Raw genomic sequence first — 119,854 nt, forward strand, 5'->3', positions numbered from 1 at the left:
TCAATTTTGTGCCTTGTAAAATGGTGCATTGGAATGCTTATCTTTGGCTACCCCATCTGGCTCTGCATGAGACACACATATACAGGTGAACGCAAGCTTGGGGGACACAGCACAGGCTCAGGGGCCCAACAGACATGTGACTATTCTGGGGAGGCTGCGGCTCGAACCTGCAACCTTCCAATCACTGCCTAGGATGTTCCCTGCATCTCCTTCCTGGATTATGCTTTCTGTAAAGATTTTGCACCAGTCAGTCTGTTTTACTGCAATTACAAAAGTTGAATTGCAGTTACATTTCTTTAAGCTTTTTATTCATAATGCAGTTATTTGACATTGTCCAACACCAAATATTTCCCCCACATATTAATTTCATCATTATATGATTCTCAAGGTTTATGATAAATTCCTCATGGATGGCCTTCAGTTTTGGTTGCAATGTTTTGTTAAATAAATAAATGCTTATGATTATGGAATATTCAACACACAAGGTCATCATTTAAGACAACGGTTTCCAAACTACTCCATTAGAACCTCTAAGGCTGAGATTAGATGAATAAGGTGTGGTGTAGTTGAGATATAAAAAATAAGATGTCTCACTTGGGGAAACCATTTATCTAGACCATATTTTCATAATACTGTGCATTCTACTTAAGGATCCAAAGTAGCATCACTTACTAAAAGCTTTTTTTTTAAAAACTAACTTTTCCTAACATATATTTTTCTACATAGCCGTCAGTGTCATATCTTTCATTAAGCAGCAACGCATGCATTCTCGCCTTGTAAAATTTTCTACAACGCCATTGGTTGGAACATCATCGACGTCACATCCGCCGGTCCGTTCACAATGTTCCTTCCCATGCACATGGATAGTTTTTGCCGCGCAAGAAGTTCATGATTTCATACTCGTATTTGCGGTGCACCTATCCCGTTGTCAGTCGTATATTTGCAAGTTTTAATTGTAGTACTTGTGTTAGCTTTCCTGTGATACATTTGCGGCCGGTAACTTTTGCAAGACTATTACTTACGCTGAACAAAAATTGCATGGAATCGCCAGAAGCAAAGCGCAAACATAGAGAGAATATGCCGTTAGCTAAAATTGGGACACACAATGGTACCTTTCATTGTGACGAGGTTTTGGCATGCTTCTTTCTTCGGCAGCTCCCTGAATACAAGGTTGTAAGAAAATGGCAAATCCTGTCTGTGCATGTGCTTTCTTATTTCGTAAGATAATGAACTGTTGGTTCCCAACGTATAACCGAAACAAAGACGGAAAACATATCTTTCGGGGAAACAGAACGGTATTAGGCACTGTCAGATAGAAAATGGACGAAACTTACATAATTTGCTCTTGTATATGGCTAGTTATCGTTAGTTAGATTGTCATTCGTGTACAGGAAGTCTTTTCGTCACACTAAAAAAGTTTGGTTGGCGACTGATTCTTATTAGGTTTTAGAATTAGAAACTGAAAATCATCACTAATAAAGATTTGTTTTAGTTTACTTTTAGCTGTGTGGATTCTGGCCGTAGCTATTGGCGATATTGACTGATTGACTTGTCGATTTGAAATTAACAGGATGCAGAAATCCTTCGCACCCGAAACCCCGATCTGCTGACGCAGTGTGATGTTGTTGTGGATGTTGGAGGTGAATATGATTCAAAGAAACACCGCTATGACCATCACCAGAGGTGCGTTGCTGCCGTAAAATGGTAGTCTCAAACTGTCGTAATACACCATCAAGCCGTGCGACCTTTTCAATTACTTTCTGGCTCTATCAACCATGACAGCTGAACGAGCTGTTTAGTTATTATTGAATCTGTGTATTATTTACCGACGTTTGTGTGTGTGTAAAGATATACTGAAACTTTCACCCTGCCTAGATCTGAACGTGATGAAAGGATCAAGACGTTTTTTTTGTTTTGTGATCATAGAAGTCAGATTTTCTTCGTGTGAAACAATAACACTCTAAATAATCTTGGAGGACGCTACTGTGCGTTTCACAGTGGGGCGTGGATAATTATGGTAGCCCATAGACCCCCTTCCCGGCGTGCTCAGGTGGTGTGCCGCTGTTAATGTCCATCATTTAATGAGACCTTCACTTGCGGACGAGTGCATGAATTGTGTATTGCAAGAGAGGGCACGTTTTGTATATTTTTCTGTTTCACCGCTCTGATCGACACCGACTTACTGCCATGACCTTATAGTATGCCGTATTACCTCTCATTTTTTCATATTTTTTCTGGCTTAATTAATGATGCAGGGATGATTTAGTTCTGTCAATTAGTCCGCTAATGACTGCGCCGTCCTCCAGCACTCAGCATGGCAACCATTAATCATATTCCTTCGCTGTCAGAAGCAATATGCATCAGTAACGTAGGTTAAGCAGACTGAAAATGATCAGGCACAGTCTCCCCATCGCTCACTGATCATCTGCGCATGCGCTCGGCTACGCGATCTGTGTAATTCGTGAGCTCTGGCTGTTTTCTCACATGAGATTTAACATGACACAGATTTGACTGATTTATATAATATATATATTATAATATATTTTATGGCTGATGCAGTTATATGTAACTTTAAAATCTACCAGTCCAAGTTGAATAAATTAGGCAAGGCAATTACCCTTTAAAAAATAAAAACATTAGTAAAATATGATGATAACTTGAGTAAAATACCAAATTGTCGTCAGATGAGTCAGTTACTTCTACTTAAGAATAAAAAGCTTTTTGTGTGTTTTACTTGTCCCAAGTAAACCACCAAGTTCTATTTTTAGTTGGGTAATTAAATCTGTCAGTGTTTTGGTCAACATATTGACTTTGAATCAGTAAATTATAAATGAATATATTTTATGCTTCCTCTGGCTTTTTGAATGTGGAAACTGTCCAAAATTTTGCTTCAAAAATTGCGGTGGAAACTAAATGTAGCTCACTAAATTAATTTTTGATGTGATTAAAAAATGTGAACCAAAACCCCACATGCTGCTAAATCTTTTGGGGTTAACCCTTTTTAAAATAACCCTACAGATGTTCGGGGTCTGTTATTGAGTAGATAAAAATTTTCAATTTTGAGCCCTCTGTACATCAACTGGATTACTTTTCAGAACTGATGTGGGCTTTATAGGATTTTCAGTAGGTGACGTGGGGGTGTTTTAATAAATAAATTAATAGATAGATAGAGGTGTATGGTAGCTTGTAATACCTTTGGGTATCTTATAATAAATGGCTGCAGAGGACTGTAAGGTTCCTAATGAAAATTGTAATCTGTTCTTAGAGTGCTAAACATTTTTTTGTAGGACATTCAAGGAGACCTTCAGTAGCCTGTGCCCAGAGAAGCCCTGGGTCACTAAGCTAAGCTCAGCTGGTCTGGTGTATCTACACTTTGGTCGCCGTCTGCTGAGCCAGCTCACTCAACTAAAGAGCGACGACAGTCAACTGGAGGTGCTGTATGATAAGGTGAGAGCTTCTGGCAGTGGGACACCTGCTGGCCGGAGGTATGTAAAGCTGAATGTTCCTGAATGACGCTTGGTCACATGCATTTTACCCGCGACAGCTTTACGAGAACTTTGTGGAGGAAGTGGATGCGGTTGACAATGGCATCTCTCAGCATGACGGCGAACCTCGCTACGCCATTTCCACAGCCCTGAGTTCCCGTGTCAGCCATCTCAATCCTCGCTGGAATAGCGCGAACCAGGACACGGAGGTGAGTGGACGGGCAGCTCTCATATTGCCAGTTTTGGACTTTCACGTTGCATCAGTAGTGTACCGTACTGTTTTGGATTAAATGTCTTTAGTAGGCCATATGGTTCATATACTTTGAACTCCAAATCCCAGCATGCTACTCCTCCTCTGCCAAGAGATGATTACTCATCCACGGATCTGAAACACACACAGCATGCTTAGCTATTTTTATATGTGTGTGTGTATATAATTTAGCAGTGCATTTTCCTGTATGTGTGTTTTTGGATCTTGAGGAAAAATGCGAGTGAGCATCCTGAATTTTGTGTTTGTGGAACTGGGGGGGAGGGGTGGTTATGGTGGTTAAAGTGCTTGTTAAAGTGGCTTTTTAACATCTAGAAATAATTAGTGTTCAGATCTGCCTGAGTGAATCAGCTCATTTCCTGAGATTAGGTCTTAAATGTTAGTGGCGGTAGGTTATGCAAAGCAATTTAAAAAATAAAAGCAGACTGTTGCTGTTTTTCTGTTTAATCCTCATCCATATTTTAATGAAATGCATTGTTAAACTGTGTGCCGCAATCCCCAGTAGCTTTGTTTTCCTTTATCCTCTGTCATAAATGGAATCTGCCCTGTTTAATTCAGTGTCAGCCAGTCGACAAGTAGGTCATAGTGGTAACATTCTCCAAGATTTAGGTCCTATCAAATCTCAGATGGATGCACCTATATGCTGTGATGTAAATCCTGTTACTGTTTGCTGATATATTCAGATTTTACAGGATGTTTTAAACTGAACTGAAAGCTTAATGTGGCTTAAAGTCCCAAAAAAACAACCTAGGAAAACCAAGTTTCATTCACACACTGCTGACCATATTCTTTTGGGAAATGCACTGAATCTATAAAACATAGAATTGGGAAATGGTTATAGATGACTTGTAACACACACACACACACACACACACACACACACACACACACACACACACACACACACACACACACACACACACACACACACACAAACAAAAGGAGAGGACAGGGTGTACATAACTTACATTTCCATCTTTTAACAAAAACGCTTCTTCCATGGAGAAAAATTAAGAAACAGCAAATATTCAGAATGTGCATTTTATGTTGGGCTAGTTTTTTCTCCATTTGAATGAAATTTGAGAGATTCCTCTCTGAATTTTAAATTTTGTTTTCTAGGTCACTATTTCACTACTTCAAGCTGTTTCCTTATTATCAGTTTCTATGGATAGGAGGAGGGTTAAGCTGAATTTTACATATTTGTCTTTGAATTACAATTTCATGAATTAAGCAATGGAATTTACTTTTGATCAGTGAAGTAGGGGTAAATATAGTTTTCCAAAGATGTAGTTTCGGTACATTAATCTATGTTAAGCTCCTTTTACGCATTTTAGAACATCCCATTTTACACACTCAGAAAGCCTGCTGAAGCTTTTTATTTAAATTATGTTTTTGCCGCCGTAAAGTATTTCCATATTAACTGCAGTTTGAAACATATCTTTAGCAAAAGAAGCTTTTACTCAACTGATTTTTTTTCCAGTTGTTTTTGAGTTTGTTTCTGTTACTCCGAGAGGCTGATATGTTAATGATGTAATTGATTCTAGAGGTTTGAAAATGCAGGCTTTGACCTTTTTAATGCCCAAAGAGATGGTGGGTTTTTCTTCACTTCTGGGGAATATGTCATCCCTAGCTAACAAAAAGAGTGTGCATGTTTTAGGAGGAAGAATGTTTATAGAAGTGGAGGCCAGTTTTAGCAAGTTTACACAATACCCTCTTAAGTGATGCATTTTCAGTAAGTCAACACAGCATGACGATATTCAAAGTTCAGAATTTGGCAGCTTTGTGGATATTGTGCAAAGAAATGCATGGAGACGAGAGAGCAAAGTTTAACTTGGCCCATCAATTCATTTATGTAAAAACTGTCAGTCTGGATTTTTTTTTGTCGTCACTGTAGTTATTGGGTGTCACTTGCATGGAGCATTTTAGCAGCATTTTTCTGTTCATCTGTTTCATCCACGTTTCTGCCAACAGGCTGCCCTGTGAATCTGATTGGGGAAACACAGGCAGCCACGCAATCTGCCAGAAACTGCTCCTTATTGATGGGTTTATGGTCACGTTATCAAATGTCTCATGTCTGCCTTTGTGTGAATAATTGCATGATTCCACATGCGGGTTTGGCTTCGCAGTAGCTGTGATGACTTCCCTTCTGGAAGCTTAATGTCCATCAGGGGGCTGATTTTGAGCTTGTGTTTTGTGCTGTTGATCATCATCCCTGTCACCATCAGCTCTGTTGCTCTATCTTCTCTGAACTCTTATGCTTAAAAGACCCATAGTTCATTTGGTTCTTAAAATGGGATTTGGTAATTTTTTTTATGCCTTTTCTATGGCATTGAATCAGACTCACCACATCCTGAATTAGGTTTTATTTACCCACATTTGAATATGTTAACCTGAATTTCATTACCTGAATACCAGAACCTGAATTTGAATATGTTTACCTGAATGTGAATTAAAGAACCCGAAATTTAATACCTTTATCTTAACTTGATTGAAAGAAATCAAATTTGAATTTATTTCTTGAACTTGAATTTATGTTGCTTATGTGGTAATAAAAATTCAAGTTCGGGTTGTAAAATTCAGCTCTGGAAAGTTTGGTTTGTAAGATTCAGGAATGTAGGATTCACAAAAATTTGGGTTGAGAAATTCAGGTTCAGAAAAACGGAAAACATCCGGGATACTCAGAAAGAGCCAATGAGCAGAGATCTAACTGAGCACAATTCTGACCAATTACAGAGTAATCTCGCCAGTCATTTGGAATGGGGTTTTGTACATCCAGTACCATATTACGGTGGTTAATACCCAGGTAGGGTTTTTGGTTAGTATCACTCAGCCCTACGGACCATCCAGAGGAGAGGAGGGACATGTAACCACAAAATAAGTGAGATCTGTTTCTTTAACTGACTATGGTTACGTTTACATGCGGTAAACTGATTAAGATGTTCTCCTGTGTTTTTAATGAGCAAGTCATGTAAATCCAGTAATCGGGTTATTGAAAACACATTTAAATACCTTAATGTGGTTATCACATGTCTGCTAAAACAAAAAAAAAAAAAACACTCAACTTCAGACTTGGGAACCTGCATGTCCCTCATCTCCGCTGTATGATCTGTGCGATATGGACCAAAAACATTATCTGGGTATTTTTAGGCAGATTAGGGATACATATTTTCATTGTGCTAAATGTTCAGATTTAAATCAAAACCACACAAAAAACAGTTTTATTAAAACGATGTGTAGCCAAAACAAAATGCAAATATATGGTTTCCTTCCTTGTTTGCAAATATACAATTATTCAGTATAGACATTTTCTTTATTCCAAACGGAAGCCTCAGACAAAAATAAATGATGCCTGTATTTGTTGTCTGCTTCAAATAAAGCAGCAAACACATAAAAGCGTTTCAGTCCACTATGTCCACAGGCAGGCCTTTTCTCCGTTTATGATACCGCTCTCAAAACACGTGGAAGTTTGTTTTCTGTTCATAACGAATCTAAATGTAAAACGTATTTTGCAAGGTCGGTAAGACATGATGTCGGTTTTTCACAGGAGGGATTTCATAAGGCCCTGGAGATGGTGGGGACGGAGTTTTTGGATCGCTTGGACTTTTACCAGAACTCCTGGCTGCCGGCCCGTGCAGTGGTGAAGAAAGCCATGGAGAAGCGGACCCAGGTACCCCCCTGTTCAGGTTGCAGTCGGTAGCTACAAATTTTACTTGGGACTGCTAACAGAAATATGATAGCAGAGTACGAGACAGCATGTAGCGTAGCCCCTTAATTTCACCATTGCATGCTCTACTCTCAAGAATGGGTCTTGCTGTTGTACCCTTGGGTATGGTGTTCATCCAGAAATGTTTTAAATGGGTCATAGTGTTTAATGGGATAATCTTGTGCTGAAGCTCACGGTCAGGTTAGCCCTCTTCCCATTGGTTACTTGAATGGCTTTTAAACCAACGGAAGACAGTGATTGGCAGCTCATGGTAACCCCTCCCACTATTGGTTTCAGAGCCGCCTTCCTGCCATTACAAATGACTAGAGGCCCAGATGAGTGTTCGGTGTTCATGTTCCAGGTGGACCCGAGCGGGGAGGTGGTTCTGCTAGAGCAGGGGGGCTGCCCATGGAAGGAGCATCTCTTCTCGCTGGAAACAGAGCTTAATGTGGAGACGTCCATCAAGTTTGTCCTGTACCAGGACCAGAATGGCCAATGGAGGGTTCAGTGCGTACCTGCGGCCCTGCACACCTTCCAAAACAGGTAATAGCCTTGCTCAAATGCCGCCATTATGTGCCTTTGTCAGTCTTTTTCAAGCACTTATACAGCACGGAAGGGGTCTGACATATTAAATCTTAAGAGCCATTACAGTACTCTGACTTTGTCTTTTTATTTCTAAAGTGTCATGTCTTACTCGGCATTTCTGCCAGCCACTTGTCCAATTTCCAAAAGTATACTAAAATTGCTACTTCACATTTCCCGTTCCTCGAAATTGGCAGGTAAATTTCTTAAAATGTGCGGCAAGTGTGTTGATGTGAGATATTGTCGCGCCTCATCAGCATTAACCACGGACACTTAAGGCGAGGTGACATATGTTCTGCTGAGTGTTGAGGAGGACAGCTTTCCAGTATAAAATTGGCCTGGAGACTTGACAGATGACGCCTGTTTTTGGTAACACTTCATTTAAGCCTGCAAATAACAGTTAAAGTGCTGTGAAAATGTGTTTTTCCCCTTGGCTTCCTGTGTATTTGATGCTGAATGTTCACGCTTCTTTAGCCAAAGCTGGATATTAGGGAAAAGGGAAACTGGGTGAAATAAGATGCTTGCATGATGCATCCAGCAACATCCAATACCCACATATGAGGGTTTCACCCCGTATTAAGTTTACCGTAACCAAAGTCACAGGCTTCCAGTCAGTATTTTTTTCATCAATCACAGTGCTGTGGAATTATCCAGAAGTAATTATGATGTGGATTGTATTTGGGTTGTTTTGAACCATTGTCTTGGTGAGTTATCTATCATCAGCTGATGGACGGATGGTGGATGGCTTGATTCTCTCATAAAATGTACAGAGATTTCATGGACATGCTGTCAGGTTATTTAAGGCGTAATACAGGAAAAAATCCCTGAACTGTAGCAATTTTAACAACAATATTGTACGATTACTTACTTAAACATGTGGCAATATACTGTCGACACGTGGTAGTTACAACAAGCTTTTCATTTGCAACTGCGTTGCACTTTTGTGGTCCTTCTCATTAGCATTAGCATCCACAAACGCTGCTCCTCTCTGTCTCTGCTTGTTCTCATTAGCATTAGCATCCCAAAATACTGCTCCTCCCCTGACTCTTCTCCTTCTTATTACCATTAGCATCCTCAAATGCTGCTCATCCTTGCTGTCTCTGCTTGTTCTCATTAGCATTAGCATCCACAAACGCTGCTCCTCTCCTCTCTGTCTCTGCTTGTTCCCATTAGCATTAGCATCCACAAATGCTGCTCCTCTCCTCTGTCTCTGCTTGTTCTCATTAGCATTAGCATCCACAAACGCTGCTCCTCTCCTCTCTGTCTCTGCTTGTTCTCATTAGCATTAGCATCCACAAACGCTGCTCCTCTCCTCTCTGTCTCTGCTTGTTCTCATTAGCATTAGCATCCACAAACGCTGCTCCTCTCCTCTCTGTCTCTGCTTGTTCTCATTAGCATTAGTATCCACAAACGCTGCTCCTCTCCTCTCTCTCTCTGCTTGTTCGCATTAGCATTAGCATCCACAAACGCTGCTCCTCTCCTCTCTCTCTGCTTGTTCTCATTAGCATTAGCATCCACAAACGCTGCTCCTCTCCTCGCCATCTCCATGCTGCTTCTCTCCCTACTGCCTGCTTGTCCTTCCCTCAGGTTTTCTGGTTCATTTCTGCATCTCTGCTTGGCTTCTGATAGCTTTGTTTCTTTGGCAAAATAAACTGAACATTTTACTCTTTTAGTCTTTTTGACATTTTCTTTTATTTTGTTTTAACAACCTGGCGCATTATCTCATCTATTTTAGTGGTCAAAAAGTAATTTCTTTCTGTGTACGCAACATGTGTTTTTTCCCTTAAAAATTGAATGTCAGATAAGCGAAACAAGCTAATTTAGGATGTATGTAAAAAAAAAAAAAATCAAATGATTTTGTAGATATACATTTGTTTATTTCAGTTTGCATTTATTCCAAAGTTTAGCTGTATTGAGTGTAGCATTTGAGGAGGTGGAGCACATCAGAGAGGTGCGAGAGCGTGGACTGCTCAGAGCCAGAGATCCCCAAGCCGAACTCCAGCACAAATTAAGCACTGGCAGCACCTCTAAGGAAATGACCTCTATTTAATCTCATTAAGCTGCATAGACAGCTCTGGAAAAAATTAAGAGACCACTCTATTTAAAAAAAAATCTGCATTTATAAGTCCTGGTTTTGAAGGCTAAACTGTGAGGCAGTCTGTTTCCAGACTTGAAGTCTCTAAGACAGCAGTACACAAGAGCAAGGTGAAGCAGGAGACTCTGGCAATAACCAGAAACCAGCCAGGCAGAGGGCAGAAGCGACTTTCTAATGGCAGAGATGACCATCAGCCAGTGGAGGTTCTAGACCATTTCAACTAGGGAGGTCAGACTGGGGCCAGTTGTACTGTTGGGGGGGCAGATATATTTGAGCATAAGTTCCTCCAAGTATTACTTACACTAGATTGTCAGCATTAAGAAGCAAAAGAGAATTTTGAAAACCATTATATTATTTAGGCGATGCTTTGCAGTTACATTTGACAGTTTTTACAAACATGTAACTTAAACCGATTTCCTGTTTACACTGTCTTGCTTCCAGAAGCCTTTTATCTTTTTCTGTCGTTAACTTTGCTTTTCACCAAGTGAAGCGGCTCGACCACGCGGCGCCCCCCCATGTTACGAGTCTGGCAGGAAAATGTTCTTACGTTTGTGTTTTGCCTGATCCCAGGGCATAACATTTTACATCACACATATAAATGTAAACCATAATAATAAGAGTAATACATTTATTTCAGACCCTTGCAGTATATGTATTTAGGGGGCCACATTGGGGGGGGGGGGAGGCTATGCATGTTGTCTTGGGGGCACTGCCCCGCCACCCCCCCCAAGAATTGCCCCTGCCGTCAAATTTTGCGGCAGTGCTTCATAAATTGAAGGATGACCTCCAGTGACCTTCAAGAAGAATGGGACTCATTGAATGGTGTGAAGTGCACTGCTAGCACAAGTTCGTATCAGGCTCCTAGAAGCAGGACTGAAGACCCATAAAGTGAGGAAGAAGCCCTTCATCAGTGAGAAGCAGGGAAGAGCCAGGTTGCAAAAAATGTCTATTTTATACAAGTGCATACCCAAAAATTGAGAAATGACTGAAACAAAATTTTGCTGTGTTCTCTTAATTTTTTCCGGATTTTACCAGAGGTGTATGTGTGTTCATATGTGCATTGTAGTATATTTGTGTGCCTGTGCTGTGATCTTGCCTCTCCGAGTGCCTTAAGGAGAGGCTATTCATTGGGAGTGTTACTGTCTGTTTTGATTGTCCTCATTTACCTGCCACCATTCTTGCAGAGTGGCTCTTCTCAGTGCTGTCATGTGACTTAATCCTTCAGTGTAGATGCACATTGGACTGTGGAAAGGTTGTATGATCTCATCAGGCAGGTGGTGACAGCAGTTTTTATATTTGCCTAGAGATTTAAGGAAATGGGTGGGGAGGGGGGCACTGGGTGTTTATCCTGCACCCAGGCCGGCAGAGTGACGACATGTGGTAGGGTCAATTAAGAATCATGTTGTTACTATGGCAACAGTAGGTCTCTCTCTCTCTCTCTCTCTCTCTCTCTTTCTCTCCTTCCCCAAACCCAGAGGGAGCTCAGCCAGTCCCTGGTGAGGCGTGGCGCTTGAACCAATCTGAATATGGGTGTTTCTTAATTGATTATCACTCTTGAACAGGCTGGTTTGGAGTTAAGGGCCTTTTTTCTAGTGACAAGACTGTAAATTCAGTCCCATTGTCCAAAAACAGGATGGTGCGATGGTAGCTGCTTCTTTTTGGATATCCTTTGAAAGCCAGGAATACGGTGCCTCAGCAGACTGAATGGAGACTCCCTAACCCTTCTCTTTGCGTAACGGTGTGATATAAATCTCTCTGTAGTAGTTTGTGTAACTCGTCTCACATCTCGCGAGTTTGTCGCGGCCTGAGCACAGTGCCTCTTCTGTGTAATGGTCTCTTTACATAACGGCATTGAAAGAATGTTTTATCTCTGTTTAATGTGAGGAGATGGGCTGCTTGAGATGGATTTTGGGATCTGCTGACCCTCCCCCCTCCTCGTGTTGGGCAGCGGCTGTGAAGTGTGTTGCTTTTGACTGCCTAGTCGCTGTCGGTGCTTCGGCAGGCTGAGATTAGGAAGGCCAGCCAGCCACGGGGTCCTTCCTCTCCCCAAGCCTGCATTTCTTGCCCTTTCTACTTCGGCAGCAGAACTCATTAAGGTGGACTTGCTGCTGGTGTGTTTCCTGAAAGGAGGATGTTCCGTTAAAGGTTACAGCTGCTTTGATTGCTCAGTTTCACTTGTACTTTTGCTTGAACCGGCATGTTGGAGAAATTGTATCAGTGGGTAGAGACTCAAATGGCCGCAATTCCTCGAGATAATGTCCGGGCCCCCTACTGGTTTGGCCGGGGGCCTTGTTTCTTGTGCCATTTTCCCGGTCGGCCTGGAACCCCTGCCTGCCCAGTGCCTTCAATGAGCCGATGGCATGATTTGCACTTGAGCTGATGTTTTCATCCAAACCTCACCTTTCTGGCTTAGTATCTTGGGACCCTCATGGGATTCAAAGTGGCGACCTTGTTACGAGTCTTTGTTTTTAACCAGTTTGCTACTGGCCCTGATACCTCTCCCTCAACACTACAAGGCTTAAAAATGCTGAATCTGAAAACATTCATGTATTTTTTTTTATTATAAAATATGAAACGAACCCTGTTTTTACATCTTACGTATTTAGCAAAGGCTTTTTTTGCCAAAGTGACATACAAGTGAGGCAAATACCACATTACAAACAAGGCATATGTGCAGCTAGGCTGAGCTTCCAATGAATGCGCAGGTACAGTATGAGTGTGAGCAGCAGAGGAGGAAGATCTACACAACAACGTCTAACAGCAAGAAGCTAGTAAGACTATTCAAGGAGCAGAAGTGCAAGACAAGAACATTCAGGGAATGTAAAAAGGCATCGGGTTAGTAGAGGAATTCATGGGATACATGAGTTTTGAGGTGTTTCTTCTGGCTCAGCAGTTCATTCCACCACCGGGAAACTACATAAGAGAATCTTCTGGAGTGACACTTATCATGTGCTGGATGTCTGCACCAATAGGGAGCCAGTGATGAGAGACAAGGAGGGGTGTGACATGAAAACGTTCAGGCTGAGTGAATATCAGACATGCCGCTGTCTTCTGAATCATCTGCAGTGGCTTGATAGCACGAGCTGCAATAGTCTAGTCTTGCAAGACCTCTAACTATGTGTTGCCTGTATGTTATTTGATTTGCGGCCGTGTGTGTCTGACCGCTCGTGCACGGGGAACCGTCTGCAGTGTTCGGCCTCCCGGATCTCCACCACTGCAATCAGCAATTATCTGCCTGATTTAGAAATGTCAGCCATCTGATTCGGCAAGTTTCTCCCTCTGGCCCTGTGAATTTAAAAAGAGCCACAATAAACAAGTGGAGAGTGTCGAACCCGGAAAACAAGGCCAATCCTTTATCCTGCCCCGCCCAGCCCCTCCACACGCCCCCCCCGCCCAACTTCCATCCTGTCCTTGCGGCCGAAAGCGCACGTGCCCCCCCCCCTCCCCTCCCAAAGTCACCGACTGTGTGCCCATCTGCCCTCCAGATTGTCCTTGCCGGACGAGTGGCGCGGGGTGCGGGACGAGGCCCTGTCCGCCCTCAGTGGGATCCCGGGCTGCATCTTCGTCCACGCTGGCGGTTTCATCGGGGGGAACAGCACCCAGGAGGGGGCACTGGAGATGGCGCGGCGCACTCTGCAGGCAGCTGCCAGGTCCGGGGACGAGCTTCAGGCCAACGGCAGCTGAGAGAATGCCGCCGTCTGCCCAGCGTGCTGTATCTCCACTCCCAGGCTGGACAGCCTGTACTGTGCCATTCTGCTTTTCTTCCTTCCTAATAAAATACAGCCACAAATACTGTTTTACCTCATTTATTCCCCTGATTTTTGCCAAAAATCCGGACCATGTGGTTTTGACACCCTTATATTCTTCTTTAAAGAATGTTCCTGTTTGTGCAAAATAAGAATTAAAGTTATAGCTAATGTTCAATCTTGAAGCTCCTGCAGAATGTTTGTATGATTATTATTATTATTATTATTATTTTTTACCAGACATCCGCAATCCTTGCCTTCGAATGTGGCTTTCATACACGCAAACAGCCATTAACCTCTGCTCTTGCCCTACATTAATATGCCTGTAATCTTCCTGGGTGATTAAGTTTGTAAAATGGGGCTTTACTATACGAGGATCTGGTTTATCGATAGGCACCGGCAGGATGAGCCACACAGGCTGCTGTACAAATCATTAGTATTGTGGGGAGGGATTTTTCCTCTTTACCCTCGTTTGTCCTTTTACCCTGCTTTCTTTATGTTGTTTGTTTCTTTTTCTCTTTCATCTTTCCTTCCCAGTTGCCCCCCCCCCCCCCCCCCGAGCTATCAGTCCACTCTAAATGTCAACACTGTATTTAGTGTGTGTGTTTTCCTGTGGACTTTCATGATGCAAGTCTAGGTTTCTTCTTGGTTTTGCTTTCCTTTTTTTCTTACCATGTATTTTCCAAGATTCCGGAATGTCAGTCTCTAGAATTCTCTGCCGCTCTCGAGTCTACATTGAAATGGCCGACCGGTCAGGTTTGATCCCCGAGGATGTGGGGTGGTTGTGGGAAAGGGGGGCATTCGGAGCAGGAAGCTGTGCAATACCAAGTGCTTCCTGCAGCAGCTAATAATTTCCAGTTTAATAAGTTACTGGCTTTTTCCTCTTTCGTTAATGTTTTGAAGATTTTCGATTTTACAATTCTAATGGAGCTGTAATCGATAGATTCAGCGTTTCATTTGTACCTTTGGGATGAAACATCTGCGGGCTGCATGTAAAATTGATTTCCGCAGCTGTGACGACGAATCCTCTGCACAACAAAAACCTGGGAATTTCAATTAGATTTACTATTCATGACAAAGGTTTCGGTACAGCTGAGCCAGGGCAAGCATTCAGTACCAATCAGGCATTGTCTGGTGCTGGTCAGACTGGTCATGTGGGTCATATTTATAGACTGGATTTTCACAGATTAATCTGTTTTGTGTCGGTAAAGGTGGAGTCAGTAAGGGAGAGATTCCACATATGATGATGTTCAATTGTCAAAATGATTGAACAATTGAACAAAAGTTCAACTGGATACCCAGAATGCATCTGGGCTACTTTAAAACTTAAAACACGACGGGCAGCAACAGGCTGAACATCTTTGTTCCTGAGCTGTTGCGGGCGGGTGAGGGTGGGGGAGGGTTATAAGGGGGGAGACGGGGACGTAATCTGCTTTTTTTAGGCTCTCTGAATTGACCGGAGTCTGTAGGGAGCGATGACATCAGCGACTGCACCGATCTGCAGCCCCGCATAGCGTATAAATCGCCTGCTCTCAAGTCAGTCTGTTTCAATAATGCACCATTTGCTGGCACTTTGGGACCACCTGTCACAGGTACATGGTGCGTCCCAGGTCTCCGCTTCCTGACTTAAGGTTTCCCTCCCCCGGAGTGACTGTGGGGCCCGTAGCTCTTGAGGTGGGTAGATGAATGAGAGCTACCTTGTGCCTGGAAGAGCCGGTCTGTCTGTTGAAGACGCTAAAGGCTTAAAAGACAGACTTTCGTCTAAACTGTCGCTCCCATGTGTGAGCTGCTGTAATGCCGTCGGCTCATCAGACGGATCCTTTGGTAAGTGATCCAGAGCTCGGAGGTAGCACAGGAGAATCTGAAAGGCGTAGGCAGGTGTAGGAGGTGGAAGGACAAGCCTTCTGGGGGCCCAAAAACCGCTGGCTTCAGGCAAACTAAGGATGAAGGGAAGGAACAGCACTGTGCAAAAGTCTTAGACCGTTAAGGAACATGTGTAAAGGCGTAGCAAGTGTATGTTTGCCCCCAAAAAAATCACTGGAATAAAAACAAACAGTAACACAATGAAAAAGGACTGTTCTCCAAAAAGTTACTGATATCTCGTAGGATGGCTAGATGAACACCGCTTCAGTTTCCAAACCTCTCCTCAGGGTCACCCCAGCCATTCCACGTGTTGTTTAAAATTTTCCACCAGCTCACAAAATTAATTTTATTAACTAAATAAATTGAGGAGGTATTGATTGGCCAAACGTGATACGATAGTGGTCAAGTCAACAAATACAATTATTGGATGGTTGCTGCAAATACTGGGGTGACTTTTTGAGGAGGTTTCAAAATAGCTAAACCAAGACATTTTGACGGACAATATCATGGTTTTACACAAAGATCATTTAAACAGTGTTCTTTGACTGCCTAAGACTTGCACAGTATGTGACGCTCACATTTAAATGACACTGATGTCAAATAACCAACAGTTTCTCCAGGTATTGAAGCAATTTTAGGTTAACTACCTTCTCCGGGAAGCAAAACAAGAAGCCTCCAGGGACTTCAGTCAGTGACCTTCAGGTCACAGCTGGTCTGTGGTCACTATGCTACCTGCAGCTCTGTTGCCTGAATAAAAATATTGTCCCCATTATGTCTTCGGTATTTTGAGATGTAGTTAAACAACTGTAAAGTTGTACAGGTTTTTATTTAATGAACCTGCAGAAGGAGAATGTGATGGAGAAGAGAGTAAATCAGAGAGTAAATTATTTAAAATTATTCTTGTAAATAATCCCATCATTATTCCTATGACCCAACTCTCGATCAATCTGACATAGTTTGATTTGGGGGCTGCAGTCTCACTATAGCTCCTTACTCTACGACAGCTGGAAATTCTCAGTTCATTTATCTCCAACTGCATCAGATTGGGAGCTTTTCCAATTCATTAAAAACCAATCCGGCTTTTCCAGGAGCGCGGTAAAAGCCCACGGGAACCCGGGGTAGGCTGCGCTGAGGCTTCTCCCGCTTCGATGGGTGAAGAACGCCTGACTCTTCATCCGTGTTAATAAAAGAAGAGGGTGCCCAGGGTCACTCTCCTTGCGTTCTCAGTCTTTTTGAGTTTTGGAGATGCAAAGACCTACAAGTTGACGTCATTTGAAACTGACCAGATATAAATCTGATTCAGTAGAAGCTCTAGTAACCGGCACAATTCTAAAATGTCAGGAAAAAAAGTATAATAGGTAATAACATTGTTACATTTGCACTAAACGAACTAAAGACAACAAAAAATAACTGAAGCATTGCCAAATAAATGTCAGTTCCTGTCTCTGCCTACAGGGCAGCACTCCTTGCTAGTCTTTCCGCTTGTTCCACCATTGTTTACCTTGTGATGGAATATTGAATATTCCACTTCATCCGACACCACTCCATTGTTCTCTCATCATTAGTGTGTGTGTGTAGAAAAGGATTAAAAGTAAGCATGAGAAATGTATGACAGTTCAGTGTCTTTGAAGAGTAACATTCAACGATCTGGCAGTGCCATGGTCCGGATGTGGCAAGATATGAATGAATCAGGCCATGTAACAGTCTTGTATTGAGGGTTCCCCCCCTCCTGGGACGTGAACCAGCAACCTTCAGGTTAGAAGTCCATGTCTACCAGCTTAACTACCCTATGTTCTTGCCAGAGCATTTCTTGACCATGCACTAGCGTGAAATTGCATATAATAGAGTGCTGCTCTCCTCCTGTTCTGCCACCCCCCCGGGCAACACCTGTTGTTCCTCTGCAGAGTGCCTCCCATTTGCTGGGCTGATCTGCTTTCACGCTTCCGTCCTGCGCCATGTTCCCGTCCGCCCTGCCAGACCCAGTCTCTCCCCTGTGCCTCTTTGTGCTCCCTGCTCTTGCTGAGCTGGCTACTTGTCTCGGACTGTCAGGCTGCACCTCCAGGAAACTGCCATTTTGGATGTCCATCTTGCATCACTTAATTAGCCTAACAGTGATTAGGGTGTACCTTTAAAAATGTAATGGATACATTATGCTTGCACACTTGCTCTTGTGTTACCAAGTACTTGTCTGCTCGGTCTAGTTCCCCAGATATAGACATAATTATTATAGTTGTTGAATGAGGTCAGCTGTTCAAAGGGATACAGTAATCTTCCTGCAGGACTCACCCAAACAACACTGATGTAGTAGGAAACTAATACAACTTTACTTTGAAAGGAAAAAAAGGGTTTTCCATTCTGTGATTTTCCTAGTTTTTTAAAAATGAACAAAATCAACAACTGTCATTGGTCTCCCCTATAAATATATACCAATGAGCCAAAAAAATACTCTGACTACCCTCACGTGATGCGAATAATGTTGACTACCTAGTAAAAACTGCATATCAAGGTCTGGGATACATTAAACAGTAAGCTAACATTCAGTACTCATAGTCGACACCTTGAATGCAAAAGAATATATATATATATTGTTGCCACATAATTGCTCTTTCTTTATATATATTAAATATGTATATATAAGAGAGAAAGAGAGAGGGAGGCAGTAAAATGCCCTGAGATGGATGGATGTTCTGCTCGGGATGAACCTGTGCTTCACTGCATAGGCTCCAGAATGTCCTGGTTAAGTGGGCAGTGAAAATGAACCCAGAAGTATCCTACATACACTATATCTTTGTGTTTACTGTCATCCCTTGTGGATTTTTGGCAGCCCCACTTATTAGTTTCCTGGAATAGCTAAGCCATTCATCCATCTACCAACTGCCTGTGCAGTACAGGGTTGTGGGGAGCCTGGATCTGATCCCAGACAGCACAAGGCAAGGGTACACCCTGGACAGGATGCTGGTTCACGGCAGGGCACACGCTCACACACAAACGCTCACACACAAGCGCACACTATGGGCAGTTTTGGGTTAGTGTGCTTTCTGAATACAAAATTTTGATCATGATGGTCAGACAAACAGAGGAGCTGATATTTAACACTTTTTGGGAAAGTCCGTATGGTGTGAAATTCTGTGCTGAATGCCCCCTGTGTTACTCTATACACTCGTTACTGTGTTATGACTGGCTGCTGTCAGCCATATTTTACGTTGATTGACTGAAATAGTTTTGCTGGTGGAAATTAGCGGGAGAGCATTTTAAAATGAATTTGAAGAAGCACTTCTTTCCACAGCGTGTAGTTAGGGTATGGAATAGTCTTCCTGCTAGTGTAGCGCAAGCTAAAACCCTGGGTTCCTTTAAATCAGAGCTAGATAAGATTTTAGCAACTCTGAGCTATTAGTTAAGTTCTCCCCAAACGAGCTTGATGGGCCGAATGGCCTCCTCTCGTTTGTAAATTTCTTATGTTGTTATGGTGCTTCAGATTTTGGAATGCAAATTTTCTTCTGTCAAATGGTGTGGAGGGAAATAATTTATTTGGGAAAAAACCAAATGGGATTGCAAAATACAATTATACAAGTATTTACATAAGTGAAAATTCAAGTAGAGCCATTTTTCTTTAAAGACCGATTCACCTAAACATGTATGGGAGGAAACATTCTCCAAACGGGAAGATCATGCAAACCGTGACTGCAAAGTTGCGGGTTTGAATTCTGTCTACAGCAGTATTGTCACGTCGGCATTGTGCCCTTAAGCAAGGCCCTTAACCCCCCAAAAACGCTCCAGAGATGCGAGATTAATGGCTGACCCTGTGGCCATTCCCCGAGCTTCTTCTCACCTGTACATGTCTAGAAAGAAGACCAAAAAATTCCTATGTACCTGTACTTGCCAAATTTCGATATACTGTACTCACATTCACCCCTTGCCAGGATTTAAGCCCCAAATTTAGCCCTCCTCAGTTTGACCTGTCTCCTCCTCTGCACTTTCTGTGGACATCCTCTTGCCTCCAGGCTGAAGTGACCTTTGTTGCACGTTGATATTTGAAGCTTTGGAAATGCCATTCAAAGTTATTAAAGTCCCCTTTTGTAACAATAATAGCTCTGTATAATAGGGCTTTTAGGGATGGTGTTTTATCTAGTGGTCATGCCCTACACTTCACATGTAATTAAGGCACATTAATGCCTGCATGAACACACCTTGTACAGTATAGTTACTGGTGAAGTCAGCTTTTTAACCTTTTCGTTCACCACCACATTTATGATGTATAGTCACATGTGTATAAACGTCTGTGAGTTTTTTCTGATGAGAATCTTTGGGCTCCAAATTTGTGTTTGTCTTCTGAATTTCGTGTCATTTATCTACATTCTGTGTGTAACTTATTAGCCTGATTTATAGTAACTAATGTCTACCAGTCATGCTCTGTTTTAACAGGCATAATGCCTGTGTATAGAATGGAAGCTTTCTATCGAACATCATACACTGGGTTTGTCATGAAAAAGCTTCTGCAGTGGGGGCTGCAGCCATTGCACATCAACACACCTCTGGGGGAAGACACAGTGCGGCTTACAACACACATTCTATGTGGTTTCAAAGCCTTCCATGCGTGGTATTGTCGTGTACCTCTGGTCACATGGCTCACGGCCAGCTCCATTTGGCCACTGCTCCCATTGATAAAACCGTTCAGTGATTACAGATGCTGTAAGAACACAGCCAAAGAACACAGACCCATCATTCGAGAACAATCCCCTCGTTGAGTGACCATGCTATATTTTTAATAGACAGTTTTATAACAAAAATTTAATTGGTAGCTCAGTCATTATTGGTTCAGTAATGTTAGTCCAGTGCCATGATATCCAATCATTTCAATCAGCCAGCACATAGAATCATAATTGCTTTATTATTTATTAACTGATCTCTATTCAAAGTCTCCCTGGGTGTCAGATTTGGAATGTGACGTGTAGATTACTGTGCAGGAAAGTCAAATTACAATTATAGTGCTATATATAAAACCTGGATATAATATGGTTCAATAAAACACCAATAACTATTATGCAATATTAATCAGTAATACGGTAAGATAATTAAAATCTACAATTAGGTCTGTGAAAATTGTCTGACTTAAAGGTCTTTAGGTTTAAGGCTTTATTATTTTGTCATTTGTCTTTTTTTATATAGTAGTTATACCATGGGGAAATTGTTATTTTATTTATTAGGCCTATAGGAGTTGGTGCTTAAGGTCTTTGCATATAGCAAAAAACATGCCGGCATGATTAATTTCTTACTGGTCTCTTACTGGCAATTATTTCGTAGTCGATCGGAATGCAGCCAAGGCAGAATAAATTATACTGATGTTCAGGAATAATGAGATTCCTCCTAATTTTAACAGCAGCATTTGGTGTTGATGCATGTTTGCATTTCTGTCAGTAAACATCACTCACTGGCCTACAGTTTCTGTTGCCTTTGATTTACAGATAATTAACAGGCGAGAGAACAGAAACAATGAATATAGCTCTATAGACCTTGCACTTATACTCATCTACACCTTCATAATGCATTCATAGAACATTCAGTGTACATTTATAAGGCATTCATAGACCATTCATGAGCAGCATTTAAGTATGCCTTAACATCCTAACACACAGTACTGTGCAAAAGTCTTAGGCAGTCAAAAGAAATGTTTAAAGCTATTTATCTGGGTAGTAAGTGCACATTTGCTCAGAACAAAAAAATACTAACATTAGAACATATGTTAATTAAGAGTAACACAATAAAAACTAGCAAATTTTTCTTCTGTTCTCAAAAAAGTTATTGGTATCTCGTTGGATGGGTAGATGAACACCGGTTCAGTTCCCAAACCTCTCCTCATGGGCACCTCAGCCATTCCATGTATTTATTAAATTTCATCACCAGCTCATTTCATTAATTAAATTAGTTTAAAAAAAATTAAATGAGATAGTGATTAGCTGTATGAGGTGTGTTAGTGGTCGAGTCAAAAATACATGGGTGTTCTGTACGTTTGCTGGAAATAATGGGGTGATTTTAGGTTTTGGAATGGCTAAGCTACTGTAACACACTTTGACAGGCATAACAGCATAGTTTTACACCAACATAAATATCATTCAAACATTACTTTCTTTGGCTGCCTAAGACTTTTGCACAGTTATGTACCTTAACAGCTTTAATATACATTGAAAACAAACACTATTCCATTATAATGTTTGTTATTATCATAGAATGTCTGCTATTATGGAAGTTAGTTCCGACCAAAATATCTGATTTGACAAGAGGCGTTCTATGAATGATGTTATCAGAGTATAACGGCACTCAGACATTTCACTCCGCCTTACAAGGTGTATCTATAAATACCAGAATAAGGTTACATCGTTTTTTAATGTTAACATCGTTCTGCTGGCCAGATTTAATAATAATGTATAAATACGTCGCAATAATATATTATAAATAAAATATTATGGCGTTTTAAAAAACAAGTGGATACTGGCAATAAATACAGGGCACAAGAGTCACACTCCAGAAACTTTTTTCAGTTTGGAAAAATAAATTGAAAAAAAGAAATACAGGTTAACCTTTACTCTCACTTCCGTCTACGTAACATTTCTGCTCCGTTCTTTTTTGAAACAGGTGGAAACACAGGCTTGTTCTCAAAAGACACCAAGCGATAACCAGCCCTGCACCAGCACCGGCACCAGCTCCGCCTTGGTGGAAACGAGGTATTTGAGAACCTGCCCGCGTTTCCACCTGTTTCAAAAATTAACGTAGGCGGAAGTGAGAGTAAATTAAAGGTCCATATGTATTTTGTTTTGTTGGGTTTATTTTGATCTGTTTAGGATTTTAAGTTTTTATAAACTGCTGAAACGAAAATAAAGTTTTCAGGTATGACTCATTTCGCTATGTCTCTATTGTCTGTATCCACTTCTGTCTCCTTAAAGGCTCCCCGTCTGTGTGTGAAAGTGAGTTTATTCTTTACTCTAGCTCGTTGTTTTACAGCTGTCCTTTTGAGGATCGTGCAATAAAAGTGTCTGTTAATAAATGAACTTTGTAGTGCGCCTCATGATCTCTTCGTCACTCCAGCGGCATAATATATTATTTATTAGACCTGCGGCATGGTTTTAATTTGCAATGCAAAGTTATTCCGCTAATAAGCTGGCTAGTTGTTTCACTGTTGGCACCTGCGATATTAGACTAAACTAAATTGGTTATAAATTCCGGGTATGCGGATGGTTTGGAAGAGGTAGCCTGTCCCACTTTCGCTGACGTTAAGGGAACTACTTTTTGGGGGGAGCCCGCAAATGTTTAAACAAATAAACAAAACATGCTGTATCTTATTATTGTCACTTAAATGCTACTCGATGATCTGTTGTATGAAAGCAATAACATACTTGAAGTCGTGCGGTTGTACTCCAATATATCATGTCTGTGCGGTTGTACTCCAATATATCATGGCTGTGATTCGGTCGTAGGCACTAGGCAGTAGGAGTACAACCGCACTCCTCGAATGTTATTGCTTGATTAAATATACATTAAAGCTGTTAACATATGTTAAGATGTTAAGGTATACTTACATGCTGCTTATGAACATTCTTTGAATGAATTATGAATGCATTATGAAGGTACAGTACACTGAATGTTCTATGATTACATTTTAAAGGTATTGTGAAAGTAGTTATTGTAAAGGACCTATATTTCTTCATAGTATTTTTATTACTTTAATTTATACACACTGTTGATTTGATTGAATGTTTTAATCAGTACAGAAGGTGCACGGTCGTCCTTCATTATAATGAAAAGCTAGAATTTAAAAAACTTTGATTTTACCTTGTTCTTAATATTTTATTCTACTTTCCCTTCAAATATACATTAAGACTTATGTTGTCATAGAGAAGAACATGCAAATTTTGCAGTTTTGGATGAGTCTGATAAACATTCTGTTTTTCAGTTATGTCAAACACTATGGTGTGTGCATTGGTGAGCTTGTTGCTTCTGGGTCCTCCATCAGAGATGTTCTGGTGCTCCCTGTCTTGCTGCATGGTTACGGGTCATGGACACTATTTAGTGACATGAGATGAAGATTGGAGTCCTTCAGTACTGTGTCTCTTTAGAGAATCCTTGGGTACCTCTGGTTTGACTTTGTATCAAACAAGCGGTTGCTCAGGGAGTCCTGGCTGAGGCACATTAGCCGCATTGTGAGGGAGCGTCAGTGGCGGATGGCAGGACGAAAAAATAAAAAGGGCACCTATTGCATGATGTGTACACCCCCACCCTCCCATAGGGCACCTATTGCATGATGTGTACACCCCCACCCTCCCATAGGGCACCTATTGCATGATGTGTACACCCCCACCCTCCCATAGGGCACCTATTGCATGATGTGTACACCCCCACCCTCCCATAGGGCACCTATTGCATGATGTGTACACCCCCACCCTCCCATAGGGCACCTATTGCATGATGTGTACACCCCCACCCTCCCATAGGGCACCTATTGCATGATGTGTACACCCCCACCCTCCCATAGGGCACCTATTGCATGATGTGTACACCCCCACCCTCCCATAGGGCACCTATTGCTTGATGTGTACACCCCCACCCTCCCATAGGGCACCTATTGCATGATGTGTACACCCCCACCCTCCCATAGGGCACCTATTGCTTGATGTGTACACCCCCACCCTCCCATAGGGCACCTATTGCATGATGTGTACACCCCCACCCTCCCATAGGGCACCTATTGCTTGATGTGTACACCCCCACCCTCCCATAGGGCACCTATTGCATGATGTGTACACCCCCACCCTCCCATAGGGCACCTATTGCATGATGTGTACACCCCCACCCTCCCATAGGGCACCTATTGCATGATGTGTACACCCCCACCCTCCCATAGGGCACCTATTGCATGATGTGTACACCCCCACCCTCCCATAGGGCACCTATTGCTTGATGTGTACACCCCCACCCTCCCATAGGGCACCTATTGCATGATGTGTACACCCCCACCCTCCCATAGGGCACCTATTGCTTGATGTGTACACCCCCACCCTCCCATAGGGCACCTATTGCATGATGTGTACACCCCCACCCTCCCATAGGGCACCTATTGCATGATGTGTACACCCCCACCCTCCCATAGGGCACCTATTGCATGATGTGTACACCCCCACCCTCCCATAGGGCACCTATTGCATGATGTGTACACCCCCACCCTCCCATAGGGCACCTTGTATGGTACTACATCCATTTGTGCTACTGGAAGAGCATCCATTAGGACAGCAACTCGCATTCCCACACACGAACGGACATCCTATATAGCGCTGCATCACATTTTATCCACTGGAAGGGCACCCTATGGGACACTTAAACCAGTAGGGGTGGCATAAAGGGCAATTAATATTGCTACCCACAGGGGCTGTTTAGCCTGTCATAAGGGTATGGTATAGAGCACCGCCTCACATGCTCTCCTCAAGAAGGACACTCATGAAGACATTCATAACATTCTCTTGTTCTATAGGACACATCATCTTACATGAAGAGGGCACCATAGACGGCACTAAACGTGAAGGGCAGCCAATAGCAGTGTTGCTGCCACTCTGAAGGACACTTGAGAAATGTCTTTTTCAGCAGTGGGGGAATCGCTTATCTTATTCAGGGTCAGCTAGAGCCGGTCCCAGCCAACAAAGAAGACAGGGTGCCCCCTTGCTTCCCCCCTGAGTCCACCAGTGCTCTCTCTCTCTCCCTGCTGCCCCCCCCCCCCCGCTCGACATTGCTAGAAGGGCACACATTATGACACATTATCAAATTCTCTTGCCCTCGACGGCACAACTTAATAAATTATTGTGCAAAGGGGCAAGCTTAACTATTTATTTTTTACCATTTGTGGGGCAGTCAGTAGGGTACTCTGGGGCACCAGGGGGGCAATTGCCCCCCACCCCCCCCAAGTCTTCCAGTGAGGAAGGATCAGTTACGGCACTATGGCTTTGTGGTACGATACCCTGAGAGTGATCTGGCTCATAGGATCCGAGGCCCCAAGTGGTTGGACCAGGCCGTGGTGACGCCCATGTGACACCTGGCAGCGTCAGATAGATGGGCCATTTCCAGAGGGTGGGAATGCCTGGGGGGGTTGCCAACCAGTGTCCCCAGGGTCTTTTGTCGTGTAGTGGGTGCAGCAATGTGGTGTTCAAGTGCATGCCCCCCCCCAACCTGTAGTGACTGTGACCAAGAGAGGGACCCCAAATCTTGGGGGGCCAATTCAAATGTGTTGTTCATGTCGTAGTAAACACCAGTGCTGGGTGCGTGATGGGGGAATACAGTAAGAAAATATACTGGCTGCTTTGCTATGGCAGCTGTTTTTTGTGCAGGCCATCCATTGTTTGACTTCTTATTCTGGTTACGGTTTGGGGGGGGAACTGGAGCCTACATGCTGGACATAATGCCAGTCTGGCACAGGACACATACATGCGTTTATGCAATTATGCACTATAGGAAATTTAGAGACACCAATTAGCCTAACTGCGTGTCTTTGGACTGCATGCGGGGAATATGCAAACTCCACAATTGAAACCCCCAGCCTTGAAAGTGTGAGGTAACAGCGCTCTCCACTGAGCCACCATGCCGTTATGCCAATTCCTCTTGAAATGTGCACAATGTATTGCCTCATTCGGGGCTATTTCAGCTTGGGGGGGGGGGGAGACAATTTTTTAAATGAATAACTTTCCCTATGTCACGAATGGAGCGGTGATTTCATTTTCATTTAAATGATCTGATAATCATTTAAATGAAAAACTTAGCTAATTATGAGAGAGTTCAATGACAAGCATTTCCGTGCCTAGATATACAGAAACACAATTGGGCATAGACACATATTAATGAGGGAGGGCGAGAGGTTGAAAAAATGAATTTACTGATAATTAACTTCATTTGTCTGTCTAATAGAAAAATAGACAAACACACTAGGATGGCAGAGAGCTAGCAAGTTTTGAACATGACCTTATAATATTAAGTCTGTTGTCCTACAATTATACCCTTGCAAATGATACACATTCAAACTGCTGTAAGTGTAGTAATAGTAATTACTGATTAAGGAATCCAAGTTTAATTGTTTTGTATGTTTGGGCAAAAAAAACCTGCAACGTGACTGGTCGGTGGCAGTCATTTATGTCATTTTAATTATGTTTGTAGTTGCTGTAGAAATATTCGTTTTTTTATTATTATTATTATTATAGGCGACTGTAGTAGCGCCACCTTGAGGCCAATTTGTAGTGGCAATACCGTCAGTCACTGTGTCTATCCACCCGTTAATTTTCAATAACTGGAATTTTGGTCGTGGCGGTCATCCTCTACTGGGCCAAAAAATAACTTGAAGTGTTCAAAAAATAAAACCATTTGCCAAGACTTATTAATGGCACGATCCGACAGATACATCATTAACGCCAACAAAGCAAATGTACATTTGGATTTAATGTTTGGTAATATATATAAGTAAAATCATCCTAGGAATTCAGTGTTGGGTGGATTCCTCGTGTATTCTGTTCAGATTCCTGGAGGTCTGAGTGTAACAGGAATAATCGGGCTCGGTTCACTAATAAAACTTAATGAAGCATTGATTCCAGGGTCTTTTCTGGCAACATTTTGCAACAGGTTATGTGTACTTGGAGAAGGCTTCATCAAACGCTATACCTTTTTATGACAATGCATTTATTAATTATTTACTCATAATTAACTCATTAACATAGTTGTGTCAATTAACAAGACATAAGACATTTCGATGACCAGTACTCTTTACAGGATAAAAGGGATACTTCAAATATTGATATATTGGCAACTTTTAATCAATTAAAAAAACGTCACGCCCTGAAATCATCCGGGGAAAATCGCAGAAACATGATAATTTCATGTGTGAATTTATGTGCGTGTTAGAGAGTGAGCGAGAGAGCGAGAGAGCGAGACCAAAAAAGCAAGACTATAGCGACGGATGGTGTACGTATTCCATTGAAGAACAATATCTTATCAACGACCGCTTGGTTAATGTAAACATTTCAACTGAGTCGTTTATATACTAAAATTAAATTGTAAAATGATATAAAATTTCAATTGCACTAGGTTGACTCCGTAAAGTGTTGTAGATTTTCATTACAGAAACCCCCTTTTTGAAAATGGACTCGTCTTTGACGTGTTGTTCAAAAAATAAGACACCTGACCACCTTTAATTCGACTTACTCGTACAGTTTTTACGCTTTTCGGTGTTTGAACTTGAGCTTTGGTTCCTCCAGCAGGTTGCAAGTCAAAATCCAAAATGGACCAGTTTCTTTCGACGTCGCGTGGTTTGGGGATCTATTTTAAATAACAGGTATGTTTTACTTGTTTGGTGTCGAGTTAATTGTTGCAAAATGATACATTGATTACTATAAGAATTCTGTGAAGACAAGTAACAGAACAAATATTAAGCTATTGAAGTATGCCACGTTTTGTATTGGCGTGAGATGTTTTTTTTCATGCATAATATAAAAATCTTTTTGGGTGATCGGGACATTATATTTGTATTTCAATATTACGAAGAATTAAAAAATGTCAGTACTGAATAAAAAAGTATGAGTAAACATCAGTTTTCTGAACTTGGGTGGGTTTAAGTTATATTCTGACTATGCATGGTGATTTGAATTTAATAATAAGATACAGAACTAGAATAAACGAAGGCTGTTTTTGAAGATGCATTGTTTTTCCCCTGTTGATCCTTTAGACGTGGTTAGGCTGCTTTATTTTTTTTTCTACTATAACTGGACGGTTAGCGGTTTGGCTTTACGTGTGAACATGCATTACACTGCTGCCTATCACCTATGCGCTCCTCCCTCACGCTTTGTTTGCTTTTTCCTACACGCGTTAAAAATGCAAAGTACATTTATTCTGACAAACTGAGCATTTCGGGGCGTAGTGCCGAGCGCTGGCCGGAGGCATCGGCAGAGCATTTAACCGGATCAGCATTTAACCGGATCGCCTCCGTTTCGGCGCAGACGTGACGCTGCGTACCTGACGGATGTCTCGCGCCTCAGGTTGAAACTCCGTCTTCTTTTTAGGGGCAAAGTGAGCGAATTAGCGGGGATCGGACTTCGGGCGCCTGCTGTGCTGCTCCGAAACCGCCCGTGATCATTGATTTCTTTTTTTTTTAAACCTCCTTCGTATGTATTGCGATTATTGGATAATTGTGCTTGGTGTCGTGTCTGTATCTATAATAGTCATGTATGTACATTTATGTTATATTAGTCACATGTTAGTTTATAAAAGCGGTGTATTTTCTGAGTGTTTCGCATTGCTTGGTCTTTTAGGACAAGGAGGGGCCGCACGAAACCTTCCACTTCCAGCTGTGTCCTTATTGACGTTTAAAGGATTGATGTTCTTGTCCGTGATGGTCTAGTGATGTTTTAGTTATTGATCTCCATGTCTTTTACGACCCACTGTAGTCGATGCACAGATTTCTCACAGCAGGAATGGGAATTCTTTTTGATGAAAAATAAAAATAAAAAGGTGGGATTTTTTTCTTTTTAAATCAGTGCCTGTCCAGGGTCTGACTGAAGCTCATTTTCAAAGGAGTATTACGGTGTTCACTTCTTGGCTCGCCCGGGGTGTGTTGTAGACATATTAACTTGTCTGAATTTTTGTTCACATGCTGACTGTGAGTGAGAAGTAAATTAAATTTTTATCTAACCTTGTTCTCTTTGCCTTTTTGACCAGCCACGGGTTTGATTCCAGTGATTTGAGAGCCTGCTGAAGCTCAGATCAGCTGTAGCCCAGTGTCCTAACGCCGCCCATCATCTACACTCCAGCCTTTCTTCCATCCACCTGCCTTCCCCCCCCCCTGAATTGCTTGGCTCCGCTGCCTCTCCCTGCTGGATCCTGTGTGTGCTGTTGGCTATGGTCAAGCGATGGGCGTTGGCCGGAGGTGTGGCTGTTGTGGGCGTGGCAAAGCGGTGGGGGCGTGGCTCTGTGCGGTACTGCTGCTGTTGCTGTGCAGGCAGGTCGCCCCCCAGTGCCCAGAGAGCTGCCACTGTGCCTGGGAAAGTGGCACAGTTCTATGCACTGACGCAGGGCTGCGTGAGGTCCCTGAGGGGCTCCCCACGGACACTGTCTCCCTCCACCTGGAGAGGAACTTCATCCGTACCATTCCCGAGAGCGCCTTCAGCGACCTGCCCCACCTGCAGGACCTCTACCTCTCCCACAACCGCATCGAGTCGCTCTCGCCGGGTGCCCTGCGCCATCTAAGCACGGACCTCAAGCTGCTGGACCTCTCGCACAACCTGCTGCGGAGGGTCAGCCGGGAGGATTTCGGATCGACCCGGGCCAAGACGCGGCTGTATCACAACCCCTGGCACTGCGACTGCAACCTGCAGGAGCTGGTGGAGACGCTGAACCTGGAGCCGGAGACCGTGAATGGCATCGTGTGCGAGAGCTCGGCCCGGGTGGGCGGAGAGGGTGGCCGGTGGGAGGAGCTCGGGGGGGCCGGCGAGCATGTGGGACAGCCGCTGGTGAAGCTGCTGGACGCGGGGGTCAATTTCTGTAGCCTTCAGCGCAAGACCACCGACGTGGCTATGCTAGTGACCATGTTCGCCTGGTTCTTCATGGTCATCGTCTATGTGGTCTACTACGTACGGCAGAACCAGGCGGAGGCCCGTCGTCACCTCGAGTACCTGAAGAGTTTGCCCAGCCCACGCAAGATGCCTGTAGAAACAGACACCCTTAGCACGGGTATCTGAGTTAGCCGCTTATTTTATTTACCACACGCATTCGTCTCAGAATATTTCCCATGGACGTTTTTTCCTGTGTGTCTGACAGCCGGTAGATTCTCAGCCCCTGTGTGTCTCTGCAAGGACGCGGGTTTGAGAGAGCTTATACTGTGAACCGCCACTCAGTTAAATCTGAAAGGTCGGATGCCATCCCCTTCCTCATGAGGATGCCAGATCTGGAGCAGAACGGGATTCCCGGGCTGTGAGAAAGACGGACAGCTTCACTGAAACGTGCCACTCTGTGACTGCAAGGCTGCGTTCGGTGACGTTTCTGCACCCAGTCGGGTTTGGGAAGTGGGAATGGAGTCACTGCAGTGCTGGACTTACAGAACACAGAAATGCTGTTAGCGTGATTTTTTTTTTAGTGTTAGGGTATACCTGGAACTGGAAATGACATGTAAATCATTGTAGATAATAATTAGTATGTGTGTTCCATACATGTGCACATTTTTATATATGTAGTAATGTGTTTGAAAAGCTTCACATTTTGTATTTTAATATACTTTTTCCCATTATCCTGAACCTAGTAAGTCACCACGAAACATATTGTATGAATGATTTTTAAAAGAAGAGCCTGAATTAAGGTATAAATGTTTTAATCAGGTATAATTAGTTATTATTAATACATGAAATCGTACCTAAAGAAGGGAGGATGTTGAGGTCTTTTGGGAGCAGAAATACTTTGAGGTAAAATTAGATCTTTTCAGGATGTTTTCTTTCTCACACTGACACTTGTTTACTGTGTCATAACTGATTCTGAAATGTTACCCGATTTAGGTTTGTGTCTGTCACAGGTCAGACATGGCAATGTGAACACACCCCTTCCTTTGTCTGTGTCTTTGTTAGTCATGTGACTTCATCTGAAGGAAATGGTACGGTATGTGTGATCGCCACATGGAAAGCGTTTTTAAGAGCAGAATAACGCCAGGCTAATTGTGTATTATAAAGTTACAATGTGGGTTCAGATGATTTTAAACAGTTTTGCCTGTGTGGCTTGTGTAAGATTTTACGCTTATACTGCACAGGAGAGAGAATTTTGAGTGCCAGCTGGAATGGTGATGTTTTTCACAAAGTTAAGAGTACACTCCATGATTATGTCGCTGACTAGATCGCATTTTTGGTCTAGTCAGTTTAGTCTTTTTCAGTATGTTGGAAAAAAGGCTTTTTTTTTATTGTCAGCCGTGGCATGCACGGAAATGTTTTGTGAAATTCATAACATTTCGGTATTAGACTTTGTTGTTGATCTAGCTACTGTAGCCCAGTATCCTCTCTCTACCACCACCAACAGATGGGGGGAAAAAATCAGAACTGAAAAACGCACTTTGTGTCTTTTTTTAAATTAAAAGTTTTATTAGTGTTGTTTTGTGTCTTTCCTCCATTACTCTCCTTGCAGATTACATCAGTTTTGGAAAGGTGCTACAGAAATAATGAAAACAGATTTAGGTAACAGCAGAAATCAGAAGAAACATCACAAAAAGATGTGGTTTTCTTTATAGATGGTTGTCTAGTTTTCTTACTTATGGAGAATGTTCGTGAAAGGAAAAAGAAGGGCTGGTAATGGCACAATTTCTTCTATGTTTAAAATAACTAATCTGTAACAAACACCTAATGTGCATATATAATATTACAGGGATTCATTTCCACTTCCATGTGTAACTTTTTGTCGATTTCCTCTTGAAAATTCCAAAAGCCTGACCGCCCCTCCATGATCCAGTACATGCTATGTGATTGCACACGCAAAGTCATGCACATGTAAAAAAAAAATATTAAGAGTTTTGTAGTTTTTGGAGGGAAATTTTTAGAAATTAAAGTCAAAACATTTTAGGGATGGGGGGGAACAAACACCCCCCCCCCCCCCAAACACTGCACACGTGCTGTTTCATTGCGACTGGAAATCAGATGGAAATAAAATACGACTTCACTATTTCTTGTTTTTCCTTTTATTTCCAATTTACATTAATTAAAAATGTAACAAAACATGATGATCATCATAATAATATTATTATTATTATGATCAATAATAATATTATTAATAATAAAATATACAGACCCTCACACAGTAAGATGCCATCTGCCCTGGTCAAAAGGTGAGGGGTATGCTGTAAAAATCGATTGTCATGTGACACAGTTCTGGGACGTGAACTTGTGATGGGGTTTCTCTGCTTTCAGATGCTCCATTGTGTCCCAGATCCATCCAGCTGTGCCTGCCAGGGCAGAGACTGTGCTGTGGAGGGGCGGGGGGTTGAGACTCATTCATAGCGCACATAGCACCCCTTGACTGTGGGTATACCTAAATGAGGAAGCCCCGGGTTTAGCTAAGCTACTTTTTTGGAAGCTTGGATTCAAGAATTTGATGTTTTTCAGCGTGAGGTAGCTTTTAAAAAAAAAAAAAGTCTATTATGCAAACAGAATGAGTTAGGGCTACTGAAGATTCACGGTGTATCTGTTACAGGAGAAACACTGAAGCAAAAATTGAGTTTGTTGGGGGGGAACGTTTAGCACACCGATTCTTTAAAAAAACAATCCAGAAGAAAATGTACTTTCCAGAAAGTGTATATATATGTATACACAAATATACATATACATACATATTTACATGTAAATATATATCAGTATCTGGTTGTTAAAAAATACAGACTGTTTTACAACAATAGCACCTTTGGTTTTATTATAATACACAGTAACTGTTTTGATACACACTCTGGTGGCAGAATGAGGAACGCTTGCACTTTTACACGGCCGATTTTTGGTAAAGTTACGGCTACTGTAGATGTACTTCTGTGTGGATTTAGAGGAGGGGGCAGGATAGGGGGTCCGAGTGGGGACCGGGCCTGACGGGTCGTACTTTTAGAGTGTGAAGGGCTCATCGCTGGGTTACACATCTGGTCCCACCCACAACCTATGGCCCCACCCAAAAGGACGGAGATAATAAATAAATAAAAACACCAAGACTTATTTTTCCCCACATTTCATAATTTTTCTTTTTCCCCTCTTTTTTAAAATCATTTCTTCTTGGTTATAAGGTATTTGCCCATGGTAGGTGGAGTCCAGGGGTCACTGTTGTTTTTGACCTCAGGAAGTGGATAGTCTGGAGACAAGGGTGCCGCTCAGCGAATCGCAAGCGGATGCTGCCTGTGCCGCTCAGTGCAGATATCCTCAGCGTAAGATTTGGAAAGTATTTTTAATGATTAAAAAAGTCCCATTAAAAAAAAAAAAAAACGTTGCATTCTTCTTTTCTTTTGGATCGTGTGTTTTATTTATCGTTTCATGTTTTTCTTCGTTCTTGATATTCTCCCTTACAAGAAGCAGACTGGGCCGATGTCAACGCCAAACTCCTGGTCCGCTCCGCCAATATCCAGTGGTGCGATATCCACGATGGGCAGGCGGGATGTCTTTTGCGATCTGTATTCAATTACTGTCTTGCCCCATTTCCCTGTGTGTTTCTGTGAGAGAGAAAAAGACAAACATGGATTTAGAGACTTCCTAGGACTCCTGGTGTGCCAGTTGGCACTAGTTAGCTTTTAGCTGCTTGATGTAGAGGCGTGGCTGTGATCTAGGGTCTGTGTCGGCATCTGCATCCTCTCCCTGTCTCTCACCGTGCATCCGTCCTCCAGCACCGTGTAGGTGAAGCGGCTGTTGCCCTCGGCACGGATGTCCACCTCGTTAGAGCCACGTAGTAACAGTGCCTTCTTCATGTTGCCACTGGCCTCGTCCAGATAGGCCACGCTGTTGTGGCAGTGGTAGGTGAGGTTCTGTGAGGCCTCTGTGGACAGCAGCCGCAGGAAGGTCATCTGGATGCTAGCGGTGTTGGGGGTCAGGCTGTCATCTCCATAGTTGAACTGTTGGTGGGGACAAGCGGTTGAGATAGTAGGTTATCGGTGATCCACACGTCAAGGCATGTTTAATGATCTTTCAAGGTTTTAGGGTTTTTAGACTAAGAGGTTCTGGCTACAGCTATTCAAGAATAGATGGGCAAACAGTGATGGCATATTCTTTGTTTTGAAGCTGGCAGACAGGAAGCACATGGGGCCAATGGAGCTCAATTTTTAATCCCCTATCATCAGTTGGGCAACAGGTGAAGAGAGGATAGAGGTGGGACACTGAACATATGGGTTCATTACCTTCCTTTCCAAACTCAGCTAATAAATGATTCATGTACATTTTTGTTGAATGGTATGCTAACAACAGCCAACTCACATGGAATCCTCCATTCATCATCTCGCCAAACCAGATGTGCTTTCGCTCCTTGCTCTTGCTGGACCACCAGTTCTTGCGTGGGATACGGGCAGGTCTGGGGTAGACGCAGGTCTCGCCGATCTCCATGTTGCAGAAGACCTTGATGGCGTCGATTGTGGAGCCCTGGTTAGGGTCGATCCAATAGTCACCTGAAAGAAGATTTTGGTCAAGTTGGCATTTTTAACCTGTTGGGTGCAGTAGACAAATCTTGCTTCCTCTTTTGGAAATAGTAGATATACTGAAATGGCATCGTTCCCTTACCACTCTTCCAGTCGGGGTGGCACAGTTTGAGGTCCCTGCAGGTACGGGCTGGGTTCTTCTTGGTACCATCTGGGCTGCGGATGTTCTCAATCTGCGCGTTAAGGGACTTGAGAGTGGAGTCCACCTCAGCATCGTGCTGGCGGAGGTTGCCGGAGGCCTGGTCGGCCCTCATGAACCGCAGGGGGTCAGGGCCCTTCTCGGGCTGGGACAGGCCCGCGAATGCAGACATGTCGATGCCAGGGCCAGCAGGACCAGGGGGCCCGGGGGGTCCAGGGTTACCAGGAGGACCCTGAAGGATCAGAAGAGAAGGTTGTCTTAAAAACACATGCTCTGTGTATGTACTATCCAAAGATAATTACAGGTATCCCTCAGGAGTATGACAGATACCCTTTACTGAGAGATCCTCTTTATGCTCAAATATGAGGCTAATTTTCCACGCTTATGATTAAGAAGAGCAGAGCGTGGGGGAAATTTTGTGGGGGGAGTTCACACTGGCAGCCACACTTAGCTTGCTAGCTGTGCTACTGCCATCTCCGTCCCCACACCATCGTTTCAAGCTCTGCACACTGATTCCCCTGTGTGATCTTGCGAGCTCATCCCAAAATATCTAGTGCTTACAAAAATTTCCCATTGAAATTAATGGCAATTATGTGTCAGACTAATGAGATTTCACCTTATGAGCCAATTTCCAGGAACCTAATTAGATCAATAGTAGGGGGAGACCAGTATTTCGTTTCCATTTTTGTTATTTCTGTTGGTATGAACTTACGGCAGGACCAGTCTCTCCAGAACGACCACGGGGACCCGGAGGACCGATGGGTCCAGGCAAACCGTTGGATCCATCCTTTCCTGAAGGTCCAACAGGGCCAGGAGGTCCCTACAGGAAAGAGAATAGTTAAGCCCTGGACTTAAGTTCACCAGCGTAGCAGAGCTGATGGATGCACATGCCCACGTAAAATACACAATAATAACCCAACATGGCCTTTACGGAGTAGCTCGTGCTTCCATTACATACCCTCGATCCACTGGGACCAGCTGGTCCAGAGGCACCTTGGTCACCAGCTTGACCCTGTCAGAGGTGGGACAGCAACACGTGTACAGGGAGCTACATTAACACTGTGCATTGCTGTTACACTGTCACCATGCCTAAATAAATAATAAATACTCTGTATTACCAAGATCCCCATTTTTAGAGCTCTGCTTTCCTAATATATTCACTTGCAAATACACATTCTTCATATGATTCTGATTCTTTGTTTGCATCACCATAACCGTTACGTTTATGTACACCTGTATGTCTGTTTCTATGTGTTACTCCACTATTGTGACATTCCCGTCAAAGTCCTTAATGAGTAAAATGGATTCTGATCTGTTTCAGGGGGTTTAGGCACTTGGTATCTGTGGCCTACAAAGGACTATCATATTTTCCATGGTGTCCCTCTGCCTCGTGCACTGTGATGCTGGGATAGACTCCAGGTCAGCCTGCAACCCCCTCCAGAATAAGGAGTCGGAAGGTCGTTTTACTGCTGGTTTTCATTAATCCTGATTTTGCGGTTTTATGACTGCTTTTGTCAGCACTGATGCTGGGTGAAATCTAGGACTCAACTCCCAAATGAAATACAGCAATAGTTAAATCAGCTATACAGAATTCTTTCATGTTTCATAGTTCTATCTGTCAAAGATGGAAAGAAATGGCTCGGCTGCTTACGGGAGGTCCGGGCAGACCCTGTAGACCTGTGAATCCTCGGTGACCCTTCTGTCCCCTCTCTCCCCCTTCCCCAGCCTCGCCCTTGTCTCCACGTGGCCCTTGAGGTCCCTGAGGAAGAAGGCAGACCATCCATCATGTCATCACTAGGAGATAACAACTGTATGCCCTTCATGTAGAGCTTTGTAAAGCGCATGTGATAAAGAGCAGCAATATAGTGCATGAAATTGTAGTTCCTTTAATATTTGCTCATTCATTTTCAAGCCAAGGCAATGCAGGGATTTGTATGTTTTTTTTGCAATGTCACCACACCTTATATAAAAAGTATTTGAGTGAAGTGTTTAAGGCAGATCAAAAAGAAAATATATACAGGCTGTGTAAATCTATGACAGTATGAATCCCAGGGATCCAGAGAAAAGAGAGAACGTGGACTAGAAGTCAATGATTCGGAAATCTTGGAGGTGATGGGATTTGACTGGATTAATAATCCGGTCCATAGCGCCGTTGAAAGTAGGACAACAGTGGGTTGTGCATTGGGTTGTGAAACCAGTGTGTGTGAGGTACCGGTGTGTGTGAGGTACCAGTGTGTGTGAGGTACCGGTGTGTGTGCGGTACCGGTGTGTGTGAGGTACCGGTGCTGTCATGCTGTGCATGTGTGAGGCATCAGGTTTTGAAATATTATTAATCTACTTGACTTGTGTGGCATTATTAGTTTCTGGTGTCGGAATGTTTGTGCGGCATCAGCCTGTGGCGCTCGTGTTTGTGTCAGAGTGCGAATAAGCGTGAAGGTGCTGGTGGACAGGGACACTCACAGGCATCCCCCTGGCTCCGGCTGGCCCGGACGGACCTGCAGGACCTTGTGCGCCCTGCAGAAGAACAGAAGATTAGGGAGGAACCTACATAGAACATACAAAACAGCTAAGAAATGATTCCTGGGTAAATATCAAAAAGAATCTTCTGTTAGGTTTCAAATCATAATACAGGAAATATCTTGATTATGGTGGCTGACGGAATCAGAGTAATTATCCCTCTAAGCACCTGCTTCTCTGGTGAAACAATGATGTTTTCACTTCAATGAAATTCCTGAGATCCAGGCTGTACTTCTCAGCTGCTTTACACGCTGTTCAGCGGTATCAAATCCTGATCTGACCCTCTCAGCGGAAAGAGCTCGACTTCATGAAATTAGCTCTGCTCTGGTCTCTCACACAAAGTCCCCCATGGCTCTTGTGTGGCTTCCCCTGTCAGCTTTCATAACCCACTTACTCTCTCCTTATTATGCAGCCCATGCACCTTCATCTCCCTCATATTTTCTCCTGACACCCATGTTTACCCGTGAATATCAGCGCTTGCCAAAAATACATCTCCCTGGATGCGTGACCGCCGTAATGTAATCACTGTCTCACTCTGACGTCAGATCGATAGCCTAGCAGGTCTGGGGAACAAGTCTTTACCACTTGGCAAAGTCCAACTCTTCTGGAAACCTATTCCGCACTTTGTGACAGCATATCCTGCAATCCAGGGATGTCAGCAAATCCTGTGTGTAAGGGGGCGGTGAGAGGGTCCTGGAGCTACTGTATCTTAACAAGCTGAAAAGGAAGTGAAGTGGCATGATACTCACGGACTCTCCTCTGTCTCCCTGCTTGCCAGTGGGACCAACGGGTCCGGGGGCACCAAGCGCTCCGGGGGTCCCTGGGGCACCAACAGGACCGGTATTGCCTCGGTCTCCCTGAGGGAAGAAGAGGGCGAGGACACATATATTTCAATAATGACACATGTCATGATGTAACACGGCCCAAGCCACTGTGACACAGAGCAATGATAACAATACCAGGCTGGCAAAAAGAGGTGGCTTCTTGTGTCACAGGAGGTGTTTGATATACGGTACTGTTGAAATTAAGGAGGTAAGAAATCAATTTTACCCAATATGAGGCAAGAATGTTTTGTACCATTATGTCAGATTATGCAACCATACACAATCTATATCAGTCTTACATAAAAAGCATCTTTTCCTTACCTCAATAACAACTTGAAAGATATATTTTGACTTCTGTGTTTTATATTAGGAGTTAACTTACTTTAATGATCTCACCCAAATAAGCAGAACAGTGATATAAAGGAGAGCTGACATTACAGAACACAGTATATATGGCAGATTATAATTCTGGCCTTGTAGTTAAGGGCAGCTTATTGGTCATGTGACACAAAGACAGGGGTGATTGCTCTTTATGTAGAGACTCTTTCCAGGTAAGTCTTACCTTGATTCCAGTAGCACCATCTCTACCAGGAGGTCCATCGGAGCCAGGATTGCCCTTTGGTATAGAATTTGTGTTAGGGCATTTATGTAAGGTGTTGCAGCGTTTGGTACAACATCTAAAAGGGTTTTATTTAATAGTGCACATTGTCTGGTTGTGCCCTGCCAGACCTGTACCACACATACAAAGGGATTTGATGCAGGCACATTAGAAAATTAAGACTAAAAGTGTTGTTTCAAAAATACAGAACCATCTCTGTTATTGGGGCCTGATATTAAATAGCAGTGTCGTGGCTCAGAGGTGCATTGTGGGAGTGTTGGCTGGTGGTGCTGACCTCTCTGCCAGATTCTCCAGCAGGTCCAGTCAAGCCAGGAGGTCCCACGGGGCCAGGAGGTCCGCGGTCCCCAGCAGTACCAGTGGAACCTTGCTTGCCTGGTTCTCCCTGAGATGAAAAGAAATTTCAGTTTTAATGATACTTTATTGATCCCCATGGGGAAATCCTCTTTTTGCCTATGCCATCTTGCTTTCCATGACACACAGACATCTATGTAGGTGAGCAGAAGCTTAGCAGTAAAGGGTAACCATCTGCACAGCTCCCATGGAGATGGGGGCTCAGGACCTCCCCCAAGGGTTCCAAAGATGGTGTCTTAATGGTTAGGGAAGTGCACTAGTGATTGAATGATTGCTGGTTTGAATCCCCAACCAGCAAGGCACCACTGAGGTACCCTGAGCAAGGTACTGCTCCCCGGGTGCTGAATTAGCTGCCCCCTGCTATGTAACATATGGGTTAAATGCAGAGGACACATTTCGTTGTTGTGCACTGTGGTGTGTCAACAGTGACTACTGATCACCTGATTCTAATGTGACTGTTCTGCCGAGGCCAGGCTCAAACCCACGACCATCCCATCACAAGCGCAGAGGCTTAGCCTGCTGAGCCATATGATGCCCTTCAGTACATTTTACTCCTTTAATGATCAACTTTAAACATGCCCATTAAAGCATTCTGATAGTCTGTATTACATTGGACTGATGGTTCATTTTCATTTCCTCAAAGAAAAAACAGTAACACTTTACATGATGGGGCACAAATACTTAGTAATATCTCAGTTACTACTGAAGTACAAATCATGAACAAATGTAGTTGCTACTTGAGATAAAATATGCGCCATGATTCATCAATGTTGAACAAACGATCAGAATTTCGCCTGTGTTATTCATTACTTGTTCTTTCAGTAGTTCCTTAGTAGTTCATTAGTAGTTCCTTCAGTAGTTCACAAAGCTTTACAGAATTAACAGTTAATAGTAAATAGAGTAACTGCTTGACAGTGTGGGGGAAGTACGTTTTTAAGCTACAAGCTACTTATGATTAAAAGTAGCTAAGCTACAGCCAAGCTACTGTCTTAATATAATATAATTTTATATCATTCATGTGACGACACAGACAGATATGAATGGATTCTGTACTGTAAGTGCTGCGAACAGCAGCCTGAGCACGACATGAATGAATGAGCGTCTAGCAGGGATGCTCGCGTTGCTGGCAGTTGGGCGCAGCACTCGTGCTGCCAGACGCGCCGCAGTCGTGGCCACATATCTGTAATATTGGAACGGTCGTAAAGTAGACCAGTCGTAAATCGCATAGGTTGTAAGTTGATATTTTTTTAACAAATAGTGAATTACTGGAAAAGCTACAGCATTTTAATGGTAGCTGCACTACTGATAAGAAACGAAAAAAAAAAAGCAGTTAAGCTAGTAGCGTCGCTAATTGTACTGAGCTACTTTGCAACTCTGCTGCTTGAGATATAACATGCGTCACGATTCATTATTGATGTATTAATATGAGATCAGTATGTAACTAAAACTTACTTTGTGGTTAATTATTACATAAGTAATAATATTATTTGTGCCCTGTCAAGTGCAGTGTTACCGAAAAAAAAACGAATATTGCTTTTGGATTTAAAGTTGTCAGGTCAAATCCCATACTGCTGTACCAATGAAAATGATTCGTGAATTTCTACTTTTAGAAAAAAGTACACAAATTAAAAGAATTAAATCATATGCCACTCTGAAAAACAGGTGTCAGAAACATGCGTTCTGTGTGCATGTATGTGTGGATTATGTTCATATTACATTGTAGGGACCAAATGATCCCCACAATGCAATAAAAACCTGATATTTTGCATTGTGTGGACCATTTTTCAGGTCCCCACAAAGATCTGTGACTGCAGTCAAAAAACTAAAAATAGCAAAAGTCTCGAATTTAGTTTGGTTACTTATACTTAAGGTTAGGGCTGGGTAGGGTTTAAGGTCATCATGTTGGGATTAGAGTTTTCCCGATAGAAATGAATGGAGAGTCCCCACAAAGATATGATTTTGTGTGTGTGTGTGTGTGTGTGTATGAATGTACACGGAGAAGGTTGTGCAGAAGCGTGTTACTCACAGAAGGTCCTGGAAGGCCTGGGAAACCTCTCTCACCACGCTGCCCTGGAAGACCCACAATACCTCGCTGTCCGGCCAGACCTTGCGGGCCTGAAGGACCATCTGGACCCTGGATAGTTGAAGAAGCAGTTAGAATTTTAAGCTTAAAAGGTTTTGTAAATATTTGCACGAGTTAATTCAAAATTAAAGATAGGTGTACAGAACTGTATTTACTACTCAGTGGTGGTACCATTTCTGGCATTTCTTCTGGGTCACCCCTGTGTCTCAGAGCTGACCCATGAATGTTCTATTGAGAGCAGAGACTGCTAAAAAACGCCATATTCCGTTGGACTGCCATGCCATATCTATTTTGTAGACCCAGCAGGGTCCATCTGATTGGGTCGGCTACATGCCACTGTGATAGGAATGGGCCCAGAAACATGATGCCCCTGACTGAGCAGTGAGGGGAAGGCTGGTGATAATGAAGATGATAATGCACAGCACCGCGAGGCTAAACGGAATCAGGCCAAAGACTCACGGGGGGGCCGTCCTCGCCGGGCTCTCCCTTCTCGCCTGGGGAGCCGGCAGGGCCGCGCAGGCCAGCGTCACCCTGTCTCCCTACTGGGCCGGAATCGCCACGGATACCTTTGGGCCCATCTTTGCCAGGGGGGCCGGCGGAGCCGGCAGGACCAGGGTTACCCTAAGGGGGGAGAATAAGAATGAGAATGAGCAACTCTAGGCCCATTTTAAATTGACAACAGCAACAACAGAAGACTAATAATAATCACCATAATCATAATCCTAACAGTTATGACCATCATAGACATAGTAAATGCAGAAAACACACTCTGACCAAAATGCAATGTTTTTTCTTAGGGCATTTTTTGGAGAAAAGCAGCGGTTACTGGGGCATATAAAAAGCCATCAATGGAAAAAAAAAAAACTAGCATCGCTATGCTATAATAAAACTGACAAGCAAAATATCACTTCAAATGACAGGAAATGTCAGGCCTGCACAGATCACACTTAGGAATTCGGTGTGCCTGACAATTCAGCAGCAAGAATAACTGAACCAATAGTCAAACATAATTCTAGTGTCTACCTGCAAATGAAACTACATTTATTCAGTGAGAATGTAAGAGAACAAAATCGCAGATGATAACCAGAACATTAAAACTGGTGCTCTGTATTACCCATATCTATATAGGTGATGTGTGACAAGAAGCAAAGGAATATAATTAAAAAACCTAATTATAATTACGTGATAAGCCGAATTATTTATAATAATAAAAATAAGTGTCTAGTATCCCTTGACAATAAATGTGACTTCTGATTTTTCACAGCTGTCAGAGCTGACAGTGAGGCCCTTTTAGTCGGTCATTTCTAGGACGTCAAAGCATGTTTTCCATGGTGGCTGTCATGAGACATTCAGCACAATCCATCGCTACTAGCAGACAGAGAGCAAGAAGGACAGGTTCTGTTTTGACAACAATAATAGTGTAGCAGCAGAGACTGATTGGCCACCAAAGGTCTCAATTTGCATAAATCCCTGAATACCAAGCATTTGTTAAAAAAAGCTTATGGCTTATTTGGAAAAGTTTATTGTTATTGTTCTTAATTTTCGGATGTGTTTTCCTGCTGGATAGTCTGCAGATGCACCCTAGAATTTGTAACTGAACTCCCTAATATGAGCAGTTTTACAAGAAGCTACCCTCCTATATATTTGGCTATTATGTTGCTGGAAATGCTGTGAGTCTGCAAGAATTTTGGTGGTTGATAAAATTGTGATGCTTATAGCCCAGCTCTGTCATTTCTTTATTATACTGGTGTCAGAAGTGCAAAAGCAATTAGCTATGAATGCTTCTGCAAGAGTCAAATGCTTTGCTTTTTGAGCTCATACTGAAGCGCTGCTGCCACGAGAATCTAGGAGAAGGCTGTCGGTCGGCTTCGCCTCTGCACTTTAATGGGATGAAGACGGAGGGATGAGGGAAGAGTTTATGCCTGGAAGCTGTGGGCCATTGGCGGGTAGATGTTCCACTGCCACACACCCAAAGGACTGCTAGTTTAGATGCTCACCACTATCTGGGAGTCTAGCAAGTAAAACCAGGCCATCAGAAGCTAAAGTTACAATGGAGCTTTGGCATGGGCAAAGTATATAGGGTACATCATCCAGTTGGCAGCCTGGCGAGACAAATGGAGCTTTGAGAAAATAGCTGTTCAACTGGCCTTAATCCTAGATGGGAAGACTCTATAATCGCTGCTAGACCCAGGATCAGATCAGTAGATGGCCTATGCTGCATCTGTAACTTGAAGAAGGCAGAGCTACAGTTAGAAGCTAGAGTGTTGAGGCTACAGGAAGAAAAAGGAGAAAGGAGGCTATGAGGACCAAGAAAAATGCAAGCTGCCATTCAGCTTTCACCCCATAGAAGAACCTATGAAAGCCAAACAGCCATCATTGGAGATATAGCAGGCAGTTCAGAAGCTCCAGCAGTGATGGAAAGAGAGATGGGAGCAGAAGTTAAGGGTATAATGGTTTCATTCATGTTTTTGTTTCACTAGATGAGGATGGCGGATTGACATCCGTCGTACGGCACTGATACTGGTTCCTCCGCTCTCAGTCATCTCCATTCTCAGCACTTGGCATTAACAGCTGAGCAAGAAAAGACGGAGAAGACGGATGTCTTATGGGGGCTCTACATGGACAAGAGGAGATTAATCTCTGTGACATGGATGGACTGCAATGCCCTATCATACAATGATAATGTGCTGGATTACAAAGCTGGGTGACAGTGACTTAGCTCCCTCGATCAGTGGATACTGATAAAAGAAGCTTCCCCCTCCCCCCAAGGCTAAGCCTAAAATGGCCATCAGCATTAAACGGGGACTTGGTTAGTTCATAGCGGTGCCCTTTGGACTGTGCAATGCCCCTGAAACATCTGTGGGCCTGATGGAGTGCTGACAATCCCCCTTACCAGCCACATGCACCCCAGCATGTACTAGAGCAGCTCAATGTGGCTACTGTACCTCAATCACTCCTAGAAATCGGGGACTCAGCAACACCTGACCAGGTAGGGCATTAGAAAGAAGAAGAGGCCATAAAACCACACTAACTAATGACTGCCACAGAAACTGCAGATCTACATGGTGAACTATCTTGGACGCTCAGGACAGCCGTTCCTTCAGGTTGGGGGCAGAGACTGACTGCCTGCTAAGGGTCTCAATTTGCATAAATCCCAAAATACCCAGCATTTGTTAAAAATGTTACGCCTTTGCTTATTTGTAAATAGTTTGTTAGTGTTCTGAATTTTCTTGAGTTAATTACCATGTTGGATAGTGTCTGCAGATGCACCCTAGACCTTTAGCACATAGCTGTGTTCATTAAGCCATTAATGTCAGCATGTGTGAGAGAAGGTGGACAGTCATCGCTGTGTCGTTGGAAATGCTGCTGGGTTTGGATTACTTTTATGAGCTGACTCAAGTGCACGTATTCCAAGATTTGGATAATAGCACTAGATGCTTCTATTGCAGTTTATTTTGCTGTTTGTCATATCTCTCTATTTGTGTTGGACAAATGCCAATAAATGCAAATGTAAATAAATTAAAATGTTGCAAGTCTCAAGGAGGCCAAAGCCCTTGAGGTCCATTAAAATATAATCTGCAGGCTTTAAACAGTGGGGAGAATTTTCAATCTGGATTAAAGGTCAGGGTGAGATTGTGGAAGCACATCAAGGACAGTGCATGAGATGGGGACAGATGAAGTCTCACATTAGGTCCAGGAGGTCCGACTCTGCCGGCAGCTCCAGGGAAACCAGTGGCACCCTATTAGAGAGGAAAATAAAATGAAAAAGACTGAGATGTTTATTTAAAACGAGGTGAGGAAAAATGAAAAAGAAGTTTTTAATTATTTATTGATTTCTTTTTCGCTGTAATCGTAATACTTATCCTTAATGAAACTTTAAAACATTTAGGTGGCAGGTACTTCTTAAGATATCAGCATTGTCTTTTATCCCGGTGAAATATACCTCTTCTACCTAGTCTTACTGACAACTGGTATTAATGACCGGAGTGTAGCGGTTCACTTACAGGGGGTCCTTGAGCACCACGGGCACCTTTGGGTCCCGACACACCTGTGGGGCCCTGGGAAATAAAGGAAAAAAATGAGTACATATTGCGAGCTCTACATTTTTGCATAGAATAAATATGAGATTGGAAGTGATCCTGTTCTGTAGCACTCATTCAGGATTCAAGGTTTTGTGCAGCACATGCACAGTTATACTAGTAGAACTCGGGGAAAAAGAGAGTATAGAAAAATTAAATTAATCTAATTAAGCACAGTGGGGCAGTAGAATAAAAACAAAGGTAGGGGATAAATAACAGGTTACGTAAATAGTATTCAAAGACAGTGTGTGAAATAGCATTATATCCGTATACAACACAGTAGGCAGTCTGTAAATGTTGAAGTGAGAGACATACATAAATAAATGACAATTGTAAGAAAGTCACAGGGCTTGTCCAGGTTGAGATGTCTACTGGCCTGCGGATAGAAGCTCTTCACGAGCCTCACTGTTCTGTGAAATTGCTCCATGCAGGAAATTACTAAAGTCTATTTGTATTCAGCCTCATACATGGTATAGATTGAGAGCTACCAGATAGTAAAAAATTCACCTGGGGGCCCGGCGATCCAGAGGGCCCCTGAGGGCCTGGGGCCCCGGCATCACCTTTCTGCCCAACCTCACCCTGTTCTCCTTTTGCTCCAGGCTGGCCATCTGCACCCTGAGGATGGAGCACAGACGTAAACAGTCCAAAGGATGGCCTTTATGAAATAGCGCCCAGACAATACAGTCGCTAAAGACCTCATTAATATTTCATTTACTGGCTGCTCATAATTGGATCCTGGAAAGCAGTCAGAACTGGAAAGCATAATGACGACATCATTTTTAAGGCTAATCTGATGGCATATGTCACAATGATGTGCCACCGATCAGCAAGTCCATCAGTGAAAAATGATCAGGAACCCAATTAATGGACAGGCTACTGCTATCATGATTGATTAGCATGGTCTAGGACAGATATGCTAATCAAAAACCAGTCAACATTTCCCCAAGTACAACAGGCAAACATGGTTAAGGACATGAACTACGCAATACAAAGGTTACTGCGAATATGTCAGAAGCAGCCATGATATCGTGCCCTCGAGGAAGGTATTAATCCTCAGTCAGTGAAACTAAAATATCCAGCTTCTGAATTATTAAAAATCAGAGGCTACTGTATATAATATTTACAATAAACTATGGTATGTGATCCAGTACTGCTCAATAAATCCAGTAAATGATACAGTACCATCAAATATCCCAGAATGAGGAGGACATAAATGACTGGGTGCATGTCGTACTCACAGGAGGTCCAGCAAAACCAGCAGGCCCAGGTGGACCAGTCTCACCACGGTCACCCTGACAGAGAGAGAGAGAGAGAGAGAGAGAGAGTAACACTCATTTTTAAAAAAATGTCCAAAAGCAGTAATAATATGTTTTTTTTTTTTTTTACTTTTTGGGTCCCCAGTCGTTTCCACGGCAACTGACAGTAGAAACGTGTAGGTACACCCCATTTAGATAACTAGATAGGGTTTATCTCCACCAGGAAATTCTGATAATAATGTGAAACCTCCTGGGGAAAAATTCCAAGTTCCGAGTGCAAGGTGGATACGTCTGCTCACTGTCGGATATATGAAGTGTGCACTTGTAACGGATCTTAACGGCGGCCATCAAGACGCCTGAGAGGGAGCCCCCCCCCCCCAGACAGATACACAAAGAACTGCAAAGTATGTCAGGTTATTTAAAGCTAAGTTGCTATTTTGTGTGTAGGCTGTAAGTAAGCAGTGTCTGCTCAGCGAGTGACTACGAGCCTCTGTGGTCAGATGAAGGGGACTGCAATGTTATCTGCGGATATATTTTGAGCAGCACATTTGTGTGTGTGTGTGTAGATGGCGGAGAAGCTTACGGGGGCACCGCGAGTACCGGGGGCTCCCGAGGGACCTGAGGGACCGGATTCACCCTGCAGGAAGCGGGAGAAGAGAGGGAGACAGGCATCAGACGTGTCTTTACTGACAGGCACTGAGGCGGACAACAAAAGCAGTTCATAAAGTATAAAAAATGATTACCTTCTCACCATTAGGACCACCTGGACCAGGCGGTCCGATTGGCCCAGTCAGACCCTAGGAGAAAGGCAGAGAGGGTTACATCCTTCCCAGTGACAGGATAATAATATTACACATTTCTGTGTCTGTCAAAAGAATCATACAATAATTACTCATTTCCAAACTGGAAATCAACTCATAAATAATTAATATATGTGCCTGTAGCTCCATTATCTTTCCAGTGAACTTTTTCAGGTGCTGCCCTACCTTGCCTGGTGTGTCAAGTCTTATTTCCTAAATTTTTAACTTGTTTTTTTTTTTTTGCTCTTCATTTTTTCCTCACAAGAGTCCATTACTGGATGCTGGGTATGGTGTAATTGGGTGATAATCTAGCTTTGCTTTGGGAAAGAGATCAAGGTCTCTTGCTGCCACAGCATCCACGGATATCTACAGGCTGGGTGTGAGATGTGTCACAGTACCAAGCGACACGTAGCGGGAGGTGAGCCAATGCGGCCGCGTGTGAGAAAAACAGATCAATACTAACTCTTAAGCCATCTTTGCCAGGAGCTCCTTCAGGACCCTTTTCTCCATTGTCACCCTATAGCACAGAGAGAGAGAGAGAGAGAGAGAAAGAGAGAGACAGAGGGGAATGAGAGAGTCATCAACACCTCCTGGGTGAAAAAAATCCAAGGAATCCCACAACAAACACTGAGTGGGCAGAACTTCAGGCCATCTGAGCTAGCAGTAATGTAAACAACTTTGTTAATTATGCAATAATAGCAAAAATCCCATATTCTGTGGGGAACTGAGCCACAAGATTCAAACACCAAATTATATTTTGCAATTCCTGAGTCTGAACTGGAGTATACAAATGCACATAGCCTAATAGTTGAGGTTATAGCTTGTAATTAAATTAAGAGCCATTTCTTCCATATATTTTTTACATTATTCAACATCATAACCATCAATAAGGAGGAAAATTCCCTTACAGGAAATGAGCGTTATCAAAATATTACATCTGGACTTTGGGTAAAAGCCAAACGTGGAGGTGCAAACAGTGAGGGGGTTTCCAGGACGTCTGTCACTTACTCTGTCACCCTTGGGTCCAGGAATGCCAGAAGGTCCTCTCTCCCCAGGCATACCCTGAAGTCCAGGAGGCCCTTGGGCACCATGGGGCCCGCTTGGGCCAATGGCTCCCTGCAATAAACAGGGAAATACCGAAGCGCTGAGTGACTAGAGAGGACAGGAATAAAGTACTTCAAAATGGGTATCAAAATTGATTTCTTAAATATAAACTTGACTGGTAATTGGTGCAAAGTTGAATTCTGCACTGTGCTTGACGTAGTGCGGAAATAGTGTGTACATGATGCAAATTAACCTGCATTTGTCCTAGTCTGGAATCCCCTGTGGACTCAGCAAAAGTTTAATAAGACTGTAATGACCCTCACCATGGCCAAGCAGATCACATACCGCGCATGTGGCTTCAGCTACATCAAAGCTAGCAGCTAGGGTTCACCTTGTGCTACGCCTCCATGCTGCGGCTTTGCTGTTCCCGGTGCTTTATGATCATTTATCTTCAAAGGCTTAAATGCTTGGAACCAGAAGCCTTTGGGGTTGAAAAACTCCTCCGCAAAGAGTGTTCACTCCGTTATACTCGTGGAAGTATTCAGTAATGGTGTCGCTCTTATGGTAGTTGGCTTTTGAAAATTAGTATAATATAAGGTTTGTTCAGGACCACTGACAGTGACATGGTGGAGGTGCTTGGTGTTCCCACCTTGGGTCCATCAGTTCCTGGCGTTCCAGGAAGGCCACGAGGTCCCTGAAGGCCTTGAGAACCAGCAGCACCTCTCTCTCCGGGGAACCCACGCTCGCCCTGCCAAGAGGATCTTGATCAATCCTCGGCACACTAAGCTGATACCAGAAATACTAAAGAGGTCATACTGAAATAAAATGAAACTTACTCTGGGTCCCGTTGCACCAGCTGCTCCAGCTTCCCCAGGAACACCCTGCAAGGAGAAGAATATAATGGGACATTAAACATATTTTGCATTTGTTTAGTGCACTTGCTAAAGTGTTCAAACAATACCAGGATTCAGAATACACCATCCATCTCATCCATCCATCTCATCCATCCATTTATCCATCCATTTATCCATCCATTTTCTGTACCCTGTCCTGTACAGAACTGGGGTTGTCTGGTGCCTATCCTGGAAGCTACGGGCTCAAGGCAGGGAATACCCCAGGGTAAGGCGCCAACCCATCACCTACGGACAGTCTGGCACGTCCAATCACAGGGCACACTCACTCACCATTCACACACCCAATCACACCTACGGACAGTCTGGCATGTCCAATCACAGGGCACACTCACTCACCATTCACACACCCAATCACACCTACGGACAGTCTGGCATGTCCAATCACAGGGCACACTCACTCACCATTCACACACCCAATCACACCTACGGACAGTCTGGCATGTTCAATCACAGGGCACACTCACTCACCATTCACACACCCAATCACACCCATGGACAGTCTGGCACGTCCAATCACAGGGCACACTCACTCACCATTCACACACCCAATCACACCTACGGACAGTCTGGCACGTCGAATCACAGGGCACACTCACTCACCATTCACACACCCAATCACACCCATGGACAGTCTGGCACGTCCAATCACAGGGCACACTCACTCACCATTCACACACCCAATCACACCTACGGACAGTCTGGCACGTCGAATCACAGGGCACACTCACTCACCATTCACACACCCAATCACACCCATGGACGGTCTGGCACGTCCAATCACAGGGCACACTCACTCACCATTCACACACCCAATCACACCCATGGACAGTCTGGCACGTCCAATCACAGGGCACACTCACTCACTATTCACACACCCAATCACACCTACGGACAGTCTGGCATGTCCAATTCACCTCAGCATGTTTTTGGACTGTGGGGGGGGAAACCAGAGAACCCAGGGAAAATCCCATGGGGACACAATTCAATTCACTAAAATGATTCAGGTTTTTGATCCGTTACATGTTAAAATTCTTGTTAACGCCTATCGAAAGCTATAGCACTTTACCTGTGTGCATGATCTGCATGGGTATTCTTTGAGAAACAGTGGCCTTTCTTGACCATCAAGTGATGAGCGAACTCACCTGGTCACCAGGCTTTCCTGCCTCACCAGGGGGACCAGGAGGTCCAGGGAGACCCTACAAAGAACAAGAGACGTGCCTAAATTGGAAAAAGTGCAAACAGTAATGACAACTGAAGATGAAATCAGTGCATCAAGGTCATTCTCAGTATGGTGAGTAAGAAGTTTCTGATACCCTCACAGATAGAGAAACAGACCTGGAAGCCAGAGGGTCCAGGCTGACCCTGCTCTCCTCTCTCTCCCGCAGGTCCCTAAGAAGGACAAACAAAAGCTATAACGCAAGATACAGCATTTATATATCAATATTACTATACATGCTCACACTAGTTTCCTTTGGATGAATCGATTTCAAGTCTAGTTAGGTAGTAATCTTTGTGAATCAATATATAATTTCAGCAATATAGCCACATACTATAATATGTTGAGTCTCAACCTAAAGATTAATGATAAAATATCTTCGGTGGGATCGTTATAGTCCTGCTATTGTTAAAAGCAATATTGTTCTTTGTTTTTCTTTTCTTACGAGTTGAAATGCTGGAAAGGCAGCAATTGTTTCTATGTGAAAGGAGAGTAATAACGAAAGTGGTGTAAGTTTGTTATAGCTAAAAAAAAAAGAAAAAAAAAGTTGATAAGCATCTGATGGAGTGGAAGAAGATAAATGTTATAGAATTACTTACAGCTGGGCCTGGTGGCCCGGCAGCACCTGTCTCACCATCTTTGCCAGGCAGACCCTATGGGAAAATCAGCTTATCAGCTTCAACCAGAAGACAGAGCCTCTGGGCTAGAATGTACAGCCTGGTATTTGCAATTAAAGGGGAACGTCCATTGGTTACTATGCCCAAAGATCCCACGAGTCTGTCCACTGAAGGACAATGTGACTTATACCTGAGGCTGAGGTTCTCTCTAAGGCTCTGGTGTTCAGTACAGTCACTACATGATGGACGCCACGGAACATTATAAATGATCGATATAGCTACTAGATAGTCAACAGACTTAAAGGTGCTGAAGTTGCTCAGCAGAAGACGATGGGGGGTAACTTACTCTGAGACCTGGAGCTCCAGCCAATCCTTTCTCTCCAGGTTTGCCAGACTCGCCCTGAACGAAGACAAGGACAGTCCAGTATCAACCACAGGACCGAAAACTGATGAATACATCCACCAGGACCACTGAAGGAGTGGCACTGAGACTAGCCTCATCATGTTAACACATCCCCCAGGTGACCTCCAAACCCGGTCAGCCAGGCTCTTTGCTCTTCCAGTCCGGCACTATGAGATACACTCACGGTTCCACCCTTGGGTCCGGGGAATCCCATCACTCCGGGCTGGCCGCGGGCTCCTTGGGGACCTGGGGGCCCTGGGCGGCCATCCTCGCCAGCAGAGCCCTGCCAGGTTTGTATAAAAACATTAGCTGCTGTCTCCTAATCCTGTTCCCTGTAGGGTTCCCTTCTGCAAAACTACTATAAAAGTGTATAGGTGTGACAACAAGCTGGAAATCTGGACTTTCTCAATTTCATCACAAGTACGGTCACAGTGTTACTGTGTGTGAATTTATTGAGAGAGCAGATACATCAAGTGCACATGGCATTTATATGCAAAGCACAGTGTTGATACCTCAGGGGAAAAGCGACGGAGACACGTGCACTTACAGGAGGGCCGACTTTACCCTGAGGACCAGCATCACCAGGACGACCAGTGAGACCCTGCAGGACACAGACAGGAAAACACCAAATGTTACTTCTCTTGTATAAATACATTTCAAACCTGCCAACTGAACATGATGCATAACTCAAGTGACTTGTAGGTAAATGACCTGAGGCTGTGTTTTAGTTTAGATCAACAGCTAATTAGGGTGACGTTAAGTTAAGACCAAGAATAACCTGAGATGGCACCATTGCGTGAAGCTAAAGTGAGCTGAAATGGTAGCACTGAGGTAACGATACAGCTAACTAGCATGGTACCATTAGCATTATGAATGATGCCACCTTTTCTACAGACGCACTCAGTAGGGGTTAGAGCTACACCTTCTGCTATTGTTATTACTCACTCTTGCACCAGGTAGGCCGGGCTCTCCAGGACGGCCCGGGTCCCCAGTAGCTCCCTTAGGGCCCGACACGCCCTGAGGTCCACGCTCACCTGGGGCTCCCTAATGAAGGACAGATGGAGAGAGAAAGGGGAGAAAAGAAAACGTCAGCTCTTCATTGTCATTCCCCTCAGCACCCTCGGGAATGTTCAGTGCACTCCCACTGGAATAGAAACACAAACTGGAAGGTGTCTAACAGGCTGAGCTCACTGCAAGTCAGACAAAGTTCGACAAATTAAGCTAAATAAAATTAGTGAAAATATATAATGCAGAACCTCCATCTCCAGCGGTTAATTAGCACAACAAAGTGAAAGCAAAAGATTGCACATTAAATTGAGTTCAGCTTTCCTGAGAAATCACTCTTGCTGCTGCTATTTAATCCTAATATGTTGAACCGTTTTGTAAAGAAAGTATGGTGTGCATCCTTGTGTCTGCATTTAACGGTGGATTCTCCCTCCATTTTCGGTATAACAGTAGCAGTTATAATAATGCATAATAGTAAATATTTAAACAACCTCAGTACCTCAGCCCACCATTAGACCTAGCAATTTTTTTGTTGTGAAATGGCTGTAAGAGAACAGTGCTGAGTTGTAAGGAAGGCAAGTTAAACTTCTCAATAGCAGTTTTGTGTTTTAGCCTGAAACATTTTGTCTAACTATGGGCTTGTCTGTGTTTAGAATTTTTTTAATGATGCGTGAGCTTGCGGAAATGGCACTGTTAGCACACAGGAAAAATTATTTCATGCATTATGACTTTTTAAAATATACATTTTTTAAGAACAGACAAGAGTTAACATTTTCTTCAGAGTAAGCTCAGACTAGAATAATACTGAACTTTTAACAATGCCAACAATCCCATATGCTGCTGTATTTCTTACTGATTCTTACTGTTCCTAAAGCACGACATGCCGGGTAACGAGCAGCATGCAGTTCCATGCAGTGCATTTCTGAGATATCCTTCAGTTTTCCGAAACAAGTGCAAACTGAGCTCTGGTGGGAGATGTGCAGCCGTGATGATAAGGTACCTTGGGACCAGCCAAGCCGTCCTGACCCGGGAAACCACGGTTACCGGGGGCACCCTGTTAACAAGGAGGGGGGGGGGAGAGGGCTTCAGGACAAGGGCAATTTCAACTAGGACAAAACACCATACAGAATTGTTGCTATTAATTATAATTACAGCAATAGCACATCATCACTCATCCTCAGCATAGACTGAGGTTTTATGTCTAATAAATTTATAAAAATTTTAAAACCTCTCATTTTTAAAAATGATGTCACAGTAAGAATGGTAAGATCCAGTTGAACAAAAAAAACCCCAATGAGCTATGTCCGAGCTGTTATAAAATCTGTCGTCTACCGAATGTGGAATTCAAGGTAGACTTGAACTGCATTGAGTAGTATGCAGTGTCATACTACCAATAAAATACGCAGATCTTATTAACCTTTATAGTGCCTGGCACTTCATTTAATACATATACAGGCAAAGACCAAGGGTCAAATGACAACCTGTTGCCTTATTTAACACCAAACGATTTAAAATACACACAAACACACAAACCAATAGCATCATTTCATCAATCAGAATGAAGCACTTATGCTTCAAAACACCTGTCTAACACACATTTGAGTGGTCTTCATTTCTTCTTTTAAAGAATAAAGCTGGCATCCTTGCCATACTTATAAAAATACATTTTCCAAATTAAAAGTCTCCTGGAAGAAGGACGTTTCTGCTTATCTGCATGTTAGCCGTGGCTGTGTTCCCTAAGGACACAAGACAGCCAGGCTGGTTCAGGTACTCACTCTCTCTCCAGGGGGTCCAAGTGGTCCGGCAGCGCCAGGTTCTCCTCTGGATCCTCTCTTTCCCTCCTCTCCAGCTGGGCCAGGGGCACCTTGAAGGCCTGCAGGACCCTGAAAGGGGAAGGCATGCAAACATCTTAGTGCTCCTTCATCACATAAGTATTTATTTACGATGGGAAACTTGGCTTTCAGGAGCTTTTCATGGTAAATCCACACACAAAAAAAGAAAACAGAGCATTAATTAGCAAAGTATGATGCAGTTCTTTTTGAACAATAATATTACCATTAATTACAATCAACCTATGGAAAAATATGTAAATCTGGATCACAAAACTATGGCAAGTCTTAAACAATACTGCAGCCTCTACATAAATTCTACAAAAAAATACCCTGAGTCATGATAAATAAATACCACCCCCTGGTGGTTACAGTGTGACCCGATGACAAATTGCATTCTCTGGGTTTAATCTCCCCACAAAATTAATACATTAGAGGATTATCTGTTAGCCTTGAATTTTCAGCACTTAGATAATTAATGTATTTGAACTAATGTGTTTCATGGAGTGCTCAGATAAAGGTATGTGTTAAAGGATAATTTTGTCAATAAATAAACTACCTATGGATTTTAACACTGTACATAAAATTGCGCAGTGATGTCCTGTAGAAAAATAATGTGTTAAAATACTTTTGGCAACAAAAAATACAAAAAAAAGTTATAATTTTTTTTTTAGTTTAAATAGTTAGCTAACAAAAAGGGCAAATAGAAAATAGTAACTCTTAACTGCCATAATCACTTTAAAATAACCTAATTCATGATTTTTATGGGTGACTACTATAGGGCTAAAAAGCAAAACTATCCCACAAAGAAACAGCTTTAGCTAAATTAAGGGGCTAATTTTAGCATCCACTTGGTGGTTCATCGGTAGAAACTGGCGGGTATGTAGCCAACTCCACATTTAGCTTGTAGTGGTTCCACTCTCAGTCAAACACTGCAGAAACACGCCCTTCATACTGTCGGAAATGATACGAAAATTCAGTTGAAGATAATGATGATGATGCTGTGGGTAGCACAGTGGCTATGGACTTGTTCTTCATCATGTAAAGTTGACTGTGAGACTGGCACCATTTCAATGTGTAAGACTGTGCATATCTTTCGCTATTTGCTCAGCATCATTAAAATGATCAAGAAGTATTTTGCCACCATCATCTCAAAACACAGAGAGACTGCACCTATAAATATCCATAGATTGGCCATGGTCTGTTTTCAAGGTATAATGGGAAAACTGAAATGAATTTGAGAGGACGGATGGACGGGGACTTACAATCTCTCCTTTTGGACCGGCTTCACCCTTGAATCCTGGAATACCAGGATCTCCCTGAAACAAAGGGCAGTCAGACAGTCAAGAAATGAATAATAAATACAAACGATATTGCATAAAGTAATCTAACATAGCATGATATGCAATCCGTTAATTTCATGCATTTTTCTGTCGGTTAAACTATAATCTGTACTCATGTATCAGACACAAGTAACAGTGGATAATTAACGCAGAAGCAGCTTCACCAATGAATGGAAATTCCATTCATCACACTATAACTACATTGTGTATCAGATGGATTTGTGATGTTTGCATTAATAAACAGCTCCCACCCTATTTTTTCTTATTTCCAGCTGTGCTTCCCATGGAAAGATAAATAGTGATTATACCGCACTGTGCAAAAGTCTTAGGCAGTCATAGAAAATGCTGATGGTTCTTTATTTGGATAGTAAGTGTATATTGGCTCAGAAAAAATAACACAATTTAACATCTAAACACATGCAAATTAACAGTAGCGCAATAAACCGTAACAATAAAAAAATTCATTTCTTCTGCTCTGCAAAAAGTTACTTATATAACATGTCATGTTAAGAGAGGTTTCAAAATGGCTAAGCTGACAAACTTTGGCAGCCATAATATCACAGTTTTACGCCAACATGAAGGTCATTTAAGCATCATTTTGTTTGACTGCATAAGACGTACTGCATGTCTTTGTGAAATTCTCAAATTACCAGTTAATTGAAACACAGAACAGACAATACACCAAACACTAAACTGCCTATTTTATTCCTTATGAAAACTAAATCAGATTCATTTGGATTTCATGATATGAAAAAAGATTCAATTAACTTCTGTGAAGTTGCCCTCAGAGACACAAAAATGACAATAATTACTGCTGAAAACAGCAGGGAAGCAGCAGCAAAGGTTTACAGGAGACAAAGGTGGAGTGACATGGACGTCCAATTCTGCCTGTGTGACGTACCGACTGTCCTTTGGGCCCCAGGGGCCCTGTGGCTCCCTGAGGTCCTGCGGGGCCACGGGGGCCCGGGAAGCCTGGAGCACCTGCAATACCAGGGCCACCCTGCAGGGGAGACAGGAACCACCTCATTAGATGGGGGTGCTGTAATTCACATGCAAACGATCAGCTGGCGACAAGGAACTATACCTGAAATATGTAACCAGGAAAACAATATAAAATAGTTGAAGCATAAAGCTTTCATAAGGAACTGACACGTACAGTATAATCATCTTCCGCTCTGATCAAACCCACTATGATGTTCATTAGTGACAATCAACATAATCCCTCTTTTTTTCTGCTTGATACTAGAAGCCAACGTAATGAATTATTCATGAAGGTAAATATACATTACACAATGGTCATACAGGCTCATTATTGGCAGCCGAGACTTTCATCTGATTGGTGCTCAGTTCCCTCTCTGCACCATGTGATGCGGCCTATGAACATGATTGGTGCAGCAGAGATTGCACTGAACAGCCTTGAATTTTAGGCATCATGCAATACAGGGACAGGGATACAGAATTAATAAATGACCCAACTTTGTGAAAAATTAACGTGAAACTCCATTATCCTAATGATCACAGCCTGGGCACCTCTATAGTGACACGCTCATTCTTCGCTGTTTTTAACATTTAAAATGAAAACGAGGTATATTTAATCCTCACTGTGTTTCCTGCAGACTCATCATGCAGTCGACTCTAAAGTGACTTTGGCATACCTTCAGTATAGCCATGTGTTACCGTGTCGAAAGGATTATCTTCTGTTTGAAGAAATAATTAAATAACTGCACATTATAATTAGGTAATGATAAAAAACCTGAATCCATTAGAGCGGTATTGTATTCTGCTACAATAGGAATTTAAATTATTTCCCTCTACTGAGAAATGCAGGTTTATGTCTGGGATCAAAGGGTTAGTGGCAGGTTTCTTTCATGCATTTTTAATATAATTTTAGGTATTTTGCTTAATTTTTCTAGTCGCAAGCTTAATTACCTAATTGATTACTGACCCTGAAATATAGTCTCTCAGAGAAATGTTTCAGCTTAACTTGGCTTCCTAAGTGACGTGCACTTTGTGACTGCGGGTGACACTTATAATGTGGACGTTTAGGTGACAAAGCTTTGGGTTCAGGAGCCTCTGAGTGACAGGGGGGCATCAGGACGGCTGCACGCTGGACCAGGCATTTGTTTGGCTCTCATTTTTTTTTTCAAGCTCTCATCATTGATTGGAAAAAAATAACCAAACAAACGTCACCCTGACTTTGAAACACCCTTGTTAGGGTTTTATGTTTTTTAGGGTTCTGATTACTGATTGCATACCAGATTTCAGATGATAGGTGATTTCAGCCAGACAAAAACACTGTCTGCATCCACATTTGGCCCCTAACTCCCAACCATGTTCTTTACCTCAATACAGCATCAGCAGTTGTGTAGGTCATAAGCTGCCAGCAGACAACACTGCTATCCGTTGCAGGAAGAATTAAGTAGCATATATAGCATATCAACACAAGATGAATCCATACGTATGTGCATCCAGTACTAAGGGGGAACTAGACTCTAGAAACCCTACAGATCCTATCCCAGGTACTGGAGGACACCGGGCAAAGAGACCAGCCTGGATGCAATGGCAGATTATCGCAGGACAGACACACCTACTCACAATCACACATTAAGGGCAATTTCGGGCCTAAGAGCATGTCTATTCCCTAGAGGATTGAAACATGAGGAGAACATGCAAACTCCACACTAACAGAGGATTTGACCCCCTCACCCCAAACCTGGTGATGTGAAGCAACAGCGCAACTGAGGAAACAGGGCCACTTATGCACGATATTTAAATATAAGCACATATATAGGCTGAAGACAAAGAGGTTAGTTTATATACTCACAGCAGATCCTTTGGCACCAGGAATACCGTCAGTACCAGAGTTACCCTGTAGGGAGGTGGGAAAAGGGTAATATTAGTTACAAACACAACAAGAGTTATTTCTCATGCTCAGTCTCCACCCTGCATGAAGCTGTGTGTATTTCAATGAGTGACATTCAAATTGGTGCTTGTTTCTTAACCTGTATCATGAAGATCAATATGAGAGAGCTGTAGCTCTGTCTGTGAAAACAGGTGGGGCTCCGGTCTATAGTCACTGTTATTTGGGGACTCTGTGCTAGACAGTCAGTACCCGCGCCCCACTCCGCCGTTCCCCGGAGGTACTCACGGAGGTGCCAGATGGGCCGGGTGCCCCCGGGGTTCCAGACTCGCCACGAGGCCCCTGGGCACCCTCAGGCCCGCGGGCTCCAGTGGGCCCGGCTTCTCCCTGTTGTGGGGGGGGGACAGATGGACATCAGCGAGAGCTCCTTAGTGTACAGCCAGATTACACTGAGCGGGAATGGCTAGAATCAAAACAACCCCGACTTCCCTCACAGCTTCTACACTAACATGCTGTCAGAGAACGAAGATATGCGATTATTTATCCTGTGGTTAAGCAGGTATGTGTTCTTTTATCAATATGCCTGAAACTGCATAAATCCACATTAAAACCTGATTATATTTATATACCTTATTATCATATATACGCCTTTAACGTTAAACTTGTAGCTATTCTGTTGTATGTAATCGAGCAACTTGTTAATAAAATTTAATAAGACAAGATGACTTTTATGCCTTCAGAAACATTTCCTTTTTAAAGTGGCACACAAGATTTAGCGTTGCAATGATTATTATTATTTTTTTTTTATTAGGTTCTGTCTTATAAATGCTTCAAGAAAATTCAAACATTTAATAGGCCTCAAACCCACCAGCAACTGCCAGTAAACAAAGCTGCTCATGCAAATGCTTCAGATGACTGACCACACCCACTGCAGCCATCGACCAATGGGAGATCACTAATAACATTAGCAACAACATTTCAAAGCTGACCAGAGCAATGATACTGTGTAAGTTTGCTGAGTTCGCTAAATCCCAAACATGGCCACAAAGCTTGCGCTTTTTTTTTTTTTTTTTTAACAAAAAGAGGAAGCAGTAACAGAGTGGAAAGGAGAAAAGATCTCATTTTGCTCTGATCAGAGGGATTCTCAAAGTTAGCCTTAACCCGGACGAGTTGCTGTGGCAACAGCTTAACATGTAAGTCTTGAGGGGACAACCAGGCTTACGAAGAAACAAAAGTAAGTTGTGCTGTGAAATGGGGGCGCGTCACAGGAATTAAACACAAAACTCTTCCCTGCGATATACTTACTTCCAGCTCTACACACACATGTGAGCACACACAGGCACACACACACACATGCGCTTCTGCCAACCCACTTGGATTGTTCTTTTTAAAAAGATTACTGACCCAGGAGGGGAGAGATTGTGCAAAGCTGTTCTAGACTCATTCCCTCTACAGCCCTAAATATTTTCCCTGTCTCCGGAAGGATATGCAGACTCCAGCTACCAGAGCAGCATGGAGACTGGTCCGTCTGTCTATTAATGACTCAGGGTAGATCAGACCTAAACAAGCAGAGTACAGGAAAAATAAACCCTAAAAATCCCTTAAATCACGGAGAATTACATAGAGGTACTGAATTCTCAATCAGTATCAATACTGTCTTGCTAACAATTTCTTTCTGTCTTAAAAACTTTCTTTAGAAGTGTGTGAATTTACCTCAGCAGGTTACGAAACCTACTTAGAGGCATGAATACACACGTGGGTCTGAACTTTCCCCTTTTTTCCTGAGCATTTTTTCTTCACTGTAGATGAAAACAAGAACTGATCATTTGTTTGCAATAATCCCGGCCTAGCAAGCCTCTAGGGGCTTTAAAGTCTAGTAATTTGCTCTCTGACGTGAACAGATCGAAAAAAAGTGCACAAAAATGAAAAAAAAAAGCTGAGACGGCGGAAATGAGAGCGACTGAGAGGAGAGAGACGGAGATTGACAGACCTTGGTACCAGGGGATCCGGGGAACCCAGGAGCTCCAGAAGGTCCAACCGGCCCCTACAGGAGAGAGGGAGAGAAACGATGTAATCTCACCATTCCGCTGCTAATTCCACTCTTTCCATAATCCCCTGAAGCTCTTGAATCGCAACAAAATGTCGACTTGACTGAAGGCAGTACTTACGGAGGGGCCGGCCGGTCCTGGCGAACCGTCGTTTCCTCGAGCGCCCTGTTAATGAGAGGGGGGCCGGCTGACAGTTAGTTACATTACAGCCATCCATCTTTGCTCACTGTTTATCAGGGTCACATTAAATGGCAATCATTTTATGGTGACAGAGCCACGGCGCAAAGGCCTACTCGGGGGATCAGGGGTACACCAGCTGACATTAATGCTAAGTCACTTTACTGACGCACACAGCGAGATGGGCCACATTGTGCATCGGGCAAATCTACTCTTGATGAAATCTCCTCAGTGAGGAAAACGTAATTAGTGTGACAACGGAAACGATAGTGGACGGCGGGCATGTTTGCCGTAGTGGGGCTCTTGTCTGGGTTTCTGACACAGAAACACACTTGGTCCTTTAGTGGCGTGGGTAAAGTGGAGAGGTACTTTGGCGAGGGAGCAGGGGGGGGGAGGTTCTGTGTGTAATTTGGCCTGGTGTTTGTCCAATTACGGATCCATCACTCAGCACTTATGCTACAATCATGCAGGCGCCATGTGGCTGCCTCACATTAGGGATTTCTCCACAAAAGGCACCATTTTCTATCATAATTAAGGCTTAAATATTTTCAATGAGTAGAATGGAGGCTAATTAAAGCAAGCAAACTGTTTTTGACAGTGAATTAAGAGAGATGGCACCCCATTCTGGTAAGGAGTTGAGGTGCGTCTGGGTAGTGTTGGCAAGCGTTCAGTAAAAGGAGTTTTATGGGCGTCCCTCGTTTGACATTAATATTTGGAGTAATACGTTCCTATTACGGTGACATCACCATGGCAACAGCATAACCTAACGCATTAGTGAAGTCAGTTGGGAAACACAATTGGACCAGAGCCCCGGCAGCCAATGGGCAACAGCAGTGACCCAGTACTTAGGGTCTGATGGGTAGGACAACATAAGCAAGGAATCGGGGGGGGGGGGAGACAGCACTCACAGCAGCTCCCGAAGGTCCAGGACGGCCCCTCTCGCCCGGCAGACCACGAGGGCCCTAAAGAGAGACGAAAAATAAGCAGAAGAAGGTCAGATAATGAGCACTGCCGTGGTTCAGCACTGCTAATGACAGTTCATGGCAATGTGACTGGAGTGTGTCAGTCTGGAGTGTGTCAGTCTGCAGTGTGTCAGTCTGCAGTGTGTCAGTCTGCAGTGTGTCAGGCAGTCCCTGGGTTAAGAACGTACATTTTAGAGACAGCTCATACTTACGAACACACTTCTATAAAGCCTAGTATAATAAACATTTCAGTTTAATGCAGTGGTTTGTAATAGGGAACACACACACTACTTTGTGATGCTCGTGAAGACATTATGCGGCTTCAGTGGTTAATTGGCTCGAGGTACAGTATCTCATGTAGTTACGTATAACATAGCTATTATTATTAACTATTATCATTATTACTGTATTATTATTGTTCCGACTTTACAGATTCGACTTAAAGACAGACTTGGGGAACGGATCTCGTTCGTAACCTGGGGACTGCCTGTAAAGGTGCGCTCCCATGTGAACGCTGGTTCCCCGTCCTTTCTAATGCAGCGGAACCCCTCCCTGACTCACCATAGGTCCAGGTGCTCCATTCTCTCCGGGGGAACCTCCCTCTCCCTGCAGGAAGGAGCAGCAGTGTCAGTTTAGTTTTAAGGAGGAAGGAAGGACACAGGCATCTGAAACACAACGAGAAGGAAGGCAAGGAGGAGGGAGGTGCAAGAAGAGGGGAATGGAGGAAGAGAAAGTGACAGATGTACGAAAGTAGAGGAAGGAATGTGGATGGAGAGATGAAGGAAGAGAAAGTGAGGAAGATGCACGAAAGTAGAGGGAGTGATGAGATTGAGAGATAAGGAAGAGAAAGTTATGCAGATGTATGGAAGTACAGGAAGTGATGCAGATGTAGTTATGGAGGAAGAGTAAGTGACAGAGATGTACAAAGGTAGAGGAAGGGATATAGATGGAGAAATGGAGAAAGAGAAAATGATGGAGATGTACAAAAGTAGAGGAAGTCATGGGAATTAAAAATGATTAAGAGAAAACGATGGAGACATACAACAGTAGAGGAATTAATGCAGATATGGAGGAAGAGAAAGGGTAAAAGATCTACAAAAGGAGAGGAAGTGATGGGAATGAAGAGATGGAGGAAGAGAGTGACAAAGATGTATGAAAGTAAAGGAAGAGATGTGCATGGAAAGATGGCAGAAGAGAAAGTGACAGGTGTACAAAAGTAGAGGAAGGAATGTGGATGGAGAGATGGAGGAAGAGAAAGTAATCGAGATGTACGAAAGTAGAGGAACTGATGGGAATGGAGAGATGGAGGAAGAAAAAGTGACGGAGAGTTATGAAAGTAGAGGATGCAATGGGTATGGAGAGATGGAGGAAGAAAAAGTGACGGAGATATATGAAGGTAAAGGAAGGGATGAGAATGGAGAGATGCAGTAGAAAGAAGTTGAGAGACGGAAAGAGAGAGAGAAAGTGACAAAGCTAGAAAGAAGAGGATGCTCAGAAAAGAATGTATGAGAGATGGTGTGAAGGGCACAATACAAATCATAAAAAAATACAGGAAATTACAGGAGAATGCCCAGCTGGCGGGTCGTACCTTTGTTCCTACAGCGCCGCTCTCCCCCTTGGTGCCGTCCAGGCCTGGGTAACCCTGCCAGGGTGATTCATTCACAAATTACTCCTCACTCTGTCACTCTCGCTACCAGAATTAGCTGATCTGATAGACCGGCCAAGGAAACCCTTGTGAACAAGCAAACGATTTTTAAATACTCTACTAAAAAGGTGACAGATGGCAGAAAAGTGCTAATATCCGTAATTCTGTGACACTGAAGTTAAGTGACGACATAAGCATTACACAAAGAAGACTGCATGAAAATTCACCAGTGAAACTCACTCTGTGGCCTTTGATTCCAGGCAGGCCTGGAGTTCCTGGGAATCCGCGAGCTCCCTGCGGGAAAAAGAAACTAATTTCATATAAGAAATTTCTTTCCATTGTTGCACATTATATAGCCTAATAAAAGCTGCAGTAAGGTCTCTCTTCATATTATACAGATACAATTAATTTTGTCTCTTGAAAGTTTAAAAGAAGTTATTTTAATATTAGCAAGGATATAAAATGTATTTTAGACATTACAGCTAATCACAAAGACATTTGTTTGTTTGAAGTCAATTTTCAGTGCTGATATGGTGTAAATAAGATAACATTGTATCGTTTCATATTGGCATTGGGGTTTGAGGGGAGCTAGTCGCTCCACTTGTGAGCTCCGTCTTTATTTAGTTAAACTTCTGCACTCCTGCTGTCTGTGGCTTGGCCTCACCGTACCTGGGGGCCCTGAGGTCCACGGTCACCAGATTTCCCCGACTTGCCAGCTTCACCCTGTGGAATTAGCGAAGGATTAATGGATGGACTGATAGAAGTATTAGGAGCCAAAAGAATTAGTGTAACAAATGTCAAGTTCATTAAAACAAACAAATTAAATGAAATATTCTGGCATTAAACACTAACAAACAAGGCTACAGAAAAATATTATAATCCCTCTGATTTACATAATAACTTCTACATGCGTTGCCCCCTAGTGCAGCTACATATTTGTTCATTAACCTTCCATCTAGTCTGTATAAACTATGGTTATGAAAAAAAATAAAGCTGCACAACCCAGACATGACTTTAAGCACTGGGTACTATTCTGGAAGAAGGTCTCCTCCATTATGACCTACGGGACTAATGTAACAACTGGCTGATGGGATAACTTATTTCTTTAACATATTTGTCCCAGCTTGGGCTTTGTCCATTCTTAATGCCTCAAACACATACGTGTTGAAAAATAAAATATGGGTGACAGAGAGCAGAGCAGGACCTGAGCGTGCCAACTCTACAGCTCTGGAAAAAATGAAGAGACCACAGCTAAATTTTCAGCTTCACTCATTTCTCAATTTTTGGGCATGTGTCTGTGTAAAATGCACATTTTTTTTTTGCAAACTGCAGCCCGGCTCTTCCTGCTTCTCACTGATGAACTGGGCAAGATGATGCTCATCTCTGGAGTTAGGAAGTCGCTTCTGCCCGCTACCTGGCTGGTTTCTGGTTGTTCCAAGTGTCCCCTGCCTCACCTTTTTCTTGTGTACTGCTGTCTTATAAACTTAAAGCCCGGAAGCAGCCTGCCCTACAGTGTAGCCTTCTGCTAGCAGAACCAGGATTAAACCATGATTTAACCATACAGATTAAAAAAAAATACATTGGTCTCTTAATTTTTTCCCGAGCTGCATACTTGACACAAATGTATTTATGCAAATTTCAAAAATGAAAATCAGAGTGGAGTTGGTAGCGAAGGCAGAAAAACATTAAAACCAGACTTCAGCTCATGTAGTACCATTATGACTATGATGCTAATTACAATGAATGACAAACTGAAAGTGTTGAAAACACAGGGGGTATAAAAGCGCCCTCTAGTGTTCAGAGACGATGACAGCAGGAGAGGGTATGTGGTTATGGTGATGGGCGACTGTGATCCCATTACGTTTCAAGGGAAAAATCGGGGACCGTGGCAGTTACACTAAATGGGGCAGTGTGAGCCTTCGGATGGTGACAGCAGTAATGACGCGGCTGTGGGTGGCGGGTGACAGTAATGGGTGGTGTTTAAGGTAGCAGTGTTAAGCAGCTGAATGCAAAAAAACTGTGATTTTATTCCAGACAACAACTGGAATAAAACTGAAGCAGAAGAACAGCACTGGCTGCTTGGGGCTTCGAAAAACATATGGGGGGGGGGGGGGCGAGAAGGGGGGCAGACTATAGCTCCTCTGTGTGTTTTTCATCACTGTTGTAGTGCTTATAATAAATAAAAATAAACATAAGAAAATTAACGTGGACAGTGGAAAGCTGGGGAAGATTTAGGCACAGAAACTGATACTTACATCTTCACCAGACTTCCCAGGAGCCCCGGGGGGGCCACGCGGACCCAAGGGGCCCTATTATGAAAAAAAGACAAAAGGCAAACATTTTTTTTTTTCCAAATACCAAGAGAGGAAAATACATTAAGCATAAATATGCAACTTGGCATATACTTCCTATATACAGCTAGATATACCAATCAAACCACCAATCAAAACCAGAAGCTACTCATCAAACCACCAATCAAAACCAGAAGCTACCAATCAAACCACCAATCGAAACCAGCGGCTACCAATCAAACCATCAATCAAATACTGAGAATTCGCAACACTACAGGAGGACATGCAGAAATGTCAGAAATGTTCTTTTATATATACAGTCTTACGTTGAGTTACACCTGTTCAAGTCATATCCAACTGCATTTACGTCCAAGGTCCATAGTAAATAATATACACTAACAGAGAGACGCCTGACAGTGGATGTGGTAGGACATTAGCGGCGTATCGTTTAGTGTGACAGGTGCAGGAGAATATTGATATACGCCCATATTGACTTGCATCTGGTGGTCCTGGTCGCAAGATGATGCAAAGTTGTAATCACTTTTATTATTTTTTGAACTCGTAATTTTCTTGAGCCGTCAGCTACCATTGTGCTATCCCAGAATGCATCTGTTTTCATTGAAGAGGCCAAGAGAAACCAGTTTCTGGAGAAGGTGCAAGATTTAGAAATGAACAAGGTCGGCAGCCATGCTGTCGGGTAGTGGGGCAGCGTGATCTTTCCGGCCAAAAGCATTCCTGACTTGATTCTAATTTCAAGTACTGATGCATTAGATGAAGGGCCGGGGTCTGAGGTTAACGGTGCCGGTGATCTGCATAGGCCTGGCGTCACACTCTCCGTGCCCAGCTGGAGAGGATTAACACAGCGGACGTGACAGTGGGTGTGTGGATGGGATGGGGAAGGCGCCGCGGAGCACGTACGGTTCCTCCAGGTTCTCCGGGCTCGCCAGGGTTGCCTTGGAAACCTTGTGGACCCTGGGAAGCAGGAGATGAGACAGTGAGCGGCGTCACTCTGAAGCAGCACAAGTAACTGAAGCTAGTTGTCAGCCCCTGAAGCTCATTAATCGAGCACATCTTGATCGTGCCTTCAGATATGACGAGTTTCCTTTTGATGAATTGATATTTGAACCATATCATGAACTTAATAATGATCAAACATGCATGCAAAGTTACTTGCACCACAACATGAAAAACTATATAATCATGATTTTGAAAAAGAATACGTATGTGAAAAAAATAATATAAAAATATAATGCAGAAACACTATTTCCCCCATGGTAACAATCCACTAAAAGTATTACTTGCTTGAACGTCAAGTTCCAACATGCCTCCCTAGGAGTTTCTGCCCCCCTAATTGTCTTAAACCCAAAAGCTAAAAGGGTTTCAGGAGGACCAAAGGGCATTTTGAGTGGGGTGGGAAGTGTTGAGTCTTAGGAAAGGTACCTGTCAGGTCTTCCATACCTCTCCCCCCCCACCAAAAAAAAAGAAAATTACCCCCACCGCACTTCAGTTGAAAGATTAAGCGTTTAATGTCTGCTTCCTCCAGAAAGTTGCAAACAATGACTTGTTAGCTTTCATTTGGCTGCTTACCCCCGACTTTGGATAAATCAGGAAGATTATCCAGGAGATCCTTGAAATCACCGACATATCATCTCTAAGTCGCTTAGTATTTTTACAACACTGCTCAAACTACATATAAACAGTGAGCTTTTTGAACATGTTAATTTTGGAGGATTACTTGACAGAAAGTTATTTTAACTGAAAAGGAGAAACTGCGTAAATCTCTCTCTCTCTCTCTGAAAACTGCAACCGCATCTCTTGTGAGGTTTATTTTTTTTCTCAGGAATCTACCCAAGATTATTGATAACTTGCACTTCTTGGGGACAATGATGCTGCGGTACTTACAGGAGCTCCAGACGGGCCAGGTGGTCCTCTTGGACCCATAGGGCCCTAGAGGGAGAAAAGAGATAAGAGGGAGAAAGAGAGAGAGAGAGAGAGAGAGAGCATGAGATCATCAGAAGACAAACACACACCATCACATTTCCTACCACAGAGTGGATACACAGTTTGTGGATGTTTCCCCTTAATTCAGGCTGGAACTGGTTCTGGGAGGGGGGGGGGGGTCTAACGCAGGGGCAGCATTCTTCATGCCCTCCACCCTGTCTTCTGCCGCACGTGTTTAATCAGGTTGCTTTACCCCCCATTTTTTTTTACCCCAGGGCTACAGGAGGCTGCGCAGCCTGCCTGCCTGTCAGATGCATAAATCACTGGACATTCCTCGCTCACAGTCAGATGCTGCCACGCCCAAATGGTTGCCCGCCAGCTGTGCTCAGAATTCAAAGGGGGGGGGGGGGGGGCTTTGTTCCCCTCATGCCTGCTTCTTAAAGCATACAGGAATGGACTCCAGCTGGAGGTCGCCGACTCGTTCATGTGCCTCGTGGAAATTATAAATTCACCTAGTTGCCCCCGCAAGAGCAAAAGCGGGCAGCAAGGGAGGGAGCTTCATTTACAGGTCATCTGCCTTTAAACACCCATATTTGGACACCTTGATACAAATGACCCTTAATCAAAAGCCTCACTACCTTTTTGTTCACAAGCTTCTTAAGCACCGCAGAGAAAATGATTAAAACACTAATGCAGCTGGAACTTCCTGGCGAAGAAATTGAACCAACTCTTCGATTCTACAATCAGTGTGATTTCATGTAATCGTCAAAATCGTACGACTCCGTAATATCCAGTATACCTTCATCGTTAACACAGGCACTCCACTGTCTATGGCAAAAAACAAACACTTCTTCTCAAATACTCAGATATGCAACTCCGCATGCTAATGGGATTTCAAAGTATTCAAAATATTTGCCAAAGAAAACGCCCGGGTCACGGTCCCGGAACAGAATGGCGGCTGCTCCAGCGCTGGTAGGGATGAGAGGAAATGAAAGGCAGCATTCGGCTATAATCAGCGAGCGGCTGGGCTGGAAAGGCCTCGCCGTGAATGGGGCTCTGTGCAGACGGGTTGAGGTGTCTGCTTGCATCGTGCTGCTCTCAGTCCAGTGAAAGCCCCCAGTGTGCAGGGCAGTGGGCTGCAGTGGGCTGCAGTGGGCAGCCGCGAAAGGGCTCTTCAGGGAAGCTTCGGAGAATCTCCCACAGTGACTCTTTCTGTTTCATTCCGCCACATTTGGGTGCTGCCAAGTCAAACCTTCAGGGTCACGATGGACTCCCTCACTACAGCATGAAACGGGGCTCTTTTAATGACTTGTATTGATTCCAAAACTGCAGATCAGGATGCATGAGGAAAAGTGCTCGCAGTCTTACCTCTCGGTTTTGTAAATACCAGAGATGCTTGCTTGTCTTTCCTCATTTTTTTTTTTTTCCTTAAAGTAAACAGAGCTTTTCATAAACTTGCACCAGTGCACCGACTCCCTTTCATCACAATGAATTACTCTGGGTAGCAAGCCAGAAGCTGTAGTTCCTCCTCCTGCCCACAAGATGGCAGCAGCCAGGGACATGGTGGCCGATTTTCGATAATCTCAGAGTTCTGTTGCCTGCCTTAATCAGCCATCTTCCCAAATGTGCACTGCTTGCTGTCTTTACCATTGGTCCTTGCATCACACCCATCTGAGCACCTCCGGACTTCTCGTCGAATCCGCCTGCCATCTGGGCCGCAAAGTTCTGCCGTGAGAGGAAATAGAGAATGGTGCCATGTCACAGTGCAGGGGTCCAGAAACGCCTACAGCTACCCATGGTTGTGCAACATACGCTACAAAAAGTGCAATCTTTGGAAACAGGACCAGTTGCACACTACGTTAGCGTCATTGCTGCACATTGCAATACATGAACGCTTTCTGAAGTGGAATTGAGAAAGTGTGTAAAAACCTATCTGCCCAAAACCTAAAAGGTAAATAAATCCAAATAACAAACTGACCTCTAAAGTAATCTAAATGTAGCGAGTCCTTTCTATTTGATCACCATGGCTTTATAAAATATGCCTTTGAACAGGGGACTTAAAATAGACCAAAAGGCCATGGGGTTGCACATTTATCTTTTCTTCACAAAGCCCTCTTTTGTGTTGAAATCCCCCTCAGCTGTTCCCTATCAGCCTTTGGGGTGTTCGTTCTCATGACAGGATTGGCCAGACCATTCCCCTCATTTCTCCATTCGGGGTCCCTCTCTTCTTTCATCGTGGTTTCATCACCTCCCTAATTCCCGCTCTCCTTTTCATTCCCCTCATGAGAGAGACGTCTGTCATGTTCCCCGGATGCCATTTAGGTGTGTGTGATCTCTAAATTGTGGCCCACTTCGTTCTGCATGTTAACCCCGTCGGTGACGTCACTCAGACTGGCCTCCTTCGGTGGCAACACTCACTCCGCCGAGGCCAGGAGGTCCATTGGGCCCAGGAGGTCCGGGAGGGCCTGGGTTTCCAGGAGTACCAGGCTCACCATCTCTACCACGGGGGCCAAGGGATCCCTACGTTGGGAGGAGAAAAGATCCAGAAGGTTTAGAAGAAAAGCCCATTTCCTGCTCCTGGGTGCATTTTACCAGCAATTAACATTTACATGCAGCTACGAGAAAGTGATCTGGCAATTAAGTGAATTTCAAAAGAAGTCCATAAATTACACCAAAAAAAATCAAAACAGTGGCCAATCAGGACTACAGCCGTGTAATGTAACGAAGATTAAAAGTCTAATCTGAGTAATCTAAGGAGACTTTACCGTGGCCAGTGGCTGTATCTCTTTTTACCTCTCAGACATTTGTAAGATAACAGAGATTTTCAATGTACTAGTAAACCATAAGGCGAATGATATATGAGTGTCAGACTTGCATTGTGTTCAGCATTTCCTCATTGTATATTCCTCAAGAAATTAAATGCTGCAGGAATCATCATCATCATAATTATTGTTGTTGTTCTTGTTCTTATCCTTATTGGTGGTGTCATTAGCAGTCAAGTATCATTCCAATATCAATAGAAATCAGTCCAATAACAGAACCCAGACTTACTGTATGTATACTTGAAATAAACATTAGGTTTAATGACCATGGGACAGCAACATATTAAGGACTAAAGACCAACATCATTCAACTACAAACAATCTCTTTGAAGTGCTTCTGAAACTAAGCCGATTTTCACTTTGATGTCAAAAGATACAAACTAATCCCAAATCAATCACATAATCAATTACCACCAAGAGCATGTCCATTCATGCGTAAGATCACTTGGGCACATCAAAAGATACGGGTCTCCTGTAAAACGCAAAGTATGACTATACTGCTGTTGCGGGGTGCTCCAGACAAGTTACCCATGTGGGATAAAAAAACGGAACTCAAGACTATTATAAACATCATGGACTTTCCCCTCAGGACACGACAAAATGTGAAGAGCACACAAGCAAACATTAACGTGTCCCGACTTCCGTGCAGCTTTTCAAAACGACAAAAATAACACAGCGTTTGCAAAGACAAAGGTTCCTAAGACGGGAGCGTGTAACAAAAGCAGAGATATCGTAATAAATACTGTCCACAGCATTAAGGCATTCTAATAAATCTGTGTTTTCTTTGTGGGATCTGTTTACACTGTGGGAACTGTTTATGGAAACCCTAAATTTAATCTAGGTAATTTAAGGGAAGGGTGAATTCAATCAAATGTAAGTGCCAGCTGAAATCAGGCTCGATCAATATGGAGAAAGTACTCTATAAAAATGGCAGGGAAATAGTTTCTGGCAAACCTACCTTCTCGCCCTTATCCCCCCTTGGACCACGTGGTCCCTGCTCTCCTGGGGGCCCCTGGGAGGATAAAGAAACACCGGTGAGCGACCAGCTGAATGGCTGCGGGGGGCCTCCGGGGGAAGTGGTCTTCGGAGCTGAGGCTGCTGCGGCATCTGCTTACCATAGGTCCTTGTGGTCCTCTAGGTCCAACGACCTGAAATGCAAGAAAAGAATCACAGTGTTTCTGCCCCCTGTGGTGCTGAAGTTGTGGCTGTTAATTAAATCAGCAGCATTAATTCGTTGATGACATTTTGCGAGGTTAGGGGCCGGTGGTGGTGGTGGTGGTGGTGGTGGTGGGGGGGGCCTATTTGCATTTTTAAAAAATGCAGGATCCTCAGTCAGGCTGTCAGAATTTAAAGCTTCTCTTGCCCCGTCTCATTACCGTGTGCTTTTGTCACGTTTCATTCGCAGCGCAGCGTAAACCTATTGAAACGGACCACTGTATCAGGCAGCGATTTCCAGGAGCGAAATTAACGCGGACTGAAGGCTTAAGGAGAAACAAAGTAGCTAATAAAGGTCATCAGTTATTTAGATTAAAACAAGAAACCTAAAGAGCGACTCACTGTGGGTGAAAAAGTGATAAGTTGTGCTTTTTGAAAGATGGGGGTAAATGGTTTCCATGTGTTTCAAGGGTACCCGGCCCGGGAGCTAATTCAGGAGGCAGGCGGCCATGTTGTGATTGGCAACCTGCCTCCCCCCATTCACCCCCCCCCCCCCAATGTAGACAACCAACCCAGTCTCACTGCAAAAATCCTCACAGAGTCCAACCTCCGCCCCCCGAAATCCAAAAACTAAATATTTCCACCTCATGGGAAAAAAATGTCACTATCAGCAGTTGTACTGTTCTGTCATGTCACTTTTAGGATGTTTGGAAAGGGCCGCATCTGGATCTCTGATTACGCTGCTTAATATGCACTGGGCAGGCAAAGCAATAGGACACCACACCTGCTGTTCCAAAATCACGACAATAAACACAGATTTGGATCAGGGTGCGAACTTACATCTGCAATATCCCCTGGTTCTCCCTTCTGCCCCTGTAGGGGGAAAAAAAAAACGTTATATGCTTGCATTAGTACCACAATGAAAATAACAGAAATTGGAGCCCATTCTGGTACTTATTTTAAACAGGAGATCCATCTATGTGAGTTTGACAAGCCATGCAAATACAGCAAAGAATACTAGGCACCGAGGTATTAAGTAAACCCTTCAAGACAGTATCATGAAACGAGAAATATATACAGCACTTATGAATGTTGACAGAAAAACAATGACTGATTAAACAGACCTGGATTGCATAAACGGGTCAGGCGCCCTTTGTTTTAAACCGCATTAAAAGTCTGAACTCCGTGGATATATCAGACCGAGAAGCTGTGGACACACATTTAGTAAAAGCTGCCTGACACTCGTATGACTCCCTCCGGGCCAGACAAATCTGATTTATTCAAAACCATTCTTATTATGACAGTCTTTTTGCTTCACTGCCTCTAAGTCTCTTTGTTCTAATGTTTATAGGGCACCGAGCACCAATTAACATGACCGATGCAATCTGGGCCAAAACCGAAAGCAAAAATCTGCTTTAATTCACACATGACAAGTGAATAATTGTGAGTTCTTTTATACAGCCTGGGGCATATTTTGGGCGGCGTCTTTAAAAATTACATTCATGACGTAAAATGGATGATGTGTCTTACATCAGCAAATTAGCAAATACAAAACTATAGTAGTAGTTCTGTGTTTAAAAAGCAGCATTGAAGGTTTCAGAAGAGCATTGAAGGTTGAGGGAGGTACAAAGCCATGCAATGAAATGGAACGAGTAGTTTAACCCTTTCTGCTCACTGACTTTTACTTAATCTTTTCCATCATTTGTTACTAATCTTATCTATATCAGAGACTGTTAATCTTTATTCATCCATCTGCCCATTTCTCTGAATTGTGTCTTTACCGTTCTGAGCTACATTTCAAAATATAATAAATTATAGTAAACTTGTCTCAAAACAAATAGTTACAGAATTTCCTCCAAACATTACATTCTCCTTCTATCCCAAAAAGAGTCTTAAAACATTTAAAAGTGAAATAAATTTGGCTCGCTATATAAATGTACTGGCACATATGAAAATGCAATGATTAAAAGTCAGACTCACATATCTGGAGCCAAATTTCACAAGCAGATTGTTTTTCTTAATATTCACACGGGAAATTGATTAAATTAAAGGCCCTGAAACCGCACACATCCACACATGATGGCAATAGAAGGTTTCTCACCTTAGCACCAACCGGCCCTGTTGGGTCAGAAGGAGGAAAGAACATTGATTAACAGATAGGAGAAAACAGCACAAAACACTTTATCTTTATAGGTCTACAGAGGAAAAAATAGGCACACAAAAAAACTAAATCTGCAAGGAGCTTATAAAAAAATACCAATTGACAAACAAAGTTTATTGTCAGTGTAGTACACTGAATTTTTGGCAAGAGCCCATTGGGTGACACAAAGTGTCAGTTTAAGCTCCATCTTGGAATTCATTGGCTGGACAGCAAGCAGGCAGGGGGGACAACAGCAAAGGAAATGCTAGAGGAGGGAGTCACTGTCACACGTGGTCTGTGTCAGGCCAGGTGTGCGTGAGTCAGAGTAGTAATGAATTAGGGCTTAAAAAGACAAATAAACAGCATTGTGCAGCCAGTAATAACACAAAGGGGAAGGAAAGAGGAAAAGTGCAGGCATCTCACACAAGAGAACATCTTTACAGCATGTTTAACTATTAAGCCTTTTAATAAATGCATTGTTATTATAAATTTCTTTTCATTTCTGCTGAAACTTTTCCTGCACCAGTCAATGTAGAAATTTGTGTAAAAACTAGGTTTGGGGAAGAAATTAGTTCACTAGTACGCTGACATTTTATGTCACGGTGCCTGAAAAGTTTCCCATTGAAAGGACACTTCCAATTTCATAGATGCTGCTCGATGCAGGGAAATGTCACTTGTGTTTTCCAAGGTGCAGCTCTTGCTGCCAGAGATCTGACTCATCTTTGGGATTCCTTTCAGTTTCGGAGCGAAAAGTGGCTGAGGAAAAGCACAAGACTCTCAAGGTGAAGCACATCTTAGTAAACTCTGGGATTGGCCTCCAGCCGCCAGATGCTAATTTCTGTACACTTTTTTTTCTATCTGAAATCAGACAGGGGGGTTTCGGTCTAGAGACTTCAGGGGTAAAATTGGGCCTCCTCTCTCTAAAAGTATTTCCATAATGATTCTCACATGTGCGTATGATGCTGGGAATATACCAATATCCACGCAAAATGAGTTTACGGTGAATCAAGACTGAAATTTAGTTAAATCTCATTTAAAGGGGACAATGCAACATTCCCACAAAAAGGATAAAATTAGAAGTGTCCTTTTTTATCAGATTGTGGTGAAAAGCAGCAACCAAAGGCCAATGGTACAAAGAACCCGTCAATAAATGCCGGTTGTTTTGCTATTAATGCCGGTGCTGTTTTTCACCCCAAAACTTAGCAGTGAAAAATAAAATAGAAAGTAATTTATTTATAAAAATTGGATAAATAAATTACGACCACTGGGGGCGATCGGGCCAGCCGGACAGATGGGGCAACACTCTCCGAATGGGATCTCGGGGTTGGGGCAGTCTTTTAGCTCCTCGCAGACGATTTCGTCACAGAGAACGGTCCCGGAGTCGCACACGCAGATGCGACACGGCTCCGACTTCCACACGTCCTTGTCCATGTGCCGCTGGCCGTCATGCACGCAGGCTGTACGGCGGCACACGGACCGCAAAGAGGGGAGGAAGTAAAGCGGCAGGGGAAAGACAAGGCGTCAAGGATAACGAGCACTCACGTGGCATCGAACTGTATCAGCCTCAAAACAAATAGCCTACATATAACAAGTAATAATCAATAAAAGTAGAATATGAAATTAAAATACTTAATAAATTATAGCATTACATGACAAAGAATATTAAAATTAGGTGCCTGACCAACACAACTCAAAATGGGAAAATAAAAGACAGACATAAGAGAGACCACTTGGCGTAAATTCTGCCTGCAACGCCAAGGAAGCGCCACTTGGGGGCAGTGTAGCTTTTAAAATGAACCGCTTCAATAACTACCTGAGTAATGCGTTTCACATGGATTTCAATCCGCCAAGCGCAATAGGGATACACATCTCTAGCAAATTCCTACTAGGGAATTATGGTCGCAGACTTTAGCCATAAGAGCTTTCTCCATTCTACCATGTGAGAATTACGTTTAGTTTTAAAACAAGTAAATTGGCCGTTTTGTAATTGGGACTATTTAAAGAGGTAAATATACCGTGAAGCGCACTTCTCTAAGAGCCTAAAATAACTAAACTGCTCTTTTATTTCTGTACTTGGCGAATTTAGGTTGAGGTACAATAATGGCCATAACAGTTATGGCAATGGAGATTATAGACAGTGTTTTACAGTAGGTAAATTCTTGTTATCACAATGGGAACACTGACTCCCATATACTGCTTCCCTTTACAACTGAATCAAGGTATCAGAAGTACTAGGACAAATGGCAACAACTACATGTACTTTTGGAAGGTCTGTAATACAGTTAAGAATGTGTAGACTAGGCCTACACCCATTAAACTGTTAACATTGCCATTCCCCGATATTTCACGTGAACTTCAATGCTTTAAGGTTATTTATGTTCAATATCATTGGCAATATTCCATGTCACAGTATATATGAAACAGTGGGACCCATCTTCTTCATTTTCTCTTTCTAATTTACATCAGCTGACGATAACCAGTTAACGATAATATGTGTGAGCGGAGGTGAAGCGACACGTACAGTAGATACGATTATCCTGGAGGTCTGGTCAGCTCTGGGTAACCTAGCGGACCCCAGAAGTTATGAATGAGGTCTTTCTTAAAGAGACAGAGCATCCAATTCACACGGTGTTGGCTTATACAAACAAGGGGAAATTCGCACCCCCCCCCCCCCCCCCCCACACACACACACACACTCCAGTCCTTCTGGAACCCACACCCCCGTCAGACACCAGTTCAAACACGTCAAAGAATGGAGAATGGTCAGCATTCATACACATACTTTTAGATCTATCTATCTATCTATCTATCTATCTATCTATCTATCTATCTATATCTATCTATCTATCTATCTATCTATCTAATTCATCAAAATGAAGCCTTAATAGTGTCACTGTACTTAACCTGAAACTTACCGTAGCAATTATCACCTTTATGCACCAATAAAGGAGATGCCAGCACCCCATTTTCAAAATAAAGAAGTGACCCCTTTGCACTTTGCATTCCACAGTCTGACTTGACTTCCACATTTTTTATTAGAGCACAGGGGGAACACAGCAAATTGAACACAGGTGTTGGGATATTCACACTGAGTTTGCATTCCGAATAGTTCATGGTCAACATTAAACACGTCTTAGCTGTGTCCCTCCTTAAATGCACATACATCCTCGGTGTCCCTGTTAATTATGGGCCCCCTCTGTGGTGACCCTCCGGCGCAATAAGGCTTGATTGATGCCAGCAGCTTAAAGATGCCCTTCGAGCCCCTGCCATCGTGAGGCTTCGCCAAGCCAAATAGCTGCCGCCTAGATTCTTAAACTCAGCTCCTCTTTGGAATATTTCTCGCCAGTAGCTTTCAGGAAAGAGCGACTTACATTATGTCCAGGAGCCTCTGCGATTCAAAAGTGTAACCTGAGCCTGCATGTTTTTTTTTCTTTTCATTTTTCCTCACTTTTCTATTTCTTTTTCAAATCCCTACACTCAGCCTCTCCTACAACATTTAATTCAGTAACCAAGCTAAGACTGACTCATTATGCATAAAAGAAGAGACTTTTTAATAACAAAACTCTATCTTATACTTTATTTTCCATTCAATTCCTTGATAGACAATCCTTTTCTTCCTCCAGTGACTTTCACAGCCTCTGGGTAATCTAAAACACAGATGGAAACACTAAAATTATATGGAACACTCATCCTGGCTGTATTCCACGAGTACATACTTATTTTCTCTTTTTAAGACAGATACTGTATACATGAAATATCTTTAAATATCCATAATCAGTTAGTGAGTAACATAGGCAACTAAAAATGATTTAAAACACCATAAGGCATGAACACGAGTATATTTGTTCCAGTAAAGCACTAGGCAGATTCTTTAGAATAATCCGAATCAAATCACTACAACTATACAGCTTTTTTCTTTAACAAGTCCGGATTCGTCTCCATGCCCTATGACAGTGGAATGTCGACGGTTTTTCCCCATTTAAAGGCCCTTAAGCATGGAGAGCTTTCATTTCTAAGTCTACTTTTACCAAGTGACGTGAAATACGTAGTCGGTCAAAACGCGTTCAGAAATGTTTCCAAAGTGCCCGCAGGTGTCCGGCGCTCCGTGTCGGATGGGGGTTGGGAGAATTTGGAAGCATAGTTTAAAAAAAAACCTTCATCGTGCAATTAATTTATGTCGTGAGGACCATCAGAACCATCTCTTTCAAACCATCCAAACCCACTCTCTCAAAAATCACATTAAGAGCAAATATAAGTTAAAACGTACTTTTTATAAAATACTTTTTAAATGTAATATTTCTTTAAATCATTCAGTTTAACGGGAATCGTCGGCGTCTTTCAATATGTAAACACAAAGCACAGTGGTAATATAATCACTTAAAACTCAAATATTTCTGCTAACTAAACATTTTAAGTACTGTAGTTAGGATAATCGTTTTCACAAAACCACGCTGGAACTGGATTCTGGTGCAAAATGTCCAGAAAAAAAACGTTACGCCTGAAAGGACACCTATTTTAAAAACTTCTTAAATGATTATCTTTTATTCATTGCAATACTTCAAATAGCTCAATATTTCGCCATGCAAAAAGTTCAAAAGCATTAAGAAAATCGTGGCGTATTGCAGTTTCCCATTTTCCTCAGATAACCTCTCGGTAGATTTTAAACACCTAAGGGTATTTGCGTACCAATCAATATTAAAGATAAGAGCCGATTTGTGTACCGTTTAATACTAGTCGACCCAAGAAACGTAATCAATAGAATATTAAACGATATGCTTAATCCATGTGCGTATTCTATAAAATCAAACAATAATCATAAAAATTTAAATCAAACTAAATTGTGGAAACAACAAGTAAAATATATTCACAATTCCTTTTTACTTGTACATCCCCGAAATAGATGTCAGCGCATGTAGTATTAGTACTACCATTTGGAAATAAAAGAGAAGTTGCAACTTACTGTCATCCTCGTTCTGACATCTAACAACGGCTAACAGACAGGCTTGAATTGCTACGAGCAGCAGTACAGTCCTCATATCCACAAAGCTGAACATGTCTAAATTTTAGACATGCGGGGCCTTTGGGTAAGAAAAGGTAGACGTGACGAGTTGAGCCGCGCAGCGCTCTCTTCCTTAGTGTGTGCGATCCCAGTGACCCAACCGAACCATGCAGTCAACCTCCCAGAACCGACGGGGAATCCAGCGCCAGGCCCCAGCAGAACTTCAGTACCGACTGCTCCGGGCCGGCCGCCGAAGTTTTATGTCCATTCTGCCTTCAATGGATCTTCGTATATTCCCAAATACCAGTCCAACCCCTACCCCCTGTCAAGATGAAACCTGAACCCCGTCGCCCTCCCATTTCATCTCCCAAGTCCCATTCTCCCAGACCCCTCCTTCCATGCGCTACTGAAAAAATGCGCTACCCAGAAAAGTTTTTTTCCCCCACTCGTTTCCCCCCGCCTTCTGTCGCTCTCTGCTCCTCTCCCTCCTCTTCGCAAACCATACAAAGTGGGACCTTCAACCTTTCCTTAAAATAAATTGAAGCAATTGTCATCGGTTGTGTATTTTTATAATTAAGAGTAAATATATATATATATTTTTTTTTTAAGCACACAATCGTAGTTATTAATCGTTATATTAATGAACTGAGTCGGAGACAATACACCGACTAGTAACTACATGAGTAAGTTCGAGACCTGATATAAACGCGTCTAACAAACTCGGATGATGTTTTCTTATGGCAAAATCATAATTTTCTAATTTGATATTCACAACATGCCAACGATGCGCACTGACTTCTTAACTTGAGAAGTAAGGATGAGTTTATGTGCAAATGTATTGGTTCTAATCATTATAGCTAATGGATAAACTTCGTATTTCATTATTGATACATCGAGATCGCTTAGTGAGAAAAACTTGCATCTATGATGATGAAGGTCTGGATTAGGCTACAAAAGAAGACGTACTGGATCATCGGTTTTTGAGGACACGGCGGTAAACGTGATTAAAATACTGGACGTCTGTTAATATTCATACTTAGCATTCTGATAAAGTTTGGTGGACTTTTGAGATTAGTTTTGGCGATTTGTTAAATACAACAAAAGCTGCACGCACGGGTCTAGCTGCGTTTTCAAGAAAAGCACGAGAAATGTCTTGAAGCATTTGGGCTGTACATGCTGAAACGGAGCATACAAAACGGTGCATCAAACAGCAAATAGCTGAGGCGATCAAGAAGTAAAATGAACTGAAGGTGACTTTCCGGGAGGACATGCAAAATGTGTGCTGTTTGTCAGATGATACGATTAAAGCCGAGACCTATAAATGAAGAACTTGTGTAGAATTTTTTTGAATACTGTCAAGAATTACTTAGTTTTATACTTAAAATTACAACTGTTTGTTAATATGCTTTAAACCCATCAATGACTGTAAACCGTTATACTTAACAATTACCATAAGAACCACATTAGCGTAATCCTGCCGAATAAATGAACAAATCCAGTGTTGGAGACATCATTTTATTATATTATTAGTAGGTGTATAAGTAGCTACATATACGCTGAAGTTCCAGGCCTGTTGAAAGTCTTTCATGGTGAGAAAATCCAACATTTTATGAGATGCTTTTTTTTTCTTCTCCAGTACAATCGCTCATTCCTTCACGTGTCATACCTCATGTCTCTTCTGTCGGAAACTCTCTGGGAGCTTTTCATTGGTTTCCTGAGCCCGCAGCAATGGGGAGGTGGAGCTAGGTGCCTTTACCTGGTTTGTCCAGCTAGCTGTCAGTTCCACAGAGACGCTAAACGGTTCACTATATAGTCTAAAGAGCGCACTGTTTGGGCTGTGAGCATCACCTGAATTTGGATAGGAGACCACTTTCTGGAAACTCAAGAACCTATAGTGAGAATGTGGATTGGGGGCTTGTATGAGGAAATGGTTTTAAGCCTTTTTGTAATTCCTCTACTATAGTCATCAACAGTCTGTTCCTAGCTATGGAATCACAATGGAATTGCTAACTCATTAGTACTAATTAGTACTCATTAGTGCTCGAATCACACGTGGATATTCCATTTGGAAAATGAGATTTTTCTTAAATGCCTCAAAATATGTGGAAAATTGAATGTGTTTTTTTTTTTTAAATATGCTGGATTCCTTGATCCTTCTCATGGACCAGGAGGACACAGTTATGAAAACATGGCTATGGGATTGTCTCCAGGATTTCCCACTTGGAGTTGAATATTATGCAATGCAGTGTGCCGATGACCCTATGTATAGGACATTGGAGGAAACTCAAAACATTTTAGGTCATTCAGTGTACAAAACATTATATAGTTCAATACATGGCTTGGTAAATTATTAAAGTGATGTACGGCATATATGTACCACACTGACTATTGTCATACCCTAATTCAGGTCAGCTCTGAGCTCCTATTGAAACTCAGGCCAAATAATAAGGTGGTGTAGCTAGAAATTCTGGCCACCTTGGGCCTGAGGTGGGCCCTCAGCTTGGGGTGGGTGCCCTCAGTAGACCCATGCATCCGGCCCCTGGCTAGATGTTACATTCTGGGGCCCCTATAAAGTACAGGGCCCCATGAATTCATACCTCCATTTTTCCATATGATGGAGGAGGCAGCAGACTCACTGGAAACTGCCCGTCTTATGGCACCATAAACCAGCAGTTTTCAGGTCTATGGGATAGAGGCCTGGTGTCAGTCTGAAGACATCAGCCATTTGCATAGCAAGGTGTGGCCTTGCTCATCTGCTCATAATTATCACATGGAATCCAGCTACTCTGCTTGTAATGCAGTTTGATCAACACGCACTGCAATACTCAGATACACAGAAGAAAGAAACTCAGATTTTATACTGCTCACAAGTGACATAACTTAATGGTTGTCTTTTTATACACCAATTGTGTATTCACATCACTGTCATTGACAAGGTCCTGGTAATGCTCAAACATATACATAACATGATTTTTCTCAAAACCCACATTTATGGAAGTAACTTGGTATTATATTCAGATTTCAAAATTATTGAATGTTCGGGGGAAATATGGGCACCTGGATGAGTAAAACAAATATCTAAAGGTCTGCAGCTACAGAAGCAATTTCTTGGGGTTGACAAAAATGTTCATTCATAACAGGGAGCCTTTGAAAACAGACCTTATTTTTATGATGACCGCATGGACTTCAGCCAACACACCGAGGACTTTCACACCAGTATCACTACGTTTGCTAAACACAAGCTAGAGCCCCCTCCGGACAGAAACCCGGACCAGACCCAACAGAGTAGCTTTCAGATGAAGAAAATCATTCCTGAGAGGACAGAGGCTAATTTCAATCATGTCAAATGCAAGGGTAGTAGATTCCCTCTGAGATTTGTTATGTTCAGGCCTCACTGTTGTGTGTTCATCAGCACTGCCAGGTTAACGAGGCCTCCTACCCCGACTGTTACCTCAGGGTGTTATTTCAGTAACAAAATTCATCTTCAGACAGCTTTATCTTGACAGCCATTTTTTAAGCCATTAATTTAAACCTACTTAGACCCAACAAAACTCCTCACAAAGGGCCAAAGGTAATCAGATTGAGATTGTGTTGACGTAATATCAGGTTTGATATATGGTGGGAATAAACCCTGAACAAACCCAGAATTTGATTTTGATATAAGAAGTGACTGATGTAGAAAAACACACAAACAAAGATGTCTGCATACACCCACCACACACAAACCCACACGCACACACACACACACATTTCAGTGGCTGCATTCCAAGAGTTCTGTTCTTAGAATCTGCTTCATCAGACAGTCTGTAATTTTGCAGTCTCGCTGGCTTGCATCTGGAGGAAGAGGAAGATGATTAAAAAGTCGCTGTAAAAAAAAAAAACAGCTCCTAAGATCTGAAGCCACGCACAGGCGGGACTGTAAAGGAAATATTAACTATGCACGCTACACGTTAGGTATTTTGCCGAACATTTTTCATATCGTTTATGAATGTATCTTTGGATTACCTGCCAGAGATGTAAGAGGAGGGGAGAGGAGTTTGGGTCAGGAACAGTTAGAGCAGCATAACCGGCACGGATGTGGGTCAAATCCCTGGAGGTTTTTTGCTATAGGAACCGTGAGACTATAGGAACCTAATGAGAACTGCTCCAGTATCCACCTAGAAGTTTCTCTACATTAAAGCATCAGCTGAACATAGCTGCATAGGTTCTTTTTAATACGACCATCTACAGGACCACACCCTGAGCATACAGGCAGCCACTCGACATACATCAGAAGTCCCACACATTGGCATAAAAATAAACCCCATAGTTAGTGCCAAGATTCCAGTTCAGCAAGAAAGCATCTTTGGTCTCGCATGTCAGATGTGGTCTACAGCTAGCAGCATTTTGTGTAGCATAAATGACTGTATGCCCAGCTCTTGGAACTATTACCAGTCAATTACATATGCACAATTACCGATGTCTATATATAGGCTTGGAAAGCCACTTGTATCTGGGTTTTGAAGAGGTCTTTACCTCCTCTGCACAGGTCCTGACCTTTGAACTCTGTGCCCTGACTCACAACCTTTTCTAGCATCAAGAACAGCTGCGATTTCTTGTATAGACAGCAAAAGTCGATTATTTTGCCTTAAAGGGACATGTATCTTATTTTGTCCCCAGAAATAATTTTTATTACTGATCATGCACATCAGTGTCAGCTGGCTGCAGGTCGCAGAAGCAGGGGGTGAGGACTGCAAAGTCAGCCCCAGACGTGTGAGATTAGGAGGTCCTGGGCCGATGGGGCAGGAGCAGGTGTGGCGGGGTGTTTATGAACCGTCAGACTGCAGGACATGCCTGGGTGTGTCCCGTTCTGCACAGCGCTGACAGGCTTTTCACCAGCGGATCTAATCTCGGTTGGCTGAGGACAGGTAATGATCCCGGAGGCAGAACGTATTGTGAGATGCCATTCATGTGACGAGCGAGCGAACAGCGGTGGTCAAAGCTCACGCAGAAATTCCTGGAATTCTTTAAAAAGATTGGAAGAAAAGTCTGCAGACCATGAAGCTGATTTAAAAAAAAAAAAACAAAAAAAACAAACAAATCCTCTATTGTTTATTTATTGTTATTTTCAAATATTTAGCACAATTCGAGCGAATTACAGTTTTGCGTTAGAAATGAATGCATGCCCGTCTGATACACTCTGCCAAGTCTGTCGCTTTTGTTACACACTGCAGGTCAGAGGAGCCCATGCAGAACTGCCTTTGTCCTTGAAGGTAGAGATGCTGCTTCACTGAGGGGGCATGTTAAACCACCCTGCTTGTCATGACGGTTTCTTTGGTTGATGCTTATCCAAAGCAACCTAAAACTCCAGCCACTTCAATAGTTTGATATTTTTACTGAGCAACCCCAATAAAACAAAGCTCTTTGAGGGACTTGAACCTTTAGGCTAGGAGACCATGTTCAGATGTGACATACCTCCAATGTATGGTCGGTAGATATAAGCACACTTGGGCTTTGAAATTCAGTCACACATTCTTCATCTACATGTACACTGCTTCTTAAAAACATTTCAGTTCATAGCTTTATAATAACCTTCCAGTCATCTTCTATCCGCTTATCCTAATCAGGGTCACGGGGGGGGGGGGGGGGGGGGGGCTGCAGCGTATCCCAGGCAGCATAGGGCACAAGGCTGGCGTTCACCTTGGACAGGATGTCAGTCTAAAATAGGATCCACAAACAGTCTGGAATTTACAGAAAATAATTAGTTTAACTGCATGTTGTTGGACGTCAATGAGAAACTCATAAAACTGTGGAAGAACATATAGATTCCATACACAGCAGAGGTGGGACTCGAACCGCTGACCCTAGAAGTATAAGGCGATAGTACTAGACACTGAACTACCAAGCGGGGGCAGCTAAAGAGTATTTGGAGCAATAAGCATGCTTCAACCCAAGCACCTCCCCCAGTAAGCCTCACTGCCCAGTTTGGCTCTCTCTTTGATGGTGCACAGCACTTTACATGCTCCACGCACCAGGCGGTGGCATGGGGGCTGGTGCCCCCTCCCAAGATGGTGCCCTAGGCAGCCATTTATGTTGCCTAATGGGGTGACAAGCACTGCTACAACGTCATAGTGACTTTAAATCATTAAAATAGCTTTCATTTTATTTATGTGCAACATTATTGCCTATTTAACGTTTATACTGTATCTTACATGCCATTTATTTAGCATATGATTTTGACACAAAGGGTCAGCCATTACCTGGGACAGCTAGGGTCAAGGGCATTGAACTGGTAACCATCCTATCACAAGCGCAGAGTCCCACCACAGAAACACCCCTTAGCTGAAATGGCAAATCAGATGAACTCACTTCTTAGCCTACAGAATATTCAGGAAAGTGGCTTCCAAAATATCCTTCACTTCTTATGGTCTTTTCAGAGTTGCAGGTGTTACCCTAATTAAATTCAACGTGGGAGCACAAAACCAGATCATTTACAGGGTGTTTTCCAAAACCATGGGCTGTCTTGGTGCAGACAAGTTGAGGGATTTATGGGAAGTGGTCTGGGAATATTCACGTTATTCCTCAAAGTGCCAATTGCTGATGTGTCCTGGTGTGTATGATTCTAGTAACAACCTCTGTGGATTGCCCTAGACCTTTTTAAGTCAAACATCTTAACTTTTTAATTTGATATATACTTTTTATACTTATATATACTTTTTAAGCAATGGTGACCTATCTTTAGCGGGACGTAAACACCGGAACATAGTAATCTTTTGTGCCATTTTGGCTCAGTGTTGAATTGCCACTGCCAGCCTGGTTCTCATGCACCTCTAATTACTATGTTGAAACAAGCAGGGATCCTTGGCTTAAGCGCCATTTAACATTTCAAAAAGCTGCACGTGCTAATTAGCGCTGTGCTGTGAATGCATTAGCAAGATTTGTATTTGATCGTCTGACTGTTTCTTACGTCTGCCTGTCATTGTTGTTTCATGTATTGATTTGCATTTTTGTATATACAGCTGCAGAAAAAAATAAGAGATCGCTCTATATTTTTTAACTAATCCAAATTTATTAATCCTGGTTTAATCGCGGTTCTGCTGGCAGAAGGCTATGCTGAGCAGCAGGTCGCTTCCAGCTTCAAAATTTCTAAGACAGCAGCACACGAGTATAAGATGAAGCAGGAAACACTGGGAACGACCAGAAACCAGCCAGGTAGAGGGCAGAAGCGACTTTCTAATGCCAGAGATGATGGTTAATTTATCCAACAGTTTTTCATGAATTGTAGGATGACCTTTAAAAAAAAGAACGGGAAAGATTAAGTGCAGGTGTGAAGTGTTCTGCTAGGACAAGTTTGTAAAAGAATCCTAGAAGCAGGACTAAAGTCCTATAAAGCAAGGAAGAAGCCCTTCATTAATGAAGAACAGAGAAGAACCAGGCTGAAGTTAAAATAAAATAAAAAATTAATAATAATAAAAAAAAATAGTAATTGAACTCAATGAATCTTGGCATTCTTGTCCTGGAATATGCCCAAGCCAGCTGGGAAGAGAAACTCCATTGATGATGGATGGAGGTGTAACCTGGCCAGTAGATTCAGGTACTCAGCTGACTTTACTTTATTGCTACATGACGTTGCTGAGCTGTAATAATGATTCAGTCATTGGCTCTTAAGTATTTGCTGATATTAATTCAAATAGCAACTTTTTTTTTGGCCAGGTAGTGTATATGTATGTATTTGTGTGTGTGTGTGTGTATATATATGTCTCCTAATTCTTTCCGCGGCTGTATATAGGGAGTGCATTCTGATGGTGATGTATCACCTTACAAACGGGAGCCCCTTACTTTCCTTCTGAGACACAGGCATTAGTTTGTGCTGCTCCTGAGATCATAATCAATGGCAGCACCATGGGGGTGTAGGCATCCACAACATAGACCGAGAACCTGGATTACGGTTCCAGGAGGGCAAGGTGCTAGACGCTCCCCACCAATACACCCAGCTCTTCAGAAAGGTGGAGAAAAGTTTCTACAGGTTAAACTATCAAGAAAGCAACCAGATGCAACAGAAGCATAGTTTCAATCTTAGTCTAAATCAACTATATAGAGCATTGTCAGCTCCAGACCAAAGCCAGATTTCTATAGGACATGATGAATGCAACATCATCAGTTCCTCATTCTGATTGGTGAGAATAAGCTTCACTAGATGAGGCATTCAGTGCGGCTGAGTGCTCAGGGGTATCAGTAAGTCCTTTAAGAGACCTTCACCATGAGATGCGATCCAGTTAAACCCGCCGCCTTAAGTGACACTCATAGGAGAGCATTCCACTGAGCTCCAGTCACCTTTTAAACAAAAACCATTGTTCCCAATAACTAAAATGGGACAGCAGCTTGGTGACACGCAGCACCCCCATCAGGCTGGGGTCCAGCTGCTCACTCTGGGTGACCAAAGCAGGGGCACAATGTTGTGGTTGTTTCTGCCTCTTTAGAAACCGGCGAATGCGAGGAGCAGTTTCCCAAAGCTGTTCTCTTATCAAACTGAATAGCTGGGATCCGTCTCATCACAAGTCGCCACTCCCCCTCCTTGCCTTCCAATCCACAATCTTAAGACTCTCTCTCCCTATCTCTGATCGGCGTCTAATTTAATACTTTACAGCATAATTAGCTGCAAAAGGGGCAACGCTATGGAATGTTGCACTAAGTGAACTTACTATCTCATTTCACTGTGCATGCGCACGATGACTATAAAGTCGACTTTGACTGTATCGCCTCAGCTCCCCTTGAAGAAGAAATATTTACAGGGATGTGAATTACTTTTAGCTACAAGACACAAGACCTGATGCAGGTCACAGAATCTACCAGCAATGTTATCAGAGAGGGGGAGAGATACAGAAGGAGAGACAGAAAGAGAGAGAGAGAGAGAGACAGAGAGAGAGAGGGAGAGAGAGTGAGAGAGTAACAGTGCATACCAGCGGTTGGATTTTCAGAGCACAGACAAAGGGAGCAGCAGCCAATCGTCAAAGAGCTTTTTTGTTTGGGAAGGAGTCTGTCTGGAAAGGTAATCAGAGCAAATGGAGAGACAGAGAAATGGAGAGAGAGAACGGCCCTGATGACAGGAGAAGGGTGGGTGGGAGAGAGGAGGAGGAGGGAATTACTGAAAGTGAGGGGGGGTTTAGGAGCAGGGAGGGGGAACACATGCAAATTTTCCTTTAAAACAACATTAGCAAGAAAGTTAATGCTTGACAGAACCACTATACTGATATAAATAAGATCATTAGTCAGTATGACAGATTTGACAGATTGACGGGCATGCAGCATATATACATATATATAGAGCTTGTGTGTAATATAATATACATAAGCTCAACAAGGTGATTAATGGGTCAGTTGTCTGTTGTGCCTTCAGGGCTGGGAGCTGTATGTTAATAAATATAGATTACAGTATTCTATAGAAAGGCTTCCCATGAATTTAGGCACTGAAACGCCTTTTTCTGGGTGCTCACTGTGCTGTAAGAATACGGCCATTCCCTGTGGCTTAGCGGACAGTATAAAGCAGAGGGACGGTGACCAATCAGAGATCATGCGCTTAGATCCATCTCGCCACGTTACCTGCTCGTATGTGCGGTATGTTCCGTGTTAGGAAGGCGAGTGCTCATCCCGCAGCCCATCCGGCACCGTGTCTTGTCTGCACAGGTCAGCGGCGACTCAGGGAAGCAGTTGGATGATGTTTGCGTGAGGCACGGCTGATGAGAAACTGTGAAAATCTCAGCTTGAAGGCAGCCTCTATAGACAGGGACTACACCATGATTATGGAATCTATGCAGTGCTTGTTACCTGAAGCTGCTATTTACCTGAAATGAAGAATATCTGAAAAATCGTTTTCCCAAACTTTCTCTTCGGAATACTGTATACCAGTGCTGTCACTGACTCTGGATAGGTTAAGGTCTGTATGTCTGAAGATACCACCTCCATCCACAGCACGAGCAGACAGAGCGCCGTGAAAACTGCATTATCACATGGCTATCTTAGCCGCGCTGAAACGGGATGATGTCATAGCAACAGGAGTCAGGAAACACTATTTGAATGGGCAGAATATCTTGGTAGAGCCTTGCTTCGGATTCAGTGATGTAACTATAAAATACCAATCAAGAAACTCGGGGACAGCAAACCAAGGCTTGAATACACCTTTGGCTGCAGGCGGCTGCCAATTCCAGAAACGTCCCTCAAAAGTCTTGCTCTGAATTGCCAGGAGCAAATGGAAAATTCCAGAAGCCCTTAAGAGAAGTCACATATAATATTACTTTGAAGCACAATATGTCAGGAGCACAAAACATTTAAAGTGTTGTTGAAGCCCAGGGAGACAGGGACAGTTAAAACTTAGTACTGGAAAGTGAATACAGATTCGGCACGACAGCATTACACTAAAATGTCTCGCAGCTGAAAAGATACAGGAATAGAAGAAAAGAGACACAGAGAAGATATGTATTGAAAAATAGGAAATTGGAAAGAAGAAAATGGGAAGACAAATGTGAGAGGCTGGTGAATGGAAAACGCAGTGAAAAGATAATAGGTGAATGAGCAAAGGAGGAACAGAGAGCGAGAAAGTGAGAGAGAAAAACAGAGAGATGGATAAACACAAAGGCAAAATGTGACATATTCTGGCTTTGCGTTCCGCAGTGGAAATATGGGCTGGAGTTGAGGGGGTGTTTCTTCGCGGGCTCTGAAGGATTCAAGTTTCAGCCATCCAGGCACATGTTATTGTTAATCTTTGAGACACTTCCCCACGGCCACAGGGATGTGTGTGGGGGGAGGGGGGGAGGGGGGGAGGGGGGGGGGCAGAAAATCAGCTAGAGATGCCAACTTATCCAAACAACCCCTCCTCCCACCCGCCAAGTTCAATTATTGATATTCTCAGAACTTTAATGAAGCATCAACGAGCCTCAGTTTGAAAGGGTTTACTGATGGTTTTCGTCTTAGATCTTCTGTTTGAGTAAGTGGTCTGAGAGTGAAAGTGGGAGACAGAAGGGGGGAGAGAGAAAGAGAGAGAGAGAGACAGAGGGAGGAGAGTGTGTGAGAGAGAGGATGGAAAATACACGTCCATGTGCTTGCTGATATTCATACACCTCTCCAACCTGAAACCTCGTCTGATTTTATAATAAGAGCACTTGGCCTGCAGATACTTCTGAACGTACCTCAGGCTTGATGTCATTGCAGTCCCTCTGACTTTCCATTCTTGATCTTCAAGCATCCTGTGAGCCAGCAGCAAGACTGCCAACCGCTCGGAACGACTCAGAAACACACCGACTCTCAATGCAGACCAGGAAGTAAGTTCAACTTCACCAGTCTGGGAAAAGCACGAGGAGACTGCTTTAACTTATTAACACACTGGTAACTACTCTACATTGCGTGCTAAATTTTTACCATTTTGATTCTACATTCATATTCCTTCACCGCCTCCAAAAGACACAACAATAAACTCCTTAGTAAAGTTTTAAAATAGATTAATCAGTTACATTTAGAAATATATTTCTCAGCATAATTTTGATGTTCAAAAATATTTGCGTTGGAGCAGCTCTACACTTTACACTCATCGCCTACATTCTTCAAATAATATGAAACCGTGTCTGAAGCTTCTTCCCACTATTTTGACTCATTTCTTCTTAAGCAAAAAACATTTCATGTTAAGGAAATGTTATTTCCAGAATTGGTCCTATGCAGAGCAAGGAATTTTTCAGAGCAGGCTATTTTTTTTGTGTGTGTGTGTGTTTTTTTTCGGCTTCTGCTAAGTTCATCAGACCTGGCGGTTTCGGGATTCTTCTCCCCTCCCTGTTGCTGGGATTCTCAACATTCCGTCTTACATCGGGACCGTCTGGTTTCCTGGAGGCTGTTTGTACACCAAGCTGACATCCAATGGGTCCATCTTGGCATCCTACCGGTGATGTGTTCTCACGGCCATTGATAACCCTCGCACCGGCATAGAGGAGCTGAAACAGAGCCACGGACAGGCCCCAAGCTCTCCTCCAGAACCGAGGATTATGGGTAAAAGAAGACCTGGAGCTAAAACTGCGACCATGTGGCTCATCACCCGCATATATGTGCATCATCCTCTTAACCTTAATGCTGCTGTAATGTTTATTAGTTTCCTTGCTGTTTACTTGCCATGATATTTTTTTAAATAACCAAATGTCAAGACGAACTGGCTGAAAATCGTAATCTATTTATTTTGAATTATTTTTACGTTGCATTATCATTCAACATGAAACAGACACTGGTCATGTGGTACAGCTACTTGTTCAAACCTCAGAGCTCTGTGATGAAAGGAACGACACGCTCCTGTCCCGCTCCCCCCGCCAGGCAGCCTGCCTGGATCACAAACACATGCGCACACGTGCCGCTCGGCCACGGCAGCTACGCATTAATCGGAAACAGATGTGTAGCCTGTTTTTTTTTTTTTTTTTTACTGGAGGAGGAAAGGAAAATGAGCATCGTTATTGTAGAAATTGACCCCCATTGATCACCACGTCTCCTCGCATCCATGGGACTTAAAGTGGTCCCTTTTAAATCAATCAATCAATCAATCAGTCAGTCAGTCTGTCTGTCTGTCTGTCTGTCTGTCTGTCTGTCTATCTATCTATCTATCTATCTATCAATCATGATGCAGGTCAGTGTTAATTTGCCAGATGAGGAAAAGAACACTGTTATATTATTTTACCAGCATCCCGGCAGAGCAGGCAGCATAACTAGTGGTTAACGTTCAGCCTCAGTAACACTCCCACCATCAGACACATGGTTATCCACAGTGTCCCAACAGAGGCACTCAGCACACTGCAAGGTAAACACATACTGTAGAACAGGAGACTGATGACATAAAAGCTACAACCAGCTACAATGAGAAAAGCGTTTTTTTGGCACCGGTGAAACAATTGTTTTTCTTTTTTTCCTTCTATGTCATAATAAAAAAATGTAGAGTATGAGCTGGCTGAATCCATAAGCATTTATGCCAAGCATGGCTATACTGTCTCATAAAAGCAGCATTTATTAAGGTCTGATTCATAAATTTAATTAAAATAAATTGAATTATGATCAAGATGGATTTTAACAAGAATTGACAACCATCTTGTTACTGAAATTAAATTATCATTAATTGCAAGATATTTTAACAGTATCACTTCACATGACTCATGACTGCGTGGAAAGAACCTGAAAGGATAGCAAAAAAAGCGAACATGAAAACGATTTTGGTTATCAAGTGCAGTGGTCCTGCATAGTATTGCTCAGGATTTTGATTAAAACACTTGCATGTGGTAGGAGAACCAGCATCTCAGGATCTACCTGTATGAGTGACACACATGGACCCTAAACTCCTGGGCTGGATTGGACCAGAACTTCTAAAAAAAATTCTCCATGAATGACAGAGAAAACTCTACTCACGGAAGAACAGCAAACAACCAGAGTGAAGGCCTGGAATGGAAAAAAGAAAAAAAAATCAACAATAAGTGAAGCTAGGGCTCTGTTCTCATCTGGTAGCAATAGAGCATATTTGGACTGCTGACCTGAAAAGATACTGGCAGAATTATTTGTTTGCAATTTTGTTTTCAGCATCAAAATCTCAAAAATTGGGGCCGTTATCTGGCCCAGAGAGGGACTGGAGGCTTCCAGGGAGTGGGGTTAAATGTTAAAAGCTGTGTGTGTGTGTGTGTGTGGGTGAGTATGCAATAATGTTAACTTAAATATATTGCGTTTGCATTAGTCGCTACGGTCACACCCCAGACAACATCATCCAAATGACAATGACAATTGCTTCTAATTCACAAAATGCATCTTCCGCAGCAGAACATATTAAAGGAATTATAAAACAGCCATCAGAAATGAGCAAAAAACAATACGACACTCCTACTGATCTATAATATAAGTAGCTAATATTGTGACCCTGCACTGGACACAAGTTGGAGTGACAGTTTTACTCATTCCTATAGCTAGTTATGTACACATCCGATCATACGCAGCTGGAGAACTCTCAGGAAGCACGCACCGCGGCCGCACTCTCAGCAAGCACGCACCGCGGCCGCACTCTCAGCAAGAACGCACCGCGGCCGCACTCTCAGCAAGAACGCACCGCGGCCGCACTCTCAGCAAGCACGCACCGCGGCCGCACTCTCAGCAAGAACGCACCGCGGCCGCACTCTCAGGAAGAACGCACCGCGGCCGCACTCTCAGCAAGAACGCACCGCGGCCGCACTCTCAGCAAGAACGCACCGCGGCCGCACTCTCAGCAAGAACGCACCGCGGCCGCACTCTCAGCAAGAACGCACCGCGGCCGCACTCTCAGCAAGAACGCACCGCGGCCGCACTCTCAGCAAGAACGCACCGCGGCCGCACTCTCAGCCAGCACGCACCGCGGCCGCACTCTCAGCAAGAACGCACCGCGGCCGCACTCTCAGCAAGCACGCACCGCGGCCGCACTCTCAGCAGGAACGCACCGCGGCCGCACTCTCAGCAGGAACGCACCGCGGCCGCACTCTCAGCAAGAACGCACCGCGGCCGCACTCTCAGCAAGCACGCACCGCGGCCGCACTCTCAGCAGGAACGCACCGCGGCCGCACTCTCAGCAAGAACGCACCGCGGCCGCACTCTCAGGAAGAACGCACCGCGGCCGCACTCTCAGCAAGAACGCACCGCGGCCGCACTCTCAGCAAGAACGCACCGCGGCCGCACTCTCAGCAAGCACGCACCGCGGCCGCACTCTCAGCAGGAACGCACCGCGGCCGCACTCTCAGCAGGAACGCACCGCGGCCGCACTCTCAGCAGGAACGCACCGCGGCCGCACTCTCAGGAAGAACGCACCGCGGCCGCACTCTCAGCAAGAACGCACCGCGGCCGCACTCTCAGCAGGAACGCACCGCGGCCGCACTCTCAGCAAGAACGCACCGCGGCCGCACTCTCAGGAAGAACGCACCGCGGCCGCACTCTCAGGAAGAACGCACCGCGGCCGCACTCTCAGCAGGAACGCACCGCGGCCGCACTCTCAGCAAGCACGCACCGCGGCCGCACTCTCAGCAAGCACGCACCGCGGCCGCACTCTCAGCAAGAACGCACCGCGGCCGCACTCTCAGCAAGCACGCACCGCGGCCGCACTCTCAGCAAGCACGCACCGCGGCCGCACTCTCAGCAAGAACGCACCGCGGCCGCACTCTCAGCAAGCACGCACCGCGGCCGCACTCTCAGCAAGAACGCACCGCGGCCGCACTCTCAGCAAGCACGCACCGCGGCCGCACTCTCAGCAAGAACGCACCGCGGCCGCACTCTCAGCAAGCACGCACCGCGGCCGCACTCTCAGCAAGCACGCACCGCGGCCGCACTCTCAGCAAACACGCACCGCGGCCGCACTCTCAGCAAACACGCACCGCGGCCGCACTCTCAGCAAACACGCACCGCGGCCGCACTCTCAGGAAGAACGCACCGCGGCCGCACTCTCAGCAAACACGCACCGCGGCCGCACTCTCAGCAAGAACGCACCGCGGCCGCACTCTCAGCATTATTATTTGGTCCTTGTCAAAGTCACTCAGATCTTTACGGCTGCCCATTTGTTACGCATTCAACATGTCAGCTACCAAGACCGAATGTTAACTTACTAATGTATTCCAGACCTTGGTGCTGTTTTTATGAGATATTCAACATTAATCGGTTCACATGGGATGATCATAATGTTTTGCCTCATCGGTGTATATTCATGTACCAACCATGGCAGCCTGTGAAAACAGCTGCGGAGATGTGGACGCACATACTCAGTGGAGTGATTGATTTCCACTATGTTAATGTACATGTTTACATCCATCCACCCATTTTCTGTAACTGCTTGGCCTAATCAGGGTCACTGTGGCATGTTTATAGGTATATGAATAAAAGGAAAGTCTCCATTCCCATAAAGGGTTGGCTTGATATGACTGTTATCCTTTGTGTTTATTGGAGGTGAGGTGCACATACCAGTTTCACATATGGAAATTCAACGCAGTAACAAACGTCAGAAAGTTTGTAATGAAAAGCACCTCAACGTAATAATAGTTTCTAAGCTGTTTGCTTCACTCCTTGCAGCTATGTTTTGAATGGATTCAATAGCCAGACATCTTGAATACCGGCCACTCCAAAGCACTCCAAATATGTTATTTCTATATCAACTTCAGAACAAGGATCAGACCTTAATATTTTTCTGGCATTAAACCATTTTTTCCCTGCACATGGTCTGTCCACACCTAAGACAAATTTGTTCACTTACACAAACAAAAACACATTGCAGTATCATAGTCTGCAGCTAAGACAATCTGTTTTAATTAACTAATCAGTGCATTTTAACAGTTCATGTGAGCTTCTCAAGCTCAGTTTAGTGTGGTTCAGGGCTACCTCTCCGGGAAATGCTGTACATAGGACAAAGAGAGCAGAACTCATTAATCTCCATGAAACACAGAAAGAGACACTAATTTCTTCCTGCCTTTTTCAAATTGCCAAACCTCATTTTTTACAGGAATCTTCAAGAACATCATGCAAACAAAACTGTACTTCTCTAAACAATACAGGGATTTAAAAAGAACCAAAAAAGAGAGGCATTGTCATTTAGCCCATTTCAAACATGCAAAGTCTAAATTGACCCATAAAGTAAAAAATAAAATATGCATCAAATGTTGCTTTGTGTTATTCATAGGGAATTAAAAGTGTATTACACAGAATCTGGATTCAATATAAAAATGACTATTTAGAACTAAAAAGTTGACTATTAATCAGTCATCTCATGGGCTCACTTCTTGTCAGGTTGCTTTGATAGACCGACAATACGCTGCGACTGTCATGCCATTCGCCATGGAACGGCATGGCACAGGCAGGAAAAAGGTGATGATCCGCTCACGGTTCCGAGACAGACAAGGGATTATTGTATTAATCCCACTGTGAAAAAGCACAAAATAAACAGACCACCAGGAGGTCAAAAACAAGCAAAAACAATAAGAAGCAACTAAAGAAACCATAAAATAACACCAGAGAACAGCACAACACAGGGAGCAGGCGTGGTAAACAAACAGAACTGCTAACACACAGCAACATGAACAATGACAGACAGAAGAGAGGGAGAGCAGGTACTTAAATACAATAGGCCACTTGGCCAATAAGAGGGGCTGGTGTAGATCATCTGACAATTAACCAATCAGAAGCATGGGGCAATAAATAAGCAACAGGTGAAACAAATTAACACTAACAAGCACTAAACAGACACTAAACTAGGCAACATCACCATTAACTGGGAATACAACACTGAGACAATAGACATGGAACTGAAATACTGTACAAAACAAAATCAGAATAGAATACAAGTACGGCAATCTTTCCAAGGTAGACAGGTAGAAACCCATTAATTAAAAATAAACAGAACCCATGACTAAGAGAGTTACAATCCTTAGTCCACGCTCAGCCCACTGAGCTACACAGCTGTCCAGGGAGTAAAGTTGAAGGACAAAAAGGGGGAAAGGCAGAATGACTAGCAATGCCTGTTGGCTAAATGGGGAAAGGTTACAAAGGGGGCAGTCAGAGGGCATCAACCCTCACACTATTAGTGACTCAAACACAGAGTAACAGATCTCAAAAACACAGCATAATAAATATCATTTTGGTTAATTTAGCTTTCTAAAAATAAGTAAAAGGGAGGGATATCTTTGGTTGGATTATAAGAACTTTCTATGTTTATCTATTTTCTTTTTTAATGCCATCATAAAGACAGCAATCCCTGTAGACAGATGCAAAGATTAGATACTGTAGCAGTGGCACGGGCAACTGTACACTGGGCTGAATTCACTGGCCATTTTTCATCAGCGATATTGTAGGGACTGCAAAATTCCTAGAGGTGGGGGCAGATGGAGCCAGGTAAGCAGATGAATGGGCATCTTTGTTGAACTCAGTGCGGGTACAGAAATGCTGCCGATTCTGCCTCTTCACGACACACCTCATTGCTGCAGAGGAATGCGGCATGTGTGATTTACTATATGCCTACTATTATTACCCAGAGTGCAGGTTCTGCTTTCTAATGCGACGTTTGGGCTTAGGTAATGTGTTGTTTATGGATGTGGCCTCATTCACAAAAAGTCGCTAGTGCAAACATAGTTCTGCAGCCTCCTGGGAGAAGAGAGAGAGATTCTGTCTTATTTCTCACGTCATTTTTAATTCATATAACAGGTAAGAATGCTGATAACCCCGAGGCTGCTGGTGCAGCAGTGTTTAGGGGCAGCCTATGATACACATTTGTCCAGCATTTGTTCAACATCCTGCTTAATAGATGGGTGACAATTGCAAATATAAGAAACATCTCTCGTTTTAAAGATCACACGTGTCATATTCTAGTGTTTCCAGGGTTCATTTATCCACCACATGAAACTATATTCGCGTCAGGTCTGGAGAACCAGCACGACTGCATCGGTTTAACATGATACATTTCACAAACACTAGTAGTTCTGTAATCAGTATTGCCGTAAAATTACTACTGAAGTTCTGTGCACTTGGGGCGCGTTTTGGACAGAAAACCGCTCCGTGACATGGGTCAAAGCACCGTGACGCCAGAACTGGCACAGATACGCCGACACATCAACAGTGGATTCAGATTTACGATTTCTAAATGATTGTGTTCATTCGCGGTTTTGATCTTTAAAGTGATCGCTCTCGGGGTCCCTGATCACATCTAAGGATCCAAAATTAAGAATTGCGAAATACAGCCGTATCCGCAGGACAGTACGACGCTCTTTGAGGAAAAAGGGGAAGGATCGACTTTGTATATCTGAAACGCGTCCATCAAGCTCTTGAAAGTAGGAAGGAGGTTGAGTGTTTGGAAAAGTTTGCTTTTCTTTGTTTTCTATTAACGTTAATTTAACATCTTGCCAATGCTTCTCGTTTGAACTACAAACAGGTGGAATTCTTTTGCCTTGTCCATTTTCTTTTTAATCGTTTTTACACAAAACAGCAATTTAATGCCGCAAGATATTCGATCGTGGCCGCTCTTGATATTTGTGCTCCCCTTCCCGCCCATAATTTAACCCACGTTGTGTTAAGGTACGGAAAATTGATAGAACTTTTTTTTTTTTAAGACTGGGAAGTAGAAAACACCCCCTTAACTTAAAGCCAGACTTTAATATACTGGTGTAAGGTTTTTCTAAGATCCTTCGCTCTTCTCTCGGAGTAGTTCATGTAACCTTCAAACAAGAGTTATGTTTTAGAAACCAACCTGTTGTTTGTGGTTTGCGCAAAAACTTTTTTTTTTTTTTTACAGATTGTCGCTCACCGTAGCTGTTAATTAATGAGATGAAAGACATAAATCAAAGGGGAGGATCCAGCACCGTGTGATTACATTTTAAAACAATCATTAAAGTAGCGCAAAGTCACATATCCCACACAGTGCTTGGTACCAATTATAACCTAGACAGGATTTATAGCTGAGAAGACAGACAGATACTCCGGCATATCTTTTTGCAATTACCATATATTCTATGAAATACATATTCTGCTATACCACAATAATATATAACACACGCGTCCATATACACATTTAACCCATGAATCTGAAGTTCTCCCGTAGTTGTTAGTTGCGATTACATAGGAAATAGTGTAGTTAACCCTGCCCTGAGCAGACATCTACTATTAACCAGTCTGCTGCTTGTCTGCCTTCCGCCTTTCCCGCGTTTACTCGGCAACTCTAAACTCACAGGGAAATCGGCTTGTCCCAGCACATATGTGTGGCACGCGGGATAATTGCTTAACCCGAAGCGATATAAAAGGACTCTGGCCAATAAAAGCCAAATTACTTACTTAGAAAACGAGAATAGAAGCCATATAAGGAACCCACTCTGATTTTTCTACATTTTAAATATAAATCTAAAGCCCTTTGTGTAAAATAGTTGTTATGGGAATGTTTTTAAATTATATTCGATGAAAAAAAAGTAATTATTTCAAGAATGCATTCAGTCTCAGAAACACTGTATATATCAATTGCTGTAAAATCAGTGATATCTGCCCAATGCAGCATTAAAAAGTAACAGAACACATAATAAAAATGTCACTTATTTACAGCCTCTTTAATGGCTGTAATGTTGGTAGAGCAGTTTGAAGTTCAGTGTATATATGCCAGCCTGCTCCTCAGTGCAGCTGCTGTCATTGTGGCCTACTGAGGCCTTTACATAGATACTGTATGCATCAGGTTACCGTGACAACAAGCCAAAGAAGAACTGAGGGCTTACAAATTGTACAGGTAACAGTGTAACTGATGAACAGCTTATAAAATGTTTTATACAGAAGTGAGTTATACTGCATTAAGCATAAAATCTGGCATCACCTTCAGGCCGTGCGCTGTGAAAATCTGCTGTAATCGGTTCTAATTGCTCCGGCGCTAATAGCAAGCTGCCTATCCTGCGCATGTTTTTAAATGCATCCACAGGTTTGCCTAAAATTTCTGTTCCCACATGCAACCAGCATCACATGACACATGTCACAAGGTGTCTGGCTTTGTAGAGTGGAAAAGCAGGCTTAGTGGCACCACTGAAGGAGTCCTGCCTTGTGCCCTGTGTTGCTTAGATCTCCCCTGACCCTAATATCAAGATAATCAGTTAGAAAAGTGGATGAAATGACCTGCGCTTCTTTTGAAACGCACAGAAAGAAATTGAAAGACAGAAGGTCAGGTGTGAAAGAAAGCCAAGGCACAGGGTAGCAGCAATGCACAAAAAGTCAAATTATGACAAATTTTTCTGTTTTTTAGAATTTATAAAATGCAAGAAACAGAAGATGGCCCTATTGGGACCCCTATTCAGAATCACATAAAGGAGCCACGGAACTGAATGTGCTGGAGAAGACCATTGTGTGGTTTTTTCTTTTCTTATCTCTGGGACCCACACCGTAAACACACACAAAAAATACTCTCTCCCTCTGTCTCTTACACACACACAGACACACACAGACACACACACACACACAGATGTCGGGTAAACACATATTTATTGGGACCGCTTATTCATTTCTATAGGAAAAATGCTAACGCTAACTATGACAACCTTAACCCCTATCCAGCCCTAACCATAACCATAAGTAACCAAGCAAAATACAAGAGATTTTTTATTTTTATTTTTTTCATTGCAGTCATAGATTTTTTTAAAATTGAGTTTTCCTTTATGGGGACCAGGACACTGGGGAAAAAAGACAGGTATTCATCACGTTGTGGGGACATTGTGTCCCCATAAGGTAAGGTATACCCGCTCGCACACACTCACACACTCACACACACACATGCATGCACGTGGCGACAGATGCAGGTTCACAGACATGCTGAGTGCCGAGGTCTGCGCTGGGTCCAGGACTCCCTCTGAGAACAATATGAGTGATGTTGCTTGGAAGCACCCAGAAGTTCATCTGGATCAGTTCGCTCAGAAACTTGCTCCCCCAAAACATTGTGATGTCCCCCCGCAGTGAAAGCATTTGCCTTCTCTGTGGTTCCATTGTTTTGCTCCAAAAAAGGCCACCCGTTTCATTGGCGGATGAGCATTAGGTGCTGAGAAGAGACATTTTTAGAGTACTAGAGCACACGCTTGGAATGTACCCCTGCTGTTCTGAGGGAACTTAACTGAAATTGAAGGCTACATAGATACAAACCTCATTTTCTCTCCAAACTCAGGAACCAGGGATCAGACCCTTAAGGTTATATTTGGTACTGATAAGCTTTGGTGAAAGGTAGATCAGCAGCGGATTCACATTCTGAAACGTGCCACACAGTCATGACAAACAGCGATCCATTTTTATTTCCAAAACGGACATCTGGCAGAATGATCAGTGATGGGTGGAAATCTGTCTGGATCCAAGGGACACTCAGCAAAGTCGAGAAAGATCACTGACACTGAATGGGAAAACTGCTCACCGGAGGCGGTTTGATGGCAGTGCCCAGTCTCTGTGAATTAAGATGTTTGCTCAAGTAGGGAATTGCAAGTGACCTTCTGGAATGCTCCCATGCCACCGCTGATTTCTAAAATGCCTGTCCCAGCTGAACACACAGAAGGAGAAGACCTGTCAGAAATCACAGTGACCCAAGAACCTAACCATCTCCAAAAAACTGTGATGCTCTTGCATCACCCCAAAATGATCATCCAGACTCGGAAACATTCCTCATTTGTGATCGTTTAGCTTGCCTCGGCAGAAATGACAGGGGCAAACGGAAAATGATGACCCCAAAAAATCCTGAGAGTGCCAGTTCAGGACACCCACACTCAAGTCTAGACTGTGTGGGGACCACAGTCAAAAAATTAAGAAACCAATTTATTAAATACAGATTGGAAAAAAAAACAGTTAAAACATTATTGAAACAAACTAGATTTAAACTAAAATGCTGTCTCTGAAATTTAAAAAGACACCACAGTAATTGTTTGCCCTGTGATGGAAGAGCATCTCGTCCAGGGTGCCCTATGTCTTGTGCAATGTCGTACGTGAAAAAGGTTCACAACATTCCTGGACCTGATAAATGTTAGAGGAGCTATATCTTAGTAGCATGGGAAGAAATAGATTGTAGATTTCAATGACTTTTAAATCACCCTCTTTTTGCAGGAATCATACCTTTAAAACCTCCTTGCATTCCTCCCTTTTCCCACGGCATTCTCAGAGCATGCAATGCAGGTTACAATCCACCAGTTCAAATATCATAAACCTGTCATTTACCCCATCTGTCAGGTTTCTGATAGAGACGGTCATTGGCCTTCATGCAGGGTCCTCAACAGATAATCCCTCTCACACACAAATGCAAACAAACATTCCAGAGCACGAAAGAAGGCCTTACTGAATTTAAAATTCAGTTTGCTATACATATTATTGAGGCTTCAGATGTTGAAGTGATTATGGCTCATCTAGATTTGGTGTAGAAGTACGTGCTACATGATGGATGCAAAATATCATACATCCAAGACCCAAAAGTGGCAAAGGGGGCATAACATTGCTAAATTTCTTCTGCTAAAATGGCCGACTCCTCAGGACCCCAAGGACAAAATTCTGCCTGAATGAAAAAACCTGGTCGCTAAATTAAGAATAGTTTTCACTCACATCTGTGGATTTTTAGCACAGGAACTTTTTGGAAACAAAGTCAAAAATGGTCAAAAATCATTTACCCCCAGAAATCATACAAGTAAGCAACAAATATATTGTAACACATCAGGGGGCCAACAACAGCAGGCATGTAACCACATAGTAAAATTAGGGGTTTGAACCCCCATTAAATTTTTGGCTACTGAACAGGCACAAAGCCAGTTACTAAAAGTTTTCTTCCGACCCCCGGCTTGCAAAAGGGACACATCACTAGCTACAGAGCTGAACAACACTACAGGTTAGTGTTGCTGTGTCCTTCTTGCCCTCTGGACATGTGACAAGACTGTGACTCATTTCATACGAAGCACAGAAGTCCAACTTCTACTAGACACCTGGGGGGGGGGGCGGGTTAGCACAGGGTAGCCATGTGAAATCGGCATGGTGAGTTGGGATGACCTCACCTCGTGGGTATCGTCATAAAAACGGGGGGATGGTTTGCTGGAATTCCCTAAGCAGGATGCGGGAGGCTCATGCCTGGTGGCGCCTGTGGTGGGAGCTGATTGCAAGGGCACTTTGCCTGAAGGCTGCTGCCTCTCACCCAGCAATGTGGGATGGCCTTCATGCTCCAATCCAGGTGATGTTAGCTGGTTTCTGCAGGTACAAGACAAAGACACCCATCCAGACACCCAGGCCTCTGTAGACTCTCAGAGAATCTGCCAAAAATATTATTCACCGCTCTCTACCCAAATCGGTTTTACTTAACATGTCTTTACTGTAGACACATATTGATTCGACATTGTTCATGTGTTTACATTGAATATTTAGGTTAATTCTTAATTAATAATTACAGAAAACATTGCCTTAAATTTCCCATTCAAAGACTAACTGCAGTGAAACAAATTGTCTCTCTAAGCGAGCTCTTCTGCGCAAATCCAGGCTTTTTACTTAAACACATAGTGTTGACCCCAAGATACAAAACTAGCTAATTTCTTCATTTTATGATGATCCTTCTTTTGAGAATCTCCAGCTACAGGGCAGAGATAGAGGAAGGGAAGTTAATTAGCAGGAATATTTCTGCACCCCGCCCTCAACCCCCCACAGTATACAAGGCAAAGCCAGTCTCTTCATGGGTCCTTGATACATTTTTTTTCCAATCTACTGAGACACTCAGAAGGGAGTTTAGGTACAAGTCAATTAATTCCCCTCTCACTCTAAGTGTCTCTGGAATGCTTTCACCGGTGCCAGGCAGAGCGAGTGTGGACATAATGTCCATCTGCTGTTGGTTAGGTATGCAAACCAAGGTGATGTGGAGCTGGGCACTGCCACAAAGCCAAAGTGCGACGCAGCCAATCACCACAGTCAGATGCTGCCCAGGAAGGGACACACTGAGCTGATTAACCTATATATCACTGGGGCAGTGGGCAGAAGTTCTCCATCTTAATGCTCGAGCTGTCCTGAATGTCAGGGGGGCACTGAGAACCTGGTGCCAGAAGAAGGAGACGGGGGTAGAAAAAAACAACGCAGCTCTTATTTCTAATCTCTGTAACGTAAGCCTGGGCATTTGTGCTGGAATGGGAAAGAACTTTCTCAAGAGCTTCACCCCTGTTAGAGACTGGAGATGTAGGTCGACCAGGTGGACCAGTGCAGGACCAGTGCACACGGCACGCAGGCTAAACCGTGCATTTAGCCTGTAGATCACCAGGCCTCGGAGGGCCCTTGTAGAGTTCAAATGACCTTTACATGTTTACGCGGCAAATTCAGACACTGTGCAGCGTCGCAGGTGGGAATAAAACCCAGGCACTGGGATGAATTTGGACACCACACATCTATCTGTGCTTTTGCATTTAAATTCTCATTTTATCAGCAGCATCACAACATGCCCCTCCACCAACTCCTAATTCACAATTTCATTCATAAATTCAGGTTTATTTTAATGACTAGTTTTTTTTGGAAGGACCCTCTGGGCCTAACTATGGAAGAAGGTAGGATTCAAGAGGGATTCGTGCCAGTTCTTGGTTGAAGCGTGAGGGAATGGAGATGAAAATAAATTCCTGTACACCCCCCCCCCCCCCACTCCCACCCAGTCGTTGGCATCCTAAGGTGATCCCAATGGTCATGTACTGAGTACTCTGACTGTGGGCTCTTGGTCCCAGTCGCACAATGGCCCTCTGTAAGGCAGCCGAAAGGAATGCTGTGAGGGGGCAGGGCCATGGGTGGGGGGGGGTGTCAGGACTGGAGGAGGGCTGATGGGATGGGGGGGGGGGGGTGCAGGGTGGATGGTGGTGGGTTGGCAGGTCTTTCATAACTGCACCAGGACATGAAGGCTCCAGGGGTCTAGAGGGTGACCAGGTCCCGTCAGCAGAGGGACCGGCCATTGGTAGTCGAGAGTAGCCAACTAATGCATCATGCAGGAGGGGCTCACCTTGTAAGAGTGGGGAGGGGGCAGGACGGCCCTTTTCCACAAGCAGCCACCTGAACCTTCAGGGGATAAAGCGAGGAGGAACGAGGATGTGGATGGACTACATGCTGAATATCGCTTGACTACCATGTATTCCATGGGTTTATCATACTCAGCCTTGGTCGTGCTTCGCTGTGGACGGGGAATTAGAGGGATTAGTCCCCTAGTGGGACCCTGGGGTGCTAGAGGAGGACGGTACAAACTGGAGCGTCATGGTCAGTGGTCCAGCCGGCTCCTCAGCACTGACCAAGGGCTGTGCTTGCAGGTAGGGCTTTCTGTGGCCTTAACGACGGTCGCCCATGCAGGGACAGCACCAATGGATGAACGCACGCTCATTCGGGTCGTGCTCTAATTTACACGTGCTGTTCCGCAGTCACACAAGCAGTAACGTTGGTGGCAGTATGAGCTTCTCTGAGAGGAACGTTACCATTAGGTGAACAGCTATTGCACTGCGGTAATCTTTACTTACCGCATCTCCATCTGCTCAGAGGTGCTGTGCTTTGTGTCCCACCTCGATAAACGGTCTTGCCGTGTTACATCACCGTTGACCTTGGTGCTGCTGCTCTCCCACAGCGCCTCACGTCGGCTGCCTCGCTCATTTCGGGCTCATCTTCCTCTTCACCTCTCCGCAGGTTCGGATGAAGGTGCCTCAGTCCAGGGTTGTACCGAGTGTCACTAAAAGCAGGAATTCTGTGAACTTGAGGGGAAAAAAAGGGTGAAGCAGGTCACTGGCACGAGGAAACACAGCACAAGACAAAGGAACAGTGTTCTCGAAAATAAAGGGCTTTTTACGTAATGAACTCCTGGGAAAATACAGTGACAAATAAGGACACAGAATAAAACACTCCCTCACTAAAACCACCGAAAATCAAAACCATGTCAGACCCAAACCATTGCATCAAATAATGCGATGCATGTTCATATGGATTTATTTAAGTGACTGATTTATCTTTTAATCTTATTAAAAAATTATCTTCTAATGATTTTGATACAAATTTTGGTGTTGGCTTGTGAATGTGAATTGAATATCAAAGCTGCAAATCACACAGCTCCCGGATTTGGTGAAACAGCACCCCCCTGTGGAAAATATGAACCACTGCCTTTGTCTCTCGATTCCATTTTTCCCAGTGCGGCCTTTAACAATATGAATCCACAAAGCCCACTTAACCCGATTACAAAAGGACATTTCAATTAAACTAATTAGGATTTAATCTACCACAGCTGGACACTGGATGCAGCAGTGATGTTTATGCCAGTTATGGGTAATTACACCCTTCTCAACCCAACCCCCCTCCTCCACCACAATGACCACTGGCACCTGCCCAATGCACTGCACTGCAACCTGCCTTCAAACAAACTGGCTGGCACTGTAATACTGTTGACTTAGCATTTTTAATGCCAATGCATCCCTTAAGCACTGTAACTTCTCTAAGTGGACTAGTATACTTGAAGTATTTAATGTCAACCCCCCCTCCCCCCACCATAAAAAATCATTTTAAGAAACCCAAATAACTGTGGCAATATTACAGGCTGAGTCTAAGGTTACCATGCTACATTTTTTACTACTTCAAAAAATTCAAAAGTTGCAGTTATGCTCTGGTATAGTCTGATACAGTTATAATTTTCCACACACGCTTCCCTCCAGAGATGTGCTAGAACTCTGATTTAAGCCACATTTTTTTTAGGGGAATGACCCAGAGCAGCCACTCTTGGGCAGACGTAGTGATTTTAATCACGCGGAGGCCCCAGAGCCACATGGTCCTGTTGGTGTGTGGTCACGTGTCTCTGAATCAGGGCCGCCTGTTGGACAAACAGTATTGTAGCCTGTTTCAGACCTCGAGGTTAATGACGAGAAGCTACAGGACAAAAGTAAACACAGCTTCTCGGTCGGACAGTGTAAAAGGGCTGGAAAGCTGCAGCTAAAAGCAGGAAAGCAGGGACAGTCTGGCAGCTGTGTTTACGCTCATCCTGTGCTTCTGTGTGTCAGGTTATCATGCCCGGGGGGGCAGACCAGTTCTTTTTTCTCTGCTCCACTGTTGCCTGATTTATTTATTTCTACCACGGCCTTTAAAATTTGCGCCCTATTTTTGTCTGTGATGCTCTGTGCTTGTTCTTCATGTTTATAACGTTTATAAAAATTGGAAAAAAAATTAAAAGGTGTGCTGTATGTGCTGTTTCCCTCCCAGAACTGCCATTGGCTCATTGTGTCTCCAGAAAATGAATGACGGCCTGGATGATAAGGGAGAGGTGTGTGTGGTGGAAGGACAATGTGAATATGGAGACGGAATGTGTTGCCCCCACAAAACTTACCCAGATACCAAATCACAATTAAAACATTCAGGATTTTCATTACCATGCAATTTTGTCAGTGCAGAAAATCCAAATGGCCCAAATACCTTTACTCTCCTTGGTAACACTTTGCTTGAAGGGACACAATTATTGTAGTATTATGCTATGTTTTATATATTGATAAACCACAAATTAAATCTTACTTACATGCTGATCTCCTGTTCGTTCATCATTAATGAATTGTGACGCATCTTTTATCTCAGCTATTCACTATATTTGTTACTGTGTCTGTTACTTCTGTAAAACTTTGTGATCTACTGAAGGAACTACAGAAGGAACAAATAATGAATAACACATTTGAAATACTGATTTCATCTTTGGGCATCATAGTCAGTGGAATGTTAGTTCTGTCTGTGGAATGTTAACATAGTCAGTGGAATGTTAGTTCTGTCTGTGGAATGTTAACATAGTCAGTGGAATGTTAGTTCTGTCTGTGGAATGTTAACATAGTCAGTGGAATTTTAGTTCTGTCTGTGGAATCTTAGCATAGTCAGCGGAATTTGAGTGTTGTCTGTGGAATGTTAGCATATTCCACGGAATGTTAGTTGTGTCTGTGGAATTTTAGCATAGTCAGCAGAATATTAGTTCTGTCTGTGGAATCTTAGCATAGTCAGTGGAATGTTGATATTGTCTGTGAAATGTTAACATAGTCTGTGGAATGTTAGTATATTTTGTGGTATGTTAGTTTTGTCTATGGAATGTTAGCATAGTCAGCGAAATGCTAGTTCCGTCTCTGGAATGTTAGCATAGTCAGCAGAATGTTGGTTTCGTCTGTGGAATGTTAGTTCAGTCTCTGGAATGTTAGTATAGTCAGTGGAATGTGAATTCTATCTGAGGATTGTTAGCATAGTCAGCGGAATGTGAATTCTGTCTGTGAAATGTTAGCATGGTCTGAGGAATTTTAGTCCCGTCCGTGCAGTGTTAGTATAGTCCAGGGAATGTTAGTGCTGACTATTGAATGCTAGTATAGTCAGCGGAATGTGAATTCTGTCTGTGGAATGTAGCATAGTCACCGGAATGTTAGTCCCGTCTGTAGAATGTTAGCATAGTCACTGGAATGTTAGTCCCGTCTGTGGAATGTTAGCATAGTCACTGGAATGTTAGTCCCGTCTGTAGAATGTTAGCATAGTCACTGGAATGTTAGTCCCGTCTGTGGAATGTTAGCATAGTCACTGGAATGTTAGTCCCATCTGTAGAATGTTAGCATAGTCACTGGAATGTTAGTCCCGTCTGTGGAATGTTAGCATAGTCACTGGAATGTTAGTCCCGTCTGAGGAATGTTAGCATAGTCAGCGGAATGTGAATTCTGTCTGTGGAATGTTAAAATAACAGAATGTTAGTCCCATCTGAGTAATGTTAGCATAGTCAATGGAATGTTAGTCCCGTCTGAGTATTGTTAGTGAATAGTGACACATCTTTTATCTCAAGCAATTCTTATATTTATTCCTCATTTGTACTTCAGTAGTAATTGTTATCGGTCTAGGGCGTGGTTTAGGGTAACACACCTCGGACATTCTCACTCGCTCCAGGGGAGGAGTGTGCCATTGAACCCAAGTCGCCATTGTACCATGGGCCACTGGAGGGCGCCCTCATTGAGACCCCCTCACCCTTAATTAGCAATACTCCCAGACCACAGATGCCGTTGTGCGATTCATAGTAAAGCCTGAGATGCACTCAGATTCGCATCAAGGTAGATGCTCTAGTCTGACTAAATGCCCCTTATGCCCTGTTTGCTCTCCCCACATTTGAGCACATTGAGAACATTGCTCTCCTCCAGTTGAGAAAACATTTAACTGGAGCTTCTGGCTTAACCAAGAAAATATATGTGTGTTTACTGCACTGTCTGTTTCAACACATCTAATACGGTACTGGCTGAAATGACGTCTTTAGCATTAATTCAAAAGTAAGTGAGCTCAGTGAATGGTGTGGCAATCTGTCCAGATTTACTGATGCCGGGGAGAGTTAGACGTAATAGTGGAAATGGGAGGACACTCCCCGAGCTTTGTGTGAATGCGGATGTGCGTAATGCTCGTATTTATCAAGCTTAAAAATGACAAACTTCATTCAACCCCAACAGGCACAGAATAGTATTTGAGCAGAGATTTGGACATGAATAAACAAAGGGGCGTTTTGAAGTGTCAGAACTCCACCAAGAACCTATAAACCGAGCAGACTTGTGTGCCTCTCAGTCCCGTCTGATACCATCTTTATTAGCACATTAAAAGCCTTCAGTGTGTATTTTCCGTGCGAGACTTCAAGCACTGTTTGGATGTTCGTAAAGCAAACATGTACAGGGGCGACCACGATAGCTCATTCTTCAAGAGAATGTTTATTGAAACGCAGGATGCTCATTAAGGACTATAATCAGTCTGAGTGAAGGAACGCCGCTTCAATTAGTCCAAATTATGCAGACATAATTTTATATGTGTATAGAGCTGTACACACACCCAACAACATTACCTAGCTCGAAGGCACAAATCTACCCATTCAAAGCATACATTTTTTAGCACACATTTGTCTGCAGTAGCGATGAATGCTTTAGGCAAGGTACTGAAGAACAGACGTGTTTTGTTTTTGATTATGTACAAAAAGCACATCTTGAAGTAGCAGTCTAGCAGGTCAAATTAGCATGGGGCTCCTTTCCCTACTCTGCATTTCTGTCGCCGCTACAGTCTCGACATAAATCCCACTGTTAGCCCTGATAACCCTGTCAGCCACTGTTAGGCCACGATCGTATTTGTGATTGTCGTCTTTTGTGTGTCTGCAGCTCAACTTGTATTCAATGCTACAGAAGAGCACTATTGTCGGGGAGAACATGTCAAAGAGCATGTCATAAAGGTTCACTATCTTACAATGCTTTAACAGTAATTCCCTCCATCTTGATTTTTGCTTTATTTCGTTCACTCATTTTATTACCACAAGGTTATCCTTGGTCCCACTGCTGATCATTTTATGATTTGCTTACTCTACTTCCCCTTTAGGAAAGAACCACTGCTTAGGATTATGGGGAGGAGGGGGGGTGGGCGTAGTAATTTTATGTCTGGTTCCCGTGCTAATGGTCTGGATTACCGACTGCACACTCTGTGTCTCTAGTTTCAAAGTTGGGGGGGGGGGTGGGGGTTGGGCATAGGGCACTGTCTGTGTGGAGAACCAGACAGCTAGAGCTTAGCCTGAGGCGTGACTGACCCCCCAGGAATAAAAATAAAATAAACACCATCACATGCAGAGGTGTAGTCACTAAGAAAACACTGGGCACCCGCAAATATGCAGATATTTCAGGAGCACCTCTTTCTGTTTATAATGAATGACAATAATAACTTCCTCTTAAAGTCCAGGCTTCTTCTGCCTCTGGTGGCTGAGAAAAAAAAAACCCCTGATGCTGCTTTTTAACGATGGGGGAGGCATCTTCATTAAAAAGGCTCAATAGTAATTTTAGTGTTAATTTAGAGTCTATGAGCCATAGATCTTCTGTGTTCTGGGTGATCCATAATGGAACCTGAATTACGTGTAGCTGCATTCCATCCATCCACCCATTTTCCATAACTGCCGATCTGTTTCGGTGAGCCGGGTGCCCACCCTGGGAAACCCTGGCAGGAAACACGTCGGATGGGGTGCAAGGCGTAAAGTCAAGCATAAAGGGATATTTAGAGAGAGACAGATTCTTATAACTTTATAAGATATACAGTGGTACCTCAGTTCTCAAACTCATTAGAACTCGAATTTCTTAATAGCATCGTGCATGTTTACATTAGCTGAATACATATATTTAGACAGGAAAAATACATTTAGACAATGATAGACAGTAACAGTAATTATTATTATATAATAAAATACATTTAAAAATAAAGATTTCTTATTCATTATTTTAATATTAATAATAAACCATTAATACGTTTAATTATAATAATATTGTCGTGCCGAGTGGGTTTGGAACGGAGACAAAGGCGCAGACGTCAGGGTATCGGGGAATACGGGGTTTAATTACAGGTAAGGCAGGCAAAACGCAAACGGACAATACAATGACAGGACTGGGGAAACAAACTGAAGCGCGGACTAAATACAGAGGACTAATGACAACAACCAGAAACAGCTGATCACACGGGGATTCCACACAAGGTTAACGAGGGGCGTGGCACACGGAAGGAGCGGACGATCGAGGCAGGACACATTGTTTGGATACATTTATTTTCTTACTTTACAAATTACTGTTTTGATAAATGTCCTTAGATGTGTTTAGTACAGTATATGCTCTTCTTGTTTTATCCGGTTCATTTTGTGTTTAAATGCTAAAAAAAAACATATTTAGGTGTAATTTTTTGGGGCCAGGAACCAATTAATTGGTTTTCCATTATTTCTTATGGGGAAAAGTCGATCAGAACCCGAACTTTTTAGGATTCGATCCAGAGTTCTGAACGGATTAAGTTCGAGTTCTGAGGTACCACTGTAATTAGAAATGTATAAAATGTAATTTAAAACAAATAACTATAAAGAGGTAGCCTGTGGTTAATCCTACCAAGGGGTGTGTGGCTGAGTGAGTTAGGTCTCCATACTCCATACTATCATCTCCTGGGCCCTTCAGCAAGGCCCTTGTCCCCCTGTAAAGAATCAGAATCAGAATCAGAATCAGGATCAGAATCAATAAAGGCTGCGAAGGTGGAGCATGTGAAAAACAAGCACTGCCAGGTCTGCTGGAATTTCCCTCAGGGGATTAATGAAGCATCTATCCATCTACTCATGCTAATACAAATGGAGAAGAAAACATTTCTTCACATGAAGTAACCTTATTGCCCGTCCTGGTCCCAAATGGACTCCGTAACGTCCCTGATAAACAGGCCTGACCTGATCTACCCAGTAAGAGAAATAACTTCAGTTGTGTCTCAGCAGCGGAATAAAGAACGGCTCATTATCAGATCCGTGCCGCTGTTTGTAGAGTGTCAGGGGCTATGAAAGATGCATATAAAAATACAAATAAGAATACAGATCTGCAGTGATCAAGAAGGTTCCCTGCTAGTCACTTGCTAGATAATGTATTTAAAATACATACAGAATTTAAGTGTATTAAAATGTTACCTCACCAACCCAAAACATTATATTGATATTGATTATATTGATAGAGCAGCTGTGAAAACAATGCCATAGATATCGTTTCTGTAGTATTTATTTAGTACTTTGTTGAGTGTTATATTATGTATATTTGTATGTATATCTATGCCATTATGGAGGCGTGCTAGTAACTTGTTGTATTTGTGAAATCTACTTGCATAATGACAAATAAAAAACCTCGATCCTTGATCTTTATTCCATGACCGTGTTGCTTAATTCTCATGATGCTACAGTAACTATTATGAATAGGACAATAAGTAGAATAATGGATGGACATTGCTTACTTCCTTGATATTTGCAACTTGAATGTTCTTTCCCCTTTTAAAATTTCAAAACTTTTTTGTAACATTTAGGCACTATTATTGAAGTGCATGAACAGAAAAAGAAACATTTATAATTTTATGTAATATAAAGTGTACTTACTCCCACAATCATTGCCAGACTAACATACTGAAGGCAGCACCTAACGGTTCAGAGTTTTTGGGAAAAAAAAGGGCTTTTTATTTCTGGCTTTGTGGGGGGGGGGGGATTCCCACAGGAGACAGTGAGGCGTTAGTCCCCCCACAGACCCCCCTTTTAGCACCACAGTACCTGCTCTGTCTGGCATAACGTACGACACACCCCTCCTTCTGTTGGTGCTGAGCTGCATAAACATGTGGACGCGGAGGTGTTCCTGTTTGTGTAATAGCTGCTGTTTAAGACCAGCCTCCGCACTGGGTCCAAATAACCATTCCCACCTTCTCCAGGCATCTTGGATTTTCCCCCTGCAGTGTTCGCACTTCTTTTTTCCTTTTTTCCTACTTTTTCTACAGAGAGTTCATTGGATCCAAGGGCAGTTTGCTTTCTGTAATGGCAAATGTGGAGGGAATTTTTCCGAATTGCTGCCATGCAGAGGGGACTGAAGGGGATGCACTGTAGGGGATGCAGTGAAAGGGACGCACAGAAGGGGATGCAGTGAAGGCGACTCATTGAACGCGATTCATTGAAGGGGACACAGTGAAAGGGACTCACTGAAGGGGACACACTGAAGAGCTGCAGTGAAGGGGATGCACTAAAGCAAACGCACTGAAGGGACACATTGAAGGGAGTGCAGTGAAGGGACACACTGTATTAACTTAACTAAGCTGGGAAAGGTGTAGCGTGAAGCTGCGGCTGATGCACTCACTACAGTACATGTGGGTGTGGGGGGGTACCATACAGCAGTGAAAGATTTGGATTGGTTTCATGTCTGACAAAGGTACAGAACTGGAATTTTCTAGAAAAACATCTTTCAGTATATGTTTATGAAATTAGATGTTACTTATAATCTTAAATAACATGAAAAGTATCAGTTAAGGTGCTAAATATGTCTTTGAATGGGATTAAAAGCCAGAATTTAGTTCTTTATACACTGCCCGGCCAAAAAAAAAGTCGCCATTTGAATTTATATCAGCAAATACTTAAAAGCCAATGACTGGATCATTATTAGAGCTCAGCTACATTATGCAGCAATAAAGTAAAGTCAGCTGAGTACCTGAATCTACTGAATGGCCAGGTTACACCTCCATCCATCATCAATGGATTGTTTTCTTCCCTGTTGGCATGGGTATATTCCAGGACAAGAATGCCTACGTTCAATGGGTTCGAATTGTCAAAGAGTGGTTCAGGAAGCATGAGGAATCATTTTCACACATGACTTGGTCACCACAGAGTTGTGACCTTAACCTCATTGAAGGTCTTTGGGATGTGCTGAAGGAGGCTTTACGGAGTGGTTCAACTCACTTGTCAATACAGGATCTCGGTGAGAAATTAATGCAAATATGGATTAAAATAAAGGGTGAGATGTTGCTTAAGCCTGTGGAAACAATGCCATGACAAATGTGCGCCATCATCAAAGCTAAAGGCGGTCCAATGAAAAATTCAAATGGCGACTTTTTTTTTGGCCGGGCAGTGTATGTTCAGCTAAAGTATGGACTGTTTTGTCATTCTCTGAATATTTCTGAAAATGGACAATGACTCATGCCAGTGTCAGCCCCCGTGGGTAACCTGGGTATGCCCCAGTGGGGCCAGTTTAGCCATCAGACTGGGAACACTGTGAGCACCAGTGACTTAGTCCATCCTATTGGCTGTAAAACAATGTCATGTCCCAGCAGACACAGACTGACACTGTCACTCAGCCAAGCTCCACTCTCTGGAGGGGCTCATGGCGTGGAGGAGGACTGAGACCTTCTGCACACTCCTCTCCTCCTCTTCCTCACCAGAAAATAGCCAACAATCACTAATGCACTTTATTTTACCCCAAAGCCTACGTACCCTTTTCAAAAATAGCACTAGCGATCAGACCATCCCAAAATAAAATGCTTAAAACACACAAGCATGCCCAAACATGTCCTAGTTTAAATACTTACAATCTCTAAAAGAGATTTCTAAAAGTTTTACTTACATGGACAAATGAACTCGAATTGTACACAAACTCATGCTCACAGACATGCTAATGTGGGTTTCCCTTGGTAGTTTAAGCAGACTTAAACTGGAGACTTCTGTCCCTGGTCAAATGCATTATTTTGAAAGCTCAGGCCCTTTTGATCTTTTCTTGATCGGTTCAGGGATGGTGACGTGTCCCCAGCTTTTCCCACGCTGCCTTCATATTCAGTCTTGAAAACAGCAAATCAAAGTATAAAAAGTGTCTGTATTTAATCGTTGTTGTTTTCTGCTTAATTCCATTCCTGGCTTTTTATCTTAAGTTTTAAGAGTCATTCCCAGTGTGCCCCATAGCTGAATGGTCACTTGTCCCCATCATCAGAGTGACCAGCACCATGAAGCTGATGTGCTGCATAGCTTTAAGAGAAATTGGGGCTTGTGATATATCATTGGAAAAATCTTTTTCCAGTCTGTTAGCTTCTTCCTGACTCAAAGAACTGCAGGCTATGGGGTGATGGAGAGGTCTGTCAAAATGGAGGGTCAGTATTCCCCCATCCACTCTAATTCCTGTTTACCTTCACCTATTCCCTGTAATCTGTGATCCTTTTATTTAGTTAATTGTTTTGGGCTGCACCTATCCCTCATGTAGCCCTCATTATTAGAGTATTATGTGCCTGCCTTTGCCCTGAATTTCCTGCATTTAGAGAAAGTGAAATTGGCATCAGTTTTCTCTATGGGGGGGCCACCCAAGTAAAGCATTGCCTAGGACCCCTGAGAGGGTAGATCCGGACCTGCCTGGGGGGGGTGAGCGAGAACACAGCAGATCTGAAACATGGCGTTGAGGGGTCGATCGAAGCTGCAAGCGCCAGCTTTCCGACGGGCAGGGAAAGTATCGCTTCGTGTCCCATTTTCATTTTGTTTTATAAGCGGCTCTTTAAAATCCACTCGTTTTTTTGGGCAATGATGTTAAGTTCCAAATATCAGTCAACAGTTTTACAAATGGAACAGAACACAACCGAGCGTGATTTAAGAATTTTATCCCATGGAAACGCTGGCAAACGTTATGACATAAATTTTTTATGGAATTTTATACTTTTAAATCATAGCCTGGCTTTCTAGAATGACATAGATAACATTATTTGTTTTCAGAAATGTAAAACTACACTCTTTAAATATATACAGTTAATAATATATGAATGTATACATACTGTAAAATGTGTATATATACTATAAGTGTTGTAAAGTTCTCTTATGACAGCTTGTATAAGACAGACCCTTTATTAATCCCAAAGGAAATTGCAGTAGACTCTGAAAGCAGTCATGGCTGGGCGTCTGACCCCTTGTGAGATCTCTCTTACACGCCCAGGGCTGGACCACACTGGTGAGGGATGTTTGGGATTCCAGCGCCCGGCTCTGAGGGACACCAGGGTTTGCGTCTTTATTTGCTTTTTAGTGGGAACTTTAGCGACATCTAGCATTTATCCCGCTGAGTAATCACTCTATACCATAAATAAATTGGATATACATCAAGCCTCCAAAACAAACTGGGCTTGAGGAGGGAAACGTGGAGGGAAGGGAACCAGAGACAGCTCCAAAGAGAGAATGCCTCCACACAACCAGATGAGCCAGTGCAATAAAAATAGTCACTGTTACGTGTTAGCTGAACGGCATTCTGAAAGGTCTGTGTGCGAACACTCATGTATCATTGGCATTTGTAGGCCAGAGTTTCCAAAGTCCATTTATGTTCTAGAGCATGCTAATAGATACAAAAAGCGTACTGTGGCAAAACAGCCACACAGGAAAACCAAATTTTGCTCACGTTTTGCTGAACGTGAATACACTGCATTGTGAAAGGCATGAAACTGGAATCCAAAGAGAAAACTAAAAAAAAAAAAATCACCATTAGCCTTTTCCTTTGCATGAAAACACACTTTATAAGGAGCATTAACCAGCTTAAGGTGGCTTCATTTATTGTCAAAATGTAGTAAAAATGTTTAATACATTAAGTTCAAGCTATTTCCTAATGGGTTTCTATGGTGAGGAAAATGCTCAAGGTGAATTTTATAACTTTCTCTTTGAATTACTGCTTCACCCTTTCGGCAATTAACAGTGTTTATGATGTGCAAAGAGTTTTATTGACTGTGTTTGCTGTCTCTGATACATTGACCACTTTATCCTCTGACATGTCATTTTTTTCCCCTTAGAGTTTTCCCTGGTTGGGGGTGAAGTCTTTCTGGGGATGGATGTCTTAGCGTTTTGTCCGGTATCTTATAGTGGATTGGCATGCCATGTCACGGGAGTCACTGAGACAGACTCCCAGAAGGCTTTGGGGCCTCAGGGGTGGTCAGTGCCTTAGACGATGTTAGGGGTTACGCTGCATGGGTGGCCAGCCGGAAAGGCCGCCTTTCATCAGATTATATCAGTTTAATTAATCAGGTGCAAAACAGTTTAAGAACCTCTTTCAGGCTTCAAAAAATTCGATTTCAAACAATATGGGGGGTTTCATTTTGCACATTGCATCTCGTGACTCTGCTTTTTATGGCTCTTTGAGCTTTATATATGTACAGCCCTGCTTCCATTCCCCAAATCCCCTTCTTGCCTTCCGAATCAGAGGCATATTTTGACTACGATGGGCTCCTGTAATTAAGAAAAAAAAAAAATTGGTCCGAAGATACTTTTCAAAGTAGAAATTTTCCTCGAAGAACCACGACGCCACAAATGTTTGCTCCTTCATACAGATTTAGCACATCCTGTAATTATTCCAGTCCTTTTTTGCAGACGTGAGATCTCGATTTTCGTAGATGTCGGGCTGACTCCGAGACTCAGACGGTGACATACACAAGGCCGATTCCAAAGCACAGCGATGTTCACCAACTCTGCATCCTTTATCCTTTTGTAATAATGGATTTAAGTCTGCTTTTCTAATAGTGCACTTCACTCCGTGACGTCCACTTCCTTCAGGCAGAAAAAAGTCCCCAAAAATTGCTGTCTGGAGATTGTCTGAATGGAGATCGGCACCTTCCCTTCCCAGGACTGTCACTGCCCCAAGCAACGAACAAAAATGCTTCCTTACACTTCACACTGCGTTAATTAATCGACACTGGAGGCGGTGTGTGCTTCGGTGTGTTAGGATGCTGTGTCTCTGATCTGAAGGTTGCTGGTTCAGGTCCTGCGGTCAGCAGAGTGATTTCATGGTTGGGCCCTTGAGCAAAACCCTTAACCCCCAATTGCTCCAGGGACTGACCCTACTTTCGCAAAATTTTGAAGCCTCAAAGTAGGAATAGTCCATTACAACTGGAAGGGGGGGGGGGGTGCAACTTTGCCTATCTTGAAAACTGTCTCTAAAATATGCAAATAAAAGATGTGTAGCTATAATTTAAATGATTGTATTATCTGATATCCTTACACACAACCTCTGGAAATTCTGTTTTTTTTTGTTTTTTTTTTGGGGGGGGGGGCTAGTTTTTGGACAATGGTAAGTCAACCCCTAAGTCAACCACTTATCTTATGGTAAGTCAACCCCTGCTAGTAACATTACGTTTGGAGAATGGGAGGGAAGAGAGAGATGGGGGGGGGGGATAATTTATCTATTGACTCTTCAGTTCTAGATCACCGAGTTGCTCTTGGAATGGAATGAGAGGAGTTGGATCAGCCATGTTCAGAAGGACATCAGAGGCTGACAGACAAAGAATAGAGGAAAAAAAAACCAAAAGCTCAGACACAGACACACACACATCTTCAGATCAGACATCCAAACACGACACAGCTGGAGAGATGGCAGCGGGCGCTGTGGACCAGGGCCAGGAGCATACAAACCAACAGCAGGTTACCTGGAACCGGCTTGGCGGAGCGGCGCTGCACAGGAATGCAGGATGTAAGGGGAGCACAAGTGTTCACTGTTGAGGCTGGCCGGCGTGCTAGGAAGTCAGAGTCGACCAAACGGGTGTTCGTCACGGAGCCATCCTGAGCCAAAAGGCCTCCCCCGGGATTTCTCTGGCCCCTTCAACTCAGTCTGAGTCCATCCTTAAAAGCAGAGAGGGGGCGAAATCCACACCTAAGGTACCATTCAAAGCTTAAAAATTCATGTGGGTGAATAAATTCGGGGTAACGATAAAATGTCACAGGTGCAAGCTTTGGGATGGGAACCCCAGGTTCTCAGTCTGCCTGCTGAAGATTTAATGAGCATGAGGGAACTTCAGCTAAAAGAAGAGGCAGAAATTCTTCAAGTTCATCAAGAAACTAAAGAACCGGAATGCAAAATGCAAGTTTCCAGTGTGACATTTCACTTTATCGCTCGCTCTGAGAAATATCACAAGAACCATCGGTGGAAGCAGATGAAGTCGAGGAAGTGCAGTCTAGGGCCTTGCGGGGGTAGGGCAGAGTAAGGGACAATAAACAAAGACCCCCCCGCCCCCAGACCTCAAGCCCCCTCTAAAAGGGTCATATGCAAAAGCAAACACTTTTGAACTGGGCTTGCAGTGCTAACAGCCAGCTGGTTCCTATTTGAGGCACCGTGTGAAACTGCTATCTCATTACCGGAATCCCGAAGACGGGGAGGAAGTTTTCCTGAGCTCCTCACCCCTCCTCTCCAGGCAGAATCAGCGTTGTGCCTGAAAACCAGGGGGGGAAAGAATAGGTTTGAAGTCTATGGAGACACTATGGGATTTCAAGTCAGCCGATAAACATACTTTTGTTCCTGGAAATTTGTTGCTAGATATAATCTTTTATGGTCCAGAAGTTTTATTTGTGTAAGTAGACCACCAATAACTCTTATCATCAGGTAGACTAACTTTTATAAATGCGAACTGGGCTACTTATATTATACTTAGACAATTATTTTACTCCAGTGAAGCACCTTTCATAAATTCTGATTAAAGTTATTTTGATTTTACAGTGTGCCACTGCGAATTTGGCATCAGTAGCTTGGAATTTAATTTTAAATGGTTGCAGCAGCTATGAATGCCTCAGGCTTGGATTATAGTCTTTTATAAAAGCAATGCAGTATCCTTATTGCTCCCGAACGGCTTCTAGAGCAGATGCCAGACAGCCGTGCAGAAGGAGGGAACATGAGGAACAAATTGAGGTAGAAGAAAAGCGGTGGAAGGAGAGCCTTTCCTGGTCCTACGGGGACCGAGGTCGACGTTTGGGGTACACTGATCACCCATTGTTGGACGCAGGCTCCTGGGGCTTTACTCTCTCCCAGTCCACCCCATCTCCATCAAAGAGTTCCGTTCAGCTGCCTTTTCCTGTCTGAGATGGAGAACGGGGGGTGGGGCGTTGTGTTTGGCGAGGCAGGGAGGGGTCGTCCAGGCGTACGGGTGGAGGTTACTCAAAGGCCAAAGACTCAATAGGGAAGTGCAGAGACAATGCTGCCATTTATCCAGCCAGGAGAGGAAAGGGGGAACTGCAGCTACGGAGACACGGAACCTGCGACGGGAACAAGGGCGGCACTGCAAGCTAAGGATCTGCAAGCTGCGGATGA

The 119,854-nt window shown here is 43.2% G+C and overlaps 3 protein-coding genes and 1 long non-coding RNA gene across 10 annotated transcripts; 2 read left to right on the forward strand and 2 right to left on the reverse strand.

The window, feature by feature from the left end:
• The first annotated feature begins 836 nt into the window (after positions 1-836).
• On the forward strand, positions 837-14,057 carry myg1 (myg1 exonuclease). Its single transcript, XM_023795262.2, has 7 exons — positions 837-1,170; positions 1,571-1,683; positions 3,288-3,447; positions 3,545-3,694; positions 7,298-7,420; positions 7,818-7,999; positions 13,619-14,057. Exons 1-7 carry the CDS (start codon positions 889-891, stop codon positions 13,815-13,817), a joined length of 1,209 nt encoding a protein of 402 aa, XP_023651030.2. The 5' UTR covers positions 837-888; the 3' UTR covers positions 13,818-14,057.
• An 8,193-nt stretch (positions 14,058-22,250) lies between these two features.
• LOC111835253 (leucine-rich repeat-containing protein 3-like) lies at positions 22,251-31,881 on the forward strand. Of its 5 annotated transcripts, none has more exons than XM_023795352.2 (3): positions 22,251-22,461; positions 28,018-28,094; positions 29,474-31,881. In XM_023795352.2, the coding sequence occupies exon 3, from the start codon at positions 29,665-29,667 to the stop codon at positions 30,490-30,492; it is 828 nt and encodes a 275-aa protein (XP_023651120.1). In that variant the 5' UTR covers positions 22,251-22,461; positions 28,018-28,094; positions 29,474-29,664; the 3' UTR covers positions 30,493-31,881. The 5 variants fall into 5 exon arrangements, with proteins under 5 accessions (XP_023651120.1, XP_023651121.1, XP_072571585.1 ...); XM_072715484.1 differs by lacking the exon at positions 22,251-22,461 and adding an exon at positions 23,319-23,361; XM_023795353.2 differs by lacking the exon at positions 28,018-28,094.
• A 565-nt stretch (positions 31,882-32,446) lies between these two features.
• Positions 32,447-79,341, reverse strand: col2a1b (collagen, type II, alpha 1b). 3 transcript variants are annotated; one of them, XM_023795349.2, is made up of 54 exons: positions 78,978-79,341; positions 75,280-75,474; positions 73,979-73,995; positions 72,718-72,750; positions 71,838-71,870; positions 71,681-71,734; positions 70,319-70,420; positions 69,548-69,625; positions 67,862-67,906; positions 66,878-66,931; positions 65,924-65,977; positions 64,338-64,391; positions 63,909-63,962; positions 63,612-63,665; positions 62,585-62,629; positions 61,970-62,023; positions 61,005-61,049; positions 60,827-60,880; positions 59,125-59,223; positions 58,801-58,845; positions 56,878-56,976; positions 55,899-55,952; positions 54,580-54,687; positions 53,805-53,858; positions 52,745-52,843; positions 52,347-52,400; positions 51,984-52,082; positions 51,743-51,796; positions 51,379-51,432; positions 50,899-50,952; positions 50,706-50,759; positions 49,486-49,530; positions 49,299-49,397; positions 48,614-48,721; positions 48,069-48,122; positions 47,549-47,602; positions 47,389-47,442; positions 46,788-46,841; positions 46,057-46,164; positions 45,475-45,528; positions 45,157-45,210; positions 41,930-42,091; positions 41,414-41,521; positions 39,311-39,418; positions 38,980-39,033; positions 38,343-38,450; positions 37,537-37,590; positions 36,728-36,835; positions 36,035-36,088; positions 35,789-35,896; positions 35,020-35,308; positions 34,720-34,907; positions 34,119-34,361; positions 32,447-33,965 (listed from the first exon to the last, which is right to left on the reverse strand). In XM_023795349.2, exons 1-54 carry the CDS (start codon positions 79,069-79,071, stop codon positions 33,819-33,821), a joined length of 4,461 nt encoding a protein of 1,486 aa, XP_023651117.2. In that variant the 5' UTR covers positions 79,072-79,341; the 3' UTR covers positions 32,447-33,818. The 3 variants fall into 3 exon arrangements, with proteins under 3 accessions (XP_023651117.2, XP_023651116.2, XP_023651118.2); XM_023795348.2 differs by having other exon boundaries at positions 75,277-75,474; XM_023795350.2 differs by lacking the exon at positions 75,280-75,474.
• Positions 79,342-111,381: 32,040 nt separating this feature from the next.
• On the reverse strand, positions 111,382-118,975 carry LOC140592293 (uncharacterized). The gene is made up of 3 exons (XR_011992641.1): positions 118,909-118,975; positions 118,203-118,395; positions 111,382-111,464 (listed from the first exon to the last, which is right to left on the reverse strand). It is a non-coding gene; the product is annotated as an uncharacterized lncRNA (long non-coding RNA).
• Positions 118,976-119,854: the final 879 nt, after the last annotated feature.

This window comes from Paramormyrops kingsleyae, chromosome 8 (genome assembly GCF_048594095.1).
Source record: "Paramormyrops kingsleyae isolate MSU_618 chromosome 8, PKINGS_0.4, whole genome shotgun sequence".
Taxonomy (NCBI): Eukaryota; Metazoa; Chordata; class Actinopteri; order Osteoglossiformes; family Mormyridae; genus Paramormyrops; species Paramormyrops kingsleyae.

Coding starts and splice junctions, on each gene's coding strand:
- LOC111835253 (XM_023795352.2), top strand. CDS start 29,665: ATGGGCGTTGGCCGGAGGTGTGGCTGTTGTGGGCGTGGCAAAGCGGTG.
- col2a1b (XM_023795348.2), bottom strand. CDS start 79,071: ATGTTCAGCTTTGTGGATATGAGGACTGTACTGCTGCTCGTAGCAATT. Junction 55,953..56,877: donor TGGGGCCCAAAGGACAGTCG/GTACGTCACACA, acceptor CCTTTGTTTCAG/GGAGATCCTGGTATTCCAGG. Junction 45,529..46,056: donor CTGGATCGCCGGGCCCCCAG/GTGAATTTTTTA, acceptor TTTATTTCCCAG/GGCCCCACAGGTGTGTCGGG.
- myg1 (XM_023795262.2), top strand. CDS start 889: ATGATTTCATACTCGTATTTGCGGTGCACCTATCCCGTTGTCAGTCGT. Junction 1,171..1,570: donor GGCAGCTCCCTGAATACAAG/GTTGTAAGAAAA, acceptor TGAAATTAACAG/GATGCAGAAATCCTTCGCAC. Junction 7,421..7,817: donor CCATGGAGAAGCGGACCCAG/GTACCCCCCTGT, acceptor TTCATGTTCCAG/GTGGACCCGAGCGGGGAGGT.